Below are 144,179 nucleotides of genomic sequence, written 5' to 3'. Positions count from 1 at the left end.
AGCAAAATATGAGTGTTTCCCCCGTGTTGTTCCATTCTTTTCATACTAAATTAAAAATAAATCTAAGTATCAGATCATATATCTATCCGCATAAAACCAACTGTCTTTCTACAAAATTTGGAATGCAGCTGTTTCTTTCTTTTCTTTAATGCTAGTTTTCTTTTTAATTTCAGTTGTAAAGAAGAGCAATGCAGCGAGATCTATTTATACATATATTAAAAGCAGTAAAAAATCAAACAAATTTTGTTGGTTTGAGCATAACCTTCCAAGTTGTTAAGCTTCATTCCAGATTGCCCCCCTCCCCCCCTACCGTCCCACTTTCCGAAAGAAAAAAAAAGCTGCAAATGAGTGGTTCTATTTGTTTGATAAAGTTTTTCTGACTTTTAGTTTTCATAACCCTCCCCCCCCCCCATTTATAAGCCTTAGTCACTACTGATGTTTAGCAGCGTGCGTCCCAGTTCATTATGATTATAACTCATACGTGCCAGATTTTTTTTTTTTTTTTTTGAATACAGTTTTGAAAATAAAAATGTATAAACAGTGGTCGTGTGGCGGAGGGGGGGGGGGGGGGGTAATGATCTAAAAATTCATATCAGCTCATTTCAAGCATAGTCATGATCAATTACTACTTACTAGACCATCCCCAGTAAGAGAACCCCATATTTAACTAATTAAAATCTGAAAAATGTCATTATTTTATAAGTCAAATATTATTTAAAAATGCATAAAAATATGATCCCATTGAGATCCCAACTTGAAACTTTGCACAAATGAAGATAAAATACGCACAAATTTTTGAGAATTTTTTAAAAGAAATTCATTATACCTTTTCTGAGAAATTCAAATTTAAAATTTAAATTTCATTTTATTAAAAATTAAAATTTTTCTGAAATTAGTCATGTTGCGTATCCCATTAAACAGCAACTAATGTACTTTAAAATGCTTTTTACCAAATCTTTTTATCTATATTTGGTGCTGAGTTATCGTTCATTTTATGTTCAAGCGTCCATGAAAAAAAGAGGGTTTTTCGGAAAATCAAAGTGTCATAAATAAAAAAAATAATAGAGATAAAAATCTAAAAATTTGGACTTTTGATAACCTCAGGAGGTACAATTGATGAGCCAAATTTCAAAGAATTACAAAAAGGTGAGGGAAAAAACTTTGGATCACTTGACATGGAATGACCCTTCTACAGTTAAATGTTTTTTTCATTCATATCTTTAGCTAATGAAAACTTCTTCAGCGGTTACGGTCAACTCGATATTGCTGCCCAGGTCACATGGTACTGTTGCCGTATCGGGATAGTAGGGTTGCACTCTCTCCATCTATTCCTTCTCAATGATGCTCACACATCTTTGCATTGAAAAAGGGGGTTCCTTGTAACCCCGAAACAAGTGTCTGCAGTAATTTGCCATTTTTAAAAAAGCAACTATGACAAATTTTTTATCATTTTTTTTTTCTCGAACTCGTTTTTACGAACACTCGGTTATAACGAGCAAATATCGCGGTCCTTTTGCTGTCGTTTTAAGCGAGTTTGACTGTGCCATTTATCTTATACAGAGATTTTACTTCATCTTTACTAATAATAAAGCTGAAAGTCTCTCTGCCCGAAGGATGTCTGGATGCCTGTGACACCCATAGCGTCTAGACCGTTCGGCCGATTTTCATGAACTTTGGCAAAGTTAGTTTGTAGCATGGGGGTGTGCACCTCGAAGCGATTTTTTGAAAATTCGATGTGGTTCCTTTTCTATTATTCCAATTTTAAGAACAAAAATATCATAAGATGGACGAGTCAATTACGAAATTATCAAAACGTAGAACCGTAACTTGGGCACAAGCCAATTGGCGAGATACGAAATTATCATAACGTGGAATCGTAACATGGGTAGAAGCCAATTGGCGGGAAAATTCACCATACATCATTTGTAAATATACAGGCGAACCAAAAGACCTTTTATTTTTTCTATTATGGGCAAAGCCGTGCGGGTACCACTAGTTGATACAAAAAACGTAAAGTAGCAAACAACTGCAAAATGATTTTCAAACAGTTTTAAATGTTGATATACAGTCTCAGCATGATTTTCCGATATTCCTAACCGTATCGATTCCAAAGATGAATATCAAAAATAATGTACCTGTTGACGTCATCATACATGTGTTTCTATTAATGATTTCAAGGAACAGTGATTCTGAGTTTGAAAATAATGGATCGTCGTTTATTGCAACTGTGTAACAACGAAATTCTTTAAATAATCAAATGAAATACGACATCATCTGAGATGAAAGATAAAGACATCTTTTTTTCTCCCTTGGATAAGGATTTTTTTGACATTTTAGGTGAATGTCGTTGTTTAAATTTGAGCTCCTTATGTCTCCAAATACTATTCAGCAACGTACAAATCATCGGTGACGTTGAAATACGTTGCTGTAATCGATATTCCCCATTTACAGTTGCTGTGATTTTCCAACAAACAGCGATTTTGGTTGTCCAATGTAGATAAGCAAAACGTAGTTTCGTTCCGCAATGTCAATAAGTGGTCACATAATTCATGGACACGCACTGTAGAGGAGTGAGTGAATCCCCCGCACAACTGATGACTGATATGTGACTATTTTTTGTTGTTCTTAGACGCTATATTCCAATTTTGAGCTCAATGGGGTTGTTTCCTTCAGTCAAAAATAGTATTTTTTGTCACTGAAATTGATAGAATAAGCAAAAAAAAAAAAAAAACATAGACCCAGAAAATACTTTCTTTTTCCCACTAGTTATTTTTATTTATTTTTTTTTTTTTTTTTAAATGTCTGATACTTCAAACAAGGCGTGGTCTTGATGACGTCACAAATGATGCTCTTTGTCTCATCTTTCTCCTGCGTTTCCACGTTATGATAACCAAGAAGCGAATTAAAATTGCGCTCTACGCTTGCTATCAACCATATCGTTGCCAATACACGTGAGTAAAGATGCGAAACAAATATTTTGCTCTGTGAATGGCAACATTGAATGGCATTTCATCATTTGTGGCAGAAGCGTAAACAATGAAAGCGCACCGATTTAAGTAATTTTTTAAAACTATTACACTTAAACAAATTATTTAAAAAATGGTCAGATCCTATGATTTTAAGCGTACCCTTTTAAAAAAAATACTTTTAAATTTTGGAAACGACCCAATTAGGCTGCGTTCGGAAACGATCCACCGGTTACACCGCGTGGTTAGCCCGGTGTGGTTATGACGTATTTGGAATTTCTCTAGGAATTCCGGTAGAACAACTGTGTTTCCGAACGCACGTGGTTAAACCGCGGTAGTTCTAGTTCAGCAGCAAACGACACTCCAATCAAAGCGCAACTTTCATTAAAGGCAAGTCACGTGCGTTACGATCAAAACATGAAACATTACCGGATTGGCCAACACAGACTTTGTGACGTTTGTGATCTCGCTTACCGCTTCCAGACAGCGGTGCCACAGGTTGCTACCAAGTCTACCGCCAAAAAACAACCGCAGCGTTTCCGAACGCGGTTAAGTGACGTCACCGGTTCCACCGCAAGCGTTTCCGAACGTTTGCGGTTGCACCGAGGCGACCGATCCTTGTTTCCGAATGCACCCTTACAGTCCGACCTCCGATGGTATGGAAAGGCAAACATTCGGTTTAAAAGCGGAAATGGACGCATTTATTAGTTTACAGGAGTGATAGATTTATTCGTTACAGATGAGCGCTTTCGCCTCTTAATTATTTATGGACGCAGTTTTGTAAAAATATCAATTTGTTCACGGCAATATTTTTTTTTTAATCTAAACTATATTCTATCTATACTTTCACTATAAACATTATTTGATTTTTTTACATCGTAGTTTCGAGGTTACCATTTTGATTTTACATTTCCGAACGAAATAAAAAGATTTCCAACTTGGAGGATGCAATAAATTACTAAGGCCATAGTGACATTATAAAACGCATGCAGCAAAATCTCATCGCTATTTCTCTTATCCTCTACCAGAGTCATTCTGTCGAAATCGTCCTAACTTGCCAGCTTGCCAGATTTCACCTCTATTGTGGTTAGACTGTACCCTATCACTTTGGGCTTTACCGCTCAAACAATACTACGATTAAATATACGATAATTAAAAAAAAAGGTTCTAAAACTTTCAAAAATCATAGTAGTAAACTCTAAACTGTTCCTCATGCTTTGAAATTATACTTTGTTTAAAAAATATTGGTTTTTGTTTAAATTTGACTAGTCATCATGTTTTCTCTTAATTGAGCACCATTATCCTACTTACCCCTAGTGCTGGTCGAAATCTTTTCTGTTTATATTACTTTGCACAAGTGTAGAAAGAGGCATCGATCTTCTTTTTATAAATTTAGATGCACACTCAAACACAGCAACAAAATTTAAATTCCTTTTAAATCTTAAAAATTTCAGCAAATTCGAGGAAGGTAAAACGTGGGTATGCGAAAAGGGACAGCAGCCGAAACTTCATTGTCATCACGGCTGGCTTTAATTTAACGGGCGTCATAAATAACTACTCATAATTCAGTTTAGATTTCGTAACTTGTTACCCCTCAGATTGTATATATCAATAATTGAGCTATAAATATCCGAATAAGACTTCTCAAAAGTTTCAACATCAAACTCTTGGGACGAATGAAGGCACTTCAAACCTTTCTTACTCAATGACTTAACTTGAAATCAAATTGCTTCTAAAAATGGATAGCGATTGAACAAAAAGCTCAAGTCTCGAGAAATGTTTGCAAGAATGCTAATTTCGGAAGACACAAACCAAAACAATATCTGCTCTTTAATAACTGCTTGCGAAATCGGATAAACAGTATAATCCTAAACTAATGAGGGAAGTCAAATAAATATTTCCCTCGTTTTGCTTGTTGTGTAGGACGAGCCATCTGGAGTGAAGTCGACTGGAATGTATTTGCAGCGGTTGAAGAAACAGATGGCCGGCAAAAGAAGATTTACATTTCTGGAAGCCTTAAAGAAATCCCAATGCATGCTTGGAAGAATAAATTCAAAAAGAAGCTCCGTCTGATAAAAGGAATCGGTTTTATTTGTTGTATAAATCTGTCGCTTTAACAGCTAAAAATATTTTAGCTAATAACATGTTTTTTTTTTTTTTTTTTTTTTTTTTTTTTGAGAAAACATTTTACCCGACAGATGTACGTGCACCACCAAATAAGGCCATGCAGACAAAAAGAACTACTTTTTAACTTTTTAATATCGGGAATTGAGCAGGTTTTAATATTAAAAGCCATAAATTAGAATATTTCGTCTCTGCATGTGTTATTTTGACTTTGGATAGATCATTTTACATTCATACTCCAAATTGACTGATTTAAAATTTCGCTCTGTTCATTTATAAACGTAGAGCGGGGTAGCAAATCAATGCAGAAGAATAAATGGCATTAAATGTCACAAGCCAATCACGAGAACTAGCCCTCAACAAAAGACCTTGAACTTAGCGCAAATGGATCAAATTTGATTGGTATTCTTATGTCGATCGACTTAAGTACAAATTAAAGTTGCGTGAAAAAATCTTAATGTTCGGCAAAGCAAATTTTATCCAAGAATATATTAATTTTGTATTTAGCACCAAGTACTCAATATTTTACCAAATCATTCTAAATAATCCATAGATATTGAACAGAACGGTTAAAAAAATGTATCTCTTCGTTTCCAAATGCAATATAATATACCTTAAACAAAAAAAAAGTCCTTTCTGTTGCCTCATTGGTGATGAAAAATATATATATTCGGAAGTATCGAAAAAGCTTATTGCTTTTAATTTGTTTTCTTCACTCTATAACTTAAATGAGTTTAAGGAATATTTCGCATTTTGTCGCACAAAATTCAATACGAAACACTTAAGGTACACGCATAGATCTGTTACATCAAAGTTGTAACATGCTTAAAAATTTTAAATGGTACTTGATCACCAACATGATAATATTAATTATTTAATGTTGATTGTGGTTCAATTACATTTTTTTTAATGTTGTACGAGTCGTTATATTCGTGTCGTAGATTCGAAACACTACATTAAAATTAAAACAATTTGTGGAGTTGAAGTTTCCCGAAGAATATTTTTCGACATTTATATGACATATACCATCAGTGTTTTTCTAGTACAAATGGTTATGTGATTTCTAAAATTTTACTTGAAACTTTTCTTACTTAATGCAGGCTGAAGAATTTCATGTTTAAGGTGACTGTTTCGCTTATTTCTACAGTTCTTAGTCTGTGTGTTACGTACAATTCCCTTATCATTATCTACACACGTTTAGCAAAAAAACGCGTCATAAATCATTGTACACTTAAAATAACGAACGTAAAAATGCATTAATGAGATCAGAAAGAGAATTTTGTTCTAAGCAGAACTTCGATTTGCTCTCCTCCAGCTTTTGATTAAATTGAAGAGAAAGTTTTTCTTTTGCGTTTTCAAAACTGAATCAGCAAAAGAGTAAACACACGATTCTTTAGAGCAAAATAATTTGGAAAAATCCTGTTCATTATGATGGAAAATAGTATTTGTTATGTCTCAGAATGCAAACAGCATATAAAAACAAACATTTTGTTTACCTCATTTGGAAAGAAACGTTCTTACTTTGCAACGCAAAATGTTTGGAAAGCGCATGTTATTAAAATTTTAGAATTTAAAAACAAGCATAAAAAATAGAAATGAAAAACAGCCATTACTTTTGAAATGAAGATTCTTATATTCGAAAGCAGTACTCACAATTTCCGGTATTGTTAAAATGAAGACACAAGCGATAAAAAAGAGTAGTTTGTTAACATAGAAATCAAAATTAATATGCAAAACAATATACAAACAGGACATTTTGTAAAAAGAAAAAAAGTATTAAAACTACGTATAACTGTGTGTCTTTACTGCTAAGAAGGTAAATACTCTAGAGGAAATTATGTAATTTAAAAAGTTACTTTTTCCACAGTTCCACATTTACGTGGCACACCTTGTGTATAAGTCAGAATTGTAAGTTTCACTGTGTATTTTGTTGAAAATATCTGTTTAATTGCAAAACTAACAGAGTAGTTTTGAGTAATATCAGTTTCAAATTATTATTGTTTTATTTTCAGAAAGTTACCGCCAGCCGCCTCTAGCCAGGGCTAAGGCAGAAATACATGAAATACACCACCAGCTCAGTCATTCCAGCCGAGGACTGCAGTTTCGTGCTTATTAGCATTCATCAGCCCGGCTTAGGAAGTGACTGAGCTGGAGGTGGAAAAACCTCTTAAGGAAGACAAGAGTGCCAAACAAACTGGTGGCTAATATGGAATTAGCACTGACCAGACGAGTGACCGAAACAATGGTTCGGTTCAACTCGAAGATTGAAGGCAAGGCATGGTATTTTCAGTAAGTTACCACCCTATAACCAGGGCTAAGGCAGAAATACATGAAATACACCATCAGCTCAGTCATTCCTTCAATCTACGAGTTGAATCGAACCATTGCTTTGGTCATTCGTCTAGTCAGTGCTAATTCCATCTTAGCTACCAGTTCGTTTTGCACTCTTGGCTCCCTTAAGAGGTTTTTCCACCTCCAGCTCAGTCACTTCCTAAGCCGGGCTGATGAGTGCTAATAAGCACGAAACTGCAGTCCTCGGCTGGAATGACTGAGCTGGTGATGTATTATTGTTTTAATTCGAAAGTAATTTTACTTGTGTAACGTAAATATATTCTTGTACCCCTTGTATTTGAATCAGGATTGTAAATGACACCGTGTATTGTTTTAAAAATATCTGTTCAGTTACAAATGAACGAAGTATTTTTGAGTGCTATCAGTTTTGAAATATTATTGTTTTGATTCAAAGGCAATTTTTATTTTTGTTACGTAAATATGTTCTCAAATATATAGCAAAAAGGTGCTCAAAATTTCTGCAAATAACTCAAATAATTAAAACTTCAGTTATAAAATTAGCCTAATCAAAAAGATCCCGCTTGAGTCAGAGTTTTTACTTTCTTAATTGCACTTTTCGCTGAAGAAAAAGTAAATGATGCTACATCTGAAATTCGAAAAGCACCATTACATATTGGATTAAAAGTAATCTCTGTGTAAATTCTTTTTCCTGTGGACCATTAAAGGAATTAAGGTTAATTGCAGTAATTTTGTTTTTTCAAGTGCTTGAGAAGAGTTGAACCTGCTACGGAAAACCAAAGAGAAATAATAACATTGCAGAACGATAACTGCTGCAAATTAGTCAACATAGATTTTTTTTCTTTTTACTCTTTATAACAAAATCTCTTTTTTTTAAATCTTATTTATTTAAATTCAAACGGGGGAGAGCAGCTTTTGCTTAACATTCAATTTAGGTGAGTTAGCTTTACGTTATTGAAAATATGCATTTTTAAGAGTCTTATGCATTTATATTACTCCCGAAAACAATCTTAATAAAGCAAATTGTCGGGTCTTTCTATTATTTTCCTTTGAGGTTTGCATCCTCTCTCCATTTCATTCTTCCCTTAAAATATTTCATTTGCTTTCAACTCATGCTGCCAGAGTGGGGTACTGGTTGAGCTTTGACCAATTACGCCCAAAAGTGCAATTTCAAACCTGACTCTACTCGGAGGACTTTCAAGATGCAGAGAATTGACAATCCGTGTAGTATGATTATGTGACATGTAAAATATCCCTCGAAGTACTCGCTTGACCTTGAACACTGTCAGCAGAACAAAATTCCTAGCTCAGTTTCGCACCATTAAAGCCCAAGTGCTTCCATCTGGTGTGGAAACTGGGTGCCAAAAATCGCGTAGCAATGGCATACGTCAATAGTGGTACTACATGAAAGATTGGTTGACCAAAAGACCAAACCAGAAGACCTTTAATTTTTCTATTACGGGCGAAGCCGTGCGGGTGCCACTAGTTTTGAATATAATTGTTAGCACAATTGCTGACATTAATTTTATTATTTTAAAGAATCAAGTCTGTCGTTACAAGGCACGGTGGGATTTTACCGCTTTTGCTGAGCATGATAGTAATAAGCCCGTGCCGAAAAAGTTCAACTTTTGAAAGCAATGTATTTAAATAACAGCATGTGAATACTTCAGTTTTCTCCGTTTCGTTGGAAAATTCGGTTGAATTTGATGGAAACATTATATGGACCTTATGCTAGCGTTTGAAGCATCTTTACTTTATTTTCTATGCTTAGTTTCTTTACCATTTGAGTGCGACGAAGAGCTATCGCGCTTCTCTTGTGCTTCGCTGAAAATGTGAATGACACAATGGCGCAGTTGTTTGTTGCTATAACTTTCACATTACCAAAGACTGCTATGTATTTTGAGCTTTATTTATTAAAAAATGAAGGCTAGCAACCAAAAAAAAAAACCGCAGGACGTCTGAAAAAGAAAAAAAAATGTATTTAAGAAAAGTTCCTAAGTGGAGCTTGCGACGGTGTGAGGTACGTCGTAAAATATTTTACGGAATTAGAAAATGAAACTTAATGAACTTAAATTAGAAATGAAACTTGCGCTGTATGTAAAAGAAGGAACTTATGAAATTTGCGAAGAAAAACTCTTGTGAACAGAAAAATATTTTTGTTGGTAAAATTGACAGTTTATGTAACAAAGTAGAGTTAATTGCAGGCGTTTCTATTATTTTTCAAAAACAAAATGAAATTAGAAAAAAGCAATGCATTTTATTCCGCACATTTTGTATTAGGACGAAAATTGTTCAGCACTCAAACTGTGGGAGGGGTGGAGGTGCTTGCCAGTGCACAAAGGTTCGCCAAGTTCGTATAGATGTTGGGAAGGGTTCGCAAAGCAAAAAAGGTTGGAAACCGCTGGTATAGTGTATACTGGTCAGCGCGTCACCCAATATCTCAGCAGCCAAGTGTAGGCGTTGGCTAAAAAGAAAAAGAAGAAAAAAATCATTATCAGAAGTCAAATTATTCACCAAATGAGGCAGTGAGAAGCAAAGGGGTGTAAGTGGCAAAATTAAAAATTTGTAGATAACCAGCACAAATGGTTGGTCAACCCCTCCTCTATCTTGGGGCAAGAAATGGTACTAGTAGCCTTGGTAGATGCTGCTGTACAGCATGATTTAGGAAAAAATCAATGAAAGTCTACCTATAACGTTATCTTTATAGTCGTTTTACCCGAAATTTGAAAATGTCCACTTACATCCCTTTGCTTCTCACGGCTTCAAATGATAATTATTTAATAAAAGTCATGAAGTTATTTTTAGAAACATAACAGCTACCTTTTTTTCTAATTTACTTTGTAGGAAGATTAAGCGCTGAAAATGGAAACTCCATTCACACATCACACATATAAGGAGCAACTTGTCTCAAAATAAAGTTTAAAACAGAAGATCAAGAAAAATAACCTTAACATTGTGAAGGAATCAATTCGTTAAAAAGTGGTGGCTCGGAAGAAAGATGACGAGAGAAAATCTTAACATTCAGGTGCATTAAATTGATTACTGTTTAACGAAACATTGCAAATGTTGACATGAACGTTTCTATCAACTGGAAGCAAATATCCTACACAAATCAGTCTTTCATCCCTAAGGAACTGTGTTAAAGTTATTTCCAAGGATTGCTTCACTGTTGGCAAAAGAAGGAGTGGAAACTCCACGATTTGTAGTTTCAAATTTGTGAGTAAACAATCGAAACGAAGTAAAGCAAATCATAACAGAGGAGGAGTTCAGTACGTATTGCATAGGGTCTGGTGGGGTAAAGTGGTCATAAAATCGTAGGTTTTCAACTTATGTGAATAATAGATACAATAAATTCTTTAAACATTTAAACTTTTTTTGTTTTTATTTTACATTGCATTATTAAAGAACACAGTACACTGAGTTTTAGGAAAATAAATATTGATTTAAGCAGTTTTATAACACTTTCTTTTCCCTTTGTATTTATGACCACTTTACCCCATGGGGTGGGGGAAAGTGGCCATAGCATGGGGTAAAGTGGTCATAGTTAAAAATAGATGCAAAACCATTATAAACAACCCTAATATTTGTATATTTCTGTTATTTTTATAATTACAAGTATATGCACAAGCATATGTGTGTATACACGAATATATACGTGTCGTGTAAACATCAGTAAACACGATCATATATGAGTAGATACATGTATGCATCAGATACATGCATGCACGTGCTTAGTCAAGTATATACGTGTATACACTAGTATATAAGTATGTATACGTGATTACCTACAGGAGTATATACGTGTCTACACGAGTTTATACGTGTTACGTGTACGTACGGGTATATGCGCGTGTAAACGAACATCATATGCGTGTATGCACTAGTATCTCGAGTACATACGTGCATACCTGAGTATATACGTGTACAGTAGACGCATGCACACATATATAAGTGTACATACACACATATACGAGTATACACGAGTTAATTCGTGGATACATCCAGTGCGTGTTTGTAAGTGTCTACTCATATATATATATATATATATATATATATATATATATATATATATATATATATACATTGTGAAGCACGAGTATATACGTATGTATATGTGCAAACACGATTATATTCCTGTATAGACGTATATACGTACATTTACGTGCATACATCAGTACATGTACTAATGTATGCACGAGTTTTTAAGCTTTATACATGTATGCCTACAGAATGAATCCAAGCTCTTGGGTAAAAATTTAAGGAGTGTGAGAGGGGAGAATAAGAACCAAAGAATTATAAGGAACTTACGTTAGCTGACGCGCTACATGCACACAAAGCCGGAAACTGATGAATGCAAACAAATCGCAATTTTGTCACACAAAGATGATTTTACCCAACATTTTAGTTTTTAAGAAATATTTAGAGCAGTTGTTAAAAGTTACGGCCTGTAGTCGCAACAAAGCGCAGCGACAGAAGGAACTTTTTCAAAAGTCTCGTTATTGCAACAGAGAGTGCTTTGTGATTGCGACGCACATGCATTATAGCTGCAGGTCGCAAATTTCATCAATCGCATTAAAACTTTCTTGAGACCTAAAATGTTGTGTAAAATTTTCTGTGTGTAACATAAATTTGTGACCTGTTTTGCATCCATCAGTTTCTGGCTTTGCATGTATGTAGTGCGTCAGCATTGTGTTTGTGACCATATGTTCCTTATGATTCTTGCTTCTTATAATCTCTTCTAACACATTTTAATAATTTGCCCAAAAGTTTAAACTCACCCTGTTTACTTGTATATAATATGCTTGTATGTAAGTGTCTACTCGAGTACGTACGCGTATTTTCGTGTGTACCTGAGTAACGATTATAAGTGAGTATATATGTGTATAGTCGAATGTATATCTGTATAGATTTAAAAACCTTGCAGATCCCCATATACGTATTTATTGGTGCATTTATGTGAATACGTCTATATACGGGACTACACGAGTACATGCATATGCATATACTCGTATATTTAACCCCGTTTACTGTAAAAACAATACATATTAAGTGAAATTAATATTTAAGTTATATCTCTTATACTTAACGATTAAGTGACATTAGAATAACAATATTTGTTAAGCCTAATATTATGACCACTTTACCCCATCTTACTTAAATTGTTCTAAAAAATTATCTAAAAGAGATTCAGCTAACTGCTAATGAGAACGAGTTCTTGAGACATGTAGGTATTGTTAAGCCAATATTTGTTAAGCCTAATATTATGACCACTTTACCCCATCTTACTTAAATTGTTCTAAAAAATTATCTAAAAGAGATTCAGCTAACTGCTAATGAGAACGAGTTCTTGAGACATGTAGGAAGCTTCCTATGCAGTCAATCTGTTCATAATTCTAACAAACAAAATTTCCCAAGGAAGTTAAAAGAGGTGTTTAGATTTTAAAACTTTTCATATTCACACAAAATATTTTTTTTTCACCAAGTAAAATTTTGCCAAATGTAAAATTTTGTATTCAAAATGTAGTTTCTAACTGCCCTATTCTAATATAAAATTTTCACATTCATTCGAACGTTTATTTCCAAGCTATAGCCATTCATTTGACGAATGACCACTTTACCCCATTGACCACTTTCCCCCACCAGACCCTACTCATTATTGTAGATGTTAAACTCATAATAAATTTAACTCATTTGTGAGTTCCCTGAATTCAGAGCCTGCGTAGAGAAAATTCAGAATTTAAAAGAAGAATGCTGTTTTTTTTCCTCAAAAATGTTAATTCCACTTAACCACGGGCAAAGTAGCTTTTTATCTACAAATCATGAAAAATTCGTAATGGCTTAAATCGTATAAATTTTGAGCCAAATACAATAAAATCCACTTTGTTAAACCATAACTGAAGACAAAAAAAAAATTAATTTGAACTTTGACTTATTGAATTCAAATTATGTTTCTCGCAATCACGAGTGTGTGTGTGTATGTAGGCGTGTGTGTGTGTATGTGTTTGTGTGTGTAGGTGTATGTCCCAGCCAAAAATCGACTGCAGTTAAACTGCAAAAAAACTGGTGGTATTTGGAACCGAGCAACTGCAGTTCAACAAAGCATTAATCTACAGTTCAACTGCAATACGGAGGTTCAAAAAGACTGAACTTTTTGAACTGCAGTTTTTCGGTTCCAAATACCACCAGAATTTTAAAATAAAAAAACAGCAGTTTTTTTGCAATCTAACTGAAATTTTCTGAACTGCAGTTTTTCAGTTCCAAATAACACCAGAATTTAAAAATATATATCTGCAGATTAACTGCAGTTCAATTGCAGTTCATTTTCTGCTGTTCTCTGGTTCCAAATACCACCAAAATTTCATAAAATGAAAACTGCAGTTTTTCTTGAGTTTTAAAAAAAGACTGAAAAAACTTTACCCACCAAATTAAAAATATTAGTGAACAATTAATAACAAATATAATTAATGCGATAGAAATCCAAAACCACTTCAAAATTAAAGCTTAGACAATTCTTTAATAGAAATGCCTAAATTGACTACAGATAGATGTGCCTAGTGCGTTTTATAAAACATCTAATTAAAACTGGAACTCTTCCTCCGAAATACAAATTAAGATTTTATTAATTTGGAGGATATCAAAATTGAAATTTTCCAGCCTAATTTTGCACGAAAATACATTGCTATGATTATGAAAGTTCGAGACACAATAACAAATAGAACTGTTTGTAAAGATTAAAAAATCATGAAATTTGTCCAAATCGCCGACCACGTGGTGCGAAGTAATTAAGTTAATTAGACTGGTTAATATTGAGATATCATAACACAATTTTTTTCATGGCTAGATATTGATAACGTGAATATTCGCTCAAAGTTTTAAGTCAATCGGTGAAAAAATAAAAATTACAAAAATTAAAAACTTCCAATAAGGTATTAAATTTTCAAGCTAACCCTAAGCTGCTATGCACTAATTAAATAAGAGTTAATTACACAAATAATAACAGGTGAATTTTCAAGTGTCTTACCTTTTTGTAAACCGGAGTCATATTTCAGTCCTTTCGCATGGGATTTTGAACGATGAAACTTAAAATTGCACTAATAAATTGATTTCGAAGCGGAGCAAAAAACAGCGCGCTTTCAGGGCTAAAGTGGTTACCTTCCTTCGTATAGTTCTTTGCTGGGGAACCCCGCGGCGCGGCTAGTAGTTCGGTCCCGATCGCGGTGTTCCGGTGCGTTTGTACTTAGGTTCCGGGACATTGTTTCAAGCGATATGTGTTCTTATTTAATTTTAAATTCCTTATTTTTTTTCATAAGAGACTAATTTGACATTGTTTAAATCCGAATCCTTCTTGAAATTGTTTTTTTTTTAAACCATATTTTCACCTACATTATTCAAAAGCTAATAAATATGGCATAACTTTACAAGTGTCAATGCCAAAAGTAATATATTTATGTTTTCAGCCAGACATGCACATTTATTTTATCCTCAATAATTTAGCTTTAATGAATTTCATTAGGTACGGCGTGTGTGCTCAAGGAGCATAAAAGAGATCAAATATCTCAAACGTCACAACAACTCACATAAGGTCCACTCGTCATATAAAGCAATCGACCGCTATCTATGAATCATCCCGTGCATAAAAAAGCTAAGGTCACGCTACGGCAAAAATTAATTTATAAGTGAAATCAATCATGATTGCTCAAAAATTTATAAATAAATAATAAGAATGTATAAATAAATAATAAGAATATATAAATAAATAAATAAATAATAAAAATATGTGAACAAATAAATACAATAAAAATAGGTTAAAAAAACATAAAGATTAAAAGTTTCAATGTTATCATCTTTCTTTTTTTTTTGAATGAAATTTACTTAATAGTACTTTTTTAAGGAGTCATACAGTCAGATCTCGTTTTACAACACTCGGATTTCACGACATTCCAGATATCACGTTAATTATTTAAAATGACGAGCACATAACATATCATTTCAATGCTAAGTCGAGCCGGATTAAACAGCAGTGTTTTATTGTGAAACTCCAGCTAGCACGACACTTAGGGCTGCTTAGACAAGATCTAATTTTTCTTCACAATTGAAATCTTTTCAGTAAAACGATAAAAACATCTGGAAAAGTTGATTGCAGGAATTTCTGAGAAGCGATAAGAGACCTGTGTTAGTATAACCCATGCCTGTAGAATGGCGGGGCGGGTACGTAAGTTCTGCACGTGACGGATTTTAACGTTTGACATGAGGGACAATAAATAGGAATGCAGAGCACGTGAGTTTTAAAAAATGGACCAAGGAAGTAGTAACAGAAGAGCTATAGCAATCCTTGCAAGCTTCTCTCATGGGAAAAGGAGAACATTCTTGAGACCCATATTAGATTTACAAGAAATACACAAAACCTTTTAACTATAGCAAAAAAATAGACAACGTTCTTCTAAGTTCGAAAGGTAGGGATTAGCTTTTAGAATATTTTCACTTAAAAATCAACTTTGTAAAAAGTACGATTGTTTTAATTGTTATTCAAAAAGTTAAAAAAAAAAAAAAAAAAACTTTCTGAAAAGTTTTACGGGGAAATAAAAATAAAATGATGGTGTTTTTTTTTATTTTTTTTATTTTAAGACTTTAAGCTTGTCCTTAAATAATTCAAAATTATGTTGGTTGAATTTGATCAATAATACCAAATTATTAATTAGTTTAATCAATATGTAAATTCATTAAAATATTGTTTAGTCGTCAGTATGCCTATCTGTCATAGTCTTGGTTGTTTGCTATAGTTTTGGTTGGTGCGGAGGTTCAGTATTCATATAAATGGATAAATACATTACTTGCATACATACAATTTTTGGAATTTCGAAAGGTGGTTGCTTTGTAACACGTAACTCAAAGGAATAAATAGTTAAAATTACAACTTATTTTTTAGTTAAAAAATGAAATAATGTTACAAAAAGGAAAAAAAATAAAAACACCGAAGCAATATAGCATATAGTTAAGAAAAAGATAACTTTTTTTTTTACTTTAAAAAAAAGTGTAGTTTTTATGAAGTTGCGTTTGAAACTTTAAAAAAGTCACCAAATAGTTGGTCCAGTTTGCTTCGATAGTAAAAATCTGCAAAATAACTGCAATTGCAAAAAAATATTAAATAAAAGCATTTTGCATTCACCAAAACAACTGCAGTATTTTTCAAATATACGCGAAAATTTCTTTTCATCTGCAGTTTTTTTGAAGTCGTTTTTTAGCTGGGGTGCCTGTGTGTGTGTGTATGTAGGCGTGTGTGTTTGTGTGTGTGGGGGGGTATGTGTATGTGTGTGCAGACATGAGTGTTTGTGTGTGTGTGTGTGGGTAGTTGTGTGTATGTGCAGGTGTGTGTGTGTATGTGTTTGTTTGTGTGTATGTGTAGGTATCTGTATGTATGCGTGTGTGTGTAGGTGTATGTGCCTGTGTGTGTGTGTATGTGTTTGTTTGTGTGTATGTGTAGGTATCTGTATGTATGCGTGTGTGTGTAGGTGTATGTGCCTGTGTGTGTGTGTATGTGTTTGTTTGTGTGTATGTGTAGGTATCTGTATGTATGCGTGTGTGTGTATGTGTTTGTGTGTGTAGGTGTATGTGCCTGTGTGTGTAGGTGTATGTGTAAATAACGCAACCTGGAGACGGTTTTCGCTACAGGAGCAGCATCGTGAGGCGGCCGGTCGATGGCGGTGTTGCAGAGGGAGGCGGGGGAAAAATAAAATCATAGGAATTCAAAACTGTCAAGTGAGAACAATAAGCAATCGTGATTGCTCAAAAAAAAAGACCTGTGACCCCCCACTTCCTCCAATCAACTCTAATTTGAATTCTGAAACTTTGAATTCAAATTATGTTTTTCGAAGTCCTACTCATTGGAGTTATTGTTTCTAGAAATGCCCCCCCCCCAGCTTATCCCTCCTCCTGGTTGGTTACGTGTGTAAAGTTGAGTGTGTGTGTGTAGAGTTATGTGCGTGTACGTAGGTAGTGTGTATGCGTGTAAAAACCAGCGCGTGTGTGAGTGTAAATGTGTGTGAGCAAGCGTGTGTTGCACATGGACGCTACTGCCCAACAGAAGTGGATTCCAGGGGAACGTGCTCAGGACCAGAGGAGCTGCTCCAGTCGGTGGGCGGTGGTGCTGCAGAGGCCCCTGGTCCAAGCTGAAAAGGACCCACAACATCAAGGACGGTCAAGTGAGAACAATTAGCAATCGTGATTGCTCAAAATAATAATAATAATAATAATAATAATAATAATAATAATAACAGCAAAATCAATACGCCTGGAGAATGACTTAAGATGCACTTGTAATGTAGTTGTGACCCAAATAGAATTTTCAATCCCGATCTCGAATCCCGTGGAATCCCGCATAACACTTAGCGAGTTTAATCCCGTGAGATTGAGAGCATAATATCCCGCAAGATTTCCAATCCTGCAACAATTTTTAAACGATTCCATTAATGCTTCAAAAATCCATGAATATCTTCTGCGACCGTGTGCGAAAAATAATAATAATAAACCGCAAAAAGATAATCAAAAGGGAAAGATTTTAAATCTCCTCATGACAGAAAAAGCCTAAAACAAAAGCAAGATATTTATCTGCTCCCATTCAAGCAAAAAATGGCAACAGATATTCCTTCTCAATGACTTATTTACGCTAATTAAAACTGAGTTCGTGCAGATGATGAATGTCTAATTTTAAATTAATTTTAACACATACTTAAAAATGCTTATAACTATTTTCCTGATTAATTTAGGCGCTTCGAGTTTTCAAATCCGGGGGAATAAATCATCTATAGGAATATTTTTATTGTATTTCCAAAGAAACTAAAATTGAGACTATACAATCATTATTTCGAAATTATTAGATCATTATTAGAAATAGTCATTTAATGCCATTTTATGTGCTAAAATTAGAATAGTTTAGTACTTTTTTGGAGTTCGAAAACCCCGCTGAAACCCTTTCCGGCAGCTGAAGTACCTCTTTTTACGTTTTTTGTCGAGTTGAAACGTTAACTACGAATTTGTTTGGGAATCATATACATACAGACTTCAAAAATCAAGTTAAGCCTCGTTTTAGATTATGAAATCAACTTAAAATGAAGATTTTGGCGGTGTTCTTATCATACTAGAACTTCCGGTAAAGTTCACATTGTATAGTTTTTTAAGGGCTTTAACAAATGTAACATTTCTTCGATGAGATGCTCTCAAATTTAGGATTTGCTTTAAAATTGGAATAGAAATTTTGAAATACTTTTCTTTTTATGGATAAAAGGTACTCTATGTTCTATTCTGCATCCCTGACAACGCGTATACAAAATTTCATGATTACCGATTAACAACAAACAAACGATTTAAACAAACAAACTCACTTTCGCATTTATGATATTGGTAAGAATTTGTTGAATGAAGAGGGAATACATGAAAAAACGCTGATGGGCACAGTGAGCTAATTAAGAACATGATGCTTAGAATTAATTGAAACTCTTGTTTCTTTACGCTGAACGATTGAGAAAACGCGTAAAAATTATGAACATTTTCCGAAACCATTACCAAAACATGAAATCCATATCAAATTGCGTTTTAGAAAAAAAAACTGAGAAAGAACTGTATTTCAGATTGCAAAACGCGGTGGAGAATGTACTGTTGAAACGTTTCTGTAAACTTAAGGAATGCATTCAAAATAATAATAATAATAATAATAATAATAAATTAATGAAAATAACTTTCTAGAAGTGCGCAACTTACGAAAAAAGAAGGTAATGAAAAAACTTGCATTATTTATGCTATCCAACCTGTAGAAATCCGCAGCCGATATCATTCTCACTATGAGGCCAATCTTATAAACGTGGATAGTATCTTAAAAATCTTTTTGGATGAGCTGGCTGGGCAAAATTCAATAAATGAATTTCTCAAAAGAGGAGACAGAAACTTGTACCAACAGAGGACGACTGACATAAAAATACAGTACTTAAAGCTGCTCAAGTTTTTAAATGTATGTTCGAAGCGAGAGGGAAAGTCAGAGAAGTTATCCATGACCGAGACTGTGACTTGGTTTAACCAATCAGAGCTCAGCCCTTGCTGTAAGTAATCAAATGTTCATGACATTGATATGATCAACGTAAATAAAGAGACAAGAGCATTTCTCAATGCAAATTAAATTTATATTTTTATAGGAGTTGATCCGCCTTAAAAACTGACAAGTTGCTGAGGAGTTTCTTTTCTTTCTTCAGAAGTTTAATTTTCTTATAATGCGTTAATGCCCTGATTATACGTTTTAAAGATTATTTGCAATGATGACTCGTAATCACGGAACATAAAAAGATCTGAAAGGGAGTATCTTCTCAAATGTATGTGTGTTAACGAACATTGTAGCAACAGCAAGGAACAAATAATCTGTCCAAAGCAAAAAGAAAAGAAGGAAATCCTTTTCACACCCACAATGATCCAACTTTAATACCATGAAGCACTCATTAGCAAAATTAATCAACTATTTAAAGTACTTTTCTTTGGATTCGGAAATTCTTGTTAATGATCCATTATGTCCTAATTAGTGAAATACTTTCATTTGATCTTCAGCGAGTACCTGAGGACAAATCCGATGATTTTAAAAAACAACACTTAAGCACATTTTTCTTATTAGCTTGTTAACACAAAATTAAACGAAATTTTTTCCTTAGAGTGCTTTATTTAAGTAAACCAAAAATTAGTAAAGCAGTGCTAGTTATATGCGTTGCTTTCATATGAAAGAACTACAGAGTATATTGTTGTCAAGTTGTATATATATATTCCTACTCAGCGCTACGCATTCCATCTGCAGACAGCATACCAGAGAAATTAAAAAGTCTCAAAAATATAATTTTCGCTGAATAATCATATAGTTTCAAACGCAACATAAAAGTTAAATTAAAAGCTAATCATTTATGAATTTTATGTATTTCATTTCATAAAATTATGACATTGTAAAATAAATTCAAATAGAACGTCAATGCCATTCTTCAAAAAAAAAATCATTAGATTTTTGAAAACAATTTTCTCGTGGCATTGCTTCTTATAATTGTAAAAAGCATTCATTGCGCCATTACATAAAACAACAACTTTTCATTTAAATGAAAATTATTTTTACATCTGACGCAGTTTACCCAATTTTGAAAGTGGGGAAAAAATGAGGAAAAAAAATCATTTTTGTCAGATTAAGAAAAAGAAGAACACCCTAGGGTTTTAGTTTTGTTGAGTTTCTTAATTTTTTTAACGCAATTTGAGCATTTCGTCACATTTTTAAGTAAGAACTTTTTTTTTCTTTCATTTATTTGTATTATCTTTTCGCTGGTGAGCGAAGTTTCAATTGCATGTGGAAGAGATTCGAATTATCTTTCATTGCTCCTTCAATGCCAGAAAATGTTACTAAAACCAATGAAAAGCTAAAGAATGTGATGCATTAAATCCCAAACTACATGGAATGAAATACATAAATCGCAAAACCCTATTGTCAAACGGGAGAGAAAAAAAATGCGCAGATGTTGACGTTTTACCTTGTGTTCATTTCGATCTTAAGTTAGGTATACTTGTCTATTTAATCAATCTAATAACTGTTATCTTTGTTCTTTATCATTAAAGTGAAGGGGGCAACAGCTTTGAAGTGTAAACGTCAAGAAATATCGATTTGAGGTTAAGATTTTTTATCGGCTTTTTTTACACTTGTTCTATCGTTGGTTGGAGGTAAAAGTTTATTAATCGTTCTCGAAAACAAAAACTAAATGATAGTGAGTGTTAATGTAATCCTCATATATCTATAATAGCCAATTCACTGATCGAGTAACGCTCTGACGTCACCGCCAATGAAACTCACGCTGTAGCATGCGTGACGTCATTATTTCATTGTTGAAGCACCAATAATTCAGCAAGTTATTTATAATTTGCTAATATTTTTTTGACATCCAGGTTAGGGTAACTGTTTTACTTGTAAAACTGTAAGTTTAGGAGAATGAAGAAATGAAAAAGTGGTCAATCTTGAACGCTATCTACTGGAGTTTAGAGTTAATTAAATGGTTAAAATTTCAACCATCAAAATATCATCAAACAGACAATTTCTTCATTCAAATGTGAATGCAGTTTTCACCCGTCCTACCTTGACGGGCGATTTTCTATTTGTCAATAAAATCGGAAACTAATTTCGAAGATAAACTTAAGCAAGCACATATTTGCTCAATTTGGTATTTTGAAACGTTTCAAATATTCAGGTTCTTGACTCTTTCCTTGTTTCACGTCATCTATTTAAAAGAGTTTTTAAACCCCAGTTTTACACTTCACCACATTTCTTAATGCTCCCCCACCGACTTAATCATTATTCATTCCATCCCTTATAAACAACTCTTTTTGACTCAACTACTTTACAGTCTTCCTGTGATGACGTCACCTTTATGTAACATAACAATGGAATCCAATTACGATGCCTGTATAATTAATGCCATTAACTTTCCAAAATCCAATCAGAGTCCTTTTCAGCCAGCCCTCCGACAGCGTTATTAAAGCATTACAATATAAATGAGACCATATTTTCCATGTTCATTAAGATGAATGCGATTCGAAGGCAGTTATATAGATATAGCTCGATTGAATGCTGCGTACGACAACAGGAATATCGATTAAATATATATTTGAAACTCACGAACAAACATGGTATGGGCTAATGGGCTGGCATACAAAAGCGCACATTTATGCCATGGTCATGAATATATGTGTTACATTCTTAGTTACATTATCTTTACTAATAATAAAGCTGAAAATCTCACTCGATGTTAAATCCCGGTTATCACAAATTTGCCATTTCAACTGCGCTTGCGCGCGGACTTGGCTGATTTCAAAAATCTTACTAAAATTAATTACAAGCACTTTAAATTTGTTAATATGAGATGGCAACAGATAAAAATTAAAAATCACAAAGCTTTCTCTGATTTAGTTTTTAGGTCTCGGTAAAGATTTTGAGTTTTGCGTCTTAATTGTTAATGGATTCGAAGTCTGATTTTCTATCAAACAAAGGCCATTTTCAGGGCCAAATTTTTAAATACAAAGCTGTTTACGCCTAACGTAAAATATCCGCAAAAGACAGATACCTATACTCTTGTTCCAATCATTTTTGAAGTACACAACGTGTTTTACATCTATGTTAAATAAATATTTTCAAAACAATAAATATTGAAGTGTCATTTTTCTCTTTACATTATAAAGATTATCAATTATTCATATCCGTAGTTTCGTATAATATATCACGAAATCGCAGTGAAAAAATTCTAATCGCATTCATTAATTTGTTGAGACTCTAGCTCAGCCTAAATATAAACAAGCAACACGAAATCTTAAAACAGAAAGCCCAAAAAGCTAACTCTGCGCGCAAGCGCAGTTGAAATGGCAAATTTGTGATAACCGGGATTTAACGTCTAGTGAAAATCTCTCTGTCTGTAAGGATCTCTGTGACGCGCATAGCGCCTAGAATGTTCGGCCTATTTTCATGAAATTTGGAACTAAGTTAGTTTGTAGCATGGGGGTGTGCACCTCGAAGCGATTTTTTAAAAATTCGATGTGGTTATTTTTCTATTCCAATTTTAAGAACAAAATTCTCATGAGATGGACGAGTAAACTACGAAATTATCATAACGTGGAACCGTAACATGGGCACAAGCCAATTGGCGAGATACGAAATTATCATAGCGTGGAACCGGAACATGGGTACAAGCCAATTGGCGAAAAAATTCACATTCATTATTTGTAAATATACAGGCGAAACAAAAGACCTTTTAATTTTTTCTATTACGGGCAAAGCCGTGCAGGTACCACTAGTTAGTATATTATATAACTAAATGAACTTCAGTTGCAACGGTATCCGTTATAGTCCTTTAACACTGTGAAATGTTGAACTTCGTGATAGAGCATGTTTTACTATTTTACCTATAACGACTACTTAAATTGCGTGATTGCAAAATGGGAATGAGTTCCCTATTTTTAATTAGTAATTAATTCAATAAAAAAGTGTTCAAATACTTTTATTACAGTAGAGCACATTGTTTTTGATTTAAAAAATATTGATACACGAACCGGAAATATACAATCCGTTTAAAAAAAAAGATACATACAGTAGACCCTCGTTTTACGCAGAGGGTTACGCTCCACGAAAATGCCGCGTAAATTGAAAACGCCTAAGTTGAGACCTAATACTAGTGTTGAAATAGGGGTTTAGTTCCGTAGATAACAAAATACTTCATTTTAGTTAGCGATGACTAATTGTATAATAAGTTTATTGTGTACTTATATCGACTTATATGCACAACATGCATAAAGAAAACATAAATTAATTTCGTGTTCTGTTTATAAAAAGGAACTGGCTATGATAGTCTTTTGGCAGTCATTAAGAATTTTTCTCTGTAATTATTTGCAAAGCATTAAAGATTCCGTTATCACTTGCGTCATTTCCATGATATAATCTTCCTTCACCAACAAATAAGAAAGATCATTTCTATTGTCTAGTAATGGCTCAAAAATTTCAATGTGAACGTTATTGGTTGGGCGTCACCGACGTCGGAATCCTCGTTGGTTTTGTCCTCCTTTGTCACTCCAAAAAGCTCTTCTTCTAGTGAGTTCTGAACTGTGAGAGTCTCTAACTTTATTTCTGGAAAGAACTCTGGAACCAATTGCACAAAATGTCTCCAGTGACCCAAACTCGTTCATTAGCACGCCAAAATGCAGTTGATTACGCGTAATCTGCAATCTTCAGAAGTTTGGATTTTGAAAGAGGGGAAAATTTTATCTGTTTGCATTGCCGCATCCGCGTAAAACCGAAACTCATCCGCGTAAAATAAAATAAAGGTGTCAAATCTTAAACCGCGTATAATCGAAACCGCGTAAAATAAACCCGCGTAAAACTAAAGGGCCTACTGTATTTAGTACCTACTATCAGGTTCAAATGTAATTTTTAAAAAACTTGAAAAAGAAATTTGTATTTAATTTTGAATAAAAACGACAAAGTCACGTTACGTTAGCTAAATGTAGAGTACTGATTTTCAAAAATTTGTCAGCATAAAATCATAGCTAAACGAAAAGGTACTCATAAATCTGTTTCACAATAGAATTTTAACTACATGTTTAAAAAACATTTTAAAAAAAAATCAAAACAGTTTTTCACTTCATTTTTTACAAAGAATTCTCCTATGTCAAACACGTGTGTCGTTGGAATAAATAACGGTCATCCTAACGCTTAATCATTATACTGCCGTGTGCAGGTAAACGGCAGTAACTGCAGATTTTTCGATTTTCATTTTTCTACATTTTTGATATCTATATTGCTATAGTTTTATGGTACAAACATGTTTATTTGGTAGCCGCAGGAAAAAAAGCATTTTTTATCAGTGGTAATTAGCAGTAAATGCTTTTTTCGCAACATTGTGCGGGAAGTCGGCCGTATGTATTTACTGCTCTTTACCTGCCCACGGAAGAATGGAAACTTTTCTCTCGTGGGCAGGCAAACGGCAGTAACTGCTTTTATCGCTACATTTTGCAGGTAATCGGCAGAATGCACTTACTGCTCTTTACCTGCACACGGCAGAACGGAAACTTTCTCCCGTGGGCAGGCAAACGGCAGTAACTGCAATTTTTTTTATTTTCATTTATTTGCATCGTTGAAATATTTTACCCATAACCGTGTTGCCGTGGGAAGGTAAACGGCAGTGACTGCGAAATTTTCCATTTTTATTTATTTATTTTTTTTTTATTTTTTTTTTTTTTTAAATCTATATTACTCCAGTTTTATGGTGAAAAAATGTTTATTTGCTTGCCGCTAAATAAAAGCATTTTTTTTTTATCAGTGGTGATTAGCAGTAACTGATATTATCGCTACATTATGCAGGTAATCAGTAACATGTATTTGCTGATCTATACCTGCATATAACCATTGCCCGAAGAACGGAACATAAATGATTCGCTGCCAAAATTTACACCAAGACGCAAAAACCGTTTTCACGATTTTTTCAAAACTCAACTAAGCGTAAGCAATAGTCATTGTGGAGGTCATTGTGTGGCCTCTCAAAAATGTCCTTTATTCGGCAAATTTAGAAACAATATTGCCTTTTTTAAAGTGATTCCTAGTCGCTTTTCATCAGATGTAGATATGCGTGCCTTGTCGTATTTTATCATTCGACAAAACTGAGAATTACCGCCTCTCAAAAATTTAACTTCGGGCGTCCTTCAGCGCAAGAGAGACTTAAAACCATTACTTAGGGAAAATGACCATACTTTATTTCAAATAAAGTCGAAGAAAACATTTTGTAATTTCATAGTCCTCAGACATTTTTTTAAAAAATGCTCTTTGATTCCTCATGTTCGTCTTCTAAAAACAATAAAACAAAATCAGTTTTTGCTATATACAGTTATAAAAGATAACATACGAGCAAACACAAGCAATACTTGGCAGACGATAAATAAACGTGTAGCAACAGAACGATTTTGTTCCATTGGTTTTGTTTTGTCGCAGACGATATTTTTCAAATTTTAATACTAAACAGCTGCACTTTTAGTTGTTCGATGAGAACCATTGTTGACATAGGAAGCATTTCTTTTGCCTAAATTTGTGTAGAGATTTATTGCTTTACTGCAAAGTGTGGAACATTAGGCGTTTTTTCGTAATTTTTAAAAATGGATAAAGAATCGTTCAGTTGCCAAGTGACAACACAGAAACATAAAAGAGTTTTCGATAAGCAATCAAAACATTTTTAAAAAAACGAAAGAGAGACTGAATTTTTTTAATATTCAATGTTTTATTTAAGTCAAAAAATATAAACTTCAAATCTGAGTTCGTTTACCAAGCACTGTTTTAACCAGCAAGTATATCTGGTGCCTGGGTAGGTACTTAAATGCTATTGCTTTAAATTTCTATCAAATGTATGTAGGTTATTTCGTTTGATTCATATTTAAGTTATATCTTTTTTAATAATAAACCAACATACTATATACATAATGGCATTTATTTACATTTGTGTAAGAAAATAAAAGTTTCATTTTATTTTTAAGTTACATTTAATCATTTATTTTAAATTCATGCCAAGTGTATACACGGTATTTATTTATGTTTTAGAACAAAATAAATTATTCACTTTGCAATAAATATACTTCGTAATAACGTATCTACTCCATATTAAGTCGAATCTGTAGTTATTGGTCATTCAATTGTATATTGTGCAGTTACTTCTAATTACCAGTCAAAAGTGTATGAAAATTACTAGTGCGAAGAGCAGGTAAACGGCAATATCTGCTTTAATCAAAATTTTGATTGCAAAATCAAAATGAAACAGGTTACCCAAAAAATATTTCTATACTAATATATGGAATCACCTAAAATCAAATTTTAATATTTTGTGGATGTTTGTGGGAAATCAAAAACGCATTTCTTCAAATATATCAAAAACTCATTTTTGTAGATACTGTCGTTTATCTGCACACTGCAGTATAATCAGCGGCAGTGGCGTTTGTTAGATTACCATAATTTACTCTACTACAATCTGAGCAGAAACTGCACGACGACCGTTAACGAACGTTTTGATGTGTTATTCAAAATCAAAGGTTCAAATCAACTAGTTTTGGAATCCGAAAATTTAAATTCGTGACCTGTATTACAACAATATTTAGCAGTGGCGGCGGCAAGCGCTTATAGGGGGGGGGGACGTTCTGGAAGCTAAAGACTATTTTTGCCTAGGAAGAGAGTTTCTGGAGACTCTCACCGGAAATTTTCCGAAGCTGCAGAAGTCTTAAAAAGAAAAACTTAGGTAGTGTTTTCGTGATATACAGGTATGCGGACTCTTCGCGAAAAAACCCTCGAAATTAGGGGGGGGGGGGGTTTCGCTTCCAAAGTGTTTTGGAAGCTAAAGACTATTTTTGGCTAGAAAGAGAGTTTCTAGGGACTCTCCCCGGAAATTCTTCGAAGCTGGAGAAGTCTTAAAAAGAAAACCTTAGGCAGTGTTTTCGTGATACACAGGTATGCGGGACTATTCTCGAAAAAATTCCCGAAATTGGAGTTTTTTCGCTTCCAAAATATTTTAGAAGTTAAAGACTCTATTTTTGGCTAGGAAGAGAGTTTCCGGAAACTCTCCGTGGAAATTCTTAGAAGCTGCAGATGTCCTAAAAAGAAAACCTAGGTAGTGTTTTCATTATAAACAGGTATGCGGGACTCTTCACGAAAAAAATTCCCGAAATTGCTGACTAAAATTTTTAGAAAAATAGGCTATTTTTGTTGCTTTTCGGGCAAGAGGTTTGGGGTTTTCTTCGGAAATTTTTTTAGAAGCTTTAAAAACCTATTTCAGGCTATCTTTGGGTGACTAAGGTGGAAGGAATGGTTGGAGGTTTTCCCCAGTAAGTTTTTTTGACCTGATTAACTCCTAAAAAGTCGACTTTAGACTTCCTTTTGTGACTTAAGACGTCAATGTTTGAGTGATCGTTTTTTTTTTTTTTCTTGAAATTTAAGTCTTAAAAACGCTTGGGCGAACTTTGATGATAAAACAAAAGTGAAGGGCGATCCCCCCCCCCCCATCCCAGTTGCGTCGCCAATGATGTATTCGAGACCACGTAATAATTTTACATATTGTTACTTACGATTGTGATACACTAATATTGAAATATATTTCTCATAGATGGCAGCAGGTAGAAATGTTTTAATTTATCTAACAGGTTATTTACACACATTTAACTTTTTTGGTACATTAGAAGTAAATGATCACCGTTGTGTAAAAACAATTTTTCATTAAGTCATTTCTACTATCCACAAATTGCGAAGTATATTGTATGCAAGTTTTACAAAGATAACATAAAGATGAAGATGAAAGCTTCTAGTTCTTTTGAGCTTCTAGTTGCTATAAATGAGTTAGCAAACCAAATTAATATGAACAACTTTTACTAAAACAAAACAAAGGACAATAAAAACTCTTATAATTATTCAAACATTTTGAAACTAATTGTGTAATTAGGGAAATAATTTTGTAATTATATATTTTTTCTTTTAAAGTTTCTATTTTCTATCTCTAACTCAGATACTGAGCTAGAGCTGTGAAAAATATAATACAGCTAGGATTAAAAAAATAATACCCATATATTTTTATTTTCATAACTGTATAGCTGAATAAATAATTGAAAAACAGACTAAACGAACTTAGTAAAAATCACCGGACTCGCTTTGTATAGTAAAATATCAACACACAGCTATTTTTTTTCTAGTTCATATTTTCTTTTTTCTTCTTTTGAAGAAAATAGACCTATAATTGATGTATCAAATTTAATATATCATATAAATATATTTATTAGTGTAAGCTACCTGTGTTTAGATCTAATATATGTTTTTAAAATTTATCAGTATAATAGCATAATTAGTTTCTCTTACGTTCTTCACATTTTCACTTTGTCCACAAGAATAGTGTCGCCATCTATGTAAAACCGTAAAAAGTAAGTGAGCTGTTGCCTATTAAATATTCGAACTAAATTCTAATTTAATTTATATATAATGAGAAGAATTATCAAGCGAAGGACCTTTTCTTGAAGTTGGAGCTGTCTGAATAGGCTAAGAATGGAATCAAAAAATAAAACAATACCTACTGGAATTGAAATTTTAATAAATACCGTCGCAGACGATAGGAAGCAAATTTTAATTATAATAATAATGGGTATATTATTCTGAAAACAGAAGTTTATACGATTCAAAAGATCACCGAATTCAAATCGTATGTTGTTCAAACATCAGTAAAATTGATGAATGAATTAAAGAGAAACGGAGGTAAGAAGGGAGGGAGAATGGGAAGAGGGGAGGGAGGGGGGAGTAATGAAAAGAAAAAAAAATCGTCAATAATTCAACCATCAAATTGATAATCATGATTCTGAAAAATAAACTTGATATTGAGAATTGCATAATCTTAATCTTATAATAGTGCTGAAGGTATGTGAATAGTCGGTTTTCCGGAGTTAACACAAAAAACTAAATAAATAAATAAAATAAGTAAAACACCTGAATCTCCAATGCAATTTACATTTTAAATTAAGTGAGAGCGAATATTACCCAATTTTTGAGAGACTCTTATCTTCCTCCCCTCCGCCTCCATCAATGAAAGTTTTTAGAAAACAATCTTAAAAATGCACTCTTATGAAAAAGTCAAGTGTACTAAAAGAGGAGGAGCCAATACGATGCACTTGACGCTTTGAAAAAACGACAAACGGTCATCAACAATTTCAGAAAAATATCTAAAGATCAAAAATCAATCTTCACACACAGAAACTTTAAGATCCTTGCAAATAGTTCTATGTTAAATTCGGTGCGATTTTACCTTTTAGGATGAATATGAATGCAGGTTAAAAAAAACAATGACGAACTAAACTGTAAAAGAAATAAAAGGCAAAGAGAATGAAAAAGAGAATCTTGAAGTAGTAGTTATTAAGCAAGGCGAATCGTACGAACATGATTTATCAACAAACAACAAGCGTGCATTCTTTATTCTTGAAATCTAGGATTGATTTAAAAATCGAAAAAAATATTTCAAGTCAAAAAAAAAAAAAACGAAAAACAACTAAAATGCACGGGCTGATCCAAAAAAATTTCTTTATTCATTTCAAAAACGAACTTGCGGATTTAGTTTGCAGTGTCATTGCCCATTTGGCGAACAATATAATTCAGGGAAGAAGTAGCAAACGGTACAGGATTTTATCGTGAATAGAAGGGTTCCAGTGGTAGCTCAACTCTGCGACTAACAATTCATCTTCTTTCTGATTGATCTCTCTTGAAAGAAATGGACTTGCTCAAAGCCATAGCTCGTTTTCTCAGAGACGGACAGTAGTTGATTTTCAAAAGTACAGCTTCTAAAACTTCTAAACAGATGACACGAAACTTATTTTTAATAATTGCAGTTTATTTTAAAGGATTAAGAGTTTTTAAGGCTATAATTTAATTAAGAATATAATAAAGTATTTAAAAAATGTTTAAAATGCCCTTCGAATAACCAGCGCTGCTTCAGTGGCATTTCAGAAACTAGCGGTAAAATGTTCCCTTTTATGTGCAAAAACATTATGAATGCTTAAAGTTCTTGCAATAATATGTTCTAAGACACATTTTCGAGTTTCTGCTCTGTTTCAGCATCAATAAATGTAGTTAGAGTTCCTTTTCTCAATTGGGTCAAAATGACACTTGTCCACACTGCTAGATATAACCCTTTTGTTTGAGTGTTAAGAAAAAAAAACTATTTTCTTGGAAATTTTATATTATTACAGAGAACGATGATTTAGGAAAAGCCAAGGAAGACTTGAGCTTTATATGAAAGTCTGGATGAACAGTTAGCAAAAAAAGTTCGCTTGGGGTCAAAATGACCCCTTCCGTAATTCTAGTGTTAAAGTTACCCTTCGGCCTGTGGAGTAAAAAGAAGCACAATGAGGAAACAATTTCATTCGTTAACAAACTGTCAAAAAGTAAAATTCACAGAGGTTTAATTTTATTTAAACGTTTTTAGGTTATCCTCATATGCAATAATAGCCAATGATCGAGTAATCCACGAGTTTCAACACTGAAATTCGCGCCATATCATGATAAATTCGCAACTAAAGCGCTCGAATACGCTACCTTGCGGTGATTTACGAAACTGCGGATGAAACTAAAACATTTCCACGTGTGTCTGTTGACGTAAACAGAGGCAGTTTGTTCTGAGTATTTATTAACGCAATCGATGTGTCTTAGTTTACTTTCAGCTACAGAAATTAATTCGTCCCTTAGTAGTATTCTCGAGCTTCTCAAAATAATGTTAGTTTTCCTTATTTCCTTCTAAAATATGTTCAGAAATGGCGAAAGCGAAAACTCTGGATTAACAAACTTGGATAACGTTATACAAGGTAAAAAATTTTATTGTTTTGTATGAATTTGTAAGAATATGAGTTTTTTTGCCTTAAATTAATTTAACTAACCATATTTTACAGCAGCATTTAGTTGGAATGGACAGTATGCAAAATATTTTCTTGAATATATTATCGTAGAACAAAATGAAAAATGTTTAACCGAGAAAGAATTTATTCCTTTTATTCTCAGCTGAAAGGTATCGCCAAATTTGTTTAGGGTTATAGTTTTAGTATTGTGCGAGCAAAGTAGCCTTGGCGAGATTTCGCGTTTTTAATTAAACCATTTTTAATTTTTATCATGGAATAAGATGGTAGTAAGGGTACAGAATTCGATAAGTAAAAAGAAATAATGGTCAATCAACTGAAAAGAAAACTACCACCATATATCCGTGAGAATTTCGTTGATGATTTGCATAACATGACATAATTAAGTCGCAACTCAGAAATTAGAAGCATCGAAACAGAAAAATTTTAAATTAGCCGATTCGGGAATTCGAGAGAAATAACTCAGCTACAAATGCAAAACAATAAGCGTTAACCAAAGCAAAGCAAAGAAGTATCATCTTCTTTTGGTAATAATTTGTAATGTCTTATTAAATTTTCTAGCATTAATTGTTATTCTTGTCAGGCCACAATTATTATTTAGTTTTATCAAGAATTGATAAATATCGAATTCAACATCGTGAAAATGGCTGCTTAGAACTACGAACTACGTAGTTTGCATTAATGTTTGACGTTTAGTAATGCTTCTTGCATTCTCATTTCTTTCTACATGGGCCAGAATATCAACAAGACTTTGAAAATTAATTTAAAAAGAATAAAGCGAAAAAATCATGCATACGAACAAAATTTACTAGGCTTATTAGCATTTTCTTCGTTACCACGCGCGTTTGTTTTAGTTTTTTCGTCCGCCATTAGACAGTGACTGCAGTGCCCCCTATAGTTCGTTGGAGTTGCGAATTGATAATATGTTTTGGTAATGTTTAACATGCAGGGAAAGGCTTTATTGTGACAAGGCTGAACTCGATCCGGTAACTTAACTGTTTTACTGGTAAGACTGTGTCATTTCAGGGGAATGAAGAAACGAAAAAAAGGTCAACAATGAACACTACCCACTGGAGTTCATGTTTCATCCACTGGAGTTAGGGTTGCAATTTTAACTATCAAAATATCACCAAACAGGCACTGACTTCGTGCAAATGTAGAAGAGTAGAAGCAATTTTCACCCGTCATACCTTTACGGGCGATTTTCTAGCTAAACGATAAGCATAATTTATTAATAGAATAGCACATTTTATTAAAACATGTGTTAATCCCTTCAGACCTGGTGTCCGATATACCGGACAACCACTTTAAACAGCTGCTAATCATTTAAAAATTGATTTAATTAGTTTTTTTTTTTTTTTAGTTGACTCTTTACATTCTGCTTATTATAATCTGTGAAATAATTTTTCGTTTTGGGATTGACAACACTGACATATTAGGATTGAGAGATAGAGAATGGCTCATTTTTCCAACCATGGATTTTCATCTGAAAAGCGAGGTTTTTTTTCCTGATTTTTTAAAAAATATATAATCTTTAATTAATCGTTTCAAACGCTTATATTATGTTTTATAATTGTTTGTAGAACATTTTATAATGAAGTTTGTTTGGTATTTTATCGTTTTTGTATATGAAATTTTGATTTCAAAAATATAAGTTTGGAATATTGAACGTGCCATAACTCTTTTAATTTTTCTCCTACAAACTCAAAATTTTGTCTATAAGATACCCTTTACCATAGAACACTGTTTACCAAATATCAACATTTTTGGTCAAATATTTCATAATTCCGACTGAAGGGGTTAAATGACTATACAACCTCAAACCACTTTTTTTTTTTTTTTTTTTTTTTTTTTTTTTTTTTTTGAGCATTTTAAAATTTTATTTCTTTTGTTCGGTGTTTTATATGCTATCTCCTAATCTTAAATTCCAAGTTGTTTTATGGGCAACAATAATCTGAAAACTACCCCCGTTTCGAGCGCAAACGATCTCGACAATGAATGCCACCGATCAAAGTTTTATCAGTCGATAGTGATAATAGAGGGTTGTGTCAACTACAACAAGCACACTTGATTCGAAAGAATGATAAGAAACAATTTCAGAGAGTTAGTTTACTACCGAATGTTGTCACGTAAGGTGAATTAAGGTCGCTTGACTTCGGAGTATTTCGAGGCATGTCTGCAGAACAAGATTAAAACTGCGTAATTTGCCGGAAGTAGGATAGGTGACCGGATATTAATTAAATAAACGCGCCGAAAAAAGCAGAGACGGAAATAGAATTTGTTTCGTTTACACAGTTTGAAATAAACTTTTAAGTCGAGCTTGGTGCTTATGGTTGTTTGGGAAGAAAGTCCTTCTTATACTTCAAGTTAAGCAGGTAATTTTACTCTTTTTATTGTATTATCTTTTAAACAAACAAATAAACTGTACGTTGGTTATAGCAAATGTAACATGTGCTGTTTAATGTTTAAAAACAGATTTTTTTTTAAAATACCAAGCACTTTTCATAATGCACTCAAATGGACAAAATAATTTTTTTGGGTCAGAAAGGACAATTTAAGAATTCCTGTAGTTTTCGAAAATTCCAAGAAAATGACACCACAAACGAAAAAAATGAGGCTCAAGGCATGAAGAGAATTTTTTATCATTATCTAGTTTTCAATCATAACTTTGAGTGTTCAAAGATGCATATTTTTCTTATTGGAATAGTTTGATTTGAAATGACTAGAACCGCACTTTTCTTCATTTGTGGTGTCATTTTCTTGGATTTTTCGAAAACTATAGGAATGCTTAAATTGTCCTTTCTGACTCAGAAAGGTTATTTTGTCCTTTTGAGTTGCGTTATGAAAAGTACTTAGTTTTTTTTTTTATTTTTTTTTTATTCTTTTTAGTGTAAATATATTTTAGAAATAGAATAATTATACACTCACGAAACTTATTACTTCACCTTATTTTTTCATATAAATGCTCGGTACTTAAAAGGAAAAAAATATATATATACATGATATCTAAAACTTTAAGCAGTTGGCACTAAAATGTAATCCTTGTTCGTCTCTAGGATTTATGCTTACTAATTTCATGATTGCTTCAGAGAAGCCTTGATTCAAAATTTTCATTATGATTGCTTTTAACATTACTGTTGCAAGGCAACAAAATTTGTAACAATGGGTTTTATATTTAAACATTTAATGCGGAAATTACATGAAATTTGCTGTTTTCCATCCTAACTGAAGTAATTATTTTATTTTAGAATTTTAATTTTTCAGTCCTAAGTTGAACCTTAAAATTAAGCAAATCATTTAGTGAAATCCCGAAGTCTCTAAGTGGTCTAATTGCAGAGACATAAGCGAAATCAGGCCTCAGATTTCTCCGTGGCAATCAGGCCAAGTATAGTAAAAGTGCTAAAAAAAATTAAAAAAAAGGAAGAAAATGCAATCTTTCGAAAAATTTAGAAAGCGTATTAATTCCTGAAAAATAGAACTATACTAGGTAAAAAAAGAAATAAATAATACTTTCCTTCCAATAATACGGGACCATATATTATTTTCAACAGGGTTCAGCCCCATAAGTCTCAATGGAGATCAATTGATACGTTGGAAAATTTCTGAAAGTAGAATTTTCATGGTAATAAAAAATAGATATTAGTTTAGGGGTACCTGGTTATCCTTCATCAGTTTGCAGGAGAATGGGAACGTTTCCGAAATTTTAAAAGTATTTTTTTCTGAATAAACATGATTAAAAACATAGGATTTGACCATTTTTTTTAAATAATTTGACCAAATTTAATACTTTTTTAAGAATATTTTGATCGGTTCGCAGATTTAATTTCCTTTTTTACACTTCTGTACATGACATCACAAGTGATGAAATGCCTTTCACTGATGCCATTAGCGCAGAGCGCTGAATTTAATTCGCTTCTTTACTCACATGTACTGGCAACGATATGGTTTATAGCAAGCGTAAAGCACAATATTTAACTCGCATCTGAATTATCATAACCTGCAAACGCGGTGGACAGCAAGCGTAAACATTCAGCCCGTCAGTTGAGTGCGCGCCAAAGTTCATCACCTGTATCGTCATAAAGAACACGCCTTATTTTCAAAATCGGAAATTTTATAAATTAATTTAAGGCTAAACGTTTTGAAAAGAAAAGTTTTTCCTCGCTTCATGTTATATCGTTTGCTCATTCTATCAACTTTAGTGACTAAAAGTAGTACTTTTGACTGATGGAAACAACCCCATTCTAACAATAAAAGTCGAAGACTGGTAACTACTGGAGTTTGTCGCTTCAGGAGACCGGAACAATATTGAAAATTGTATTTATTGTCGTTTACATAGGTGTGAAAAGAAGTCTCACACGTATAAACATTGTATTCTTACGTACTGTATGACAGGATATGATTTTCGATCGCAACTTCGATGAAAATCACAATAATTTTCTTAATTATTATTGCTAGAATTCCATTCAATACCTTTTTCGTAACTCTAAGTATTTTTTGCCCTCTTCTATAACATAAAAAAAAATTATATATCGGATAAAAATGTTGGTTATGCTTTAATCCAAATTTCCATTTTTTCTTTTTCTTTTCTTTTTTTTTTTTTTTCCAAGGTATGCTTTATCGAAGGAACGTTGTTGCATTGATGGATTATTAGTAGGTAATTGTTTTAAAACTTTAAGCCGATTATTATCAAAACATATTCCAATCTAGAAGTCAAACAATGTGAATAACTCTTTTGCTCAATTTCTACGAATACAGTCGAACTCGCTTATAATGAGCCTTAATTTAACGGGAACCCGGTTTTAGTGAGGAAATCAGAAATACTTGGTGGGTACAATGTGAAGTCTAGGGGAGCATGATTCGCTTTTAACGAGCAAACCCTGCTTAAAGCGAGCAATATTTTTGTGTTTCGTAAAATTTCTATGACTTCCAGCTCAGCTTATCCTTTTTCTGGTAAATATTAATCAACATATTAAAGTCAACCAAGGTTAGTAATAAATCATAAATCCTGAGAACAAGCGATGACATAACTTTTTTTTTAATTTTGGAGTTAAAAAAAGATTTTTTAATAATGTTTGTGTGTACTGTCGTCCCTCGTATAACACGGTACTTCTACAACACAGTTTCAATATTAAACGGTACGAAACTTTAATTCATAACCACACGATTTTGATGTAACACGAATTTTAAGAGAAAGAATTCAATTTTCGTTCACAGTTTAAAAATGTATGATAACAACTGTTGTAAATTTTTACTTTGTTTTTATGAAACTTTTACGAAAAATTGTCTCTCTTGGGCTCAAAAGTTTGGTGTTCCCGTAGAACACTAACTTTTAACTTTTAAATAGAAACTTGATTTTTCTCATCAGTGTTCTAAAATCAAAAAGGTGAATATTATTTTGTTTCCAATGCAAATTAAGAAAATAACATTAGGATTAAACATAAGCTAAATTTGACTTAATCGTAATATGAAATAAAATACATAGAATAATGCTATTTATTTTATTTTATATTTTGTTTTGTTGTTGTTGCTCAGACGAACTTTATTGCTACAGAAAAGCTCAGATTTTTTTTTCTTATACAATGCGTTTTTTTCTCAGTACAGAAAGAAAAGCGGATAAACTTTTTTCTTCTTGTGCATAACAGTTTTAATTGAGGTATGTAAAATAATTAAGTTCTATCATTTACAACAAGTCTTATTTTTAAATCAGTGGGTCTTTGTATGTTCTGGCTGCCAGTTTTTGTTTGTATGTTCTATTGAGTCGAAATTTCAGCTATCATAAAATTTGCACCTTATGTCTCGGTTTCGATATAACACGGTACACGACATTCCTTCATTTACATTATTTCAAAGTCTCGTGTAACACGGTTTCGATATAACACGGTATACATTGACATGATTTATGATACGTACGTGATTAATTAGGTTAAAAAATGAGTGAAATAACATTCATAAAAGTCTCGTATAACACGGTTTCGATACTAAACGGAACGAATTAACCGTGTTATACGAGGGATACTGCCTGTATATGTGTTTCCCCAAAAACAATGACATAAGAAAGAGACATTCACACAGTTCTAAGCAAAGTAACAAATTTATTTGGTACTGTTCAGTGGTTAAAAAGACGAAAAGAAAAAAAAATGATGACTATGATGAATGTTTATGATTTTTTTCACGAACTCGTTTTTTACGAACACCCGACTGTAACGAGCAAATATCGCGGTCCCATTGCTCTCGTTACAAGCGAGTGTTGAACGCTGGTAAGTGACTGTATAAATTGAAATGAAAAATAGCTGAGGCAGACACGATCTTAAATTTTCTTGGTTTATTGGTTTAGTTTACTTGGTTATACATCATGCCGCAGCAGTCTTACACTTTCTCTTTATGAACGTCCCAGAGATCGCAGTATAAAACTACAATCCCAGGGGCGTTGCCACAGGAAAAGTATGAATATAGAAATTTACATATGCACAGTAAAATACAATCTGTATTAATTTTTTTTTTTTTTTTTTTTGTTAAATATACGTTTCAGAACCCATTCCGGAGATGGCTGAAACCTTGAGGAATGAGCAATGAACCTCATCGTAATCAGCATCATACTTTTTTGTTGTCTTGGTGATGCAGGTAAGAACACCACGCAAAATATTCTAAAGCAGGGGTCTCCAAACCTATGCTCGCGGACACCACTGTGGCCACCGATCGTTTAACCTGTGCCCTCCGCCTCTACAATCGCTTCGAACCATAGGCGTGCACACAGCGGTCACCAGGGGTACCGAGGTACCCCCCCCCCCCCTCCATTAGCGCATAAAAATGAAAGTTAATTCGAAAGTGGCTAAAATTTTACATTTTAAGGTTTATTATGTTCTTACCTCATATGCTTAAAAAAATGTTTTTTTTACTTACAATATTTGAAAATTTTCTGTAATCGAGCAAGTATGGGTGCCTTTCCAAGCGCAATTTCAACCTCCTGGTACAGTGGTACCCCCATTTCTAAAGCCCTGCTCACGCCTATACGTTGAACTTAGTTTCGTTTTCAAAAAATGCTACGTGCAGCAATATTTTTAATGCCCCTGCAATCGTATGTCACGCATTGAAAATCGAAATTTAGCCAAGTATTTTCGCGCATTGAATTTAAGGTAAAAGCTTAGCATAGTGGAAGAGGGAGGAAAGCAATAGAATTTTTTACATTATTATTGCATTTGAATGTTTTTTTTCCCAGCATTCAAATTGCCAAACATTCTAATGGTTAAAAAATCAAAATAGCACACATCTTTTCTGTCCCCGCCATATATCATCTGATTATTAGAAAGTTTTACTTATTTATTTATTTATTTATTTATTTATTTAGAGTTGATTACTACAATTTTTTTTTTGGATATTTCACTCTTTCAAGATGAATTTCACTCCTTAAAAAAATGCAAGGTATTATTCTTTAGCCTAGGAAGCCTCTAGCAATATGTCTGGTTACGTGTAAATTTCTAATGTTTAACTATTAGCTGCCCATAAACAGAAAAAAAGAGCAGCAAATAAAATAAAATCGGTTTTGGTTAAAAAATCTTGTGTGTGGTTTTTTTTTTTTTTTTTTTTTTTTTTTTTTTTTTTTTTTTTTGAGAATGTGAGTACTAGTTAAAATTGAACTTCAAATCATGACTTACAAATAAGCATTTTGAAAGTTACTACGGAGCAGGAAACATCAATATACCTTCTATGAAGCGATGACCAACCAAAGAAATTTTATGCCTAAAACCGTACTGACATTAAAACTTGTATTTTTTACAACCTTGTAGATTTTGTATTTCATTACTTAGAATTTTTTTTTTTTGCAAAAGAATATTAAAAGTAATTTTTATATGTTACATAATACTGTCCAAATGTTAATTCACTGTGGAAACATGAAGAGTGCCCGTATTCGCAAATCCAGAGCTCGAAAACGCTACCTTGCGATGATTAACAATATTACCGAAAAAGGTAAAACATTCCATTCTACGTCTTTTCTTTGGAGTAAATTACAGGCTTCAGACAGTTTATGGTGCAATGTAATTTCAGAAGAATAAAAAAGAAAGCTTCTCACAAACACGATGAAAAATTACTGTTATTCACTAAGCGTCAAAGCATATTGTAAGTTATGGCATTTGCTTGTTTTACCTTTTACCTCCGCCATTATACTGACTCCAACAGACTATAGGGGGCTTTAGCGACCCCTATAGTTTGTTGGAGTTGCGAATTCCAATGGGTATTTCAGAATATGTTCTAATGTACAAAAAGGTTTGGGATCCCTGTTCTAAACATTGAAAATAAGTGAAAATATTCACACTATTTTAGTGTTTAGAACCATTTTTTTAACTAATTAAGCCTGCCAAACATACCAAATTGTGTGCGCACGTTGTTAAAGAAAAGGATTTCTCTTACTGGGGGCGAAGAGGGAGAGTTTTTTTTTTTTTTTTTTCAATCAATTCAAGGGGGTTTTTTCGAGTTGTAATTTCCGTTTGTTTTGCATATTTTCAACAATTTTTTCTGAATCATTTTTCCCTTGGACATTTTTCCTCATTCATTTTTAAAATGTTGTATCGTGGCAGCAAAATACTTGCGTAAACTTTGTTAGCGATGCTCAAGCATTCAGATTTACAACCTGCGTAGGAAGTCAAGTATTCAAGAAACAATTAAAAACAATTCATGTTAACTGCTGAAGCATAGTTTAAACATCAGCGAAATTGAAACAAAATTTCAGTTTTTGCTCGCTTTAGATTTTTGCTTCATTAAATACTTTGCTTATTATAACATTTTTTCCTGCGTTAAAAAATAATTCCGTGTTACTGGTAAATTCTTTTGCCATAATGTCACATTACCTAACATATTTTAAAATTCTATCTTAGTTTAATATCAAGTTCTAGTTAGTTACGAAGCTCCTAGACACTTCGTTTCAAGAGAAATAAATAAAAAAATTGTGCAGAGAAGTAAAAAGAAATAACAAACGTTTTATCGCACAAAATTACAGATTAGTGCATGCACGTGTATCGAGGTTTCAAGAAACCCTTTATTCAATGCAAAATAGTAAGCTTTTAGACGTAAAGATATCCGGTAAAGACATCCAGCTTTTACCGAATGTCTTTACATCCTAACGTTCACTATTTTACATTGAAAAGGGGCTCTTTGAAACTAGGGTTTCCAATCCCGATCCCTGCGGGATCCCGCAGGATTTTTAGCTGGATTGGTCCCCCAGGAATTCGCTCAAAATCCCGCGGGATTCCCAATCCCGCAAATTGTTTTCCATTCAAGTGTTTTTCAGCTTTTGCCGCTCATAAAACGATTATTTTCACAAGCATCATCTGAAGTTCGAATCTTCTTCATATATCTGCAAGAAGGGCAGGTAAAACTGCATGTCTTATATGACCAACAACAGATTTACCATTTTAGAACAGAATAAAAATACATTATATTTTTCTGAGAATGAATTGGTAATCTCATTTTCGGAATTTCCAATTTTCATACGTTCAGCATATGAGAAAATGCGTAAAACTTATGAGCATTTTAAAAACCATCAATAAAATTAAAAATCCAGTAAATTACGCTTAAAAAAATAGAGAATGTGTATTACATATTCTAAAAATCGCTGAGTAGCCTTAATGCCATGTTGGCTTCTGTAAACTTGAGTCATGTATTCAAAACCTAAAAGTTACAAAAAGTGCTCTGCAAAGAAGAAAGCAATGAAAAATCTGACATTATTTATGTATTTTGCACGACTTTAAAAGGGGTGACAAAAACTTGTATGAAACACGGGATGACTCTCATGACAGTGCTGTAAGTTAAACTGCTCAGGGGCGTGAACAGAAGTTTTGGTGCCCGTCACAAAATTTTTTTATGCCCCCTCCCCTTCATATTGTTATACCCCTATATTTCACCCATCATTTTAAAAATACTGGATCACCTTCAGACACGGCCCCTGCCATCAGGTGTCTCATATCCCCCCCCCCCTCTGTGCACACCCCTGAAGCTGCTCATGGTTTGAATTCCTCTTTAAAGTGTGAAGTAAAATTAGCGAAGTTATTCAAACACTTTTACTGAAACTGTAACTAGGTGAAATGGTGAAATCAAGTATATTCACCCCTCGCTGTAATGAATCAAATTCACTGACATAGTGAACAACGTTAATGAAGCAACAGAGGTATCGTCAATGCAAGTTAAATTGGATAAAGCAAAACACATATCCAACAGACATGGTTTTTGTCCGAAATTTGCAGTTCTTGAGCAAAAACCCCGCATAAGAAAAGAAAAACCTATTTCAAAATGTGATAAAGTTCATGCGGATCTTTTTCTAACTGTCCACAATATCTTAATTTTAGTAAAACCAATTGCAGTGGAGCCACAGCACGTGTTTTCATCAAGTTCTTTATTTTTAGAGTAAAAATCCCTTACCATCCCATACGAGCGGCACACTTTTGCTTACCAAAGGATAAATCCTAATTAGGATCTGACTTTGCAGTGCTTAACAATTGTTGTACGGAATTCAAGTAGACTACTAATTCAAGTAATAAAAGCAGTTCACTTTAAAAAGCACAACTTATTCTCTTTTTCATAAAAAAATTAATTTTTTGAAGAAAAAAGTCAATCCCACGGGATCCCGAGATCCCGCGGGATTGGCACTTTACAATCCCGGAGTCCCACGGAACTGAATTCGGCGTGGGATTGAAAACCCTATTTGAAGCCTCAAAACATGTGTCTGCAGTATCCTAATTTTGAGCAATAAAACGTTGATTATTTCCTTTTACTTCGTTTCATAACCGCTTGTACATTATGTGTGTTACCAAGGTTGTGTTAATCGAATTAGTAGACAATGATCCCTTCTTCATTATAACAGATTTCCGGGTTATTCTGGAGCGTAATTGCCGAGACCTATGGAGCTACCAAAGTATCCGGCATTCTGGGAATTACGAGATAGATGTAGACGGCGATGGTCCGCTTGCTCCGATATGGGTTGAATGCGACATGGGTGACGGAAGGGACCCTCATCAGGTAAGAAAACAATCAATGGTCGTATCTTAAACTTACTCGAACCGAAATAATGTCACAAAATTATTTGAAGCACAAAGAAGTAAAAGAATGTGAGGTGTAAGTGCCAATTTAAAATTTTGATGAACCTATATTACAGGTGTCAACAGAACCTGACCTCTGTTTTGGGGCTAGAGAGAGTACTAGCAGTCTTGATAGTTGCTGCTCTACGACATGATTTTGAAAAACTTTTCAATGGAAGCATACCTTGGATGTGTTTTACTCAAAACTTTAAAAAGTCCACTTACATCTGTTTGCTTCTCACTGCCTCATTTGGTATTTTTACTTTCAAAAACACTATGATGCAGTTTTTTAATTGCTACTAAAGCAATACATGGTTTTTATTCTTTATAAACATCTTCTCAGGACTTGCACAACTGTATGTTTTATGGAATATATAGCACACGACTATTTTTTTTCTTAAACAGGTCTTTGTTTTGCAGCATGTTATTACGGCTGCTCTTCGGAATCTAGTTTGTATGATGACAAAAGGAAGTTAAAAGAATGATTAAACCTAAAATATTGATCAAGTTATTTACAGATCTTTTAAGAATGAAAAATTTATGCAAAAAAAGTAAACGGTGAACAAATGAGATTTCTAAACCACGTTTGGTAAAAAATTAACTAAATGCACAGTAAGATTTTTTGAGAGAATTTTTTATAGCTTATTTCGATTATAATTGAATAAAAGTATCAAAAAAAACGTGGTACTTAATACTAACACTTTAGAATATCGAAGTTATTTGTTAGTCATTATTAGTGTGCTTAAGAGGTTTTTTTTCCTTGAAGGTCCTGACAGTAGTTCATCACGATACTGAAAATCCAGTGGATGTGAGAGGTTACGAAGCTGCTGGTGCATACATTAAGAATATCTCGTACAAGAACGCCACAGAGGCACACCTGATGGCACTTATTGATCTTTCATTCTCTTGCCAACAGTACATAAAATGGGCTTGCAAAGGTTCGATGTTCGGGTTTTGGTATCCTCCTGATCTTGATAGCTGGTAAGTAGAATATCAATTATGTACATCATAATAACGTTCTTTAACCTCTTCAGAGTTGAATTTTGTATTTCAAACCATTCCTCCAGGGTTAGTTTACAATTGACTAGGTTACTAAGTTTTAAATTATAAGTAATTTAGTCAGTTGTGAAGGTCCTGGACTTCGGGGTACAGATTTGAGTGCTTGGGCATCATAGGTACGTGAACCAATTTTAGAGATACGATCGAAAACAATTTTGTTACACAATAGTTATATTGTTGTAATAATTAGTAAAAAAGTGGACGCCCTGTTCAGGCTAAAGCAATATCACTTTCAAGTGTATTTTCTTTCTGACTTATATCAGAATGCCATTGTAATGCTTGTTTCAAGCACATACTAATGTTTTCAAGAATTCGTTTCTTCTATCAATGATTCAGATTTTCATTCTGAATTAATCGACCTTGTATGCAGCATGAAAAAAAAAATGAGAATTTAGGTTATTTTCTATTTTTTTTTTTTTTTCATTATTCTTCTTGATTAGTAAATTATAGAAGCTGCTTTTAAATTCCTTTTGAGCATATTGTATTTGCATTAAGTACTTCGGCGGAAGAACTTCAGTATAAGAATCTTTAATGGTTGTAAAAGAACACGTGCCTGAAGTAAATTCAAACAACTAGAAAAATTCAGATCAGCCGTGTAGCGAGCTCAAAACAGTAAAGGGATGGACCCGTTCTTCCGCCGATCAGGGAAGTCGATCCCTTCCCTCCGATTCTAGAAGCCATGTAATTATGCATTTTGTTCTTTTTTCCTATAAAATGCATTGCATTAAGTGAAAATACCGGAAACTTCCCCACCTTGTCCCCAACTGAATGCGGCCACTATTCAGATTTCCCTTGTTACCGTATTACCCCGCATTATCAGTCATGCCGCAAAATTCAGGTGTCACCAGATTTTCAATAACACTTTCCTGGTCCTTTCCGGCATGCCGGAAAAATCGAGGTTAGGAAAAAAAATAATGCTGCAAAAAATATATGTTCCGCTTAAAAATGAATAGGTATACGTTCTATGCCTATCTTATTAGTATTAATAAACAGTTTAATTTTGTAAAAGTATTTACTGACAATGTCAGTTGTTATTTTAACAAGAAAAATATTTTTTAATACCGAATAATTTAAACAGAAAATATTAAAACTAAGTAAGCAATCATTTAAGCAGTAAGTTACCACCCCTAAACCAGTGCTAAAGAATTTACCATTGCTATTCAATAAATAAAGTTAAACTTACCTCCCTAAAAGGAACATAAAAATATTTATTTAAAAAACTTATGAACAATTTGCAGTAACGATGATTGCTCCTGAATTAATTACTTTATTGGCATATAATTTAATCCATTAATAACGACCTGCTGTAAATATCAAGCACGCATTATATTCAATACACTTTTTTTTTTCTTTTTGAAAGAAGGTTACTTTCAGGATTTATTTTTTTACCCCTTAAAGTGGTTTGCTTTCTGAATGAAACCGAATGGGGAAATTAACTTTTGTTTTGTTGCAAAATAAACCTCGAGTTGTCCGGCATGCCGGAAAATTCGAATTTCCCGCCACGTTGGTCAACCTTGCTTTTTTCCAGCATGCCAGATAATGCGGGTTAATACGGTGAATTAAATGACACTTCTTTACTGTGTTGAAAATTAAAAACGAGTTTTAAGAATGCTGAAACGCTTTATGTTAATTGTAAATTCGTGTTATTCTTTTCAAAAGGTGGGTTGGAAGAAACTGGAAGCCTCAATATTATTGGGGTGGTGCGGAAACAGATAGCAGTAGCTGTGGCTGTCACCCTTACTGCCATCCGACTGAAAAGAACAGGAACAGCACCTGCAACTGTGATGCGAACAAGAAACTCATTTGGCTAGAAGATTCCGGATTGCTGTTGGATTCAAGCCGCCTTCCTGTGCTGCAGTTGCGATTTGGTGACACTGGTGAATCCAATGAAGCGGGGCAACACACATTAGGGCCTCTAATTTGCAGGGCTGGTGGGCATAGAGGTAAGAACTACCGATGAGGAGTTTTCATTACCATTGAATTTCAAATTGCTATTTCAAGTTTGATGAAATTTTATAACTGGAAATTAAACCTGAATTGCACACAACACTGTTGGAAAATGCACAAATGTACTTTCTGTGATTAACAAGCGGTAAACAATTTTAGACTTGCGATTGCAATGAGAACTATTCTTCATCGTATTGGAATTCGTAAGAACCGAAATTGCCAACTTTGAGTTATATATGCAGATAGTGAGGGGACTCATATTGGAAGGTATTGCTTTAGAAATGGAGGGCTATTGTAGCCCTTGGCGCCATAACGTTGGAGGTGTCATAAACCTCACTTGTATAAAGCAATTTTTATTCAAAGCTATTTACAGCTAGTTATTTAAATGAGCATTTCTAAAAAACAATTGGAACTTGCCAATATTTAAGGTTTATCTATTTTGAAAATTCGACTTTAACGAATTTCAGTCCGTAATATCTTTTATCCGTTAATATTTAGTTTTGGTGTTGGAATTTAGTTTTCCGTCAGAAAATTTGTCTTTTTCTGTCACTTTATTGTAAAAAAAAATTCGATTTAATTTCTGTTTTTAATCTCGAATAAAGGATAGGAAATGGTTTTAAAGTTTCCTACTCAGAAATTACACTTACTACTCCAAGTGCCAAACCTCTTAAGCACTTTTTCTGAATTGAAAAATGTTACAATTTTCCTGGTAGCGGGTTCCTTTTGGAGAACCCTTTCCCAAAGTGTTTTTTAAGTAGTTTCTTGCAATCAAATTTGTTTTCCAGCTCCGAGTACGGAAAAACAGGGAAATTTGATATTAAAAGTTGAAAAATGCTTTTACTTAGCGACACCATTTGCATCAAGTTTTACTTAAGGTGTTAATTATATTTTTTTTTCTTACAGAAATCGTCAAGAAAGATTTAAAAGCTCCAATTCAAATAACTACACCAGGCTACAACGATGGAAAGTATCCTCCCCCGTTTTACCGTTACACTTGGTCAGTCAAAATACCTGCTGGTGAAACAATGGAGTTGGTATTTCCGGAATACGACGTCGTACACTACGGTTCGTACAATGCAGTACCGGAATGTCGGAGTGTCGTGACAGTGCGCGCGGAGGAGGAAAACGCCAGAGAAACTGTGGTGATCATGAGGCAGAAAAGTCCACCCTATTATGCTTCCGAAGGATCGCAAACCACTGTAAATATAACGCTCACCACCTGTAATCAAGATGCTAATGTACCTTTGGGGAAAGGATTTAAAGCCTACATTAGAAGAACAGGTAAGCTTGGTTCAAAAGACTGATTTTGCGATGAACTGTGAATGCACGCTGCTCTAAAAAAGCGTAGCTTGGTAATATCAAAATGTTGGTAACACTTTATACTACAAGAAAAGAGAGCATGACTGTATCAAATTTTGCAATGTCTAAACTGTAACTACAAAAAGGGTACCGTGAAAAAGTCGACATGATTGTTAGTAAAAACGTTTACTGTAAAAAATATTGCACAATATACCGAGATGAACATTAGTTAAGTTGTATTTAATCATGCAGAAAACTGCATTGGGTTCTTCTATCAAATATAATTTAATTATCACGATTGGCTTAGATCAGTGGTGCCCAACCTTATTTTACTCATAGGCCGTACTTCGTATTAAGATGTTTGTCGTGGGCCAGAACGCATCCCCCCAATAGCATGGGAAAGCATTAAAAAGAATGGGAAAGAAGATTGTTTGGGAAGTTTACAGAACACAGTTTTCAATTGGGTTCTCCTATCAAATTTGATTTAACTCTCACGATTGGCTTAGAACTGTGGTGCCCAAACTTATTTTACTGATAGGCCGTACTTCGTATTAAGATGACTCTCACGGGCCAGAACGCATTCCCCCGATAACATGGGAAATCATTAAAAATAATGGGAATGAAGGTTGTTTTGGAAGTTTCCAGAACACAGTTTTCAATTCTTTATATTATACAGAATAACGAGCCACATAGGTTAGCTTCACAGGCTACGTGTGGCCGGCGGGCGGTAGGTAGAGTGACATTGACTTAGATCATCGATACGACCGATCATCATAGGTTTAGCACATGTTTAAAAAAAAAATAGTCTTCATTTTTCCTTCAGGCACCTACAAAATTAATTTTATTTCAATAGTATTCTTCGAAGAAACGTAAAAAAATAGTTAGTCAGTTAAATTTAAACATTATTGTGTGTTGAGTTTAATTGGTAAGAATTAAGTGATAAAACTTTCTCGATTATTCAATGGAATCTCGGGTCACAATTTTTTTCAAGAAATTCTATCTCCGTGCCGATACGATCTAAATTTCCTTTTTAGCAGATATACTGTCTGACCACGGCCTATATGGAAAAAATAATATCCGGTTTACAGGCGGAAATGGACGTGTCTATTTCTTTTCAGAGATATTAGTTTTTCTGATAAAGATGTGCGCGTTTGCCCCTTAATTATTTTGACTCAGTTTTTTTTAACGACAATTTATTCACTGCAATAATTTTAAATCAAAACTAAACTCAATCGATATTCTCACTCAAAAATTAATTCATTTATTTTGTTTACAACATAATTTTGAGCTTACGATTTTGCTTTTAAATTTTCGAACGAAATGAAAACATTTTATTTTATTTTTGTTGCTTCCATACTTCCATTTGTTTTCACTCAATTTCCCCTCAATGAAGGCAATAAATAAATAAGGCCCTAGTAAAATTATGAAACACACGTGCATCAAAATCCCATCGCTATTTTTCCATCTCCCCTGCTAGATTCATTCAGATGGAATCATCTTAACCTGTCCGATTGCCAAACTACATACAATCTGTGGTCAAACAGTGTGCCTGTGATGTTTAATATGGTTATTACTCTGATTAGCTTGTAACATTACAAGCTCTTAATTGATGCTTCTTAAACTACTGCTTTTATATTTCAAAAGTTGCTTTTATTCTTAAAGCTTTCCAGTGAGCTTCCACATAAATAACAATTAGTCTTTTTAATAATGAATTGCAGTTTTTCATCAAATACTTATTGCATGACATTGATTTGAAAGAAAAAAGTTTCTCCGGCAATCAGGAAAAGCGGATAAAAATAAAACATAAATCTATAATGTACATTTTGTTTTATTCTTTTTAACTAAACCTAATCTAAGTAAATCACGGTTTTTCCCCTATAGTTTTAAAATATTATATTTAATAAAGAGACTAAACTATAAATAACTAAGCAATACAGTAAAACCTGCAAAGTTGGCCACCCTTGTAAGTTGACCACCTGTTTAAGTTGACCCTGCCCGGATTTAAGGGAGGGCAGGCGGGGCTACCTGCCCCGGGGCCTCCACAACTAAAGGGACCCCACAATAAAATTTTTACAAAATATCCTAACTTTCACGGGCAGCAAATTTTACGTTATTTCTCCCCTATAAATAATAATATAAAAAAAAAATAAATAGCAGTAACTTCAGGATGTATTTACTATTAAAGTGCTGATCGAAAATATCGGATATATAAATATATATGAAAATATTCGGATATATATCAAAGTATCGGATATTTTCGAAAATAGGATGATCTTTTCGAATCTGATTAGGGGCCTCCACTCCTTCGTTGCCCCGGGGCCTCCAGACTTCCAAATCCGGCTTTGAGTTGACCACCAAAGTAGTGCACCGCAAGTGGTCAACTTACACAGGTTTCATTGTAGTTTGGTTTTCATCTATTTGCTTCTATTTATTTTTAGAATGTGCCGGATGCAATCCTGGATTAGGCCAAAATAAAGGAACCACTTATTGCAGTGGTGTGTGTGGAATTATAGCTTCTGAAGAGTAAGTAGTTAAAAATGCTTTGAATTCATTTTTGTAAAATTAAAGTCCAAAATTTCTTTTGATTAACAGTTAACTAAACATATTTGTGTGCATGTTTCCTTTCACACACAGATATCCATTCCCACCCAACTATTATTTTTCGTCTGAAGCTTACAGCGACTATAACCACACTTGGGTACTGCGTGTGCTTCAGCATTATGTAGTAGAACTAGAATTCAGTGATTTCGACATTCCAGCTGTTCCGGGCTCACGGAACTGTACCCCCGAAAGTGGCATTCTTTGGATTTACAATGGCGAAGGGGCCAAGAAACAGAACCTGATTGGTGGATTTTGTAATTTAAACCGAGAAGGAACAGTTTATTCAACGTCAAACGTGATGACTTTGGTTTTTGCTACGAGATGGAGAAAAGTTGGAAATGGAAGGGGGTTTTATGCCGTTTACAGAGGAGTGAACCAACCGCCACCAAATCAATTTCGTAAGACATTTCCTTTTATTTAAGTTTTGAAATTTCACTCTACATATTTTTTTCTTTACTATACTATGCGAAATAAATGCTTCGTTAGACCAGTGAAGCTACTTTTATAATTTTTTTAATACCTCAATGTTTTTCGAACATTTTTAGAATAGCATTCTCCTTCAAGAAGTAAGTTTCGCCGCCATTTAAGTCTTCAAATTACGTTATCAGCTTCATAGAAAATAAATTTTCTAACGTTCGCTTCAGAGAGACCAAAAATCCTCATAGTGAGTTTCCCCCATGTAAAAAGATACATTTTACCCTCATAATAACAAGTGTTAAAAATATCTTTTAGCTTTATGGTTTATCACAGAACTATTTAATACTTAAATTTTGTAACTGGTTTTTTCAGCAAAGAAAATTCATTATCTACTTTAACGAAATACTTGCCAGAAACTTTGACCAAAAACATTTATTTCGTCAGTATTATTTCTTCAAAAACTTGTAAATATGTTAAAATAACGCAAACACAGTACATCACTTTTTAATCGCGGATTTAAACCTCTCAATTGTAAGCAAGAATAAAAAATTTAATTGCACGAAAAACAACCTTTTTTTCGTTATTTCCAACATAACATCAATCGTATTTCAGTTTAAAAAAAATTGAAATTCACATCATTCAGATGGCAAGGAGTTAGTTCATTTGAACATTCTCGACTGAATTGAAATCCTACTGCAATTTCGCATCGTGAGAACCAGCCGTCTCCATCTGTTGGGAAAATAAGCAAAAGGAGATCTGCTGATTCTGGTTTCACATGATATAATGACTGCCAGCCCGTTTGCAATGCAATAGATCGGAAAATGGATTAGCCAATATGCTTCTCCATTAGAAACAAACAAGTGAGCAATAAATTCACAAAAAACCTTTTTTTTTTTTTCACTTCAAGTTCCTTCAGTTAAAAGTACTTCTTTTAGTCATTGAAATGGATAGAATGAGCAAAAAAAAAAAAAAAACATTTACCCAGAAAATACTTTCATTTCCCACCGGGTTTTTTTTTTAATTAATATTTTAAAATATCCGATTTTTCAAACAAGGCGTAGTCTTGATGACGTCACAAATGATGCACTTTGCCGCATCTTTCTACTACGTTTCTACGTTATGATAATCAAGCAGCGAATTAAATATTGCGCTCTGCGCTTGCTATCAGCCATATCGTTGCCAAAACAAGTGAGTAAAGATGCGAATTAAATATTTTGCACTGTGAGTGGCAAACCTGAATGGCATTTCATCATTTGTGATGTCATCGGCCGAAGCCGTAAACAATGAAAGCGCTCCGATTTAAGTAATTTTTTTAAAATATTAAACGCAAGCAAATTTATCAAAAATGGTCAGATCCTATGTTTTTAAGCATACTCTTTCATAAAAAAAAACTTTTAAAATTTTGGAAACGACCCAATGCTGTACTCAATCGTTCTTTCTTTGTTTCAGTAGAGTTATTGATAATTGTTTGTTTAGAGTCAAGGCAAACCTATTAGGGTTACAAAATAATAAAACTTGTCTTAACAGAAAGCATCATCTTAATGCCGATTTCTCTACTTTCCATCTCAATACCTTTTCATTTTCAAATGAAAAAAAATACATACATTACAGTAAATGATTTATCGAATTATTTTTACTGTTTTTAGCCACCTCAGCTCATACGATAAATATTGCTGAAGGCAAACCGAGTAAACAAAATACAACTAAGGACGGTCGTAGTGCTGATCTTGGTGTCGATGGAAGTACAACTACATGTACCGCCACGAATTTCGAGCAGGATCCCTGGTGGCAAGTGGATCTTCAAAAGCGATATTTGATTTATGGATTTGAATTACATAGTGCTAAAACGCAGGTGAGAATATTGTATTTCCAGCTGACAACTTTCTGTGACTGTTTGTATCAAGGCGTTGCCAACGGGTTTTAAGAGAAAATTATCAGATCATTACAAAGTTACAGAAAAAACTAGAAAAAAATATTAATCGCAGAAGCAACGTAAAGTCAAGAAATAGATACAGGCAGTAGCTAACTTTGAATGTATGGTTATTAAATAACATTCCATTTCCGCCTGCAAACCGAATGTTTGCCTCTCCATACAATCCGTTATCAGACAGGTTATTGTGTCCTCTTTAGTTCTTAAAAGTGAAGAAATGTTGTATCTGTAGTACTTTAACTAGATAGAAATACACAAACTATACATCAAAAGAAATATCTTTGATTTTCTGAAAGCTTATGCATGATATTTTGCATTTGATGTTATTTACATTAACCCAACCTGGAACTATAACATGACAAAACTCCACTGGAACCTAAAATCCACCAAAAAACGGAGGCAAATTAGGTTCAAAAGAACTTGCTGAAGTGAAAATTTCTGAACTACCTACGTGCTGTTATAAACAGCAACTTTGAAACTCATTTTCTGAGCGAAAAATGTCCAACAAAAGCGTTGTTCTGAATCAAGCTCTACAAAGAAACCGAAAAAACACAGTTGCACATTTATTTAATTTTTCTAGCATACAATCGAAACTACAAAAGAAATGCATGTATTGCACTCCTCATGAACCTCCTAGTCTGAGCACTATCAAAAAAAGCGAGCCACTTTGTTTTCTTGGTTATTACTTATGTCATAGCCAAAAGCATGCTGATTAAGATAAAATAAAATAAAAATTTAAAAGTCTTACACTATATTTTGCAAAATGTATTTGCAGTTTTTTATTCTTTAATCTTTACTAATAATAAAGTTCAAAGTTTGTCTGGATATCTGTCCGGATGTCTCTCTGTGACGCGCATAGCGCCTAAACCGTTCAGCCGATTTTTACGAAGTTTGGCACATAATTAGTTTATAGCATGGGGCTGTGCACCTTGAAGCGATTTTTCGAAAATTCGATTTTGTTCTTTTTCTGTTTCAATTTTAAGAACATTTTACCGAGCAAATTATCATAACGTGGGCGAGTAAATTTAAAAATTATCTTAATGTGGAACCGTGACATGTGCAATCAAATGAACATAGCAAATTGGCCAGAAATTCATCATCCATTATTTGTAAAGAAACAGGCGAACCAAATGACCTTTTAATTTTCTACTAAGGGCAAAGCCGTGCGGGTACCGCTAGTGGTAAATAAAAGATTAGGACGGGATGCCTCGAAGTAGTAAACCATCGGCTTCATAAGGATATAAATTGCCTTTTTTTCTTCTTTTCAGACAGCTAACAGTAGTAGTTTAATCTGGCCAGATGGACAATATGGGCTTCCAATGCCTGTGTCCGGATGTCCTACTGGAAGAGATTTTCAATGGCAGACCGGTTACCGGTTTCAGGACATGCATTACGACATTGTGCAAGATGATAAAGTTGAACATTGGTCTCCAGGAATGCTTTTAAAAGGTACGTTTGTACTTTAATAGTTATTACTCAATTTTTTTCTGTGTTGAAGCTAGTACAAAACTAGATATATATATATATATATATATATATATATATATATTTTTAATTTCAAACCTTGCAGGTGGTCTTCAGAAAGTGTCGGTCGGTGGAGTCATCCAAAGGAGAGGAGTCCAACAACATTTTTGCATGAAAACCGCTTACTCTTCTTATTCTGGAACAGCGCGGTCATGGCCTGCTGGGGAATATTGCATATTCCAGTACGGAGATCAATGTCCACCAAACTTTAAGAGTGGATACATAACATGGAGGGATACTTTGAAATCAGCAGTTTCTTCGGACAGCACCGTTCACGACTATACCCCTCGTGGCAGATACACGCCCCAAACCACAACCATTTATTTTTGTTGTAGGGATGACGGCAGTGCAGAGAATTTGATCGAACTTCCAAAAGATGCTCCATTCTATCTGCTTATGTACGGGAAGTCGTGTCAGAAGGTGGAGGGCATGTCCGAGAGGGAACAGTTCTTTCACTTCAATGAAGCGGTCCCTCCTGGAGCACATTTCATGCCTTGGAACAAAGAAGATAGGATTGATGGTATTCCTAAATACAAAAAGCCACATCCAAGACTGGATAAAAGTCGCTTTGAAAAAGGGATCGCCCTCTACTATTGTTACTATGATATATGTAAGTTTCATTCATTTTTAACGCCGAACTTGTTTTGAGGATTTTTTGTGTTTTCGTAACTATTATAGTGCATTTAAATTAAATATGTTCGATGCGAAAGTTCATATGATCAACAAATATCCATCAATCATTAATAAGCTATGTATGAGCGTTAAGCTTTATTAACTGAATTTTGCGAAGTGATTAAAAATCTGGTCTAACTCTGAATTTGCTCGAGTAAAAAGACTTATAAGGAATTAATACTTTGTACATTTTAGCTAACTTCAGCCCATTGTTTAAGAAATAAATAATTTTTAGTTTCTTAAATGTAAAAAATACAAATTGTAAGAATTTGTCCCGAATATTTCTTTTAAAATGAGGCAGTGGGAAGCAAAGGGATGAAGTGGATATTTCAAGTTTTGAGTAAAATACGTTTAAAGATAACGTCCGAAGTAGGCTTTCTTTAATTTTTTTTCTAAATCCTGCTGAACAGCAGCACCTACCAGGGTGACTAGTACTATCTTTTAACCCAAGACAGAGGAGTAGTTCCCCCACTATTTGTACTGGTTATCTGTAAATTTTTAAATTTGCCACTTGCATCCCTTTGCTTCTCACTGCCCCAAATGTAAATCATATGTTTTACATAATGTTTCCGCACAACTAGAAAGGAAACTAGAAAGGTTTGACCCATGAGATGTTTTCCATGAAAAAGATATTTATGGGAAATTTTAGACACATTATTGGTTGACCAACCACACAACAGTATTTTGCAGGGCGAAACCATTTCAGAATTATCACTGGTTTTCAAGAAATTTAGTGTTAAATAATACTGCACCTTTCAAGTAATACTGGAAAATTTTGGAATTTGTTGAGTTTTAACCTCCAGTTTTGAGGGAAATGAATTTTAAAAGTATCCATGTTTTAGTCCATTTTCTAGCTATATGTTGATATGCAGTTGTTTTATAGAAATTTAATCTAAGTTGCTAAAAAATTAAGGTAAACAAAAGGAAGAGAGCTATGACCCAAGCTCACTAGGGAGACATGACCCAAAGACTAATTTGATGCTTTTTCAATGAATATTTGTTTGTGAATAGCTAAAATATTGTGATTTAAATCTAATGATTTGATTTTATTGATCTAAGTTGCTAAAAATTTAAAGTAAACAAAAGAAAAATACCTAGAGAGCATTGATTCAAGCTAGCTAAGGAAATTTGACCCAAAGAATAATATGAAGCTTTTTTTTTAATTTGATGTTTTTTCAATGAATTTTTGTGTATGAATAACTAAAATACTGCGATTTAGGCCTAATGATTTTATTTCATGTAAGTAAAAATTCTAATATTGTGAATATAAAGGTCTGATATTTTTTTAACTTAATTAATAACTAAAATATTTTGGTGCAATAAATTGCTTTTATTTGCCAAATAACTAAAATAATAATTATCTTCAAGTCTAATGATTTGTTACTTATTAAAATATCTGAAATATTGTTTAGGTCTGAGCTGATAAAGTTTTGAATTAGACTTCTGCTTTTTCTGCTGATGTGGAGGTAGATTCATTGTAAAAAAATGTGTAACACTTCACCTAAAGAGTGACCTTTTGTTCCTTCACTTAAAGTATCATTTATTAACGCAAAAAACACCATCAAACCTGCGTTTTTGATTTCAGTATCTATGAGTTTTATTACATTTATGAAGGTGGGTCATGTCTTCCTAGGTGTTGCGTCAAGTTTCCGTAGATCTAGAGACACTTGATCCATGTGCAGAAGTGAGGAATATATTTTTTGTTTTATAACATTTGTACTTAGACTTATGCTATTATTTTTAGCCATAATAATATGCAAAATGACAAACTATTTATGTATATTTTTTATTTCGTTGTAACTATTCTACAAAATAAAATGGAAAATAAAAAACCAAAAATTGGTTCAAGTTCCCCTAGGTTCCCCTAAACAGTTTTTGTAACATTCTAAACCATGTCAAAAATCTAAACCTTAGACTTCAAAGCTTCTTAATACTAACTAAACGATATTTACAAGTACAGTAAAACCTGTAAAATTGACCACCCTTGTAAGTTGACCACCTGTCTAAGTTGACGGCTATTTTCAGGCACAGAATTAGATCTTATCATATGATTCAACCTCTGTAAGTTGACCACCTGTTTAAGTTAAGCACTAAAGTAGTGCACCGCAAGTGGTTAACTTACACAGGTTTCACTGTATAGGGCTTGGAAATAAGGCTAAGTTTTACGTAGAATTCTGATTTCCAAGTTAAAGTTTTATATCATTACTTGATTTTCTAGCTCAAAGTTTGCGAGGATTTAGGGTAACAATTGATGAAACCGGGCTGGTTGACACCTATAGCAGATATTACGATGACTTGTCATACGGCATTCCTCACACAGAAGTTGGGAAATTCTTAAATGCATATACGTGTGCTGTATATCCAGTTACGAATCCAGAATTTTCTACGCTCAAAGTCAACTGCTCGCAACCCATTTATGGACAGTACGTCACGCTTCAGATATATAACAGATACGATAGCTTGCAGTTCTGTGAAATAAAGATCTTTGGTACAGGTAAGATTTCCTTTCAAATTATTACCAATTTGTTATTACTACAATAAACTCCCGATTATCTGCGAGCGGATTATCCGCGAGTTAATCATCAGTCAGGAACATATATTTTCGCAGTAAAAAGAAAATACCAATGGCTGTTTTTATCGAAAATTTGTAAATTTAAACTTAGTTGTGTTTTTTTTTCAAATTTATTAATTGTACTTTCTTCATCGCACATCGTTTTTCATTCATGTTACAGTGGTGGTAAAAAAAAAATTGCATCACCCTCGCATTTTCACAACAATGGGATTATGTGAGAAGTTTTGGTCGACTGATTAACGATGAATGTAGGTGAAATTGTGCAAAACTTATGTAATAAACATTTAACAGCAGGAATCCGATAATTATTTACGTAGATTGGTGCTGTTTCCGGGAAAAGGCAAACTGCTGTGACCCCATGCTCATTTTTCTATTTCTGAACCTGTGTGTGCGTTAAGGGAAAAAAAAATTACTTAACCCCGTGTCACTTTAAGTCTAATGGCAGGATAAAGGTTTTTAAATTGTTACCGACCAGTTTCGCCCTATGGCACGGAGCAGAATCATCCTGGAAAATGACGTTTGGAATTGAAGCAAAGTGATCATGGATAGTAGGAAGTAATTTCTCCTCCAAAATGCCAATATACACCTGAGCGTTTACTGTTCCTTGCACAAAGTGAAGCCCACCAACTCCTTGATCAGAAATACATCCCCAAATCATCTGTGATACGAGATGCTTGACTGTGTGTCGAATGCAGTCGAGATGATATTCCTCTCCTTTGCGGCGCAGGTGATGCAATTTTTTTTACCACCACTGTAAGCTCTGTTGTGCAAAAATACAAACATTTTTACTGCACTGTATATATTTTCACTGTTTGAAGAAAGTATTATGCATCAATACAGCTAAGTTTCTGAAGAAGGATAACTGTTACTTATTTGCCCCTCATTTTAGCCTTTTTCCGTTTTATCTGCGATTTTTATAATCCGTGGCACTTGTGCCACCCAATTCCGCGGATAATCGGGAGTTTACTGTTATTTAACGAACTTTTTGTAACCGTTTAACACTCATTAAGTGCTTTACTGCCATTAGTTTGCTTGTGATTATCCTGTAGTTCTAAATTTTCATTATGTACAAACGCAATTTATGTGCTGTTTTTTTTCCGGCAACAGTGTGTAATTTATATTTGCTCAAAATTAGGATTGTAAGGTGTAATCTAAGTGGATTATTAGGATTATAAGGTGTAATCCAATTGGATTATTAGGATTGTAAGGTGTAATCCAATTTGATTATTAGGGTTGTAAGGTGTAATACAATTGGGTTATTAGGATTGTAAGGTGTAATACAATTGGGTTATTACGATTGTAAGGTGTAATCTAATTGGATTATTAGGATTGTAAAGTCGGATCCTATTGGATTAAATGACATTCCTTACGGATTACACGTAATGGATGTATCTTATCCAATGAACATGCGTCGATTTTCGATTTTAATATTTTCTGAACTGAAAGTGAGCTGTGTGTTATTTTTTATACTTTACGGTTTTAAGACTACAATTGCAGCATTTACTCACATCTATTTAATCAAGAAGTTGAAAGATGGAAAGAAAAAAAATATCTTACGATATAGGGTACGACACCGGTAACTGACAAGAGTCCAGTAACAGACAGTCGTAAGTTTGGATTTAAATAATAAGAACTTTAGGCTGGTAAAACTGATGCTGCTGCGACCCATGAATCCAGTGCAACCATCTAGTGTTTTCAAAGTGAATTTTAGGAGCCAGTTGGTACTTACAAGGCAGTGGTGGAAGGGTATGAGCAGACACCACGAGAACTGCCGGCGTTTCACGTTCATTTGAATTTAATAAAGTTTTAGATCTAAAAATAAAGAACTTTTGCACGTTTTGAAGAGAAAAGATGAAAATGTGTCCATTATTCATCCTTTCCTCACCCTATCTGTTACTGAGTATCATCAGAATTGTCGGTGTCTGTTACTGGGGGTCGAACCTTTTCTCGAAATTGAGCAAATGAAAACAGAATTAACTCATTCAGAGGATCCAGAAGCAGCCAAACATTAGATGAGATCTAGCTGCGTGAGAGAAAAATAGTTTAAAAAGTCTAAGTACATTAAAAGACTCAGAAAATTGAGTTGACCTGAGAGCAATATCTTAAGCATGTCTGTTACTGGTGCCGTTACCCTAATTACAATCTCATGGAGTTTTATTTTTCCACTCTCTTTATTCTTCTCAATTTGAAAATAAAGGAGAGTTAAATTGAATAACTAAATTTCTCGCTCTGTTCTACGGTTCATATAGCTAAAATATTTGTGGTTTTTCTTATTTCTGCGTGTAGATGTGATTCAATTTTGTGTTCTATCATGCAAGCATACCACAAAGGTTCAATGGATTGGAGAGGGCCTGCCTCCTCCATCGAGAGAACCAACATCTCATCAACAAAAGAGGTTTTAGTCGTGTGACAGGATATGATTCCCCCATTGAGAACCTCATTTCCATTGAGATGAGATAAAATGGAGAGAGTGGAGATTTTCATTCGTGAAGCAAAAACTCCAAGTCACTTGAAAGACTTTAAAGCAAAGCATTGGAAGAAACCATGTTACTTTCTCTAGTTTCACACATAACTGGTCAAGCATTCATTGTTGTTGAGTCACGTGACTTGGGGGGTCTTTGCCTCAGCTTTTGCTAAGCCAGTGATTGGACTTGTTCCCTCTCTTTACTAATTCCTGCTCTAGGGGGATACTCTTCTTTCAACTAGCGTACAATTTATCAGAAGGTTGATTGCAACAGAAAAAAAAATCTGAGAAAAGTCGCCAATTATAGGAAACTTTCTTCTTATTTCACCATATACATGCAACAGCACCTTCTAGTTAGTGAAATTATTGCAATACCCTTTCTATCCATTACTACACCTCTTCGGGTCGTGCAATACTTCACAAGTGTGACAATCGCATGGGTTATTTATTTTTTGTCCCCCTTTTTCTAGAATCTTGTGGCCAGCCTCTTGGAATGGCATCTGAAGAGATTTTCGACATGCAGATTAATGCGTCTACAAGTGATGATTGGGACAATTATTACCATACAAACGGCAGACTCAATGCTAATCACGGATGGTGCGCTCGCTTCAACGATTCCTCCAAAAATCTAACGGTAAAAATTATGATACTATTTTACGCAAATAATTTCTGTGTCGAAAAATGTCTTTAATTCCTTATCCATAACTAACCTTGACAAAATCAGTAAATCGTAGAAAGAAAATTAATCTATCTGAAACCAAAGAATGGTCGAGAAAACGAGAAAGGTTTTTTGAGATGTAATGTTTAATTTTGAAATATCAAAATGTAATGCTAATAACCTTTGAACTTGGTATGTATGATTTAGTATATTAAAAACATTTCTTTGTGCCGATTGCATTATCTTAACTAATAATAAAGTCTGGGTCTCTGTCTCTCTGGATCTCTGTCTGGATGTCTGTTACACGCATAGCGCCTAGACCGTTCGGCCAATTTTCATGAAATTTGACACAAAATTAGTTCGTGGGAGCACCTTGACGCGAATTTTCTAAAATTCGATTTTGTTCTTTTTCTATTCCAATTTTAAGCCCATTTTACCGGGCGAATTACCGTAACATTGACGAGTAAATTACCATAACATGGACGAGCAAATTACCACAACATGGACGAGCAAACTAACATAGCATATTGGCGAGAAATGCATCATCCATTATTTAAATATAGTCGCGCGGGTTCCGCTAGTGTAAAATATTCTTTGAAACAGTATTACGAACAGTGAATTATTTTATATCTTCCAATAAGTAAACTGAAGGGGAAAAACAAAGTAAATAATTTGTGGTGTTTTTTTTTTTTTTTTTTTAAATCTAGCATCGTTGACACTCAATTTTTACCGTTCTTGATAACAAGTTTAGAATTTTTTCTTGTAATGTTTAGTTTCGGTATCCGACTGCGCTAAAATTGGCATTTTTAATGAAAGTTTCGAAAACAAATTTCTGATTCCGTTTTGTAGTCTGATTCATTGGATTTCCAAACTATCTTACTATTTACTTTACGAGAATGGGGTCGTTTCCGAAATTTTAATAGTATTTTTCATAATTCAACTTCAGTGGCTAAAAGTAGTACATTTGACTGAAGGAAACAACCCGATTACAACTGAGTGATACCAAACTCCAGACCAAGAAGTTGCATTGAAATGCGTTTTCTGAAGAATGATATTTTTGAAGAAAGCTGTCCACTGTAACAATTATATCTTAAAAAGTTATTCAAGTATTGATGTGAAATCTTCTGAGATAGTTTTTTGTAACATGCTTGCTGTTTGCCTCTAAAAACTAAGATGAATTTCAGAATTAAGTAATGTTTTTATGTGCAGAAGCTTAAACAAAAGCATTTAAAAAAATAGGATAGAAACTTTGTTCAGCTGCATTTCAAAACTGTTTTGAAAAACAAGAAATCTTTTAGAGCGAAACACGCATAATTGCCTTAAAAATTGCTTCCAACGGATTTATGTGTGACTAGAACTTAATTTGGTTCATAACTGTTAGCGCAAAACTCGTAAAAACAATATTTTTCTTCAAATTTGTCTTTTTTTTACCCGACTGCGCGTGTGCGACGCAAAGGAAGGTAATGTGTTTATGAGTCTATATATGTATGTATTCATGTATGTTTGTTCCTATGTGGCGTTGTAGAGGCTAAACGCCTTGGCCAATTTGGATGTCAATCGATTTGTCCTAACCTTGGGAGTGTCACTAAACACATGAAAATAATAAAAATTCACTATATCAACAACTAGCCACCATATTGTCAATTCGGGATCGTGTCGCACGCTACCTGCGTGCGACACAGCGTTCGACAAATGCAGTCGCGTTTTCGCTTCCTCAAGATTTTGTTTACTAAGCCTATTAATTCGATTTTCATCTCTAACCTGTTATATTTGTTTTTGTCGTGATTCAGGGGACTGAGTTTCGCGACGTGTACTTTATTGACCGACTTTTTTAGTTTTGCGAGAAAGATTTGATTGACGACGTTTCTTAGCTCGCGTCATCATGAATTATACAGGCTGTATAGCTGTGCTGTGGTTGAGTTAAGTTTGCGCATTTTTGCTAAAGGTGAATCATATGTAGCTTTAAGCCGAATTAGGTCACTAGAGGGACTAGTAATCCGTAGTTTAGACCACAGCAAGTTACTTAATAATCCTCACGATATAAACTCTGTCAATGAAATGACAAGATTGCGAAATTTACCGTCTTATAATCATAATAACGAAGTCAATGAAAATTAACTAAAAAATGTAAAATAAAAAATAATCATTAAATAAAAACAAAAAACCCCGGCTGCGTAAAAACTAAAAATAAAAAAAAATATACCCAATAGTTTAGAATGTTATTAAGTACTAATGAATAACTACAGCATTGAAATAGTTTTATAATCGATACACACATAAGACTAATCATAAATTCAAAAGCAAAATAGAAGGATCAACAGTTGGGGCCCATTCCTTTTTGACCAATCAAGGAACCTCGTAAAATTTCAATGGGCCGATTTAAAATGATCAGTAGTTTAGATCACTGCAAGTTACTTAATAAACTTCACGATATAAACTCTCTCAATGAAATGACAAGATTACGAAATTCACCGTCTTATAATCATAATAACTAAGTCAATGAAAATTAACTAAAAAGTGAAATAAAAAAATATTAAATAAAAACAAAAAAACCCGACTGCGTAAAAACCATAAAACATTACGGGATTCCTTGATTGTTCAGAAAGGAATGAGTCCTGACTTTTGATCCTTCTGTTTTGCTTTTGAGTTTATGATTTGTCTTATGTATGTATCGGTTATAAAACTATTTCAATGGTATAGTTATTCAGTACTACTTAATAAAATTCTAAACTACTGAGCTTATATATATATTTTCTACGCAGTCGAGTTTTTTGTTTTTATTTAATATTTTTTTTTTAAATATTATTGCGAAAGTTTGTTTTTATATTTTTTTCTCATAGTTTTGAAACATATGCAGTTAAAAAATTAAATTTAAAAAACTGGCCAAGTCATTTTTTTTTTCAATGCAGTCGGATACCTTAAATACATACTAGATATATAATAGCTTCATTCTTGTTAAATACATTGATTTACTTACAATTAAACTATACCAATGCCTGGTCCGTCAAAATGAGTTTTATTGCTAAAAATTACTTGATACAGTTGGGCTTTTGTTCAATTACTTTCTTGCAGCATAGAAAGTGGGAAAATATTAAAAAAAAAAAAAATACCCACATTTTTCAGAACAAGCGACTTCAAATTTTTTGACGTTTAACTAAAATGCACTATTTACAGATCGACCTACAGAATATGACTGTGGTGACAGGTGTAGTACTTCAAGGCCTGAATAATGCACAAAAAAAGACAAACGTTAAGAAATTTTATTTGTTCTTCAGCAATGATTCTAGCAGTTGGATGTGGGAGGAAGAGCCAGTCGGACAGCAAAAAGTAAGTGCATTTTTATTTTTTAATGTTAAAAAATATATGACTCTTCTTCTCCTATTTCAGTTATAGATTCATAACATACTTTTATCTATTTTATTTCGTGGTTTTGTATTTTTTTTCTTTTTATGAATGCTGTTTTAATACATTTCTTCAAAAATCTGAACTCTAAACAGATGACAGGCTATTTATTGTTAGCTCGAAAATCATTCACTGAAAAGGTACTTACGAACAATATCAGTTTGTAATTAATTTGCTTATAACTAACAGTCACTTATTAATTTTTAAATTGTTTAGTTTTAAAAGATATCTTCAATGTGATACTTTCGTTTTGCTGATCTTTTGAAGTATGAAGAATTTTGTTTATTTATATGCACATCAAACATATTTAACGGAATCTAAGGAAGATTTTGGTTCAAATTTGAACCTTTTGCTATCAATATTTGTCCTCCTTAAAATGAAATAAAATATTTTTGGGAGTTTACAAGAAGACAACATAGCTCTTTATATAAAATTTAATATTAGTTGGTATCAGTATTTCAAACGATTTTTTTCCAAAAATAACGCAATCTTTAAATTGCTTTAATGCTATTTCTATCGAACCTTATTTTACTAGTGGAAAATATCCTTTGACTTTTCAAAGGTGTTTTTAAGCATTATCTTTTTTTTTTTTTTTTTTTTTCAAAACATCTCTTTTCGATTTGAGTTATAAAAAAAAAGAAGATAGAGAGAAATAGATTTTTCAGAAAAGTAATCACAGTGTAAATGAAACACTCATTGAAAAGCTTGCAGCTAAAAATTTTGGGGCGCAATAAATGTCTAATACAGCTCAATGAGGGGAAATGATAGAAACATTTCATCTCAAAAAGATCAGGAAACCTTTATATATGCAAAAGCAACAAAATTTAAACTTCCATTAAAATGAAAGCTAGTTAGTTTGCAAAATAATTAAATTAAGCCAATAAAAAGAGAAATAATACACCAAATATTTTTTTTTTAATATTTAACAATTTTAAAAGTTCCACTTAAATGTAAAATAGCCAAATAAATATGCATATCAAGTCAACAAAAACAAAATAAGGAGGGCTTAATTTGCATAGGAACTCACAAGAGTTGGGCTTCTGCCCTTCTTTTCAAATGTATGCAAATTTCAATAGTTTAGGCGAAATTCAGGCTATTTACTCGAAAGTTGTAGAGACTACAGGACTCCTACACTTCTTTTAATAGAAATGAAGCCCTGAATATATGTTCCATTAAATTGTGAAATTAAAGTCCGAGGAGCAATGGAGGCAACATATTCGATATTTCTCTATTTCGATCAATTCAGAAAGTAAACAAATCGCCATTAACACGAACTAATCGCCATTAACACGAACTAATCGCCATTAACACGAACCCTCTAATAGCACCTATTTCTTACAGGTTTATGTGTGCGACCAATGTGATTCCCCATCTTACACAAATGACATGCCAATGCGGTTTAATTTGTTGAAAGGACTTGCGACTAGAATTGTACAGATAAAGATCATTGACTACTACGAACAACCATGTCTGAGATTGGAAATTGTAGGATGCCGAGATAAAGGTAATTTTCACAAAATGTGATCACAAAATCGGTCATCTTCACTCACAGTCATCAAGAGTTTATAAATGTAATTACTGATGACATGTATAGGGAATTCAGCGAGAACTGATATTGGAAGTAGACAAAGCAACGTGAAACTGGGAAATACCGTTGCCCGATTGACGATGGGATGGCAAAAACAGCGCCAATCAGAAAAGCGAGATGTTCCTGAGAAGAATCGCCAATCTGATGAGTAAGTCAAGAAAGCGGTAAATGTTGGCGCCAAACAGCAACCCTCTTTGTTTATTTCCGCTATCATTTCTCCCTGAATGTTTTATACAGTTCTGGTAAAAAAAATTGCATCTTCCTCGCATTTTCACAACAAAGAGAATATGTGAGAAGTTTTGGGCGAACGATTAACGATGAATTTATGTGAAATACTGCAAAACTTACGAAATAAACATTTAGCAGCAGGAATCCGATAATTGTTTACGTGGATCGGGGCTGTTTCCGGGACAAGACAAACTGCTGACCTTATGCTCTTTTTTCCATTTCTGAACCTAAGTTTGAGTTTAGGGAAAAAAAATTACTTAACCCCATGTCGATTTAAGTCTAATGGCAGGATAAAGGTTTTTAAATTGTTTCTTACCAGTTTTGCCCTATGGCACGGAGCAGAATCATCCTGGAAAATGACGTTTGGAACTGAAGTAAAGTGATCCCGGATAGTAGGAAGCAATTTCTCCTCCAAAACGCCAATATACACCTGAGCGTTTACTGTTCCTTGCACAAAGTGAAGCCCACCAACTCCTTGATCAGAAATACATCCCCAAACCATCTGTTAAACTGGATGCTTGACTGTGTGTTGAAGCAGTCGGGATGATATTCCTCTCCTTTACGGCGCGGGTGATGCATTTTTTTTTCTTTTTTACCACCACTGTAGTTAAGCCATTATATTTGAAAACAAAAGCATTTTTCATTAAATGTGATTTATCGTGCTTAAATATCTAATATAAAACGGATGATTTCTACTTCTTGGCAGTGCATTGTGGCAGCATTATGAGCACTTCTACGGGCGTAGTGTCATCACCAAATCACCCCCGTTACTACGGCCAAGACAAATCTTGCTGGTGGTCCATCGAGCCAGAACCGGGTAAACACATTGAGCTGAACTTCGTTTTGTACGACTTGGCTGATAAAGAAGGCGACCTCGAGTGGGGAAGATGCAGGGATGAGCTGACAGTCTATCCCGGGCATGGGAATACTTCCATGATCAGGTCACCGGACGGAAAATTCTTCCCCAAGCGTATCATATCCAACGGACTTATGAGAATACATCTGCAAAGTTGCTTCAGATATTCACGCAGTAGATTCAGAGGATTTTATGCCACTTATAAATCAGTAGGTAAGTGAACGGGTATCAAAAATGTACGGTATTTTCGTCCAAGTGTAAATTATTTGTAAAAAGCTTGAACTAATTGTTTAAAACCAGATACTGTTGTAGTTAAAGTTACGTGAAGCGTAGTAGAGAGTGTCGGAAAAATCCTTGACGTACAAGTCTAAAAATTCATAGAAAAGCAACAAATTGTCGCATGAGCTGGTCGTTTGCACTATAATACCTCACAGGTTCACGGTTTTTTTTTTTTTTTTTTTTTTTTTTTTTTTGCATTCATTTACGTAAAATTCTGTAGCAATGCTAGCATTGAAGAACTGAAAATTCGAATTGCGCAAGTAGACTTGGCAGTGTATCCGTAGTTAATGCTGGCAAGATCATGAGATGAACTTGATTACTGTTTAGATGTGGTTTGTGCTACATACGGTGCACACATTGAACTCTGGTAATGAAATGTATTACTTTCTGTTTAATAAAAGTACTAAGAACATTACGTGTACTTTTCTTACTATGATGGCATAGCGCCGCGCCACTTTTAAAAACAATTGAACAATTTAGGTGTTTTTGAGCAATTACGATTGCTTGTTGTTCTCGCTTGACCGTATTTGATGTTTGGTTCTTTTCTCAGCTTGGACCAGGGGCCTCTGCAGCACCACCGCCCACCGTCCTCTGCAGGAGCGGCTCCTCTGGCCCTGAACACTGTCCCCCGGAATCCGCCTATCCTGGTCGGTGGTGTCCATGTCCTACACACACACACACCCGCCTTTACACTCACATACACACACGCCTACGTGCATACGCACAAGTCTAAACATACACATACACAACTATACACACGTAACCGCCCAAGAGGAAGGGCAGGCTTGGGGGGACAGGAGCCGTTTCTAGAAACAATAACTCCAATGAGTAGGCTCCTGTCGCAACTCGTGATTGCGAAAAACTTTATTTGAATTCAAAATTTCGAATTCAAATTATTTTTTTTCTTTATTTCAAATATATTGTGGCGACCCATGCAATTTTTTTCCACTTAGCAATGATTTTCAGGAAAATATGTTTCATCAAAAACTTACATATGGGAATGTTTCGGCGGCCATTATGAAGCTATCCTATTTTCTTCTCTTTTCTTATAAAAAATCTTATAAAAAATTCGCGAACTCATAGTATTCTTGAGCAAACCGTATATTCATACGACAACTTGTAGCTTTTCTATGAATTTTTCTAATGTGTCAAGGACATTTCGAACACCCTGTACAATGTTGTTCTTTTTAACTTTCATTCTTCAATTGTTGCAGATTGTCCTGGCTGTGGAGTGGGAGATTTTAAATGTTCAGAACAACATTTGTGTGAAACTTCGTGTGGAAAAATTGTGTCAATTGCACATCCATTACCTTACCCAAGCAATCATCGATGCGGATGGCTCATACGGTACGCCAATATTTTTTTTTTTTTTTACTCTAAGAAGACAAACAATAAACATGTTCATGAACTGCATTATTATATTTAAGCTGTAGTACACTTAAAAGTTTTGCTACACAAGTTATCTTTAAATGAAGCTAGGTATGTATCTTTTGTTACGTATTCTTTCAGTTGTACTGCTATCAGGACTACAGAAGACAGTGACAGTTACAATTAAGGTGTCAACCATTGTGAGAAACGTTAAAAATAGTAATACAAAGTTTGAACCAGATGTAGATTTTCTACCATCAGAGTATTTCTTTGCATTGAAAAGTGGTTTCTTTGCAACCGCCAAGCACGTGTCAGCAATTTTTTTGCTACTTGTGCATTTTTAATAGCGTTAATGTTTTAACAGTTCTGTACCTGGCAAGTAAAAGGCCCTTGGTCACAAAAACAAAGTTAGTCATGATATGAATATAAAGCTTTCCGTTCTGATGACTTTTATTACTGGACTAGCTGCGTTGCCGGGATTTGCACGGTCTATCTTGAAAATAAAAGTTATGTCAAGTGACACGCGTTCAACAATCAGGTTTGAACGGAAAAAAAATCAGTAAAATTTTGCGTCATATTGCAGAAAAATATCCAAAAAGGAAACATTTTAATTCCCTCGATTGGAGGAAAAGCCTCAAAACAAAAACCATAATTTTATTTGTTCATATTCGAGAGAAAAAAATGGCAACAGATCTTTCATTTAATGATTTTCTTCACGCTACAAATTTTAATAAAAGTATTGTTACGGAAAGTTGAGATGAAGCACTGAATAGTTTGAATCTAGGAAAGCTTTCGAAAAAAAGGGATTTTTATGTCGAAATCTAAGTGTCAAAAATAATACTTTTTTATTGATATCTCCGCTAATTATCATTGGAGAAATATGTTAAATAGCGAAACATAAAGACAGGAAGATTACGAATCCATCGATACCTGGTTCGATGGTCAGTTCACTGTCGTTCGAGAGAAGTAACTTCGATAAACATACACTCCTTTTGTGAAAATTGCAACACCATGAAGGAAGCATCACTGTTGAATGAAATTTAATGCACAGTTGAGTGGTAATGGTACAAATAAATGATTAGATTTTCAAACCAAGCAAACAATAAAAAGAGATAGAAATTAGTATTTTGTGTGGCCACCACGCGCCGCAATAAGAGCTGCTACACGACCCGGCATGGAGTGAAACTAAGTTTGAATATCTGCCTGCGGAAGAGTATTCCATATTGTTTGTATGCGCAACCAAAGTTCGTCTGTCGAAGCAACAGGACGAGGATCACGAGCAAGACGCCGCCCAATGAAATCACACACATGTTTAATCGGTGACACATCCGGGGAATATGCAGGCCAAGGAAGAAGCTGTACTGGCGAATCAAGGTAGGATTTGACAGTCCTGCGACATGTTAACGGGCATCATCCTGCTGAAATACAGCCCCTGGCCTTGCAGGAAGAAATAGCTTGGGGCTGTAAAACTTCGTTTATGTATCTGGTACTGTTCAAATTGCCCATAATTCGTAGCAATTGTGATCGTCCATGATATGCTATGGCACCCCAAACTATAACTCCCCGGGTGTTCGTTTACTGTGGCGTTCGATAATGCATTCCGGTATGTGCCGTTCACCGGCATAGCGCCTGACACGAATTCGGCCAAAATAGTGCCACAAATTGAAGCGGGATTCGTCAGAAAAGACAGCTTGCTGCCAATCAGCACGCCAGCTCCTATGCACATTGGCCCATTGTATCCGCAGGCGGCTATGGTTTTGCGTGAGAGGAATCCTGTATAAAGGAATCCTTGCGCGCAATCCACGCTGCTGCAGACGTCTCTGATTTGATGAAGCACACAATAAAACACTTGTAGCTGGTGACCAATGTGCTGCCAATTGTCTAGAGAAAGCTGTGCGGTTCGTCAGCGCCATACGCACCAGGTGTCTGTCATCGCGAACTGACGTTACATTTCGGGGTCCACTCCCGGATTTCCGAGCTGTCCGATCCTCGTCCGTCCACTGCTTCCAAACACGCATGATTGTACTGCTGTTACGCTGCACACGAGCGGCTACTGCATGATAAGACAATCCAGCTTCACGAGTGCCAACGATTCTGCCTCGTTCAAACTCCGAAATTTGCTCAAATTTCGCTTTCTTTCGTCGAAGAGGCATAGTAAAGATTCAGTTAACGTTTACTCTAGCATAAAACCACCGATAATCATACACGCCTCGCTACAGCCGTCTATTTATATTCGGTTCGATCCGCCGTTCAGAGGGCGCTGCTCAGCATACGCATGCGCTACCGGTCTGCAATTCTAATCATTTGCATATCATGCCCTACTTTACATTTCCTGCAATTTTCAGCTCACTCGCGTAAGTCCTTCGTGGTGTTGCAATTTTCACAAACAGGAGTGTAGTTGCATACATAGTTGCATATATTGTTACATACATAGGTACATACGCTCAGTTTTTAATTATATAAGATTGTTATTTATAAGCGTATAAAATTATAATTCTTTTTATGAAATTCTTAGTGCTAGATACCTTTGAATAGAGTATAAAAATTTTGCGTAAATGTTGTTGAAATCTCAATTTTGAAATAAAAAAAAACTTTTCCGTCCCGGATGCAGAGTTATTCTTACTTGCTTAGTCACAGATAATTTTTATTTAAATTTGACTATTATGTCATGCATTAAAGTGGTTTTTGATTTGTTGCAGAGCCCAGCTATCTCATTTCATAAACTTGACCTTCCAAGATTTCGACATAATTGGTGGAGAAAACTGTCAGTACGACTATTTAGCATTGTACGACGGTGACAGAAATAACAAGTTTAATTTGATAGGTCGTAAATGTTGTTGAAATCTCAATTTTGAAAAAAAAAAGACCTTTTCCGTCTTGATGCAGAGTTACTTTTACTTGCTTAGTTACAGATAATTGTTATCTAGATTTGACTATTATTTCGTGCATGAAAATGATTTTTGATTTGTTGCAGAGCCCAGCCATCTCATTTCATAAACTTGACCTTCCAAGATTTCGACATAGTTGGTGGAGAAAACTGTCAGTACGACTATTTAGCGGTGTACGACGGTGACAGAAATAACAAGTCTAATTTGATAGGTCGTTTTTGCAACGCCAAGCTTCCACCTACAGAAATTGTGTCTAGCTGGAACTCCCTTCTGTTGGAATTTTCTTCTGATGCTGAAATCACAGGCAGAGGATTTGCCCTGAAGTATGCTTCTAAGAGTTTTCAAATGCCGGCGGATATACAAGTGTATGATCTTGATGGTGAGGTTTTTTCATTCTAAGTAAATAAAGGAAAATACTAATTATATTTTTATTTTAAAATTTTTGCAAAACTTAAAATGAATCTTATGACTCATCACGTATGGAGAATACAAACCGAAAAGCTGGAACTAGAAAATAATTGTAAAAAAGCAGTCGAAAATGTTGTACTCTGGAATGAGTAAAAATGACAACAACGTGCATAAAGTACAGATAAAGTAGTAAAATAGAGTTAAAAACTCAGCCAACAGTTGTTTCGGGGCTGTCATATGACAGTCCCGAAACAGCTGTTTGCTGAGTTTTTAACTCTAGAAAATAATTGATTTAAATGTTCGGCTCTTTTTTCCTCAAGCAATAGAGCACTTTTAGTCAATACTTATGTAGATGCAAAGCCTTTAATGTTCCTACTAAATTATTCGCAGTGTCCTGCACAAAACGATACCTTTCAGAGCAGAACTATAGTGTCTGTATACCCTTTCAACGAACATCTCAGTTCCTATCAATTTCTTGACTTGCTGCAGTACCATTATTCGGCTTTCATTGAAGAATTCACCAGAAATGTTTACTTATAAAAATTTGACAATTGAAACTTTTTACATTTTAGATGTTGATATTTTTCTTTTAAACCGTAGATTGGGAAAAGTGGAGAAATATCCTTTTTTTTTTTTTAACGGAAAAATTAACCGAAAAACTTTAACAGACTAAAGATTTCAGTCAATCTCATTCAAACGCTATAAAAAAAAAACTAATCATGCTAACAATTTTTTACGTAACACAGTATACGTCATCAAGATTAATAATTTCTTGTTCCAATTTCGTTTATAGAATACGTTAGTTTCTATAAAAAAAAATAATATACTGATATTTCTTTAAAAATCAACACTCATTAAAGGACTCATGCTATTTTAATCCCGATTGTAAATTTTTCATCTTTATGGAGTAAATACATTTTTTTTTAAATAATTAAAAAGGAAGTTTTAACTTTTGGCATTTATATGTTTACTTCAAAAATATTCACTTTAAACTCCTTATTTTCTACATTAGTCGGATGATGAGGATTAAGAAAATAAAATGCGTACACGTATAGATTATCAGTTATTGGAAAAAAAATAGAAGAATCGATACCGAGGTGCGTGACAGAAAAACATATTAAATGCTCATCACTGTCAAAACTAATGACTTAATACAGAAAACTTTAGTACCATACAATGTATAAGTACATTATGACTTTGAAGTCGTCTAAACATGAGAATTGTGTTATCTCATGATATCATTCTTAAAGATCTTACTTTACTGATGAAATGAATATACATTTCAAAGAATCTATTTCATACAGATGAGTCTGCATGCAAGCCTCCGTGGAAATATTACAATGGAAATTGCTACAATGCGTACCATGAATCCGACGCTATACAATGGTATGAAGCGGAAGCAAGATGCAGAACTCTTGGAGGAGATCAAAATGGCCATCTTGTCAGCATTTTGGACAAGAAGGAAAATGCCGTGGTTCACTATTACCTCACTAATTTTTGGAATGCGAAGCATAAGTCCTTGTATATAGGTACGTAATACTTCAATTTTCTACCAGAAGAAGTTCCAAAACGCAATTATAAGGACAGGTTTTTTGAGCAATCACGATTGCTTATTGCTTTCATTTGACCGTTCTTGGCGTCCGTGCCTTTTTCAGCTTGGACCAGAAGCCTTTGCAGCACCACCGCCCACCGTCCTCTGCAGGCGGCGCGGCGCGGCGCAGCTGCTCCGGTCCTGAGCTATCCGCTTCTCCTGGTCGGAGGCTTCCATGTCCTACACACACGCACGCTCACACACATACAAACACACGACTTCACACACATACACTCACACACACACAAGCCTACACTTACACGAACGCGCGCCTACACACACACAGACACAAACCTACACACACACACACACACAACTATGCACACGTAACCGCACAAGAGGAGGGTCAGGCTTGGGGGGACAGAAGCCGTTTCTAGAAACAATAACTCCAATGAGTAGGGTCCTGTCGCAGTTCGTGATTGCGAAAAACATAATTTGAATTCAAAATTTCAGAATTCAAATTAATTTTTTTTTTTTTTTGAGCAATCACGATTGCTTATTGTTCTCATTTGACCGTTTTTGGTGTCCGTGCCTTTTTCAACTTGGACCAGAAGCATATGCAGCACCACCGCCCACCGTCCTCTGTTGGCGGCGCGGCGCGGCTGCTCCGGTTTTGAGCTACCCGCTTCTCCTGGTCGAGGCATCCATGTCCTACACACACGCACGTTCACACACATACACACACACGACTTCACACACATACCCTCACATACGCCAACGTGCATACACACAGGTCTACGCACACACACAACTATGCACACGTAACCGCCCAGGAGGAGAGGCAGGCTTGGGGAGGGGGACAGGAGCCGTTTCTAGAAAAAATAACTCCAATGAGTAGGGTCCTGTCCCAGTTCGTGATTGCGAAAAACATAATTTGAATTCAAAATTTCAGAATTCAATTTTTTTTTTTTTTTTTTTTTTTTTTGCCGTAGGTGTTGAATGATTAAAAATTTAACTGCATTTCGTACATTCTCATCTTCAGATAACTTTTCAAGCTTATCAGTTGCAGAATAAATATATTGCTTTGTTGCTGTCAGCTGCGAAAGAACCAATTAAAATTGTTATAGTACACAAGATTATAGTTCAGATTTTTAAAAAGAAATACAGGAAAACGGTTCCGAAATTTTCGAAAACCTTTTTGAAAATTACAGAGCGAGTTCCGTAATACTCGGAAACGTTTTTGAAAATTTTTTGAACTGCAGCTGCACATTATATTCAGAAACGTTTTTGAAAATTATAGAAAAAGAATCCGAAATACTCAAAAAGTTTTTGAAAAATTCTTAAATCGCAGCTTCCCCATATATTCAGAAATTATTCCGGATTTTTATTTTATTTTTTTTTTCGCAGTGTATAATTACTTAATAACACTTCAAGACTTGCACTTAGTTGTTTAAAAATATTTTTTCTCTCACATTTAAGTAGTTACTTTGAGAAAGCATGGTTCAGAATTTTCCAGCACAGATAAATTACTTCTTTTTTTAAAGAACTTTTTTGTAATAGTGTTACATCATACAGAACATCAAAACTAAATACTTGCATTTTTTGGGCAACGCGAAGCAAGACAGCTTAATTTTTTAAATCGTATGCGGTATTAACCACTAAAAAAAATTTCTAGTGTGGCCATTTCAGAGATAATTGCACTGAATCCGCAGCTTTACGTTCTTAAATATTACTAAATTTCAAATTAGGTACTGTAACTAACTTTCTTTCCTCTTTAGCTACTATGAAAATTCATTCTTCATTAGACGTTTTCTTAAAAAATAGAAGAAAAAGAATGAGGGAAAAATTCTACTAAATTATTATTGCAGTTTTTCCAATATCTCTGTGAAAATTTAAACGATATGATATCTTTCAGGATTAAATGATGAAGCAAAAGAAGGCGTTTATCGTTGGAGTGATGGCAATCCCATGATTTACACTGATTGGTAAGAACATATATAGTATGCATATTTCATATGAAATACATTAAAGTGGAACATTTTTTTTTAGAATTTTTGATCCATACGAATCTTTTTCATATTTTTATTTTTTAAGAATTAAACTTTCAATTTCGAATGTGTCATACTTTTTAATGCATTTATATTAGTTATAATGTAGACTTCGTGAATGTATGTACTACGTAGCTTAAAGCGCTAGTTGTTACATCCCTTTACTTTTACGAAGAAAGGGAAGATTTTGATAATTGGGAATCTGGTGATCTTTCTTAATTGGCATCAATTCTTGGCTCCAGCGCCTGCGCGAGAAGTATTTTTCTTCGCGAAGTTAAACAAAGAGACCGGAAACATCTATTCACATAGGGTTACTATAAATCAGCAGGGTTACCAAAAGAATTTTTTTTTCGCAAAAATAAGACGACCACGCCAGATTTCCAATTATAGAACCCAATTATCGAAATATCCCTCAAAGTAACAGCGGAAGGAAAACTACTAATCGAAAATAACAAGTTATTTTTGTTTGTTGCTGAGGGATTATACACAAATGCCGTTTACCTTTCAATTTAATTCAAGAGCAACGTACGAAACAAATATCATGGATTAATCATTCCATAAGACTTTCCCCGTTGGAAATACCAGGGCAGTTAACACTTATGACTATTTGCGTAGAATTTTTTAACTAACATTGATGTTAGTTTATATAGGATACATTATTCATCATCATCGTCGTCGTCGTCAAGGATTAGGCATATAGTTTGTTCTGGCTTCTTAGTCGCCCTACCGTTTCCTGGGCAAACCACGGTCTCGTTTGCCCCTTGGTCTGTAATAAAAAGCAGCTCTTGGAAGTCTCCCTCGTTTCATACGTCGAATATGGTTTTTCCAATCGTCGAATCGACATTCTGTAGTTTTATCATTGAGGCTGAATATCTGTAATTCTCTTCGAATAGATTCATTCCTTATTTTGTCTAGGATAGTGCAGTAAGTTCTTCAGTGATCGCAAATACTTCATCTCTGCTGCTTGAATTCTACTAGTTTCTTTTGTGATCAAAGTCCATGTTTCGGAGCCGTATAGTAAGGTTGGCACACCCATACCCTTATAGAACTTCGGTTGTGTTTCCTTTCTCGTTTTTCCCTTTAGGGTTCTTTTAAAGGTTAAACGTAAGTGTTGAAACCTATGTAGTTTGTTTTGGACATCATTGTCGTGGTCAAAGGTGATGTCGCATCCTATTGAGTTGAAGTGCTTCACCTGTTCAATGAATCTATTATTCACAACATTATTCACAAGAGAAATAATCATCGTAATGATGTTTTGTTTTTTGTATTTATTTTTATTTTAACATGACTCCCAAATTGCGCTATTTTTTTTTTCAGATGAACTACGAGTAATAATTTGGATGATAGTGCAATTAATTCATTAAACATTTTGCGCAAAAAAGAAAACAAAATAAGGAGAGAAGTTACATTTGTTGCGGAAGAAAATCTTTGAAAAATTTCAAATCTTCTAAAGAACTCGAAAATACGTATTCTTTTTCATAATCTTCATCCGCTTATGTCCCATAAAATTAATGAAAAGGAAATAGACAACCACAGGATCATACATGGCAGAGCACTGAATTTCTTTGGCCGACTTCTGGACCATTTTCTAGCATCAGATAGAATTTGATTTTTTGGAGAAAAATGTTGTTATTTCAGAAGGAGTTATTTGGATTACAATCAGGAAAGTACACAGTTTATTTTTACAACGTTTTCATAATTGTACTAATTGTTGAAATTCTTACTTGTACGAAAATCCACCATCAAGCTCTTAAGTGGTCGACTACTGGTTAGGGTGCTTCAAAGAAACTTTTTTTAGCTAGAGTCCAGGCCCCCCCCCCTTTTTTTAGACTTACTAATAGTATTATGCTGTAAAAGCTTTGGCTTCTTGCTCAAATTTTAAGAGGGGCTCAATGACCCCTCAATTTAACATTAGCCGTAGCATAGAAAATGTCATAAATTTAGAAACATTCAATTTTCCCCTTTTTTTTTTGTAAATCATTATTTAATTACAACGTATATGCATATTAATCGTGTATATTAAAATATGTTGCATTGTTTTTTCAGTTCAATGTATTTTTAGCCCCCCTCCCCATACGCATGAAGCTTGGGGGAGGGGGTTGAGCACCCTCTTTCAGTTGAAGTAGGAAGCTGAAATTCTTCCAGTATATTACTATCCACAGGTCTACAAATATTGGGGGGTGTCCTATCACATAAAAGAAACTTATTTTTACATGTGTCAACCACCCTACTACTGGTGCTTTTACCCTATATCGAACCATTTTTGAGAAAGGAAGTCTAACTCCTCCGTTTTCCATCAAGAGGCACTGCGAAGAGTTTCAGCTGGCAAGTGGCAGTCCTTGGATGGAATAACTGAGCGGGTGGTGTATTTTAAGTATTTCTGCCTTAGCCCTGACTTAGGGCGGTAACTTACTACAAAATACCATGCTTTGCCATCAATCTTTGAGTCGAACCGCACTACTGCTGCGGTCACTCATCTGGTGCGCTAATTCTACATTAACTAGCAGTTTGTTTAGCTCTCTTGGCTCCCTTAAGAGGTTTTTCGCCTCCAGCTCATGTGGTTCCTATTCCGGGCTGATGAGTGCTAAACATCACGAAACTGCAGTAATCGGATGAAATAACTGAGCTGGTGGTGTACTTTAAGTATTTTTGCCTTAACCCTGACTTAGGGCGGTAACTTACTACAAAAAAAGTACGTTTACGAATATGACTTTAGGAGTTCAAAAGTTACGGGAACGAGAACAAACTCTAGTAGATACGCTGTGCATCAGCGTATAACTCAAAGTATGTAAATTTAAATGTGCATTTGTGACTTTCAATTTTCTAGGGCACCAGCCGGACGTAGCCTCCGAACTCAACCGGACGGCGGAGCCTATCAGGACTGTACCATGCTACGTGTTGACAGTGGTCACTCTACTGCCCATTGGCATGACATCCCGTGCTCGCTGGGGAAGCTGGCTTTCCATAACTGGGATGGTATTGATTGGGGTGTCGATGACCCTAGCAAAGGAGGAAGTGAGAGAGAAGCTTTGGCCTCTATAAGCAGCTATATATGCAAAATGCAAAGTGACAGGCCAGCAGGTAAAATATTTTTTAGAATTCGGAACTTATTGGAAAAAAGACAAGCATTTCATATGATATGCCTCTTTTAAGATGCATAACTTAATCAATTTTCATTTTCCATTTCATTATTAAATACGTCTTGCGTCTCTCAATCTTAGAGTAAGTATTTGAGTAGGAAGTATAGGTTCATCGTCTCTTTTGACCTTTTAGAAATCGCGAGAAGCTCTGCTGCATCTTGCTTTCTTCATTGTCACCTGACAGATCCTTTGCATGATAGTTCATTGGCTATCAATGGCTATTATTGGTCTAATTAGGTTAACTCGAGTTTACAAGCTATCCCCCCCCCCCCCCCACATACACACACACACAAAATGACAAGTTGAATATTTTTGATAGAGAGTGTAATAAAGTATAATTAGCGTAAAAGAAAATGAACAGGATTGTGTTGTAAATGACATGGTGTGGCACAAAAACTCAAACAAAATTTGCATCATCAGATAGAAGTTAACTAATTTCCTTTTAACGAGTGGTAATTTCTTTTCGTCTACCACTTTCAGTAGAAAATATTTTATACTGTATCTCTTTGTTTGCGGATTGTTTTTCTGCTCCTTTACAATGTTAAGCGAAAGACATTCTATTTTAAGGTTGTTTTAGCAATAAAACAACAGTAAGTTTGCTTAATGTGCCCTGGCAAACAGTAGATATGAGATGTAGTCTACCGTTCGAAGGAACTTGGAAATGATGACGGAAAAGTACAGCGAACACTTCCGTTAATATAATAGTAAGGCCATCATAAAGCAAGTTGAAGGCGATTCTTGGCTTCCATGAGAAAGATCGCTCGTATAATGGGAGTATGTGACTGATCAAAACAAAGCTCGGACTGAAGCCTTACAAGTTTCAAAAAATTTAGCCTTTCACTATTGAAAACGAACTCGTGTGGTTCCAAACATGTAAAAAAAAAATTTGAGACAGGCCGCAAGTGGGAGCTAGAAGTGATTTATTTATTTTTTTTTCTTCATTAATGCTCTTTACCGTCCAAATTAGCTCATAACTACCAAACCAATACGATTTAGTTTGCAGTCACTCCTAGTACGGAAGCAAATGTTGAAAATTGCCCAAATCCAAATTCGGTCTTGATCTAGGGAGCAAATGGCAAAATGCTTCTGATTCTTGTGGATGAGGGCATTAAAATCACTAAAAAAGCGTACCATTGGGACATTTTAGAAGATTTTGCACTTCCGTGGGCAAAAAAGTACTTCGGCAATGTAAGCTGGACGTTTCAGCAAGACTCCGCAAATACTTCACTAGACCAACAATGCATAACTAGAGCGAGAGGCGTAATTTTCGAACAAGATATCATCCTACTCGCTAGATTTCAATCCTATGGGCTCATATTTGATACATTTTGGATTTTAGGTTCTGCCTTAAATCACACAAAGTTTGGGCTCTCAAAAGCAATCGCTTTGGTGGGAATGGGGTAGATTCAAGTTCGCAGCTACCACTATATCAACTTGTTGTAGTTATGATGTTTGTGGATGAGATTTTCTATAAAAATTTGGCAAAGAAGAAAATAATATTGATTAAAATATACTGAATAAAATAAATTTATATTTAGCTTTTGATGCATTGCATTATGGACCAAAAGCACTGCTTTGTAATATTTGGACTTTTTTTTTCCCTGCACCCACCCACATCGATCCTTTAGGAGTTTTTAAGTTCCAATTTTTGTGACCAGAGTTTCAATTTTTCCTTCCCTAGGCAATCAAGAAGGCCTTCCTTCGATCCCAGCTCAGATTGAAGCAACCGGTACAACACCAACTAACGTGATCGCGGAAAAGTACTACATTTGCAGAAACAAAGAAATTATATCGACTCAGTTTGTGTGCAACATTGCAGAGGACTGCAGGGATGGCAGCGATGAAGAGACTTGTCGTAAGTTATAAAGTTGACTTATTGAATAAAAAATTACTTTATATCACTGCGCGTCACAATGGTCACTAGTTACTAAGTGACATAATTGTAACCCTTCACAGGAGTCGTGATGTGACATATGACACGTTTCGTGTGATTTCACTGCGACGTCCACTGACAATTATACTATAACCGGTCGCTTTGTGATGTTGATAAAACATCAATGCCACGGCATTTTGTGACGTCGCGGTGAATAAATATTCATTAGTTGTTACAACCTGTTAGGGATATTATACTGACGTTTCGTAACACACTGGAAAAGGGTGCGAAGAACATTTTTGGCAATGCCCAGGAAAGTTTATAAATTTTTACTATCGATTAATATGTATAACCTCTAGTTTATTATTACCCCCCTCAAAATATAATTCTTTTATGTTACGATGAACTCGTTTGCACCGACAAAAGTCAGTTCATTGCAATCACTTAAAAAAGCCAATAAAAAAATTCCTATGAGAGAGGAAAAATAGGATCATTGCAGGTAGAATTTTGAACCTATTCCTTATCAGGTACAACGCGGGTCATTTCAGGAAAAGTATTGGTCAACTGCTGGTCGTAAAGGATCTTTTCGGAAATTCTTAATCTCGGCATTAAGCCAGTTTATTGCAATTCCTTTTCAAACACGCCATAGGAGTATGTATTTTTTTAAATCGATGTTTCTGATCATTGATGTAGTTAAACATTGTTGTTTCACGCCATCGTAAAATACATTGCCGAATCTCAATAGTTACTTTTTACTATTGAAAATCTACGTTTTTTTTTTCTTTGATGTCGCATTTTTAATTTTAATGCCAGTGATTTTCTACTTTTATTCAGATCTTCTAAAACGTATTATCTGTATTTCAGCTCCAAAGGAATGTCCCCAAAGTAGTTTCCGATGTCATAACACGAAGTGTGTGTCGGTCACTGCTTATTGTGACTATAAAGATGACTGTGGAGATTTGTCCGACGAATTTAGATGCAGTAAGTTAAGCAACAAAATTTCTAAATCGGAAAACTTCTATTTTTCAACTTCATTTCTGTTTGGCCAGGAAAAATTCTTTTATCTGCTTATTTGTTTATGTAATGATGTTTTTTTTTTTTCAAAGAGGACCTTTAGCAGAAATCACTTTTTTTTCAAGAATGTTGTTTCAAAAGGCGGCATTTGCTCTAACTTCTCAATCTGTTGCATATATTAAGTGCTCCTCCTCCCTGTTTCTAAGATGATATTATAATAGCAAACTTAAATAGTAATGTTTCTCCTACATTTTCTCAAATTAAGAGTGCATGTAATCTCAAATACAAATGAATTATACTGTAAATTCATTGTTATGCGGACTAATTTGAAGAGACTATACACAAGGTTTCTTTTTCACCAAATTTACAATTAACTCTTACTCTTTGACTAGTATGATATCCCGCTCATAGATTGTAAATGGACGTATCTACCAGTTTGCAGAGCTGATAATTTAAGCTTTTTTCGTTTCAAAAGAAATTTTTATTGTTTCCATAGAAACTTTTTATTAAACACTATAACTCCGATCTTCTTCCGTCTTGAATATGCTTAATTTTAACGTGCACATATTTTTTTTTTTAATTACAATCGCAGTTATATTTTTTATTATTTAAATTTCTTTGCAGTGTTCTTTACATTTTCAGATAAAAATACTTTCTTGAAAAAATTTCAGATCATCGTGAATGTAGAACAGACGAATTTCAGTGTCGGAACGGTCAATGTATCCCACATGAACAGAGGTGTGATCTTTTGCCAAATTGCTATGACAAGTCAGATGAACATGATTGCAAAGGTACAAAACATTATTCTTTTTTTTTTTCAGCACGCTACATAATTTCATTTCAGCTCACATGCTCGTACATTTAAAACAAGAGAATTCTGATACTGAAATTAAACTGCTGAACAGCAACAAAAATTTTGTAGCTCATCGCATGTTTGTTGTTTCTGTTTATCCTCACTGTCTGACGGAGTCAGGCAAGTTCCACGATCCCGTTGACTGTGAGGAAGTTGAAGACCAAAAGGGGATTGCTAAAGAGATCCTCCCTAGAGAGTCCCATGCAATCCAAAATGTGAACTGGAGAAGCCTGATGACTTAAGCACTTGGTGCAGGAGGCGAAAGTTTTCCTGCCCTCGTTGAAAATGAAGCACTTGATGTGACCATTAGCAAATCTTGAGAGAGCATTCCGGGTACGTCTTTTACACTGGAAATTAAGGGACAAACACAGTTTTGATCCCCTGTATCAATCATGGGGGGAGGGTTCCACTCCTCCAAGATTTTTGATTTTTCTCGAGAGTATAACTTCATAAAGGTAAGTGTGGATGATGGAGCTGTTGTGGTACTGCAACCTTCCTTAGCAAGATTATTACCCATTTCGTTCGCGTGGATGTTCACATGAGAGGGTATCCATTGCAAATGAACATCATGATTCAGAGAAATGAGCTTTCACTCAAGTAGAATGGATTTGCTGGTCTTGTCGCCAACAAGAAGCCAATTACTAAGATGGTGGAGAGAACTACTGCTCTCAGACATGATCCATAATTCACCATAATCCTCTTCAGAAAGAATAGCTTCTAGTTTAAGGTCTTTTGCAATCAATTCACTTCTGAAGACGGAGCAGTGATCGGGATTGCGATGCGAAAGAGTCAAGTTGCCATGAGGCGTCTGCATAAATATGCCACTACCTGCAAGGTTGTCAATTTCGCTACCGTAAGTAAAAATATTGATGGCATTGTTAGGAATGTGATCTAGGTTTCCCAACCCCAGTTGTCTAAGATGTTCTGGGATGTAGTCTTTCTTTTCAACAAGAGAACTTATGTTAAAGTGAAAGTGAACCCTGGGGGACCATCTGCAGAATTCAAGCAGCAATGTAGCGAGTTGGGTTCAACTTTACAATTAGGTAGCTGTAGAGAGGCGGCTAGACTGAAAGGGCAGTTTCTCTTTAATCATTGATGATTACTCCAGCTGTTAAGATACATGGAGGTCTTGTTGTCGGAGCCATAACTAGAGAGTTTATTGTAGTATTTCGCAAGACCAGCTTGTCTTCTAGTATGGAGTGGCTGCAGATCAGTTTCATAAAGAACGATTTCAGATGGACAACTATAATGACTTCGAAGGCTGAAAAGTCATCTTTATCAAAGATAATAACCAAATTAAAACTGTAGTCTCAGTAAACAACTTTGATACAAAAAAAACGTAGTAGTATTGACGATCGTAAACCTAAAAGAAAATATATCAGTGCGAAATGGGCACACACTTCTAGCGTTCTAGAGTTTCTACTATTTGAAATTGTTGGACTCATATTCAGATTTTTTAAGACATTTTTAAGTAACAAAATTCAACATTTTAATAAGGTGAAGAATCTTTTGTTGAATGTCTATGAATTCATAAGATTTTTTTAAATAGTTTTGCTTTAAAAGTCTGCAATTCTTTTTACTGTTGTTAAAATTTCAGCATTTTTGCACTAATTAAAAACCATATTCTTAATTAAATAGAAATACGTTTTTTCATCATCAAGTATACACACCAATACATTTTTTAGATTCCAGTGATAACATTGATTTAAATAAAAAATTCTAATGAGCCACAAAAAACCTACAAATTGAATTCATTGCATCAAACTCATGTTTTTGCATTTATATATCTTTAATTTTGCGCTGTACTTACGACTATAGGTTTTTGTAACCCGAACAGCACTTTCCAATGTTATGACGGCACCTGCATTCCCAGATACACTCTGTGTGACGGCCATAGAGACTGCCCTGGCAAATACCACGAAGATGAGCAATATGGCTGCTGTAAGTAATTGTAACAGTCCAGGAGGCTAATTACTGTGATTATCTGTCATATCTTATTTTGTGTTGGGATAAACTATGGGTATGTTTTTAATAATTTCAATTCAAGTTTTTATAAGGATTTTTGGTACCAAATTTGAGATCTAACTCATCTTAGCTATTTTTAGAGTACAGTTTGAAAATGTTTTGACATATTTAAACCCAACGTAACTGTCTGGAATGCAGCACTAACGGTTCACCGTGACCACGGGGAAACAGAGAAGTTTTCAGTAGTTGGTAAGATGTGCGAGAGCTCAATAGCATGAGTTAAACTTAGTTCAGACATCGTCCGCACATCACGTACGTTTTCCGAAAAGAGAGAAGCATTCATTTGTTGCAAACGCACGAAAAGCGCATGTCAGTAGTCTCACCCAATAGAGAGAGCGCTCTCATTTCGTGGAGACCAATGAAATGCGACTCCGAACTCTACGAACGTCTGATATCTAGCTTCTCGTCCCGTTGACGGGTCCCGTACAATACGGGTTTCTGTCATAGCAATGCCAATCGAAAACTGGTTTTAGGGAGAAAAAAGCGGAGCTCACGTGCCGAACGGACGCAGTCTGAATGTTGCTTTAGACTTATAATGAGTGTATCATGAGCTCTGATAAGTTGAGCTATGACCTTACGTCGAAACCTTCCTCAACTAATAAGAAGGCTTTTATCTGCATTTCAAGTATCTGGTCGAGAGTCGAATAGTCAGGAGAATATAGTGTGTCTCTGATAAGTTGAACTATGACCTTAACAGCGTTTACTCCTATTGGCATAATAGGGAATTAAGGGTAATTGGCATCGAGCTACGCTGGGATACTTTCGTAGCAGTTTTGAAAACGTTTTCTTACTCAAATCCATGCCAATAACACGTGCCTATTTTACTGAACTCGCACTAAAAGATAAATTTCGGGAATTTAGCTGTTTGATGCAGAGTCGAATCGTCTGGTGAACGCGGACGTTAGAATGAACGTGAAATTTTCTGACCTAGAATGGGGTTTTTTCTTATGTTAGTTAAAGCTGCAGCGCATTCTTTACATTGCAAGTAAGAGATGTAGGGTTTATCTAAGTTCGGTGGTGTAAACGGTCATGTTTAATATACACTATTTTCTGTGTTTTCAATGTCTTTGTTGTATATCGTAATTAAATATTATTTTTCTTTAAAAAATTCTTTTATTTACTGAAAAAATAAAAAGACACTACTCTGGAAGAAGTTTTCAAAAAGACAAAAATTAGCGGGATAAGAAAACTTAGAAACTGCTTAGCAAAAGAGCTGCTTTTCAAAAAGGAGTAAACCATTTTACATTTCCGGTAGCCGGAAGTAGTTTGTAGTAAGTTACATATTTCAGAGTTTTGAAAAGATATATAGAATGAATATTTTAAGTATTTCATTTTCATTATTAGATAGGTACTGCAATATTAGTCTAGCACCATTTCCTAAGTATAACCTTGTTGAAATAGGTATTGTCTACTGAAATTTCAGAATTTTCTTTTCCAATAAGGTTGCAGTAAATGCTGACACGTTGAAATAGCTGCCCTCTCTTTTGCTTGTTTAAAATACAGAATGACTGGATTTTTTTTTTTTTTTTTTAATACCAAATTTCTGGTTCTCCGTAATCTTAGTTCTAACATTCAACCAAAAGATTACCAATAGATATTTTATCAATTCGTTCGTTGGTTCGTGAATTTTATATAATATTCAACAATAAAAGATGACAAAGAGCAGGATTTTGAACATTTATTTATTCATTTTCTTTTCAGTTATATAAAGTAATAGAAATGCAAATTTCTATTTACTTTAATTTATTTGTCTAATTTCTAGCTCGAAGAGAAGATAGAGACGGTAGAAGTGAAGAGAAGAAATTATGTTCTAAAAGAGGTTTGTAGATAATTTTAAGAATGGACATTATAAAACAAAAACTTCTTTTCTTTTGAAAATAATGTTGCTTAAATTCAATTTTAAGGTTTTTCTGTGTGAAGCTAATTTTAACTTCATTTCGAAGTTCATTACTCTTCAAATGTTGAATTTTATGAAATATTATCTTAGACGCACTTTCAACCAGACATTTTAATCTAAGCCTCTTCTATCATTATTTGTTCCAATAGATAAGAAACTCAAATTGTGGAGAAACAGATTCAAGTATAAAGATTGATGACTTTCAGTAACTACTTTTTTTCGCTATATGAACTACTGCAAAATTTCTTGCGGAGCTAAATTTGTAATATATCAACCCCTACACTAGTAATTTACTATTTTTAAGTCTTTTAAAAGCGTCGTCAATGAACAAAATTTATCTTTTATAGTTTGTCTATAACAAATCAGACTGTTTGATTAGTGCTTTTAACGCTTAAACTGTCCCTCATTATACTGAAGTTTTCTGAACTGTTTAAATTAGTTTCGAAAGAATTGTTATAAGAGGAAGGGGGAGGGAATACTCTGAATCATATAAATCATTAAAAAAATTATCAGGAGGAGTGAGGGTGACATATAGGCCACTATGAATACGTTAGTTCTCCAGATTAGTTTATTGTACGTCTCCGAAAACTGCACGATTTGATTAGTCCACCTTATTGATTAGTCCCTGAAAACTTGGTTACACTGAAAACAATAACTAAGAAGAATGTTCTCGCCTTATTTGTTAAAAGAAATAAAACAGCAATATATACTCGTATCTTATAAAACAAAGACGTCTTTGAAATTATCTATTTGCCACAAAAAATATGTAGTTCTGAAAAAAAGTAATGGCTAAATTTAGTTTTCAAAAGAAATTTTAAAAAAAGGGTTGATTTCCTCAACAGGTCGCATAGAAATAAAGTAACTCGAAAAATGAAAGCTGTGAACCGTAGTTTATTAAAAAGAAAAAAACTTTTGATAGACTCTGGAAATCTTTTTGAGAAAGTGATGTTATTCCTCTTATGAATTTGTTTTCCAGATAGGAAGACCTGCTTGGATCTTTATTATTTGGACAACATTCGAACAAGTGGATACTACACAATCGATTCCGATGGATCTGACGGCCCTATACCTCCCTTCGAAGTGTACTGCCAGATAGGGCCCTCCCCAGAAAAGGTCATCACCGTCGTGCATCATGATTCCGAACTTCCGATCTACGTACGTTCCGACAAGGATGGTCCAGGGAGTTACAGCAGGACTCTTGTCTACATGCTTGGCATGGACAAGATCAAAGCGTTGACGAATGCGTCCAAGACTTGTCGTCAGGAAATCAGCTGGCAGTGTTCTGGAACCGGATTTCATTTCCATTCAGGAAAACCGTGGAGTTGGTGGGTTTCTTGGAACGGAGAGCCCCAGTATATCTGGGGCGGTGCGAAAGACAATAGGACTTGCGGGTGCTACACGAAAGGTTCCTGCAAAAATCCCTCCTATTCATGCAACTGTGACAGTGTTCAGAAGTTTCAGTGGGATGAAGATGAAGGGTATCTGGAAAACAAAATAACACTTCCTGTGAAAGAAGTAAGAATAATGTTAATAGTAATCTTAATTATACATTTCTACCCAAAAAATCAGGAAAAAAGGTCTAAGAAAGTAAAAAGAGTTTAAACATAAAAAGGGGTTCAAAAGAAGAAATAGTCTATAAAAGACCTACTTTTCCTATAATTCATTGCTTCGGAAAGTATGGAATTCTATTGTCTGTGGCAAATTCGATGTATTTTTACTACATAGTCTAGAAAATTTTTAAAAAAAATCTTATATGAGGCAGTGAGAAGCAAAGGGATGCAAGAGGACTATTTTAAGTTTCGAGTAAAACGCGTTTAAAAATCAGATCCTTGGTAGGCTTTCATTGAAATTTTTTCCTAAATCATGCTGTACAGCAGCACCTACCAGGGCTACTATTACCATCTCTTGCCCCAAGACGGAGGAGAGGTTCACCTACCATTTGTACTGGTTATCTCCAAATTTTTAATTTTGCCACTTGCATCCCTTTGCTTATCACTATGCTCTCCGAATTTCAAGGAATGTCAATATTGCGAAGTTTAATTTATAAGGGAAAATGTTACGTTTCTCATATCAAAACCAGGGGGAAGAATGGCAAAATGTCAATATTTTCACTGCATTATATAAAAAAAAAGTACTGGTGTTTGAAAGTACTAAACTCATTCGTTATTCATTGAACAGGAACTTTTGATAACTTTGCTGCCTTGATCCTTCTCCTTTCTTGCCTGTTAAAATAGAGCAAAAAAATTCTACCTTATCAACACGCAGTGTTACCGTATTGAGCACAGTTCGAGCAAAAATTAATAATTCGATATTCTTCCGTGTACTTTTCTTATTTCATTACGTTTATTGAAGGCAACTTTGTTATGTAGGTAAGATTTGGCTACACGTTCAGAACAGGACAGTTTGGTTATCACAGAATAGGACCTCTCGAATGTTTAGGAAATGGTAAGTTCTTTTCTCCTCAAACTCAAGCGTTTTTTTTTTTTTTTCTTTTTTTCTTTTTCTCCTTCGAATTATATTATTGACTTAAATTGAAATGCAGTTATCCAAACGCAGCATTAGTTTAAAAAGCTTTTGAAATATTCTAAAGAAAACAAATAATGTTCATTTTATGCTATTCTTAATTTGTGAATAGTTTTACAGTGTTTTTTTCAAATTCCACTTGAATGTAAAAACGTTTTAGATTTTCCGAGTTCCTATTAAGACAAATCAAACTTATCGAAAACCCGAGAAAAATGTTTTTAAAAATTCGAGAGATATCTTTTGAGACAACAAAATTTAGATATCTTGAGCTCTTTTCAGAGTTTCTAAAAAAAGTGCAATTTTCTCAAAAAAAAAAACTTTTGAGATAATTTTTAATGACATAGGTTGTTTTACTAGTTGGTAGCTTATCTACCTATTGTGAACCGTAAAATAAATGCGAGAGTCCCAAAATAGACGAAAATGATTTTGTGATTGATTTTTGTAATAAAAATATGATAAATCACATTAATTGAACCAGTTTTTTTTTTTTTTTTTTTTCAAAAACCTGTCAAAAAACAGGCTTGCTGTTTAAAATTAAAAAAAAAAAAAGATGTTTAGCTGCACACTAAGTGTGAATTTACTGTTTGCTTCAAGTAGACCTTGTTTGGATTTTTTATGAACAGAAGTTTATGTACTTGCTTTATATTTTCTACACAAAAAATAAAAATACTAAAACTTTTGCGCTTGACAGGTTTTGCACTGAACCCAAAATTTTACGGGCTGCCTTCTTGCTACAGAAGCGCTGTTTTTGACATGTTTTTGTACTAAAATGTCTGTTTACCTCTAAGGAAGTACATGCCACCTACAATTCAATTTTGTAAACAAATGCTGTTTGACTGAGTTTTGAAATAAACGATTTAATTGATGTATTTTTATTTTTTTTCAGCTGTGGAGATAAATGAGAGCTGTACGAATACGACTAGCTATATGAAGTGCAATACTGGCCATTACGTACCCAACATATACAGGTGCCGTTATGAATTTGATCAGTACGGATATCATCTGGGATGTCGAGACGTCACGCATTTAAGAAATTGTGGTAAACAAAAGAATTTATGCCTTTAATAGTTTAGCTCTGTCAATAGTAATCGTTTCTTTTTTTTAATCAAATTTTGTTGGTATAATATTTTTGGTCGACAGAATCAAAACAACGAACAATTTTTGCTCAATGAATTTTGCTGCTTAGTAAAATGTTCAAAGTCATCGTATATATTAAGTTCATTTCGACAAAAGACTTTCAAAAAAATACAGTACCTACATTAGTATTATCTAGTTTCATTAAACAGTCACATCATGATTTTGCAAAAGGAATCTCACGCTTACTTGTGTATGCCTTCTAAGCGGTACTCAAATCGATTCGTAGTGCAACGACTATAAAACTTGCAAAATACAATCAAATAAAAATCAAGAAAATCTAATTTCTATTTTTTTAAATATTATTTAGAATTTTGAAACCTCCATGTGTGTGTGGGGGGGGGGGGGGTTATTATAGCGATTTATTACTTTAAAAAAAAAATTCTTATTGTGAAAATTATTCGCAAGTATTATATTATGTCTGCGACAGTTACAGTATTATTGCTCTTTTATGTTCGGAATCACATTTGTTTCGTATGAGAAGCAAGCAATAGACTTCGGATTAAGTGGAAGAAGTTAACAGAGCAGCATGCAGTGTTCTACGCATTACAGTCGTAACTGAATAAAAAAAAAAAAAAAAAAAAAATCTCTGGTCACTAGCTATCTGGCTGTTAAGGGGGGAAACCAGTTTAGGAGGCCGAAGTTTTAGTGTTTTTCGTGATTTTTTTTTTAACAGAAAAGAAATTACTATCAGAATTTCTTCAAACTTGGAGGATATTTCATTCGTCTTTTTAAGTGCACCTTGTAATTTTTTGAAGTTATTTCCACCAGAATTAGTGGAGTTAGAAGCTACTGTCCGTGGGTGGTCAACATCAGAACTTGTGGCTGGTGTGCATTACCGAAGTCACAATTTTTTCCTGTAATCATTACAATTTTTCTTTCTCATAAACGACATATTTCCCTAGAATACAAACCTAATTGTGATCAAAAAAGTTGAATATTTAACGTTTTTGATGTGTTTGATTACAAGGTTATGTTTTTCCACCATTTTTTTTTTCACATTTCTTGCATTAAAATAATATTTTTATTAATAATATCATCAAAAATTAGGTTAATATAGAGTATAATTGAATAAAGAATATTCATACCAATTTTCAGAATGATTGATCAAAAACTCTTTGAGCTAGAATGCACACCAATTGGAAAAAAAAGTTGTTTCGGGGAAAACGAGTTTGAAAACAAATGCTATGAACGTTTTTGAATCTCCACAGTCACTTTAAGTATTCATAGCATCGGAACTAATGGGAATTTTTCACTCAAATTTTGGCAACATATTCTTGAACAGTTTTACTTACGTTTTATGACATAAAAAAGTGGATTTTTGACCAGTCTAAACTGGTGCCTTTTAAAGGTGTATTTTCGAGAATAGAGGGCCCTATCACAGAAAAACATCGGTAGCACTCCTCTTCGTGTTGACGTCATAACTCCTGCTTTAAACCGTCTCCGCACAGAAGTTCCGCAAGCGAAGAAGGTTTGGGGAAGGCGTTTTATCATCAATCCGAAGACGAATGCTACCGACCTTTTTCTGGAATAGGATTGGAAACAAAAATATCTTACCATCCATATGCCAATAACTTAACAATTTAACAATAACAAATTAACCGAAATTTATTATTTAACAATAATAAATTTCGGTTAAAAACCTAATAACAATTAGGTTTTTAACCGAAGTCCGTCATTCATATCTTTACGTACCCCGTTTCAGCGTAAAAACTATCACGTGGTATTTTCCATTTTACTAACTAATAAAAACCCCATCATTAGATACCAGTTCCTTAATTAATTTATTTTTTAAGCTGAAAAAATATATGGTTTTAAAAAATTGACTACTAAACATAAACTGTCTACTGATCATTGGTTATTAACTGAAAATTTGAGTTTTCATTCGTATCGAATTCTACTCGTAACTAATGACTAGTCGTGACCAATCTACTCGTAACCAATCGCGAAATGAACAACATTGACACTGAAAAAACTACGATTCCTTATCATTCACGATACTTTTAAAAACATGTCTACATTTCGCATTTATTGCGTATAGTCGAGAATATCTACTAATGATTCCACTGAATAAACTATTGTTATTCAAACTTTTCACTGTTTTTGACTAAAACGTTAACTTCTAGAAATGTTTTTCAACTAATGTTTGGTTTATGACATAAACATCTCAATGATGAGGTTTTTAATTGAAGGATGATTTTTGAAAAACTGGTAGCGCGTCACACCTGATGCAAAGAGAACAGCAAACAATCCTTGGTGGCTGAAAAAAAGAAAGAAAAAGAAAATAAATCATGCAAATGGTTACTTCATATAAATCATACAACTAGATAATGCTTTTGTACAATTGCTCCGTAATAGTTTTTACCGATTATAACTAAGAAATTTACAATGATTTATATTTTTAGCGAAAGTATTTAAAACGAAATAAAATGGATAATTTCGAAATTAAATAAATAAGGGAATTTAAGTTTTAAATAAAAACATCGTAGCCGATATGATTTGCTCATGGCGTGTGTTAAAATTAAACAAAAATTAAGGAAAATATAAATTTTTGAAATAATGAATGAAATTAAACTTGTTTAAAAAAAAAGGTTACTTTCTAGGAGCAGCGTGATAAAATATATCCTACTTCTCGAAAAACAGCAAACTTATTTTCACATATTCGCAACTCCAGAGCTCGAATACGCTACCTTGTGGTGCTTAACAATACTAAAGAAAAAGGTAAAACATTCCATTCCACGTGTTTTCTTTGGGGTAAATTACAGGCTTCAGAGAGTTTGAGACGTAATGTAATTTCAGAAGAATAGAAAAGAAAGCTTCCCACAAACACGATGAAAAATTACTGTCATTCACTAAGCGTCAAAGCAAGTTATAAGTTACGATTTGTGTTTGTTTTACCTTTTTCATCCGCCATTAGACAGTAGCTTCAGCTCCCCTATAGTTTATTGGAGTAACGGATTTTGTGTTCTGAAGTCCTAAACATCCTACAGCTAATTCAGTTTTACTAAAATATTGTGTAAATGCACTGTGTTTCCCAAAGCTATATTTATTTATTATTTATTTATTCAAACTTTCAATATTCATATTATATTATTTCTTTTTGCAAGAGAATTTCCGGTGTCCCAGTGACTACGTGAAATGTCCGAATTCGTACTGCATTCCCACGACGTACGTCTGCGATGGAAAATGGGACTGCATTGGAGGTGGAGATGAAGAAGACTGTGGTAAGTTCACAAATTTTGACACGCATTCTGACGAATAACAGTGCAGCGTAGACAGAACTTGGTTTGCATAAGAGCTCACAAGAGATCTCCTGCATTTATTTTTTTTCATTTTTATGCAAATTTTAACATTTTAGGCGAAATTAAGACTATTTACGGGTAAAAATAAGTTGTGAGGACTACAGGGCTCCTTCACCTCTTTTGATTAAAAATAAGCCCGAGCACAGGTAAATATTGAAGAGTACTTCGGGGGGCGGGGGGGAGAGAGATGGCTTGTAAATGAAATTCAAATATTAAGCTCCAATCAAATATACGGGGAGCCCAAAGCGGGTAGGCCTTCGTATGCCTCCCCCCTCCCCATGGTGTGTTAGCGGCGGCGAATACGTATATCGTGTTTACTCGAACACCCCCGAGTTATTATCAGTCCCAGCGAAGCAGCAGTGAAGCGGCATGGCGCAACTAGGCTTAAAATAAAAAAAATGATGCTTTTTTTTTTAAATGAAGTTTTGTAACTTGTGATTAATCGAAGACCAGCTTGTTTTTTTTTTTTTTTTTTTCCTGACCTTGATTTTCTTTTTCAAAAGAATAAGCATAACTTTTAAAAAGTTATTTTTTAGGATGCCACAATTAATTAGTCTATTAATTAGCTCAGTTATTTCTTTATGTTTTATAAACAAATGTACTGACTTTAAATTGGATAAGTACAACTGTTTTATATTTTTTTATATAATGGCAGGTAGCTATTCAACTATTTGAATCATTTATAACTTCATATTTGATTGGAAAATGTACCAAACCACAATTAGTTAAGCTTATCCGCTTTGGGCTCAACGGTAGGGCAAAGCGGATTTTTCACGTGTTTGTGATGTTTGATAATAAATAAATATTCGGTTTGAAATAATACAAAAATTACTTTTTATTTTGAAGTTCAAGAACCCTGCTAGGAAATAAAACCGAAATTGCTGCGATTGAAATCCAAAAACTACAATTTTCGAGCGTTCACCAAAAACCTACCCGCTTTGAGCCACATTCCCCTATATAACTCAAAAGCACGATCATAAAATCTATAGTTTGGGAATTCAACGTAAAAATAATGTATAAACATATTGATTTTTTTTTTTTAAGTTAAATGTTTATTAACATGTGTGTTAGCAAAGCAAAGTAATTTTGCTCATTATGATCAATGTTCTATTCAAATACATATACAATTTTCATGTTATATATTTGCTGCTTTTCCTGTCTTTAAGCAGTGTTACATTGACCAAAACCAAAACCACTCATTAAAGGGAAAAAAAAACATATGGTTTCAGGTAGAATGTCTCTTAGCAGCATAACAGAGAGTCTGTATGAAAAAATATAGGTGATTTGCAGGTTGCTATGCACCCGAACGATTTTGCACATCCCTACTCCTGACTTTAGGTCGGTTCATTGCATCTCCTTCGTAAACGCCCTGTTTATGAACTTTTTTAGTAATTGTTCTCTGAACTAAAAATATATTACACAAAGCAGTACGAAAATCTCGCATTCAATTTAGCGATACTTTATTTATAAATGGAAACAAAACTAATCACCAATAACTCTATTAAGATAAAATCAATTTCAAAAAAGAAGAAAACACTTTTTATGTTTAGCTAATTTTATATCGTCGCCTCACAGTAACAGTAGCATAGCTCACACTTAAATGCCTTACTGTTGCTTTGAAGTGATATTAATGCATGTGCCGTTCGTTAGATTTTAGAATCATGGTTTTCAAATTTGAATTTCAAAAAAGGGTAAATTCTCTTGAAGAAGAAATTTAACGAATATTTGATTTTTTTTTTGAAATGAAACGCTAGTAAACTTAATTTAAAATAACTATAACATTTTTAATCGTCGCAAAACAAACTTTCCTCATTTGTGTCTCAACCAAACAGAATTGTTTTGAAAATTGTATTGTTTAATCGTTTTGCTAATATTTTAAGAAATTAAGCTTTGAGTTAATGAATTATGCTTTATTTATTCATTTTATTTTGTTCATTTACTTATTGCCTTAACTCCGTCGCCATATGGTAGTATATGTAGCTATATAAAACCCCAAAGTAAGTTTTTCTTTACATATTTGTTGATTTAAGCATTATTTTTTCTGACGTAATAGCTCTGAATCAGTAATAATATCATTATTAATCAGCCAATATGATTTTTCCTATGTGTTTAGTCAAAAATTAAAATTAATGATTAAATAAAATTTTGTTATTATTTATTCTAATAAACTGATGAATTTCTGTAACACATTTCATCATTTTGTAAGCTGTTTCTTTCCTTTTTTATTTATTTATTTATTTATTTAATGTAAACGTCACTCAGTCGCAGAACTTTTCGTGAAAGTAGTTTTTCCTTCGTGTTTCATTGATAGATGGCAGCAGCAGCGTTCGTGTTAACAAGACAAGAGATACAAGAGATGCTATCCCGAGCAATTCGTTCCCAATGTTCCGAAAAGCAGCCGCATCTCAGAAAATAATCCCTAGCTTTTATTTTCACTTGATGTTTCATTTTAAGACATTCTAGTATGCACAGATTAAAAGACTCCGATGAATGAAAATAGATCCATACAAAATTCGCCCCAAATTCTAATTCATTAACAGTTCCGAACGACTTAAGATAAATCATAAAACTTATCACTTGAAAAAATAGTATCTCTTGTATCCTGTATTCAACAGTAGGAGCAATGTCACGCATCATAATATTTTAACGTAATTAAGTTACAACGAAAAAATAATTATAATTTAATTTTGCTTTACCATTATGCTATGGTCTACAAACAAAACGACAGCACCTCCTATCTGTAAATTGCGAGGAAAACCTCATCCCAGTTCTATAATTTAGCTCAATAATAAGTTTTACTAACATCCTGGATGAATGAAAATTTTGCCTAGAAAAGAACTATACGAACTTTTTTTTACTCTTTTAAGTAAATAATTACCACAATAAATAATAAAAATAAAGAGAGAAAAAATTGGTTTTCGAAACACTACTCAATTTTGTAGTGGTGCACATGTAACTGAAAAAGGTCGACAGTGGGTTAATGTCGACATTATACGATGGAAATTAACATTTAGATGCCAAAAGGACCGGTTGAAGGCCGAATATTTCCGTTGCAACGATGGTGAAAGTCGACATTCTCCAATACCAGTCTTTCACGGTAACACATACATTTTACACCTACTAATACGATGCGTGTTAAATTTTGTTTAATATTGCTATTTTAGGGGTTTGAACAAAGCGTAGTTTTTAGATGAAACAATTGTGAAGGATCCGTTATTTATATCGCTACCTATGACATTTTCTGGCTAAAAGCACTGGAGTATTTTTTTATTATATTTAATAATGCGGGTAGTGAATGTAAAAAAAAAAAAAATGATGAATCAATCTGGAGGAGAATAAAAAGTAATTTTTTGTTCACGGAAAAGAAAGACCGAAAGTAAATAAATAGATTGCCAGAAAAATTGCCACTTTGGTCACTTTTGGGGATTTTTCCTGGAATAAGAAAAAGTAAACATTCGCGTTCGCCGTCTGTTTGTCCCCAGTTTGTTCTTGTTGACAGGAAACAAACACCGGTTTGGCGTCGCCAACTGGCTTATTTTATTGTTTCAATCTAGTCTACCTTTCTCGCAAATGCAGCGTAAGCAAATTCATGCTTTTTTAATTAGTTTTTCTAACATCTTCAAATGGATCTTCATATGGAATACTAAAATGCATATCGAGTAATTTATTTATTTATTGATCAACTAGTGGTACCCGCACGGCTTTGTCCGTAGTAGAAAATTAAAAGGTCATTTGGTTCGCCTGTATATTTACAAATAATAGTGAATTTTTCGCCAATTTGCTCGTCCATGTTACAGTTCCACATTATGATAATTGGTAATTTAATCGTCCACCTAATGGTAATTTACACGGTAAAATGTTCTTAAAATTGGAATAAAAAAAGAACAAAATCTAATTTTTGAAAAATCGCTTAGAGATGCACACCCCCATGTACAAACTAATTTTGCGCCAAATTTCATGAAAATCGGCCGAACAGTCTAGCCGTTATGCACGTCACGGAGATCCAGACAGAGATTTGGACATCCAGACAGAGAGAGATCCAGACAGAGATACTTTCAGCTTTATTATTAGTAAAAAAGATAACTATACATGCTCAATTAACGCAAATCCGACAGTAAAACTGACTTTATTTCAGATTCTTACAATTGTCCCGGTCAATATAAATGCTACAATCGCAGCTCCTGTTTACCACTAGAAAAACTGTGCGATGGAATCAGGCATTGTCCTCATGGCGACGACGAACTCTTGTGTGGTAAGCAACGTTCTTTCTTTCAAATAATTTCAAGAAAATTTCACTTCAAATGCCGACTTCATAGCTTCATTCATGTTCAAAAACGTTTCGAAGTTTGCATGTCTTTTTTCTTCGCACAGTGTGAAATAAAAACCTGATGAATTACTTGTAATCACATTATGTACTATAGTAAAGTCTATGATGTTTAAATATTTCCGTGAAATGTTTCATTTTTAAGATCTTGTGTGTCCGAAGAACTGCATATGTGTGGGGCTTTTCGTCTCCTGCATGCGTAAGAATGCATCCATGCTACCACTGGACTTGCCGAAGGAAGTGAGAAAGCTGTAAGTTTATTTTGAGTTGTAATATTTCGAATTTACTCAGTTCGGTTCTTTTCCCAGGGCTGCGGAGTCGGAGTCGGCTGATTTTGTTGTAAAGAACTCGGAGTCGGAAATCGAGGTTTAGAATTCCAAGAGAGTCGGTCTCGGTCATTTTCTCTCTAAGTTCACAACTTCACCAGTGCTTACGGAGTAAGAGTCGGAATCGGACTGATTTTGAATTAAAGGAGTCGGATTCGAAAGCAGTAAAGTAACCAAAGTCGAAAATTTTCCCTCTGACTCCTGCCCATTCCTTCAACTTTATTCTTCCACCTTTCCTGGAGGAAAAAGGTACTTAGGACATAGCCGCCAACTCCCCTGATTCGTCCGGGAGACTAATGAATTTTTATACATTCTCCTGAAATCCCTAAAACAGTAAATATCGACCAAATTTCAACAAAACGACAAAATTCACTAAAAACAAGACTTTTCAGTAGTTGAATGTGGGCAAAATGAAATAGCGGGGCAAAGTGGATAGGTGAAATATTTACTCTGCATTTTGCGCCACTTATCTGGTAATATTTTAACAATGTAGTTGCACATGTTGTCTACTACAGTCAGTAAAAAAAAATACCGCCGAATATTAAAGCATATGATAACACAGGCAATTTTCAAAAATTGATACACTTATTATTATAATTGTTGAAAGTCAAAATTCTTTTTTATATTATAAAATGATAAATTTCTTATTATTAACATTTTAAGTATTAATTGAGGCCTACTAATATGCAGTGCAATATTTATTTAGTTAATATTAAGCTCATTTGTGTTTTAAATATTTTGCTTAGGTAGTCTAGTACATGCTTGGTAAAGTGAATGAGGCAAAGTGAAATATGTAGCTTATTTCGTTTACTGACTCCACCTTTTACTAAAATACTAACGTATTCATATATTAATTGATTCATTTACATTCCTTCCTTTAGTAATTCACTTATTTATTCATTCATTCCCTTATTTTCTTATTCATTCACTCTATTATGCGCTCATTTACTTTTCTTTACATATTAATTGAATAATTAATTTAACTATTCGTTTATTGATCCATTTTCTTTTCATTTATTCATTCAAAATTTTATTTATTGATTCATTTGATCAAAAATACTTTTTACAATCAAACACAAAATATTTCATTGCAAAAATATTTCATTTTACACTTTGCCCCATGAAAAAAAGTGAAATTTTCCACTATTTTCGGAGGCTCAAAATTACTACCAAAAATTAAAAATAATATTTCAATGAAAGTTTTATCATAAAATACAATGTTCTTTCTTTTTGTACTGTATCTTTCAGAACAAATTTTCAATTTGTTCATTTTGAAATAGCTCAATGATCTTATCCATTTCACTTTGCCACACATTCCCTTACTTAGTGAAAAATCCCAACGGTAAAACAATCACATTCGCAAAATCGAAATTTTTTCATATACAAGTATGAAAACTGTAAAAGTCTGATAATTTCTGAAACATTTTTTCTTTCATTTTCCTTCGTTTAAAAATTTTTATTTCTCTAAAAAAATCCAGTTTTTCCATGAACTTCCAAAATTTTTACCCCTGCTCTTAGAAATATTTATCATCACTTACAAGAAAAAGCAAACTTCTGGCTACTTTAAATTATTTTTATACGCCTGAAAGATGTTTTTTAACTTAAAAAAAATATCATCTCGATTTCCGAATTTGAGGTCCTGATGGATTTCCGAACACCAAACAATTGCGGGTCCTATACAGGCTAAGGTTAAGAAATCTCTATTTATATATTAGAAATCCTTTTTGCACCCAAATTTTCGAAGTTGAATTCATTCATGCGAAAAAGCCCTAAAGTTTACGTCTAAGTCTTCTTAGTGCTCAGCTTTCACTATTGGCACCGATGCAATTATAAAACATAGAAAAATTTCATTTGTCACATTAGTATTTCTCTAATAGCTATAAATTTTTAAAAGGTAAAGATACTATTTTTTTTTCTCTTATTTTTTAACAGATCACTGGAAATAAAATATTTTCAAAATTTCTGTTCGTTTTAATATATTGACCAATCTTTAATCAATCCTAGGCTCTTGCATACAAATGCTTTGTAATATAAGAAATAATAGAACATATTGCAGCAGTTACTTCAACGATTTGATTTTTGTACAAAAAATCCAGGAATAATTAAACGATCGTCGTAGCAACAAAAACTGGGACATATTCTCTCCACATTAGCATGCATAATACACGAATTTATTTCTGGTACGCGAACGTTCGTGTGTCACGAAGCAAGGAATGATTTCCAATTTTGTAATTTTGCGTTACGTCTTTATGTTTCTCGCAACAAGTTAAAGATTGAGGAAATATTTTTATAAAATATAAAAAGTTACAAACCTTCAAATTGCTTTCAAGAAAAGAAAAAAAACTAAGGAGCTACCAAATCAAAAGAATAAAAATCTGTGGTAAGTCATCAAGTTATACCTTACACTATCGTTAATATTTAACACTATAATCAAAAAAGAGAAATTCTTAGATACAAAACCTTTGTTATAAGCACTTAGTCGGGGCTAATGCAGAATAACAAGAAAACACCAATAGCCTGGTTACGCAGCAGTTTCGCCCTTGTTTTGGGCTAATCAGTCAAACCTTTTTTGTGCTGTATAAATTTTAACTACCCGTGTGAAGGTAATCTCAGATTAAATGATAATCTGTCTCCTGTTTGTTTAGGCTACTCTTGACCGGTGAGCATAGAGCATGGGCGAAACTGCTATGTCTGAAATTTGTAACAGTGCTGTTGGTGTTTGGTTGAAGATCATTGTTCTTTATCGGTAAATAAAGGCAGTCTGATAACAGGATGATAATGCAACCTACGGCCTGCGGGCTACATCAGGCCTGCGAAGCTGATCCATGTGGCCTGTTGTTTTGTTTAGTGATACAAATCGAAAAGCACGACTAATGACAATGTAGCAAATTTGAAGCCAAGTATTCAGAAGTTATTTTCTGAAAAATAGATGTATTTAATACAAGAAGCATAGTAATGATAACAACAATTATTTGTTCTTTAATTTTCTTTCCTTTTCCATACTTTCCTATATTGTTAAGGAAATTTTTTAATATTTTGAAACTTTATGCGTGTCCTGGCCATGAGAATAATTTTAAAATGAGGTGCAACCTTCGAGTAGAAAAAGTGTGGGTCACCTTTGACACCATACATTAGTTCTTGTCATAAACCTTGTAAGAAAACATTATTTTAGGAACTCGAAAGGTCATGAATTAATTAATATTAATTACCATTCACATACCTTCAATATCTTAAGGGACAAATGCGAAATTTTAGATGAAAACAATATACAAATGAGACAGTGACAATGACAAGCAAAGGTATGTAAGTGGACATTTTCAAGCTTTGAGTAAAACGCAATTAAAGATAACGTCCTAGGTCCTTGATTTTTTTTTTTTCTAAATCATGCTGTACAGGAGCTCCTATCTCTTGCCCTAAGACAGAGGAGATGTCCAACTTCTATTTCTACTGGTTACCTCCCATTCTTCCATTTTGCCACTTACATCCCTTTTCTTCTCACTGCCTTAAATGATGTTTCACTAGTCAGGACCAGTATCACCATGACAGTAACTGACACCATAAAAGTGCTACCATACAGAGCAGTGTGTTTAAGAATTTAAAAATCTTTCGAAATGCACTATCATCAAGATACAAGTTTTCTTGCATATCCTTCCTCAGTTAAAATAATATATCTAATGCAAAACGTGCATTAGCAATACGTCCATGAATCTCAAAATAATGATCAAAACACACGATCCATAAAAACGTTTATTTATATTTATACATAACGAATTGGGACTTTCAGTAGACAAAAAATAATGTTACACTAAGGCTGTATTAAACTTTATGCCATCTAAAAGTCAAGTAAATGACGGACTCAATTAAAAAATACATTTTTTTTCACAAGTTTTGTTACAGTGAAACCTGTGTATAACGATACTGTCTATAACGATAACCTGCCTATTACGATATTTTTTTAGGTCCAACAATATCGTTGTAGACAGGTTTTACTATGTGTTTTGTGTATTTTTATGTATTATATTTTCTGTTACCAAATGTATGTTACATGTTTACAATACTAAATGAAAATATTTTATTTTTCAATTTTAGAGATTTCAGCTTTAACAGATTGGATTTGCAAAAGACAGATTTTTCACGTTTCTGGACTCTCGGAGAGTTGTAAGCATTATGTTTTTGTTTTATTGTACTCACTCATTTTTTAAGAATTTTAATTTTCCAAAACATTAAATGTAGAGACGTAATATATTTCTGTTGTCGTAACTACCAATATAAAATGCTCTAAAACTCTTGTTTTCCGTAGAATTCTTCAGTATAACTATTTAACAGTCATATCACCAAAACGATTCGTGCATTTGGGGAATTTGTACAAGCTGTAAGTATCCTTTAATGCTACTAATTTTATTGATGAATGTATAAAAAAGTTGTAAGATATAAAGTGAAGAAACCTCATTTTTTAACTTTATTATTGGTTTCCATTTTCTTATTATTTTTTTTTAATTTTAAATAAATTAATATTATATACTGCTTTAAATTTTCTTTCAGGGATTTAAGCCACAATAAACTCATATCAATAGCATCATCAGCGTTCGAAGGTTTAACTAATGTGCGTCTGCTGTAAGTTTATTCATTGAGCATTTTCCGAAAATTTAAAAGTTCTAATTTGATTCAAAGATTTGCTTGTTAACTTGTATACTTTCTTTAATGAGTGTGATATGTATGAAGAAGAATTAGTAAAACGAAGTCCAAGGGACCTTTCAAATCAATTCGTTTTAACCGTAGTTCGTCTTACCCGAAAAAATATAAAACAAAAAAATACGACGGGGATCGGAAATGCAGCTCGTTTTTGCAGTAATTCGTTTTAAGCGTATTCAAATAAACGAATTTCAACTGCATTAAACTTTAAGGGTCGTAGAAATACTCTTACTTCTCCCTCTCAAAATTGTTGGCAGCAATGTCCTGGTTTGGTTGCAAATTTACATATTCGATACATAGGTGCAACATGTAACATTAACAAGAAACACAACGAGAAACCCGTTCCATGGGCAACCGAAAGCTTTTGGTAAATGGACAGAAACGGACAAGCGTCCGAAAACCGCATACAACTTTTTGCTGGAGTTGATAGGATGCAAACAGCATTACACCCTCGTAGACTTCACTTTGCCCGTTTAATTCAAGATTCGGGCTTTCAATGGCGGCCAGTGGTTGCAGCTGTGGAGTTGTGCATCTAGTTATACCAAAGAAGAATATCGTTGCTTATTCTGCATTATATAATGTAAAAGTAAATGTTGTCCGTGGGTACAGTAGTTTCCCCTATGTATGTCACTTTCTTTTGTCAATTTTCTTATTATTGTCTCATTATTCTAATTTTTCTAGAAATTACAACATATGAAACCGTGCCATGATATATGTGACTGTCAACATCAAACTTAAATCTTTCACTGCACGGTCAGAAACTTTTTAAATAAAAACTTTAAACTTGAAGACGAATTAAGGAGTGGTTAATGAAGTACTTATGCGTATCGTAACATGACATGTGCATTATTGAACAGTAGGGTTTTTCATATTACATTAATTTATATCTGTACAAAAAATATACATTTTAAAGTTGTCTGCCAAATTAATCTGTAGCAAAAGTTTGCACATGGGGAGTAAATGACTTTCGAAGTAGATACTATTTTCATATTTCAAAATTGTCTCTTACAGTTTAGGGCATTTTATAACACACCCATTCTCATAGAACTTAATACATAATTTCATTTATTAATAGACATTGCATTGTGTTCCGGTTAATACTTTCTTTTATTTGTTTAGGTTTCTTGATAATAATCCAAACATTGCAGAAATTGAACCAGAGGCTTTTAATGGACTCACTAATCTGCCAACTTTGTAAGCCCAAGTTTGTTTTTGTATATACTTATTTTTGTATTTATTTTACTCACAAAACGAAACAACATTACTTTTCGCCTGCAAAATATTTAGCTATTAAATAATTTTCAAAATCTATTTTCTTTGAGGAAAAAGCAACACGTATTCAATCTAATGACCGACACATTCGGTTTTAAATTGATACAATTCTTTCGTTTAATTTTAATAGATGATCCGAAATCCGACTAAAATACCTTTTTATTACAATTATTATTTTTATTATTATTATTATTACTACAATTATTATCATCATCATCGTCGTCGTCAACATCATCATCAGAATGACACTTATTGCAGAAGACATTCAAATACATTATTTTTCTTCTCAATCCCAAATATTTTTGCACAATCAAAGAAATAAAAGTTTAAAAAAAACGAAACAAACGGCAAGCATTCAAGTATAAAGGCGTTATTTTATTAAAGTACTTTGAAGTAATTTTGTAACACCACAATTTTTTGAAAACTACAAAGCATGAAAGGCATGCATTATTTAGGTCTAACAGTTTCAAACAGTAAAGAGAGAAAAATGATCCTTTAAATAATTTTTTTGAAGTATTATTATTTTGTGCAACAACTTCATTTAATTTTGAATTATTTCAGGAATTTATCTGGTATTTCACTGAAGGTTTTAAGGAGAAGCACATTTAATGGCATGTCAAGTTTAAGGACATTGTATGTATGATGTTTTGTTTCATTTTACTTATTCGACATTTTTTTACAAAGTAAGATTTTCGCTGACCGAAAGTATACGAATAAACTAATTTTAATTGTCTAAATAATTTTAAAAATGTATGAACCACTAAAAAGTGGGTTTAGTTCATAAATGTGTTTTGAAAATAAAACATTACAACTTTTCTAAGGAATTTTTTTTTTTACTAATAAAAAGCTACAGTAAAATATTTTGACAACTTCGAATTTTTTATAAATTAAGGAGTTTCATGCTTTTTTTAAATTTTATTTTTAAATTTTGTAATTTTAGTTATTATTTGTAAAATTTAGACCATTAGCCATCGTAGTTGTTACAATGTGTATAGTAAATATATAATATATATTAAGAATGAGGAATTCATAAGTTAAATATTTTTCTTAGGAACCTTCAAAATAACAACATTCGAAAAGTTGAAAGTGGTGCTTTCGTTGGTCTACATTCAGTCACTGTACTGTAAGTAAATATTGTTGTTACTAAGTTTATTATTTGTAATTATTTACTTTTTTATAAGTTTAATAACATTTCAATTATTTCAGTGACTTGAAAGGAAATGAGATTCAGGATTTCACATCGTATATTTTCACAGGGTTGAAATCCTTGGAGTATTTGTAAGTATTCATTGATTTTCGCATAACCTCAAATAAATGTTTTGAAAATTGTTATTCACGAACTAAATACTTACGTCGGCAAATCCATGTTCAGTTACTTAAAAGCTGCTCATTAAATGTTGTTTTGCAGTTTCGTTTGCTAGAGGGGGAAATTAACGCATTAATTTAATAACAAATAGAATGGTCCATTTGAGTAAACAATGAACTTAATCTTCACTTTCCATTTTACGTTGACTGAAAATAATCCTAAAAAAATCCTTCAAATCAAACGTGCATAACCTCTGTTTATTTTTAACCCCCGACACACAAAGGAAATGGATTATAAGTCTGACGTGTCTGTGTATGTGTGTGTCTGTCTGTGGCACTCTAGCGCTAAACGGATGGACCGATTTTAAAAAAAAATGTTTGAAAGGAGAGTTGATCGAATGTGTTCTTAGCTGTGTTGCATTTTTGGATGACATTAATTTACGAAGATATTAATTAAAAACCCCTAAAAGGTTTTTCGTGATTTTTGCAGTGAAAACATAGTTAAAAAATTTTAAATTTAATACCAAAATAGAGAGAATTTTTTTTTCCCCGTGTCTGATAGAATGTGTTTAGAACTTAAATGTTTCATAGAATTCGAATTATAACAGTTTTAAAGCAGATTTTAATAACAGCTAAACCTTTATTCACGCAATTGATAACGAATTCATTGTTGACCGACAAGGAAGTAAAACGCAATAATTTTAAATTTTCATCGGTTGCCAGTTTCTATTTAATAGCAAATAAAATACTTGACATTGATTTTTAATTATCTAAGGCTTTTAAAAGTATTTAAATTTTCCCTCTTGATTCTTCAGTTGCGACTCAGTCGGGGTTTCAAAATTCTTAATTTTATCGTTGCTTATTCCTGTTACATATTAAACATTTGAATTTTCTCCTTTTCAGATACAGCGATTCCTACACATTCTGCTGCATGGCTTCCCCTCAAGTCCCCATTGACAACTGTCTTCCGCCGCCTGACGAGATATCATCTTGCGAAGATCTCATGAGCAGCCAATTGCAAAGATCATTCCTCTGGGTACTTGGCATCATAGCCTTAGTCTGCAACCTTTTTGTCATCATATGGCGCTTCAATACTAAAGGTTCCGGTCCCAGCTGCTTTGGAAGTCTCTGCTGCTCGGATTTCTGGCGTTTCAACACAAAAGACTCAAGTCGCATCAGTTCCACCCTCATTCTAAGTCTAGGATGTGCAGATTTCCTCATGGGCGTATACCTGGTCATCATAGCCAGTGTAGATGTCTATTACAGGAGCATTTACATCGAAAACTCCGACAAGTGGAAGAGGAGTACTCTTTGTAAGATATGTGGCTTCCTGTCTACAGTATCCAGTGAAGTTTCAGTTCTAACGTTGATGTTCATTACGTTGGACCGTTTAATATGTCTTTGCTTTCCTCTCTCCCAACGACGGTTCAGCCTTCAGTTTACATACAGACTCATCATCGCTTCATGGATAGTCGCTGCCACAATGGCTGTCGTGCCCTTAGTCGTAGAACCTTATTTCCATGGAAGGTTCTATGCACGCTCAGGAGTGTGTTTGGCCTTGCACATCACCAACCACAGACCCGCTGGTTGGGAGTACTCAGTGGCTATTTTCTTCTGCATCAATTCTTTAGCATTCATCATCATCGTATCTGCTTATTTGTACATGTACATTACGATAAAGAAGTCATATCAGAACATGAATCGTTTGATGTCCCGGCAGTCTAGAGAAAATAAAATTGGCCTACAGATGGCTCTGATTGTGATGACAAACTCTATGTGCTGGTTTCCGATTATTGTCATGGGTTTATTGGCCTTGTCTGGCGTAAATGTTACAGGTAATTATTGTTTGGATAAACATGCGTATAGCAAGCCAGAAATTTTTAAAAAATACATTAGATTTTCGTAATTAATATTTCTTTCAAACTCATATAGATGGTTTTCAAAACGACTGACGGTTTGGTGTCCTGACCTTATCCGTTCATTTTTATGTTAATAAAATACTTTTTTTGCTTTGCAAAAGCATGTAGTAAGGCATTATTTTCCACTTAATTCATTGCATTCGGTGCTTTTTTTTTTCATGATCATAGATTAATAAGCTTTTTCTATTACTTTAGTTAGCTAGTAACGGAAATTTCCTTGTCTTGATTAGATTCATATATATTTCCTAATTTTTTTTTTTTTTTTTTTTTTTTTTTTTTTTTTTTTTTTTTTTGTACGTTTTCAAGCTGCATTTTTTTACTTTTTGCGTATTGAAAAAGGAAGTAATATTTGTTAGTTACACACAGTTGAAATAAGTTTTACTACAATAAGTTGAACTATTTATCTAACAGTTCAAATATTTCAATGCAGTCTATGTCCTTAAATGCAACTCATGAGTGTTACCCCAGGGAATAAAGTTTTTTTATGTGCAAAATATTTCTTTAAAGTAGTTAGCAATAGTGTTAAGGAAGCCATATTTGTTTCTTCTTAGAATGTGTCAGTCTAAAAATGGATATGTTTATTCTTTATATGTTGTATATTGAAATGTACAATTCATTAAGAAGAATATTTTAATCATTTTTCATGAGTGTTACCCATTTATTTTCTAATATATATTTTTTTTTTAGTATAAAGACATACTCTTTAGCAGCAATGTATTTTTTGTTAAGGAAACAAGAGACATAATTAAATATTCAAAAACACCTATTTAATTTATGCCTGAGAAGAATTCTTCTATAAATCTCATGGGTGTTACCGCTCATGAGTGTTACTTTTAACAGGTAACATTCATGAGAATACCTGTATAGCCCTATACCTATGAGAATACCTGTATACCCCTTACCCTATATAGCCTGAGGCTATATTGGGTAGGCTGTTGTTCCTTTGAAACATTTTAAATATTAAAGTCACTCACTTTATTTTATACATTTTAAAACATACACTTGTATAAATTAACATGTTTAGCATCAGGCTATTTCCTTGGATTGAACGAGGAACAAAATTTTCTGCAATTTCTAAAGAAGAACAAAATTTTGGAAAATAATTCAATGGTACACATTCGTCATAAATCTGTGAGCATAGCATCATGTAAAAATCAACCAACGTCAGTGAATTTTAAGAAAAGATAAAGAAAACTTCATTTTTGATAGTATGACAATTAATATTTGCGGAAAAAATCAAGTTCCGGTTCATCATCGTCATTGCTTTGATAATGAAATCATGTACGAAAAATAAGAGATATGTATTAGTTATATAAATGAATATTTGAAAAAAAAAATGCTAAAAACACATGTGTAATAAATAATAAGATCATCCAAAAACACGCTGAAAGAATCTCTTGTTTTTTTTTTTTTTTTAAATTGTATTTTTACTTTTTTACAGGAGAAGCTTATGCTTGGACTGCTATTTTTGTGTTGCCTCTGAATTCGGCCACTAATCCTCTAGTTTACACCATCTCATCACTTCATTTTCACACAAGAATGCTCTCCAGATTCGGTCTGAATTCAAAAGATCGTAGAGGATCATACATCACGAGTTCTCATTTAAGTAAAATGCTTTTCTATCCATATAAATTTCAAAGAACTAAAAAAATAAAAAAATAATAATAAAGACATTTTGGTTGCCATCAGTTTGTATTGGTTAAATTGTATTAATGTGTGCTAATGTTTCTTGACTATCTAGTAGCGAGTACTAATGTTTCATGATTTAATTTATTACATTCACATTTCATTTTGATACATTTAATTCTATAGATTTCATGATTTTCTTAAGACTAGTACATGAATACCTTTAAAGATTTCGGTATGTAACCTTATCTTTCAGTTCAGTTTAACTTGTACATCATTGCGATTAATCCTATTAAGACATATGTGTCCCTTAACTCAAAATTATTTTATAAGCCCAAAATTAGTTTATAAACAATTATATTTTCTCCTTGCTATTGAAGCACCAAAACCTTATTATTAGCGAAGAAAATCTTTTTAAAAGCATTATAATTTTAGTTTTAAAAGATTTCAAATGAAACACACATGACAATTATGAACCTGTATTCATACTTGTACGCTTCTAATTTTGTTTTAGATATATTTTGCTCATAGATTAAATGCAAGAAATGTCATTAATCATCTAAATATTTCTAAGTTGAATAATAAATTGAACAAATGTTGGAAAATCCTTATAGTTCCGCATATCTGGTGGACATCCCTATTTCACCCTATCTACTTTTAATTCCAACAGAGGACACCCACCCTCAGATGTGTCCCCCCCCCCAGGTTCGACCGTCCCCTCGCCTCGCTCCCCCCCCCCCCCCCACCGTCCCATCGTAGTGACGCTATTGTGTGAAGTTACGCAAAACAGGTCACAAATGTGCCACAAAGTGACTCCCATGAACCTTCACAGTCCTGCCATCTTGTGACTGAGACTATTGTGATTCGCAGTGACGTCCCTATAAGGCTGCCTTAACATGTTGCGCTAGCAGGTTCTGATTTTGAGTTTCAGGTAAAGCAAAACTCCCCAATAAGTGTAATAATTCTGAAATGGTTTTCATTGCAGATGCTGACAAAGCCAAAAGGTTGAAAATGCGAGAACAACTAAATTCTCGTCCTTTCAAACCACCCCACGGCTACGTGACGCTCTTGCAGTACCTGCGAAGTGTTCCCGGGTTAAGACCTCGGCACCTGCTGAAAATTGCCATCGAGATATGCAAATCTCTGAAAGAGCTGCATGACGCCAGCTACGCTTTAGGCGGCATTGACGTCAATGCAGTTTTCGTTAGTGGACCCTATGTAAGCAATCAATTAGTTACACTGATTATACACTAAGCTACACTGCCGTGAGCAGGTAAAGAGCAGTAACTGCAATTTTTTTTTTGGGGGGGGGCATTATTGTCATCTATTGTACTTTAACTTTATTGTACAAGCTTGCTTATTTGATTTCTGCTGGAAAAAAAGGCGTCTAATTCAATTATTTCTCTCTTGTTAGTATTGATTCCAAAACAATACACCCTCGTTTTACGCGGGGGTTACATTCCACGGAAATGCCACGTAAATCGAAACCGCGTAAATTGAGATCTAATACTGGTGTTAAAATAAGAGTTTGGTACCGTAGATAACAGAATACTTCATTCTAGTGATGACTAATTGTATGATAAGTTTAATGTGTACTTATATCAATTTTTATGCACAACATGCATAAAGAAAACATAAATTAATTTTGTTTTGTTTATAAAGAGGAGCTGGCTATGATAGTCTTTTGGCAGTTGTTAAGAATTTTTCTCTATAATTATTTGTCGAGCATTAACTCATCCACGATCACTTGGGTCATTTCCATGATAAAACCTTCCTTCACTAACAAATCAGAAATATCATTTCTATTGTCTAGGAATGGCTTAAAATTTTCAATGTGAACGTTTTTGGTTGTGCGTCACCGACGTCGATATCCTTGTTGGTTTTGGCCTTCTTTGTCACTCCTAAAAGTTCTTCTTCCTGCGAGTTCTGAATTGTGTGAGTTTAATAACTTTACTTCTGGAAAGAGCTCTGGAATCAATCGCATAAAATGTCTCCAGTGGTTAAAGCTCAATTATTAGCAAGCCAAAATGCAGTTGATTACGCTTTAGGAGTTTGGATTTTGAAAAAGAGGGAAAATTTTATCTGTTTGCATTGCCACATCCGCTTAAAACCGAAACTCACCCGCGTAAAATAAAATAAAGGTGTCAAATCTGAAACCGCGTGAAATAAACCTGCGTAAAGCGAGGGTCTACAGAGTCTCGAAAACTTATTTTTGGTGATGCCGTGCCATTTTCCTGCCCACGAAAGTATCGTTGGGGAAAGACTCTCTTAATAGCAGTGGAAGGCTACATCACAGCGTCCCTTGTCCCAACTATGCTTTATCTCTTTCTAAGTCCATATGTAGCTTTTTACCATACTTTGTTGCAACCAGAGAAAGTATGGCTAATCATTAAGTGGTGAGGTAAAGTATCTTACACCCCAGAAGAAAGATTTATACAAGCAAACGATTTGTAATGTTTACATTTATATGTATACGTCAATTATAGTACTTTTACAGTCCTATTTACTTAAATAAATAATTCGAAAAACATTGGAAATTTTCTTACTTATACTTGCTAAATTTCGTGTGAATGCACAAGAAATATAATGTTAGGGTTACATACACCCGACCTCGCCACTTATGTTACAAAATGCTCATCTCACCAGTTATACTCACCAATTACAAAGCTCATTGCTCATCTTTTGGGCATAACGAAACCCTCTTTCCCCTCCCTGTAACAATAGTGCCACCAATTCCAATTCTACACTCATTCCAATAAACAAAGAAGATTTCTTCACATTTGGAAGTTTTTGATACTGAAGATTAGATTACATGGGATTATATGAGGAGTTGACTTTCATATAACGTTAATTAGATTATATGGTAAGTTAGAGCTTAGAAAGAAACTTAATCACAACCCTAACACTTTTCCATTTAAACAAAAACTGTTTCTCCAATATGCAACACAAATGAACAGCAAATGACATTTTTCTAACTTATTTTAGTTAAAATAATAAGATTTTTCTGCAATTGGTGCAAAAATATTCGTAAGAACTCAGATATTTCAGTTGAAATTGTTGGAATAAGCAGCCTTTCCTCGACAATTGGGATTCAATTCTACTTTATTGATTTTACGGAGGATTAAACTCTTTTTACATTGTGAAATTACTACTATTTCTAATGATTAATTGCTATGCTAAACTGAAAGGAAAAGCAACAATTCTTTCTTGTAGTCAAGTAGTCAACAAGTTGTAGATTGAACGCAAATTTCAAAATTGCAAAACATAATACAGGGCATGACCTATAGGAAAGGGTCACAGGAGGTAAAAATCAGCTCAACTTATGCCATTGATGAATATTTCTGTTTTGTTTGAACACTGAGTTGAAATGTACACTTTTTGAACAAAAGTTAATGCTATTTTAAGAGGAAAAAAATGTTGGTCTTTACTTTTTTGGTGAACTCTTTTGCACTGTAGTTTTTTACTGGCTGAAGACCTTCAGTTAAAGTACCTAGATGCAAAGAGGTGCAAGGGCCAAAATTACAAATCTGAAGATAACTAGAATAAATGGTACGGATAAACTCTCATATGTTTTGGAGCAAAAGAAGGTACTATTAGTCCTGGTAGGTACTGCTAAGCAGCACTTAAAAACTTTTCAAAGAAAATCTACCTAGGGTTTGAACCTGGCAAGCGTTTTACTCAATACTTAAAAAAGTCCGCGTACACCCTTCGCTTCTGAATGCTTCTGTTCCCCTTCTAAGTTTTTGCTGTAAAATTCTTATTGAAAGTAATTTTTCTCATGTTTCTTTCTTCCGCAGGATGGCAGCGACGAAGTACACGTTTATGTTCCCGATTTCAATGCCTATAAGATAGTATCGAGTCCAATCAGTGGGATGCCTGATGATACTGCAGTAGATATGGAAGAGTTTGGACTTTTGGTGAAAAAAATGCTCAGAGTGTACCACGTTGTTTCTCGATCTAATGATCCAATGCAAGGAACTGCTTGTTGAGGTGATAGTATTCGAGCTATTTTTAATGAGCCGAAGACAGCTTTCGTGTGCTGGTTTGAAGTTTTAAGGAGAGCTAACTTACCAAACATACATTGTGTTTGACTGCATTTATATCATGACGAATTTCATCAATTGTGTTTCATGCCCCAATAAAAGAAATTATTTTGAAGAGACATGATTCGTAATTTCTTTTTTTTTTAATACTTCTTTTTCATTCTGATCTAGTGAATTTAAGCTTGATCTTGGACGAGCTCCTTTATGTTTGGGTTGAAAGAGGAAAAAATCTTAAATTGGCGTAAAGCCAATATAATCGCAACTCAAACCGTCTCTCCCTTATTTTAACAAATGGAATCGCTTCTGACTCAGCGGAACAAATTTGAACTTATCATAGTAGACTATAAATAACTAAACTTCACTGTATTTATCAATCGTATTAGCAACTGTATTCATATTTATATATTCTTTAGCAATTAAACTTGATTGAAGTAATTTTTAACGCAAAGTTGTGTAGAATTTCACACACAAACGACTAATTTTCTTCAATTGGATTAAATTTATTGATGAACTTAACACCATCATCCCTTCTACAAGTACGTGTGTATTAGATGAAATCATCTACAACTTTTGAGAAAATAAATTTTATTTTTATTTATTTATTTATTGGTAAATGAAATCACTTCACTTACATCACTGACGAAACTATAGCGTTACAATGTGAAGCGGCTAATCTTGAAAGTGTTTATCGACAGGCGTAAAAAGCTAAATTTGGGACTGCGTCCTTCATTAGCCGTTATACATGGGAGAAAATCAAAAAGAAAAATAAAACCAATTTTAACGAGCTTTTATTTTGAACCAACATATAACAGATCTACAGGAATTTCTATTTTTCTTGCAATAAAACATGGTAAACTTTCTGTTTCATTTGTTTTAATATACTGCTGGTATATAATTTCACTTTGCATATTCATTTTCATGACAAAATATGTAACATTTGCAATACAACATCTGAAGAAATTTAAAAAAAAAGATTCAGGGTATATTTAGTAGTTGTAGCAAAATAGGGGTAGAAATTATATAAACTATGTAATAAATTAAGTACAATCAACTATTTATAGCGTAACTCAGCGTTGTCTATTGCGTATGTTAACTGATTATTCCCAGATAGTAATATTGTTACAAATTCTGTAAATAGTAATTATTTTTATGATTAATTTATTGTAATCTGGCTAAATTTGGCGTTTATTCCATTATATTTCATCTAAAATTGAATTGGTAACGTAACCTGTAAATAGTTTCATGTAATGAATATACAACCCCTTTACATTCGAATGAAGCATATAGTCCGTTTCTGAACGATGAGATTTGTGAATGGAATAAAAAGAAAGTATAAGAAACTGGTAGAACTAAATAAGATTTTCTAGGTGTTTCTTTGATGAGAATAAAAGCCGTGTGGCATTTGAATGAGAGTTTAGTTTTGCTTTTGAATCGTATCGGCCGTTGCGCTGGAGAGCGTGTATTTAGCTCTGTGTGTATTAGCCTTTTGCGCTGTGTTTTTGAGTATTTTGATGTAAATACGTGTGTTACCGTTGAGTTTACGGTGTTAGCTGATATTTGCCTAATTGCTATGGTTAATTTAGCAGTTGCTAACGATATTCCTTGTACATAATAGTAAATAAATCTCCTGTGTTTTCTCAAGAACTGTGTCGTCATTTAAAGAATTTCTTGAAGTGGCTGGACTCGTAACAATGTATTAAAACATTATTCCTAGATTTCCCGTGAATCGTACTACACACAAATATATGTATTAATGAGTTATAAGTAACCACAACGTCCATAGTAAAATCATAATTTTTTGCAGCGTTACAGATAATACACATATTGACTAACATCCAAATAGTTGCACACACCTGAGAAACTTTAAAGTTCACAAACAACGTAAAAAGATTAAGTATCAATAAGACTTACAGGCACGTGTCTGTTGGCAATTGCAATTAACCTTTATCTCAGTGCAAAATAAAATGACTTTGTGGGTGACAGAGATGGGCAGATTCGTATTCGTAAATCCGAATCCGAATTTGATTCACAGTTCCTTAAAGTGTCAATCCGAATACGAATACATTCATATTCACAAGTGTGAATCCGAATACGAAATTCGGATTCATACCTATGAATCCGAATCCGAATCTATTCAGATTCAGACCTATGAATCCAAATCATTTCTGATTTACATCTGTGAATACGAATCCATTTGTATTCACACTTGGATTCACTGAAAAATTCAATTCAAAAGCTTAATATAAATGAATAAATGTCTGTCTGTACCTCGCTACAGGTCGAGTTTTCGGTGTTAGTGAATTTCTGAAGAAAAGTGACGATATTGTTATGGGTCCAAAAATTTTAAAAGTGGAATTCTACCAAAGTCATGTAAATTGAAACTTGATTTGTTTATATAATTTTACCACTGATAATTTATCTCAATTTCACAACTTTAAAATATAATGAATATACAGTGATTGATGTTACAAAGGATCAAATTTGATTGTAAAAATTTGTTGATGTTACATATACTTGTACCGTTGAAAATGCAGATTCTCTCTGAAACGTTTCGTTTAAAAAAAAAGAACAAACATATTATGATGGAAGAAAACGGTTTTTTACTCAATAATACAAACATACATTTCAACTCTCTCCGGAAGGAAGCATCGATCACAAAGATAATTATTTACTAACAGTTCTACTAACCAAATTTCTCACGAAAAAACAGAAAATGCGCAAAAGAAAGCTAGGTTGTATTTTGTATTTCGCATTTATTTTCAACTATCGCAACCGTTGACTACTGCGAAAACGTTCTTGTTTATACCAAAGAGTACAATAATAGGGTAGAGGAACGACTCGTATACTGCTTCCATTGGCCGCCATGATCAAGCACGGAGACCGGTTTGAGAGAGATTAGAGTGGCAATAACGGTAGTTTCGTTATGAAACATAATGAAATTTAAACGGCGATAAATGTTTTTTACTGCTGCTGATATTTTTCCTCAAATGCAATTTCAAATGGAAATAACGATGGAATCTGCTGGGAATTTTTGTCAAATAATTTGAGGTTAAACTGTATAAAAAGTTTTAATGAATGATGTATAGAAACATAATGCACTGACAGAATACAGTGATCTTCAACTGATAAATTGGGAGATTTTTAATCGGTACTCAAGAACAGCAAAAAACTCTACATATTTTATTCAACAGATTAAAATAGTGTTTAATTTGTTGGATCTTACTTCATAACAGGGTTGATAAAAATCAAGATTTTTAAATATATGTATATAAAAACTCGGATTTTTTTTATTTAAATCGGATTTTTCTGATTTGAATAGAATTTTTGAAATTTAAATTTATTTAAATATAGTATTTGATACTAACAAGTTAAAATGCTCAAGTTAGGTGTTAAATCAGCTAATTCTTTTCCTATATATGGTTAAAAATTCATAAACTCTAAGTTTGAGTAATTCAGAAATCAGTAAAAAACAATTACACATCTGAGCTTGATAAAATCTTGCTACAATATGAAGTCCCATATCCATATGGGTGTATTTCCCAGAAATTTTTTAACAATCAAAATAAATAACACCTTTCTTTTATCTAAGGGAAAAAAAGGAAATATTATGGAAGTACATAAACTGAGAAAGAAAGAAAGAATAAAAATAGCGTAGAACATTGATTTTTTTTTTTTTTTTTTTTTTTGAAAAATAACACCTGAAATAAAATGCACGAAGAAAAAAAGGAAACCATATGCTTCTTGTATTTTAAATATTTTAATAAAACTCATTAAGGACTGAAAAGAAGACTTTTTTAGAATTCTTATATTATACTATCTTTTCCCTACTGTTTTGACTTACTGTAAGTTGAGGAGGATTATATGTTTATTTTTTAGTGAATAAGTAAATAGCTTAACTAGGGTGGTTCAAAAATACATGTAAAAAAAAGTTTCTAATAGATAACAGGACACCCCTACATATTTTTAGACTTGTGGATAGCAATATACCGGAAGAATTTTGACTTCTTATTTCAACTGAAAGAGAGTGCTCAACTCCCTCCTCCAAACATCGTAGATATGGGGAGGGGCGTTAAAAATTACATTGAACTGAAATAACAATACTACATATTATAATATACAAAAGTAATATGCATATACATTGCAAAAAAAAATTATTTACAAAAACGCAGCTGGGGAAATTAAATGTTTCCAAATTTGTGACATTTCCCATGCTACGACTAATGTTAAATTGAGCACCCTCTTAAAATTTGAGTAAGAAACTAAAACGTTTACAGCACAATACTATTAGTAAGTCTGAAAAAAAAATAGGGTGTGTCCTGGACTCTAGCAAAAAAAGTTTTTTTGAACCACTCTAAGCTTAACTCTTAATATGTACGTATCCAATTTAATTTATTATTTTTAATGTCATTGAAAGGTAATCTCGTTTTATATATATATACTTTGCAAGTTTTTTTCTTTTTAAATGTTAATTGCTACTATGATTTTTTAATATTTTTCTTCGGTTTCAATTACATTTATTTAATAACAATATGAATTTCTTTTGTTTCTTTTAGTAAGATTACTTACTATTCCGAGGACAATTCTCTGAATTCGGAATGCGAACCTTTTCAGAAATTGCGATTTTCGCTTAGATCAGCACTAAGCGGTGATTTTTTTCAAGCCGGTGAGTGATAATGCCGATGCTATTTCCCTAGAGAGAACCTCTCATAAATCTATTCGAGCTTTATGTTTAAAATGTGATGCGAATGTTCCCTCAAAAACTGAAGAAGTTCAGGTGAACATTTTGAATACTTCGAATTTAATACGCCATTTACAGCGATACCACTCCACTGATATTGTGGAAGAATTCAAAGCTAGTCTTATACCTGCTAGGTAAGAATTCGCTATCACGAACCCCCTAGGGAAGTCCCTAACTTGGGAGAATGAACATTTTTTATGTTTTATTTTTAAAGGGAAAAATCTACACACTTATACCTTGTCTTGAAGAGACGTAGTAAAGCATATCCTGAAAATAGAATACTTCGTTCGAATGGAAAACGTATGATTAATATGCTACTGGAGATAAAAGTTCAAAACTGTCCCAAGTATGGGCACTTGACTGTACGAAAAATTAGCGAAAATTTTTAGTGTTCATGACCATAAAATCATGGTTTTTTACTTTTTATGGACTTCTAAAACCCGGGTCCAGTAGTATTCGACTTGGGGCTCCAAATAGTAGGAAGTTCATTTTCGGGTCAATTACTTAGTTTGACGCCAATAAATATACATCCCAAAACTCGCTAACACCCAAAACTCGAACTGTAGCGAGGTACAAAGAAACATTTATTTATTTATATTGACCTTTTAAATTGAATTTTTCAGTGAATCCAAGTGTGAATCCAAATGGATTAGTATTCATAGATGTGAATCAGAAATGATTTGGATTCATAGGTCTGAATCCGAATAGATTCGGATTCGGATTCATAGGTATGAATCTGAATTTGGTATTCGGATTTACATTAGCAAACATAAATCTATTCGAATTCACACTTGTGAATACGAATGTATTCGTATTCGGATTGAATACGAATGTATTCGTATTCGGATTGACACGTTAAGGTGCTGTGAATCAAATTCGGATTCGGATTTACGAATACGAATCTGCCCATCTCTGGTGGGTGAAAAGTTATCCTAGAAAATACCTTCGAATATTTCTTCGTTCATTTTCTTACTTTATTCCCATTGAAAAAGAGGTTCCTTTCAACCCCGAAATACGTGTCTCACTAGTAACGCTAAAAGCTGTTTTTATTTGTAGCATACATTTCTCCGTAAAAGCGCTTGTTATAATGTCCGCGAAATTCATCGCAAGGCAATATAATTTTCACCAAATAAAATTTATTTTATTTATTTATTTTTTTAGATAAGACGAGATTCACTCAATGCAGTAAACAAATTGGTTCGTAATATTTAATTAAACCATAATTTTCAGAATTGTATGCGTGGAGTAACAATATCAGTATTTAGCAAGGACGAGTATTTGAGTTTTTTAAACTATTTTTTGTTTTAATAAAGTTTCATCAAAATATTTAAAAATCTCGGTTATGGTAGCAGTATCTAGGATGCTTTCCGTCGCTAGAAGTACTCTTATTTTTCTTTTTTTACTTTTAGACAAATACATGTCTGAAAGTCAAATGTCACCTCTAAGAAATACTGTTAACGTTATCTTAATTCCAAACTACAATAAATATTAGCAGCCATCTTTGTAATTGGGTTTAATCCGAAAAGAAAAAGAAGAGGACAAAAAGTTTGTTATTATCTTACATTCTCCTGAGTTTTTTTTTCCCCCAGTTTTTCATAAATATTTTTTTCCAAGCGAAACAAAATTTTAAAGTCCAAATAAAAGCTTAATCAGTTTACTACACGCACACACAAAGAATAGGAGAAACATTTTGTTATTAATTTTAAATTTTCTCCTAATTTTTCATGAATTCTTTTTTTAAACAAAGCCAAGGAAATTCACAATAAATTCACTACTCGTCGCACAAGTTTGTAATAAAACCTTAGATCACCCACATAGCCTTTGGGTGCTCCATATATAGACCGTAGGCGCTGTCAGCAATCTTGTTCTTCCTCCGCCTTTGACATTTTGCGTACATCCACTGAATAATAAGCAGTGCTGTTTCAATGACGTCACTGATAGCAACAAGCGATATTCCAAGCCATAGACCCAGGTAACCTCCAATGTAAGAAAAGAGGGATATGCTCTGAAAAATATGAAAGAAAAAAATATACATATCGACGCATATTTTTTTTTCTTGCTTTTTGCTCTTTTAAATTCTTAACAAATAAAATGTATAAAGGCTATAAAATATAATTCAATAGTAAAACTTTGAAACGGGACCATCTCGAGGTCTTTCAAAATTGGTTTTTCGCTTTTATTAGAAAAAGTGGTCCAAAAACGGGCTACCACTTTCATTTTGGTACCTACCGATTTACCTATACCCTCAAATGGATAGTTTTAACGTCATTGCCACTTAAAAACATTGTTGAAAGGTATATTAGGATTTAAAAAAAGGAAGAAACTAGTTTTAGTTTACTAAAAACTCAAAACGTGATCTCAAAAAATAGTAAAAACACGATTTTTCAAGAGGTGGTCTAAATATGGGCTACTTGCATAAAACTAGTTTTTCTCGTTACAAACGTATAAAAAACATGAAATTTTTGCTCAAACACTTTATGTGATATTTTATACTCCTTTCATGAGCGTTGTGACCGTTTTATCGTGTTCAACTTTGAAGAAATTTCATAAGGAGAGATTAAAATCTCCAGAAACACTCATGCAATCTATAGCTGCCATGGTGTGCAGATGTTAAATCATCCACTTTTTTTTTTTTTTCCTTCTTCTTCCTATCCTTGAAACGATTGAAAGATATTTTTCAATAACTGTTGAAAATCATGTCTCGGCACCGTTGAAAACGCTTTATAAAAAGTTAAATTCAAGCTCTTTTTTTTTTTTTTTTTTTTACCAAGTTTGCTGAGGAACTCAATAAACATGGAAAAATTACCTGTCTTCAAATACCCCATATTACGTTCAAAAACCACCTTAAAGGATTTCTAAATATCATCTAGGTCCGATCTTAACCTTCTTTTAGAGTATCTTCCCAGTAAATGTCATAGAAAGAAGAAAAAAGCTTAAAAGAAGGCTAAACAATTTTTCGATCCATTTTGAACAGTTCAAAAAGCCTTAACATTAACGCCTACCTGGAACTTCAAGGCGAATATAAATACCGCACTTCAACATTGCTTCAAACAAACTTTACAGGAAAAAGTTTTTGAAGAGCATGTATAGAAAATGTCCTTTTGATTTCAACAATTTTCCTTTCAATTTTGAACAGTTCAAATCCCTTAAACTTAGCGCAAACGAAGAAGCTAAAAGTCAACATAGATCCCAAACTTAAACGCGGATTTACTTCAAACAAATTTTGTTGGAAATAGCTCTTGATGACCAACTCCCGGCTTCGACTCCTAGAAGTTTAGGGCAGTCGACTCCGAATGCGACTCCTGTTACCAAAACGTAGTCGGAGTCCGACTCTACGACTCCGACTCTGACTCGGTAGCTTTGTCAAACATTTAGACACGGAGGTGAAATGATTGAAGTCGACTGTTGGTAATTTAAAATCTTCGACTCCGACTCCGACTCATTTAGCTCAAAATGCTAAGTACGACTCCGACTCCGCAAATATTGGCAGAATTGCGAACTATAAGGGAAATGACTGATTCCAACTCCGAGTCTTTAAATTAAAAACCTACGGCTCCCGAATTTGACTTTTACCTTAAAATGAGATTGACTCAGACTCTGCAGCCATGGTTTTTACTTTGAAATAATTGTTTTTGATATGATTTGCTTTTATTTTCAAGCTAAGTTTTAATATATGTATTCAGTGTTTGGCGGAGAAATTCGGAGTCCTTTATGTATCTGCACAAAGATATGTGCAGACTTTTTTTTTTTTAGAATGAAAATTATTTTATTATTTTATTAAATAGACTTTTTTATGCTAGAAATCAGGTTAAAATGTTAAAAAAGTTACTTTAAAAATATTTTGCGCTTTTAGCAATTTTTGAGATTATTGATCAGATGCTAGAAAGTCGATATTGGTATACGGAAAAGCAGGCTCGTTTAGCTCTGGACGGAACTTTTTTTTTTTTTTTTGAGCAATCACATTGTTTATTGTTCTCACTTGACTGTTTTGAATTCCTATGATTTTATTTTCCTTCCGCCTCCCTCTGCATCACCACCGTCGACCGGCCCCTCCTGATGCTGCTCCTATAGCGGAAACCGTCTCCAGGTTGTGTCCATATCCTACACACACACGCATACATACACACCTCTACACACACGCGCGCATACATACACACCTCTACACACACACGCATACATACACACCTCTACACACACACACATGCTTGCACACAGATACAAACACACGCCTTCACACACACACACACTCGTGATTGCGAAAAACATAATTTGAATTCAAGATGTCAAAATTCTTTTTTTTTTTTTTTTTTTGTCTTTGTTTCTTTCTGAGCATCCTAAAGAGAGGTTGAAAGAGAAAGAATCAACCAGCTTCCCATCCTTGTCCATGCCTTTTGAAAATCTAGTAAAAGACTGGCATAATTCGCAACTATAAAATATCGAAAATTGCATGTTCTAAAAACGGGCTGTAATTTTTCGTCAAAAAAATCCAGCTAGCCCCTGTAGCCCGTTTTTAGACCATCTACGATAGTCCGTTTTTAGGCCATCTATGGTAGCCTATTTTTAGACCATTCAGTACTTCAAGTTGACGGTATTGGAAGCCATTACTAAACAAACAAGTAGGGTAGGTGAGGGTAAAGCTCCGCGATTTTCAGTTTTTATTCCACCATGGTCAATAAAGGGCATATTTTCCCATTTTCTCAAATTACAGTCATTGCGTGGGCTGTTACCTATAATCCTTCCAAATTATAGCTACATCTGATTAGTAATAATTGAGAAAATTACAATTTAGCAAGAAAACAAAACTGCGGGGTTTTACCCCACAAAATGGGGTAAAACCCCGCAATGCGGATCTTTAACCCACTCAAGATGAATGTGATTAATAAGGGTGACTGCTTGGTAAAAACACTTGAAAAACCTCCTAGAACCGTCGGTTTACTATTATTCAGCAGTACAAAACTTAAATATCTCACACTTTAAAAGTTTAATTTTTTTTAAAACTCTGTCACAAAAATAATATTTTCTTCTCCACAAAAGGAGGATTAATTATCCGGAAAAAAAATGACAGCCGCATTATAAAAATTAGTTTAATTGACTGAGGCTATAATTTAATCGAATATGTAGTAACCAGTGCTTTAAGTAAACAGTACACTAAGTTGAGTTTTCTGAAAATGTTATTGCGTCGTGGATGGGACCGTGTCCTGCTGAGGTTACGACAATTAATTAATAATGTCTTCATTTCCAATGACTCTTCCTGTGTCTCAATACGTTTGCAGGCTTCTAGATGTTTTATGTAAAAAAAACCCTCTACATACCCTCCCCCTTCTTGTCATATTGGAGTTATCTGGACCACATTGTGCAGGGATAAGCTTCAAGTTATTCTCTTCAGTTTAACTCGAAATGATAGGAAAATCCGTTTCTTCTTTGAAGTCCCAAGCTTTTGTTCCATTTTTCAGAGATGTCTTCAATCGATATTTTTGAACCTAACTTTAATGTCTACCATGCAGAACGAAGAGATGCCTGCAATTAAGTTACTTGCTTCATTAAGCTCGACATTTATCATGGTTCTGAATAGTTTTTCTTCTGAAGGTATTAGAACAAAAAATTAAACGTACGTAAATGTTCAAAAAAAAGAGAAAAAATTATTACATAATGAAAGCACATTTGAATTGAAATGAATGTAAGATTTTTCCTAACAAACTTATCCAAATTAAAACTTTATGAGTAAATGTCCACCAACAATTAATTTTTTAAGTTGAATAAGTTGTACAAAACACATGCTAAACAAAAATATTAATAATATTTCAAAAAAGAGACAATTTTCAGCTGAGTGGAGAGAATCCTTCCCCTTTTGGAGATGCGGGGTTTTACCTCAAAACATCTGCGAGGATTTTCCCCATTTTGTCACTTTCTGAAAAACGCGCCATGTTGCTTTTAAGCAGCCATTAGAATCACTGTTTTCACGCGAAAGTGAAGCTTTAATGTACCAGTATTAACGTGTAATTCAATGATTTTTCTTTTCAAATTCTACATTTTACAATGTTCAAATAATGTATTAGAAAAGTTAGATCAAAGTAGTAAAAAACTGACTTATCCCCCTTTCTCGTCTCTGGAGTGCCTAGTCAGGACAAAATTTCATTGATCAAATGGTTTCCATAGGACAAACCCAACACCTAGAGGTAAATTTCTTACTCCAAGGTGATCAAGTTAAAATGTCGGTGCGGATTTTTACCCCACGCGGGGCTTTACCCCCACCTACCCTAGTTCCAAACAAGTGTCTTACAACAAGCGCATGTTATTTATTTTGTTATGAGGTAGAAGTCACTAGCTTTACAGCACAACTTTAAGAGGGAGAAATTCAGTTTCATATGCCTTGAAAAGTTTTCAGTTGCTCAAAAGTAGGTTTTACTAATAAAACAGTTCTCACCTAAGCAGTCACTTCTCACTAGTCAATAACCAACACCGTGACTCACCAATATTTTGCACCGTCCTGTTCTTCGATTTGGTGCCTTTTTAAGGCTGTGCACAAGCCCTTTCCCCTATTTTCAGTAGGTAGCCCGTATTTGGACTCCAGCCCGTTTTTAGACCACTTCCTCCACATGTACACAGGTAAGTCTTTATTTTTTGAGTGAGAAAAAGCGATATCTGGTTTCCATCCTGATAAAAAACACAAGCCTATACAAGAAATTTCAAACTTGTCTATAAACTTTTCCAGCACTAACCAATACAAGCTTATAATGGGGAAATGCATTTTAAGCTAGTTGAATACGTACCTCATATTTAGCTGAGTAACTGTATTTCACTTGTTGCATCCTGTTAAAGGATACAACAATCATAGATTGACATCTGAAAAATTAATTTCGCATTAACAACATGTTTGTCATTGGCGGCAATGAATATGTTTTGCGTGTCATGAAAAAGTTGAAGCTTCATAAAAATAATTGATTTCAGAACTGTGCTTTGACTTTAAACGCTTCGTCCCAGAAAAAATAGACCACTTGCGTTACTTTTCATACGTATACTGTTGCAAGTATTATATTATAAAAAGTAATATTTTGCGAAAGAGCGGAACTGTCTGATTAATAAATCATTTTTTTCAATAACATATACAAACAAAAAGTTTTTGATTTTTATAAAAAATTATGAGACTAAAATAAATTAAAATTTTTTGTGTGTGTACGTATTTTTTGCCGATGAAGAGCTGATGTTATTGATAATTTCTGACAAAACTTAAATTTTTAAGGTACAAATATTCCGTCACTAAAAAGATGAATGGGCGTAGCTCACTTTCAAGTATTTTGCAGAAAACCGATTTAAAGATTTCCAGTTTACTGTATCGCTTGGGAACCGCGACCAGTGTGAGGTACTGTAACTTTTTAGCTATTTATTGTAGAGATACGCAGATAGGTCATATTATAAAATCGACTTTGGACATTTCTGTGGTGGTCATAACTCATTTTTTGAGATACGCCCATTCGTCTTTTTAGCGACAATTCATTAGACAGCCGTTTTTACATGTTAAAGACAGAAAATTCTTCTTAAAATAAACAGGGGTTAACAAAGACTCAAGAACGACCATACTTGTTGGAATTTTCTGTACTTGTTCGAACTGTATCATGTGAGCACATCAACCCTTTAAGTACCATTATGGTGTATATGTAGCCCCTAAGTTAAAATTTTATTTCATTAAGTATCGAATAAAATACAGTAAAATTTCGTTGTAGCGAATACCAATAGAACAAAAAAATCCGTTTTAACAAAATGGATATTTAGTTCCCGTTTTAATTTCCATTACATGCAACAAAATTCTCGTTACAATGAACAAACCTTAATACACTTAACTTTCGTCGTAACAGGGTTTAGACCTAAATATTATTATATTTTATTGGAGAACCGGAATGGGGTCGTTTCCAAAATTTTAAAAGTATTTTTTTCTTAAAGAGCATCTTAAAAACATTGGATCTTATCATTTTTTAAATAATTTGTTTTAAGTTTAATATTTTTTAAAAATTACTTAAATCGGTGTGCTTTTATTGTTTTTGCTTCCGCCAATGACATCACAAGTGATGAAATGCCATTCAGTGTTGTCATTCACAGAGCAAAATATTTAATTCGCATAGTACTCACGTGTATTGGCAACGATATAGTTGATAGCAAGCATAGAGCGCAATTTTAATTCGCTTTTTGATTATCATAACGTGGAAACGTGGTAGAAAGATGCGCCAAAGAGCATCATTTGTGACGTCACCACGCCTTGTTTGAAAAATCGGACATTTAAAAAAATTAATTAAAAAATAACTGCTGGGAAAATAAAAACATTTTTTGGGTCAATGTTATTATTTTTATTTTATTTTAACTATTTATTTTTTTTAATTTATTTATTTATTTATTTATTTATTTTGCTTGTTCTATCAATATCAGTGACTAAAAGTATTACTTTGGACTGAGGGAAACAACTCCATTAACCTCATTATGGTGTTATGAAAATTAATTTCTTAATTCAAAAATATACCCTTTTTTTTCGAAAGCACTACAACTTTGATATTCTACCAATCTTGAAAGGATTAAAAGACAAAAAAAAAAGCTGTATATCTAAAGAAAAGTAGAAAAAAAGCAGAAAATTATACTTGCTTATCATGTCTTGAAATTCCCCGCTGAAAAAAGAATAGAAAGCATTATATTTCTTAAGTTTGAATTGAACCGATTTAATTTATTTAAAACAAAATAGGAAATTGAAATTAAAGTTATTTTCCACAAAGCAGAAATTTTGGTAGAGGAATTGAATTTTTATTACGTTGTTGTTAATTATCATAGAAAAAAAATATTTTTCATGAAAAACCACAGGTACATAAATTTCCGAAACAACTTTTGAAATTTGTTACTAAACGAAATATCAAATGTAAGGGTAACTTTAAATAATTAATATGTAACATATATTATCAAATTTCTATATCAAACAAAAATTAAGAAGTCAAACTTAACCAACGAAAGTAGATTTTGGGAAGGAAAAAGTTCACAAAATGTTCCTGCTGATGGGACTAGTTATGAAACTTCCCTGTTTTTACTAAAACATTACTTTTTGGCATCGGTATTTTGCAATCAATATTTTTCACTCCAAGTTTTATTTGAACAAAAACAGTTTCATATAAATTTGTCGTTATTTAAAAAAGTTACATCATTCATCAGGGGTTATAGTACGAAAGATGTTCCTTAACACTTATTATTTGCACGATACACTGTAAAACAATTTTGAAACGTCACGAATTATTTCCGTGTAACGTTTCGGGATTTCACGGGTTTGCATCTATTTCACCATAAAATCGTGAAAAATGTCGTGAAAAATATTTTTAGCTGCCGGTTTAAAGATGTACTGAGTGTATTTAATAAACTTTTCGGCTTTAGTTCAATTACTACCAGTCCAGATTGACTCGGCTCCCAATGAGAGCGAAGAAGTCTCTGGATAGCTGCAGAATTGCAGCAAGTTCCTACTTGCAATTCTGTTTTGGCCATGGTTGCGTTGATGCTTCTGGAGCTTTCTTACCAAATCAGGAAGATTATAATCAATCACGATAAACGTACCAAATTTCCCATGGTGGTTCCAGAGTGGTTTTACCCGGGTAGATTTTCAAATTCTCCAGAAAGATTCAAGGATAATTTCAGGAAGATTACTGTCTTTTAGCGGAAAATGTTTCTGGTTTTTGCAAGATATGTTACTAACAGAAACTGGGCACATCAACTGCCCATTATTTTCCAGGAACGTTTCCGAATCGTTTTTACAGTGTACAATTAGTTATTTCAAAAGATAAAACTAAATATTTGAATATTTAATTTCATATTTAAATCATACAGTAACATATAAAGTCTATTCAACCCCAATTCTACAAAACATTTTTTAAATAATGGATCTTTAAACAGTCTTCCATCTTGTTGAACCATTTTTTGGCAGCTCAGTATATTTTTTGAACAAATAAACCACTTTTTAATTAAATACACCTAGTAAACATTTGCTATAATCATTTTTTATTATTATTGAAGTTTTTTTCTTTTGACAGTTCTTCAATAATTATTATAACTTAATACGTAGGAGCACTGCCAAATATGTTCACTCAACAATTCAAAAACATCTGTTAGAAAGACTATGTATCCAGTTCAGGGGTAGTGGTCGCGCTGTGAAACCACTAATTTATAAAATTTTTTCTCTGTTTTTTCTGAATTTTTTGAATCAAAATCGCTTAGTCCTCTTCTTTTAAGTTCAATGAACACCATTAGATGGCAGAATAACAAAAAAATATTTTTTTCGTAGGCTCAATTTCTTGTTCAAATCATCAAATTTTCAATTTTTCGTTTACCCCAAAAATTGGACTTTTTTTTCAGATTTTAAAATTTTTAATTAGCGCTGAAACAGTGAATCATTCTTCTTCATTTTACCTGAGGTAGTCAATCCTATTGTTCGAAAAGATTCAAATTCATTTTTACATGCATAAACATGTTTCTGTCCTTCCCCAGGTGGTGGGTGTGAACAAATGGGGAAACCACCCCCAGCGAAAAACATTCTAAAAAAAACTTTTTTAACTGAAAAATATGTCTAGATGATCAAATAAACCCACTTGTGGTGTTTTTCCTTAAGATTTCTCAAAAATTAATGACGCGCCCCTGAAAGGGGTATACACTGCAAAAAATAATTGTTGTTTTTATAGTAACATACTGTTTTTTCCTACAGTTTAATGCTGCTCTGCTAAATAACAGAGAAAAACTGTAAAAATGTTTTAGATTGCGCAAAAACGATGTGCAAAAGGTGTTTTTTTTTCATACGGGAAGAGAAATTAATGAACTCAATGTATCGACAGCCATGTTTGTTGATATTTCGGGTGTGCTGAGGCAGGACTGCTCAGCTGTAATCCAAGTTAGAGGTAAGTGCTAGTTATATTATTCATTCCCTTTTCCTCAAAATGTAGTTTTCTTTATCATCGAGAATGTATGTAAAATTAGTGTTTATTTTGAATTCGTAATTCGTTTTCTAATATTCGTTGATGTTGACTTTGCAATTTCTTTTAGTTGCTAAGTTGTAGCGATTGCTTTATAGCAAAATTCCGAGTAGTTGTTGTGATTCTGAATATTTTACTGCACTTATGATAGTTTTTAAACGTTTTCTGAAACTCAAATTTGATTTAAAAAGAAATCAATTCCTTTCTTGATCGTATTTCAAGTTATTAGAATTAGACTTTGTTTACGATTATATTTTGTGTTATATAGGATGTTAGTACTTAAAATTTAAATCCTTATGTTTTCGAATAAAATTTTAGCGAATCGCGATTGAGTTCTTTCTTCTGTTTTTTTATTTCTTATTTTCAGTGTTAAATTCTTTAACAGTTTGCATTTAACCATTTTATTTATAAACTTTACGTTATAGCGTCAGAAACTTTTATATCCTGTACATAATTCGAAGAATAAAATGTAAATAAATTAAATAACAACGTGACCGAGAGACATGCAAACAGTATAGAGTTTACTGATATTTTTTGTTGAACAATTTGCCACTCTGATAAAAAAATTTTGAAAAAAAAAAATAGAACCGACTTCAAAATTGCTCTAAAAAGTGAAAAATAATTTTATTCTTTAAACACCATCGATAATACTTTTAAACATAATTTTTGAAGTTGGCGCAAAAACGATCGTTAAAATCATTCACAGCCATAACTCAACTACAAGTATAAATTTAACCACGTCCAGTTTCTTCACTACCACATGCATTATGCATTGATGACAGCATATTTGAGTAACGATATAAATGTTTCGTTCCTAAGTTTGGATGATTTTTTGATAAAAATATGAACGAAGCATGGTTACAATGGATTTTACTTTTTGTTTTTGCGCCAACTTCAAAAATTATGTTTAAAAGTATTATCGATGGTGTTTAAAGAATAAAATTATTTTTCACTTTTTAGAGCAATTTTGAAGTCGGTTCTATTTTTTTTTCAAAATTTTTTTATTTCATTCTTTTTAGTGTAAATGTAGATATTTCAGTAAAAGTGAGAAGTTACTTAGTAAGAAGTGCGGCTCTATATCACTGTATTGCGTTAGAAAAGCCTTTATTCAAAATTATCATTACAATTACTATTAATGTTACAGTTATATGGCACCAAACTTTTATAACAATGAGTTACATATTGTCGCGTAGATGAAGACAATGTGAAAGCCAAATGAAGCGAATACTCGTTAGTCTCAACTCAAGATCTTTATTCAGAACCACGAATGAACGTTACATCTCCTTATATACAACTTGAAAAAATGCTGGAACTTTCCAAACTTGAAAAGATACAGAACTTAATAGAACATTCGAGAAAATACGGGAAACAGTAGAAACGAAATTTTAGTAAAATTCACTTTGTCCTAGTCGGGATTTGAACCCAAGTCGCTCGAGTGGAAGACGAGAATTCTACCACTGAGCCACCGTTATTCACGGATGATAAGTGCGAACGCTACAATATGCTTTTAATCATTTAATAGGGAAATTTACTGTTTTTTGCCCATAACTTTTTTTCTAAAGAACAAATATGGTCAAACAAAGTAATGGGACCTAAGTTGAGCCATCCTCTATCCATTAAAAAAAGAATCATCAAAATCGGTTCAATAGGTGAGACGCTATGAGTGGACAAACAAAAAAAAAAAAACATACATACGGTATGAACTGATAACCGCCTCCTTTTTGAAGTCGGTTAAAAATACAATACTCTGATGTCTGAACGACTCAAAATTCTCTGAAATCAGGAGTCAGCTTTCATAATTATTGATCAAAACTTAAATGATCATAATTTAAAAAATCATCAATGAAGCACTACAAAAAAATAATAATAAATAAGCATCTTAAGATACAAACACGAAACCCTTGTGTTTTAAAAGTTTTATATTTGCGTCAGCAGGAAATTTAAGTTTTACTTCAGGAAAAATGCACTAGTACCATTGAAACTTGTGAACCTAAAAATAATTTTAGAAAATATATTCAAAGGCACTCGATGGGAGGTAACGGGAAGTCTCTATGACCTCCCCAAAATTGCCATATTGGGAAAATGTTGTCTGTCGATTCGGCAAATTTGGGGGCATAATTGGAATGTTGCAATTTTTGAATTTTCGAATGCCCAAATTTCATTAGATATTTTACTTAATTGTGCGTACTTAATGTGTGCATGCACCAGTATTTCATTAATCGGTAAAATATGTAAGTTCCATTCGACAAATTGAGATTATATGCCTTCCCAACATATTTTTCAAGCCGTGCATGGCTATATTTTAAAATTTTCAGCTTTTTATTTCTGATCTGGCAGAGTTGCGTTCTCGTCAAAATTACAACTTTTTAATATAAAGTAGAATATTTACATTATTATGCATTATTTGTCATATTTTATTCGCCTTGAAGGACATGCTCATTCAGAAAAGTAGATGCTCGAGAACTACAGTAGAATTTGAAACTCTTGTAACCTTGAACTCGTCAGTTTCTTTACATTTTAACTTTTAGAACCCTTTGAATGTTAAAGTTTGGCATCAACGTGTTTATGATGAAGACAAAAACTATATTATAAATACTGAAAAGTGTGATTCTGTACTTCACTGTCTTTCACTGAATATAAAAAAATTAAAAATATGTCACATTGTCATCCGTGTAAAATGGAAAAATCGGAGAATTTCGTTTAAACCTGTAACGTAGATTCAAGCCAAAGCCGGGTAAGATCTTTTGCATTTAAATGCGATGGGTTCCTTAGCAGTTGAGTTCTTTAGGGGTTGGGGAATTATTTTCACAATAATAGAGGTTTTTTCAAGAAAGTCTTCGGTTTATTTCTTAAAGAAGAAAAGTGAGGTTTTCGAATACTTTGTCAGGTTTCAAAAAAGAACAGAGAGATTTGCGCGAAAGATCCGATAACGGAAAGAAAATTCTGAACTCCCGGTTTGAAATTTACCTTAACGACCAAAGCATAAGAATTGAAAAAACCAACAAACCCTGCAGTTAACAAAATAGCGTCATAGAACACTAGAACTCAACATTAATGGGTGGAATTAGGACACTTTTAAATGAATCGTGTTTGCCTCAGCAGTTTTGATCCGAAGCAGCTATGTGCTTCCACTACTTACGGACTAGAGCGGTTTTTTAAGGAAAACCCAAAATCTTTTTTGAGCTATGTGGGGGAAGAAAGCCATCTATTAAACACTCCCGTGTTTTTTGACTGTATTTCGTATATTGGACTTCCAAAACATAAAATAAACAAATTGGATATGAGAGCTAAACAGGGAGTCATGGTAGGATATGCGTTTCATACGAAAGGTTATAGAATTTGGGATACCGAAAATCGCGAAGTGACAGAAACGCTGGATGTTAAATTCGATGAAAATAAATTCTTGGCTAACCCCCCCCCCCCCCCCCCCCCCCCCCCCCCAGAATGGGAAACAGAGAGTCACAGTTTTATTTCACTACTGAGTAAATCTGAAGTAGAAGATGAATATTCTGAAAATCATAAAATAGCATGTTGAGAATTAAATGTACTAAAGAAATACCAAGGCAAAATAGAGAATGCAAGGATATGTGTTATTCTAGTGACACCACGGTTCTAAAGTCTGAATCGCGAAGCTGAGGTTTATTGTTTTGAAAATAACATTGAATATGACCCAAAATATTTTGATTTCACTTGTGATGTTATTTCAAAAAAACGTATCAGATTCTGATGAAGATAGGGGGGATAATTCATGTAAGCTAGAAGCTAACATTTCCAAATATGTAATTCCTTCGAATTTGAAACAAAGTTTGAGAACGCCAGAAAGTGAAGATTGGCAAAACGCAATGGCTCAAGAAATTCTGGTGATCTGAGAAAGAAACGTTTACGAATTGGTTCCACTGCCTGAAAATTATAAAAAGAAAAAATGGTATGGGCGGGGTTTTTGATTGAAAAACAAATGAGCCGTTTGAAATAATTCGCTTTAAGGCCAGACGGACTGGTAATTTTAGGTAACCACCAAGTATGGGGGGATACTTTTCGCAAGTGTTCTTCTCCAGTTTTTTTTCCCTTTGGTTGATTCTTTCTTTTCAATTTTTGTATATAAGCTACATTGAGTCCATTTCCAAGTAGATGTTTGCGATGTGTATCTATATGCGGATTTAAAAGAGGAGATTTGTGAGACAACCTGAAAGGTTTGTCGATCCCTAAAATCTAAATTTTGTCTGTAAATTGAATAAATCATTGTTATTCTGATACAGATTACGCCTCGAATCACGACTACCGGATTTCAATGGCGGGGGGAAGGAGGCTAGTAGTGTTTTTGGATAGGGTACGAGTAATATGGTGTACATTCAAACAAAAATGCGTAGCACTGTTAACGATGGAAGCAGAGTATGTTTCAAGTAGTGAACAATCTAAGGAAGTTATGTGGATCAAAAGAATGTTAAATGAATTGGCCACGAAAAGAGTTCAGAATTTTAGATTATCACAGTACAGAGTACTATTAATCAATCTAGTTGCGATCTATTTTTCTAGTTTTGCAATAGAAAGTTGCAGAACTAAGCAGATTGATGTAGGGTGCCATTTCCTAAGGAGTTTGATTGATAAAAATGAATTTGGAATAAAATTTGTTGAAACTAAAAATAATTTACCTGTTTTACAAAACCTTTCTCTAAGGAAAATTTACGTAAAGCTTGAATTGCAATGACTTAAAAATTGCAATGCAATATTTTTCTAAAGTGTTTTTTTTTCTTTTTTTAATGTTTCAATTACTCCATTATGTTTAATTTATAATTTGTGCACACAAATGGATGGCCTGAAATATATTTTTTCATTTGTTATTCATGTCTTAAAGTATTTCCTTTTTTCCGTGTGCTGGCGTGCCAAGAAGGGGGGAATTCGCTAGCGAATTGATGTTTTTGTGTTGGTGTACAATTATCCAATACCGTTGATGTTTTAATTCCGAATATCGATGTTTTTCTATCTGTGTTGCACTTCTATTAACGACATAAACATAAGAAAATTTTGAAACTATTTTAGTTTGCTAAACTGAGCACACTTACTCTCGATGTCAGATGCGTGTGTTCTTGTACATCAACAAGTATTTCTTCCCGACTAAAAAAAAAGAAGAAATGTTTTAGTACAAGATTTTTTTTAAACCTTATTCAAAAATAATTCAAGCCTTTTTTTTTTTTTTTTTTTTTTTGGCTTTCTTGAAATTATTCAATTTTTTTGTTTTCAATGGATTTTTTTAGTTACTAATTAAGTCCGGATCACAAAAACTGTCAAATTTTGCAATTTTCTAATCATTGAAAACACTTCTCTGTCTTTTTCTGCTTAAAAGGACGTTTGAATCTTATTTCTATCTTAGTTAGAACGAAAGATATAGTTATTTTTGTTGCATTCATTTAACTAATCTTATATTTAACTTTAAAACTTCAAACGCGTTTTTCTCCATGATGCAATTTTTTCCCGATTTTTTGCATTCAAACTCTTATAAGTCAAGAACTGATAAAGATAAAGTAATGAAATTTGAAAGATATTGTTTTCAAGCAGTTTACTTTAATTTTCATTCGGCGAATTTGAAAAAAAAAAAAACATTACTTCAAAAAATATGATTTTTTTTTTAGTATCTTCGAATTTTTCGAAATTTTTCTTCAAATATTTTCTGTTTTTTTATTGAATTAATGTTTTTTAAATCGCCAAATAAAAATTAAAGCTTAGATATTTTTGCATAGTTTTTTGAAAAAAATTTGAAAATTGATCAAGAATATTTTGAGTTTTAACGATTAAACAACCCCATTTTTTCAGAAAAAATTATTTAATTTAAATTTAAAAAAAAATATTTATGTTATTATTTTACTTATCAAACAGATGTTGAATCAGTGCAAAAAGTTTCAAAACTCTAAATTGTTTTTTAATTTTTTTTTAATGTGTCTCAGACCCCATTAAGAATTGAAAACCATCACGTTTCGTATATATCTTTTGAAAGGAACAGCTATTTTGTCTTTAAGTTTTTTCGTCTTGAACGCGTCGCATTCGATCAAAATATACAGAGTGTTTATAAAGTCTTGATCTGAAAAAGAAAATTCATTCAAAAAAAGATAAATAAGATTTATACATATTTTATTTTGAATTTTATCTCACGAGGTCCGCCCCCCCCCCTCGTTATTATAATACTAGCTAAAGGCATACAGATTAGAGTGAGTTAAAATTAAATTTTAAGCTGCTTCCATAGACCCGCATGTATTACAAAGATTTTCATTTAAATAAAAAAATATTATGTATGCTGCACAAGGCCTAAATTTTATAATTTTCTACAAAAAATTATTTTTTTCTGCATATACTTTTTTTAATTATGATGTTTTTTTTTTAATTTCAAGTTGAATAATGTAAGCAAAAATTGCTAAAAAAATTTTTTTGTCGTGTGGAATATTTAGGTCTTCCGTTTAGTACTTAAAAATAAGGATTTTTTCAAGTTGAATTTTTCATTCTATAACAAATCAATTGTATTGAGAGAAACAACTCATGCCTCTGGCACTCCTCCTATTGGCTTTGATGTAAAATGACTTCTTGAATCTAAATATGAACACCATTTTCCCCCATCACCCAAAACTCGTGGGAAATGGTGTGTCCCCCCCCCCTTTTTTTTTTCCAGTTGTCGACAATTTAATAGCCATAATTTTGATTTGGTGAGGACTAGAGCATTAAATCAAAAATTAATATTCCTCTGAAGGGCTAGAGAGCTGAAAAATTTAAAAACGTAAAGAATTGTGCAAGGAGAGAAACTTGGGGGGGAGGGGGTCTAAATATTTTTAAAATCATTAAAAACAATCTGTTTTTCTGGAGTTTGTTTCATTTATTGTTCGGTGTTAAATCAGCTTGTCGGTCGCACTATTATCCCTGTATCCGAATATATGTTAACGTTGTAAAAATAAAAAAAAAATAAATATTGGAAACGTCGCACATTTCATAGGAATTAAATCACAGGCCTTTAGTAAAGAAACCGATATTCACAGATGTGATTAAAATTGAAAATTAATATATTATACACTTTTATTATCTAATTATACACCGTATAATATAGAATTAATATATATTTATATTTCTGGTTCTTGTGTTAAGTACTCTTATTCAATTTTCATAATAATGTACTGCTAGGTAATAAAATCACTACTTCACAAGTTTTTTCCACTCTCCTGTACCTTTTAATTCAAAGAAAAAATAAACCAACCTCAAACCATCATACAAAATATGGACTTTTTTTACGGATCAAAGCAAAATTTCATGAATTACATTTAACTATAAATCATTTACTACAACGATATACTTAGTTGAGGGTGCATTTGACATTGCATTTTCCTTCAGAATACATGAATTTTTTTATTTCTGCCTGAAAATTCTTATTTTAATGTAAAAGGATTATGTATTTGAATACCTGCATGCTTTTGGACAAAAATCCCGACAGGCTCTAAAAACATCAGGATTGTCAGGTTCTAAAAATTAAAAAAGAAAAAAAAAAGTATAAAATGTTTTGTTTTCTAGCCAATAAGTTTGAATCATATATCTATATAAATTAACGGACCAGTTAGCTGCGTTACAAATAACCAACAACAACAACAACCATAATAATGATAAGAGCAATAACAATAATATAAATAGTAACCACTACTGCAACAATAACTACAATAATATTAATAATAACCACTACAATAACAACAACAACAATGATAATGAAAATAATAATAATAATAATAATAATAATAATAATAATAATAATAATAATAATAATAATAATAATAATAATAATAATAATAACCACTACAACAGCAACAATGATAATGAAAATAATAATAATAATAATAATAATAATAATAATAATAGTAATAATAATAATAATGAGAATGATATAATAATTATAATTAAACCCACTGTTTAGCCTGATTTTATTCTGTTTCGTGAACTAACAATATAAATGCTAGTGAACTAGTAATATTGCATGTAATTTCTGCCTTAGCCAAATCTTAGGGGTGGTAACTTAATGCTTAATCACTATATAGGGTAGCTCTGGTAAGTTGAAGCTGGACCTTCACAGCGTTTACTTCTTTTTCTAGTTATAGGAAAAGGTGATTGATTTCAGCTGGGTTACTTTCATAGTAGTCTTGCAAAAGTATTCCAGCTAAAATTTGCGACGATAATACCTCCCTTTTTCCCTTTTTCGCCCCCCCAAAAAAGAAAACATTGTCAAGGTGAAGCTTCAACTAATCAGAGCCGCACCACACTGTTTAATTTGTTTATTTCTTGACAAAGTCTTTTCTGAGTAAGCACCGCTCAATATCAGAATGATTTTTGTCCTAACTTTTCCTCTACGAATTATATTATTAGCATTTCAAGCAAATATTTATCTACCCAACTTGCAACAACATATTAAAATTATTTACCCATAGCTAAGGCTCCTATATATATGAGCCGACGCATCAGCTTAAGATCAGCCATTTTGGATCGGAGTGCGTGTTTGAGTGGTTGTCTTTTCTGCCGAGTTATCGCTTTTGGTAAGACTGGTAAGTTAAACTTAAACTTGTCGCTTTTTGAAAAACGACGATTTCGAGCAAATCGTTTCACACACAGGTGAGAATAAAGATAGATATTTTAGAATTTTTAAACTTAGTGGAGGGTGGCCCAAAGCTGATAGGTTTTCGAAGAAAGTAGCTCGAAAATTGTAGTTTTTGGATTCTTATCGCAATAGTTTCGGTTTTATTTCCAAGCAGTGTTCTTGAACTTCAAAATAAAAGGTGATTTTTGTATTACTTCAGACCCAATATTTATTTATTATCAAACTTCTCGAACATTTGAGAAACCCGCTTTGCCCTACTTTGGAGCCCAAAGCGGGTAAGCCTAACTAATAGTGATTTGATACATTTGCCAATCAAATATGAAGTTATAAATGATTAAAATAACTGACTCCTGCCATCATAAAAAAAATGTATAAAAAAGTTGTACTTATCCAATTTAAATTCAGCACAATTGTTTATTAAACATAAAGAAATAACTGATTAAATTAATAGACTAATTAATTGCCATCCTAAAAAATAACATTTTAAAGTTATACTTACCCTATTGAAATAGAAAATCCAAGTCAGTAATTATAAATAAATATATGATTGAATCCTATACCCGCTTTGCCCGAAGGCACGTTTTTTATTTCAATAATTATAGCCATAAATTTTAAAAAGAAACAGACGAAATGACTATCGTAGTTTGTTGGTGGATGGTGTCAGAATAACGTAATATTATTGACAGTCAAAAAAAATAAGCTGGTCTTCGGCTAATCACAAGTTACAAAACTTCTTCTTTTCTTTTCTTTTCTTTTTTTTTTTTTTTTTTTTTTTTTTTTTTTTTTTTTTTTTTTTTTTTTAAAGCCTGGTTGCGCTATGCCGCTTCATTGGTGCTTCGCTGGGACTGATTAAAACTCGGGGGGTGTTAATGTAAACACGATATACGTATACATCGCCGCTAACATACCATGCGGGGCGTACTATGGCCTACCCGCTTTGGGCCACCCTCCCCTAATAATTATTTATTAAAAACTAGAATTCAATGCTTTTTCTAGCCATAAAGTCGATTTACGGAACGAGAGGAGCACACACACAAGCGTATACACACGCCTACACAGATGAACACACACACACTCCTACACATACACGCCACACAACATACACACACCCACACACAAACGCCACTACCCAGTAGTGGGACATACGTGAGGATCCTGGACCAGAGGACATGGACCCCACCGCCCTGAAGGACGGTCATGATGGAGGAGGTTTCTCATGTGCTAGATGTTGTTTTTGTCTAAAAAAGATCGTGTAAATTCGAGAGAATCGGGTGGGGGGATATAAATGAAGTCTATTCTGGGGAACAGGAGCCAATTGTAGAAGCAAGAAACTGAACAAGTTGGGTTCCATTCTATCTCGTGACTGCGAAAAGCATAATTTGAACTTAAGATGTCTCATTTTCATTTTCATTTATTTATTTTAATGGGCCAAATCGTCAAAGGTAAAAGAAATGCCGTTCATTTATAAATTTTTACCTAAATGTAGGTGCTCAAATATATTGTTCTTTCAAAGATCTTAAATGATATGTATTTACGTTTGTGCAACTCGATGAATTACGTATGCCAAATAACTCGGTAAGTACAAATGTAATCGGTACCTGAATGACAGATGTTCTCCATATTTGGATATGTAATGTAATAGGAATCAACGCAGTTAAAATGCTTCATAGAAACATTCAAGTAGCATTCTTCTTGGCAAAGCTGAAAGAAACAATACCTTTATAAATTTCACAAAATTTTAAAATAACAAAAAACATTTGAAATGAGATTTTTAAAAATATTCTTGATCAAAATATTACTATTCACGAACTGCACAATAGATTTCCCAAGTAATCAAAACGATCTTTTTTTCCTGGTTTATTTTTCACAATGTTCTAAACTCTTTTTTTTTGGGGGGGGGGTTAGAACCAGATCATATTCGCGTTATTCGTATGAGCTCTAAATCCAAAAATCTATTCACGTGTTTTTTTTTTTTTTCTGAAATTTAAGAAGTGCCAACTATTGCATACGATCAGTAAATATCCAATCACAGATGTAATCAAAACTCTAAATGAAATTAAGTGTTGAAAATATGGATTTAATTTATATTTATATTTTTGGTTTTTGTATTGTGTTTTTATGTTCAGTTCTTCCAATAAAAGACTGCTAATAAAGATTTTTTGAAATTATAGATTTATTTATTCATTAATTTTCATTTCATTCGTTTATTTTGTGTTTTTATTTTTTTATGTAAATGTTAGTTTAAAAATTCTTTCCATATAATAGTAAACTACTTTTACCGTACGTTTTGCGTTTCTTTATCAATAAAAGTTATGGTTAAAAGTTGAATTTCTTCTTAATTATATTGTGAGAAAATAATTGTATTACCTAACAGCATATTATTCTAAGAATTGAATATTTAAATTCAACACAAATACCAGGAATAACAAATATACATGATTATGCTACAATAGTTTGTAGATTTACTTATTGAAAAATTGGAAGAACATGTATTTCAGAAGAAAATTTCTTTTGTGGGAAATACTTTTTTATAAGAAGATGTTTAAAGAAACTAACTAAAACTACGAAGTTACTTTTATATCCAATCTAAAAACAAAATGATGAAATTATAATAGAAATATTTGAATTTGTAATTTTATTGGAGCATGATTAGAAAATCTTTGATCAACAATAACTGACTTGATAGACACTTAAAGACAGACTTCTGCATTATTTAGTAAAAATGACCTGACAATACAATGCTGACATAGAAAATATTAGCAAAAAAAAAAAAAAAAGAAAGCTTAAAAGAAGAAAAAATAGTAATTAACTCACGTCCTCCAAAATATGGTTTATCACTGTAAGCACTACAAAGCAACTAAAAATATTTTAATGGGTACTAGTTGGTAGTCAAATTATAAATTAAAAATTTCTTACTTAGTGACAGCGAATGCTTTATGCTACATCTCAGCATCAAAACACGTTCTTAGTCTATTTTAAATATTTCTGAGAAAAAGAAATTTCCATGTACAGCAAAAGGTTTATGCTGATGTAGGATTATTTTTTTAAAAAAAATTATAAAATAACATTCATTCTTACTCTTTTAGTAAGTGGACCTTTACCAAATCTTTCCAGCCACGTTGCTTCATAATCAAAACATCCAGTTGCGAATGGAGGCGGTAAGCGTTCACTGACTAACTGAAATTGAGAAAATAGCAAATATTTAAAGCAAATTGCAACTCTTATGATTAAAGTTAAAAAGTAAAGCCATAAAAATATAAAATACAAACTAATCATAAAAGAGATGTTTCCGAAATGCACTTAAAAGTTCATGATATTATAAGAATATTTTTTGTTACTAGAGGGCTCCGCCTACCTTTCAAACACAAATCAACCCTCAAAGATCGCATCGGAATCTTATTTGGCTAGTGAAAAGATAAATCGTCTGCTAAAAACTTAACGAGGGTGAATAATTTCAAATGTATATTCAATGTAGCCTAAGATTCTTGCTAAATTAGAACCTTTTATTATAACTCCTGTTCTAACTAACTTAGGAACTTAAAATAATCTTCATTTAGAGCAAAAAAAAGGTTTTAATTGATAGATGATGTTAAGGTGTGAGACGTTTTCTTTCTTGTCTTCCTTTTACATAATTTATCTGTAAATTTAGACTAAAAAATTTGTTTAAGGAACAGACCCCCTGGGTTCAAAGTAAATGTTGTACCAAATTTCAAATTTGTATGTTCAAGAAAAAAAAATGCTCAATGTAAGCAAGTTAAACTTCAATCGGAACTCACTTTGGATGGAAAAATATAATAATTGGAGCAAGGTTTGACAGAAAATCCACCAACAAATGGATTAAATATGGAGTACGGGTTGTGTAAGGCCAACTGCATTGCAAACGGTGATCCGCTGTAGAATACATCCTCCATTGAGCGCTCCGATTTCAAGTGAAACAAAAGCACTGTAAGTAAATATTTCAAAACTTTCGTAAGATATAGCTCTAAGTTTCAATATTAAATCAAGCTAGGTATGAATGACTTGCTTACTAGTAAAATTAACTTTTTATTCAAAAAAATAAATAAATAAATAAATAAAGTTTGCTTTTTTTTTTTTTTACGTTGCTCAAGTGCTAATTACAAAGATCATGCATCAAGATACATATCATAGTACCATCCGAAGACAAACTAAAATTTTAATCGTATATGATTCGTACAAATAAATAACGACGGTAACTGTTGTTTCCTTAAGAGGTTTTCCATCTCCAACTCAGTCACTTTCCTGTGCCGGGCTGATGAGTGCTAATAAGCACGAAACTGCAGTCTTCGGCTGGAAATGACTGAGCTGGCGGTGCATTTCATGACAGTAACTGTTATTTACAGTAAAAAATGTTTACATTTACCTTTCGAACTGAAGAATATAAAATGTAAAATAAGTGCATTAAGTGGGCATGGTATTAGGTCATAGTAAAAGCGTTAGCGTGATTAAAATTATAGAAACTTTATAACTGAAAAGCTTGATGAGTTTTATCACTTTTACGGAAGCAAAAAATACCTCTCATATTGTTTTAACTTTCGAATTTTATTGAAAATAATGAATTCATGAAATTCTGTTTTATTACTTGTTTGTAAGGGTTTCTTTCTTTAGAAAGTCAAAAATACATATTTTACTCTATTTAAGCAAGCTCACGTGTTCTGTGAAGACAATATAATAATACTTTTCGCGATGGCCATAATTTTCCTTTTTGACGCAACAGATACGTTTCCCATAATCAATAGTAATTATTTAGCCTGTTAGATTTTTTTTTTGACAAACATATCTCCCACATTTATAATTAACAAGAAGTGTTATTATTTTGTCTATTTCAGCAATTGTAAAACCCAATGGCGCCCCCATTTAGAAGTGTGAGTTTTCCTCGAAATAACACTATCTTTTTAAGTAATAACTATTCATGTCAGCATCTATTGTATTAGTAGATAATCCTTTAAGGGTAGAAAAAAGAGCTGGAAGAAAGTGAAAAGGATTGGGGACGTGGGAGCGAAAACAGGCTAAGTCATTCATTTTTATCAAGACATCATATTTCTAGTAAAAGATCTAGAACCTGAAGTAGAATGTGCAAAACAACGTACGTACTTGTTTGAGTTTTTATCATTTTCGCTCCTTCTGTTCTCCCCCACAAGCTATTAAAAGCATAACAGTTGTTTGGTAGTCCCTTCACGTCAAATACGTTTACAATTTGGTACTCTTTCCTGAAAAGTAAAAACAGCAATCAAAGGATTTTCGCTATCATAAATAGCTGAGTGGGGAGGGGAATTAATTCAATCTAAAGAAACTTGGTGCAAGAAGGAGACAGTTCCACTTATTTTTATTTTCGTGTTTTACATCAAAGTAGGATAGACCGGGGCACGTTTACGCATGGGGCACATTTACGCAGTGCCTTTTTTTTTCCAAGAAGAATTATAACTGGAGAGCCAACAGTCATAACATATTGATGCTGCTCCCTAGCAAATATCCTCACAAGTTTTTGAGCATCAGTCGAGCTTCGGTCTAGCGTGCAAAAAGAATAAACTCTTTTCCACCAAGTTAAGTAAATTTTGAGTTGAACGTTTTGAAGCTTATTGTGAATAAATAATATTTGGTTAAAAAAAAAACAAAGGTATAAAAATTAGTAGAATTTTATCCTTTTTTTGAGAATTGTATTTGTATGAACTGAAATGTTATTAAAGTTTTTTGCACATTAAAAATAAATCCAAACTCGGCGACAGGGCAAGTTTACGCGTTGACGTCTGAGCACCTTCACGCACGTTCTTACTGTGTCTTACTTCTAAACGTGCCCTGACGCTTTTTTCGCTCCGAACTGTCTCAAAACTTTTTAGTATTTTCAAGCTGTTTGGTTTTGAAAATCATCATTTAATTTTTAATTGAGTTACAAATTCGTATCTTATATCTCACAATCATGTAGGTCTGTCTTTATGCTCGTTCAGCTTTTACCTTGTACACTATTCAGTCTGCAATAAGTTTGCTTTATTTTAACGATGGTAAGACATTATGCTCAAAACACTAACAGAACCACGTTAGGTGTCAAAATAAATATTCGTAAACGTGCCCCGTGTCCGGGGCGAGTTTACGCGTCCGACTTGTACTCAAAAATCTTTTTTTTTTAACAGTCAAAAACACAAACAGCGCAACAACTGAATGTACCAATTTTTACTCCATTAACTGCTTTATATAACCGCAATGTCTAAACTTTCCTAAGTTAAAACAAAATTAGTATGTTGTGGCCATCACGAAAATTTCTTCTATATATTTCTTATGAATTCTTACCCCTCCCCGTACGCTACTTTGCGGTGAACTATAATACTAAAGAAAAAGGTAAAACACTCCAATCCACGTGCTTTCTTTTGGGTAAATTACAGGCTTCAGACAGTTTATGGTGAAATGTAATTTCAGAGGAATAGAAAAGTCTAAAATCTCCTATGTTAAAATATAGAAAATTCATTGAAAAAAATCCGCGTAAACGTGTCTCGATCTACCCTATATGAAGAAAAATATTATCTATCATTATGTACAAGAACGAGAAGTCATAAGGTAAAAGTTAAAGACCTGTAATGGACTGCATTCCAGGAGAAAATGAAGAAAAAAACTTGCCCATTTTGTTGTATTATTTTGAAACTAAAATCGTTCTTATCGCAAGGAACCAATCGCATAAAATGTCTCCAGTGGCCCAAGCTCGATTATTAGTACTCAAAAATGCAGTTGATTACGCGAAATCTGCAATCTTACGGAGCTTGGAATTTGAAAGAGGGGAAAATGTTATATATTTGCATACCCGCATCCGGAATGGGATTATTCGGCGCGGCCGTTTCGGCGCCGCCGTTTTGGCGCGAAACCCATTTCGGCGCGGCCGTTTTGGCGCGACCCATTTCAATACGACCTGTTCAAAAATCGAAATTGTCTGCATACAAATATGCCAAACATTGCTTCAAAATTCAAGATATCTTTTGTTTTTTTTTAGGTTTTGTAAAAAGTTTTATGAAGTAATATTTTTTAAAGATGTATTTTGTTTTCTTTTTTATTATTAGTCGATAAAATATAAGTTTAAAAACATCTTCATAATTTTTCGAAGTAGATAAGTTAGGAGACAGCATTGACATTTTCTATGAAATTTAAATATGAAACTCATTAAATTTAAACTGAATTTTTTTTTCGTTGCTGATCATTAATTTGTGCACTTGCTTAGATATCTTTTCTGTAAAAAATTGAAAATTGTCAACTAATAATAAGATGAATTTTTTATATTTGTCATTGGAAAAAGTTAACGTGTTGAGAAAATGACCCGTAACTCTGCTCTCTCTAAAGTTTTAAGTTGTGTAGCGTGCTTTGAACACAGGATAGACAAGGAAAAAAACTTATAAGACTACAAGATACAAATAGTATTTATTATGTAAAGATTATTATTATATATTGCTTTTAAGTTTCATAAAGACCAATATAATGAATAAAAAATATTTTAAACTTTTTTCTTATTAAAATAAAATATTTTGTGTCATTTTAGTTCCTGTAACTGTTTTATAGCACTAAAGTGTAAACTAACTATTTGGTAACAAAAGAAAGCAATAATAATAAAAAGTAATAATAATAAAACTTTTTTAAAAAAAAGTAATTTGCAATAAATTTATAAATCGATTGCAGAAAAATACTAACTAACTTTCGAAAATAAATGATTTTTTTTATTCAATAAAAAAAATCAAACATTGCCTTAAATTTACTTTGATGTCCTTACATGGGTTTGCAATAGTTAGGTCGAGCTTTTTGGTTAGTTTGAAAAGTGTTTTCATGTGAAGAAGATTTATGAAATTATTTTCAATAGCTGCTACAACAAAGACCACAGAAACACAAAGCGGCTCAGCATTGATTAAAAATAAAATAAAAATAGGACTGGCACTAGCATTATTTGCTATTTATACAAAATACTTTCCTTTATGTTATCGTAGTAAAACATACATGGATCACATCTGCCCCTTCTTTCCCCCGCACTGTAATTTTTAAAATAAATTTTAACTAGCCTCTAGAGCGTCAAATTCACGTACTTCTTCCAGAAATCTTTTTTCTTCTTCGAACTAAAATTTCTAAAATTCACAAAGTTCAGAATGCAAAAATCTGGCGCCGAAACGACCAGCGCCGAAACAGCCGCGCCGAAACGGTCGCGCAGAATCGTAACAAACCCGCCGCATCCGCGTGAAACCGAAACTCATCCACGTAAAATAAAATAAAGGTGTCAAAGCTTAAACCGCGTATAACAGAAACCGCGTAAAATGAACCCGCGTAAAACGAGGGACTACCGTATTCATAAGAGTTTTATCACTCTATAAACTGACTTTGAATGAATATGACTTTGGTCAATTTACTTACGTGCATTCCTGAATTCTGGGCGCATCGTACAGCAT

General features: G+C 33.4%; 1 protein-coding gene across 1 annotated transcript; it reads left to right on the top strand.

Moving 5' to 3' along the window:
• Nucleotides 1–42,137: 42,137 nt before the first annotated feature.
• LOC129219482 (uncharacterized) lies at nucleotides 42,138–111,499 on the top strand. The gene is made up of 42 exons (XM_054853869.1): nucleotides 42,138–42,356; nucleotides 43,182–43,396; nucleotides 45,134–45,417; nucleotides 46,325–46,702; nucleotides 49,159–49,243; nucleotides 49,355–49,723; nucleotides 51,392–51,610; nucleotides 52,954–53,117; nucleotides 53,239–53,802; nucleotides 56,083–56,358; nucleotides 59,371–59,534; nucleotides 62,733–62,885; nucleotides 64,302–64,464; nucleotides 65,483–65,845; nucleotides 67,126–67,258; nucleotides 70,254–70,546; nucleotides 71,880–72,104; nucleotides 74,022–74,091; nucleotides 76,982–77,235; nucleotides 78,976–79,149; nucleotides 80,032–80,148; nucleotides 80,853–80,972; nucleotides 82,853–82,975; nucleotides 84,822–84,878; nucleotides 85,933–86,471; nucleotides 87,326–87,401; nucleotides 88,366–88,518; nucleotides 91,721–91,837; nucleotides 96,051–96,167; nucleotides 96,385–96,490; nucleotides 100,655–100,723; nucleotides 100,866–100,937; nucleotides 101,108–101,179; nucleotides 102,377–102,451; nucleotides 103,091–103,162; nucleotides 103,581–103,652; nucleotides 103,736–103,807; nucleotides 104,738–104,934; nucleotides 104,998–105,669; nucleotides 107,195–107,359; nucleotides 108,365–108,597; nucleotides 111,177–111,499. Exons 1-42 carry the CDS (start codon nucleotides 42,138–42,140, stop codon nucleotides 111,366–111,368), a joined length of 8,253 nt encoding a protein of 2,750 aa, XP_054709844.1. The 3' UTR covers nucleotides 111,369–111,499.
• Nucleotides 111,500–144,179: the final 32,680 nt, after the last annotated feature.

Source organism: Uloborus diversus, chromosome 1, assembly GCF_026930045.1.
Source record: "Uloborus diversus isolate 005 chromosome 1, Udiv.v.3.1, whole genome shotgun sequence".
Taxonomy (NCBI): Eukaryota; Metazoa; Arthropoda; class Arachnida; order Araneae; family Uloboridae; genus Uloborus; species Uloborus diversus.
This window is presented reverse-complemented; position numbering and strand designations above follow the sequence as displayed.

Excerpts from the sequence above, each read along its gene's own strand:
- LOC129219482 (XM_054853869.1), top strand. The coding sequence starts at position 42,138 with ATGTGTGTTACCAAGGTTGTGTTAATCGAATTAGTAGACAATGATCCC. Across the intron at positions 65,846-67,125 it reads TGCCACTTATAAATCAGTAG|ATTGTCCTGGCTGTGGAGTG; the intron begins GTAAGTGAACGG and ends CAATTGTTGCAG. Across the intron at positions 77,236-78,975 it reads GCAAAGTGACAGGCCAGCAG|GCAATCAAGAAGGCCTTCCT; the intron begins GTAAAATATTTT and ends TTCCTTCCCTAG.